Source organism: Amphiprion ocellaris, chromosome 9 (assembly GCF_022539595.1).
Source record: "Amphiprion ocellaris isolate individual 3 ecotype Okinawa chromosome 9, ASM2253959v1, whole genome shotgun sequence".
Taxonomy (NCBI): domain Eukaryota; kingdom Metazoa; phylum Chordata; class Actinopteri; family Pomacentridae; genus Amphiprion; species Amphiprion ocellaris.
In genome coordinates, this window is record NC_072774.1 from 17,952,818 (window position 1) to 18,074,627 (window position 121,810).

Consider the following 121,810-nt stretch of genomic DNA (forward strand, 5'->3'; position numbering starts at 1 on the left):
TGTTGAGCATTGCAATATTTTGAATCATCCAAAGTATGTTTTAAAGGTATAACGATCCAAAGCATAGTTATATTCTTCATCTCTAAATTACAACAGTTTGTTACATGTGGTTTTGGGGCAGCTTGCTTTTGGTTTATTGTCATGCTGTAATGATGTTTAGTCTGTAGGGAAAGCACCCTTACTGGACACGTACAGCAGGCTTCAGTTGCTCTACTGTTCAGCTGGAACTTTCATTATGTCTCTTTTCTTCTGTAGAAGCTACACACCAAAAACACCTCTAATGGAAATAGAGGTGCTTCTGGGACAATTTCTAAATGAAACCAAGGACACAGCTAGTTTTTTTTGGATGTCCATCAGTATGTCTCCTGAAGACAGGAAAAAACCTGTGTACGTTCCAAGCCAGAGTGAGGAATAATGTTGTGATGGGATTTATTTCTTTTGCATCTCTTCAGCATTTTTTATGGGCCTTTGATGCAGTGAGCAAGGCTGAGCTGTATTAAGTAGCAGCCCAGCCACTGACTCTTAGGAGGCTCTCTATCTTTTCATTTATTTTGTCTGCTTTTTTTTCTACACACATGATCTACAAGTGTGGGCAGCTGCAGGTATGAGACCATCGTAACAAACTGCAGAGTAGCAGTTTAACAAAGATCTACAGATTTTACTTTTTATATATTTACAATAAATGCACATAATCATGTATTAGCGAACAAGAATCAAAAATCTTTTTAGTCTTATTATAGTATCAAAACTTTGTGAAGTCACTATCATTTCTTTCCATCTTTCTCCGATTCGTTCAGTTCATTACACAAAGTCAGTGGATTAAGTGTTTGTATATTATCAGCACTTTGGCTTTAAGTGTTGCAGCAGGCTGTAGTGCCCTCCTGTCACATGATGTGTTGTGTTATTGTGTCCCAACAGAAACCGACTCAACAGATCCTCTGAGTTTCTTACAGTTTGTGAGCGACACCGTTTTCCTCGCTGGCTGCTGTAACGGAAGTGTTTACGTCACCGACACTCGAACGTCAGCTGCTCCTCAGCTTTCACCCCCACCAGCATCTTCAGGTGATTCTGTCCTCTGGTGGGCAGACGCCTCTGTAGGTCCACATCCCTCCAGCTGCAGGGTCGTCCGACTCTCCTCCTCTGGGCAGGCGGTGGTTTCAGATCTGAGGAGTCTGGGAGGAGGAGCTGTGTGTCAGGCTCAGCTGGATGTCCAAGAACGTTGCTGCAACCTGGATCACATCAGAGTGTCGTGGGCGCCGACGCTGGATGACTGCATCTCAGTGTCAGGTCAGTTTATAGACACACAGTGATCCAGATGTTGAGTTAATTCTGCACATTAACAACAGATGGAATTGATTAATTGACAGTGACACTCCCCCTGAATTAATACATTTCAGTGCTGGACCAAAGTTAATTACAGTAAACACATCGCTTGTATCATGTAGATAATAATTTTAGTGTTTTTCAGTGTTGCTGGGCTTTAAGTGCACAGGGCAGCACAAGGAGCAGCAGTATTATTCTGATGAATGTCTTTCTCCACACTGCGTCTTTTTGTGGTTTTGACAAAAGCCCAATTTGGATCACCACATGTTGTAATTCCTTCTCCCAAACACTGTCCTGTGTTTGTGCACCTACTCTTTTCCTCTGTCCTTGTGGCCATGTTCCGAGCCAGATGTTGACAAGCGCCAGCTTGTCCTGACTATCAAATAGGAAATATTGATCTTTGTGTATGTTCAGGCTTCTGTCATCTTCAATGTGTATTGAGCAGTCCATGAAGGCCAAACTATTTCCTTTGACTTTCTCCTGAATGAAGATGATGTTGCTGTCCACTGCATTGATGTGTCCTCCAAAGACTTCTGCTTGTTTTGATTCTGACCTAGGTGTCATCTGTGTACCTGATTCAGGGAGAATTGGGAGCAGTTCCTTTACAAGAGCTCAATACTCTGCTCCCAGCCACTTTTTATTCAGAGATTTACCACTATTAGAGACACCAGTAAACCACGAAGGTCAAGCAGGGAAGATGTGGGTTTGGCTGTAAGTAGACAACTGACAGAAGACGGCACCCTGTCCAGCAGAACCAACCTCACTTCAACCTACCTATCTCATAGTTTCTACAGATGGAAGCTGATTATGAACATGGATGACACTTGGGTCAAAATAAGTGGAAGCCTTCACAGAACACATCAAGGCAGTAAACGGCAATGTTCACTAAAGAGGAAAGTACTAGGAAATGGTTTAACCTTCTTGGACATACTGAAGATGACTGAGGCCTGAATATTGAAGGAATGCACATACCTGTACATTAGGGAACCAAAACAAGCACATGGCATAACACAGGTGAGCCAACTCCTCAGGATAGTTCACCTAGATCTGAAGGGGCACTTGTGTTAATGTAGACATTGGCCAGAGAAGACGCCATGTATGTCAAACTGGAACAACCACCACAGAACAGAGAATGTGGTGTAAGACACCATTTATCAGCCACAAACAATGCAGTCCTGAGACCCTCCCCAGAAACATTAACATTCATTCACACTTCTTGACTTGTAGACCTTAATGGCTCAGATGATGTCTGGGTGAGTCAGTGAACCACACCGGCCTCAAATCTATCAGCTGCTAACCTTTCACAGGCATTTCAAAACAGTGTTTGGTTTCTTTGAAGTGGGTTTGTTTGAGGTAGTTCTCTATTGTGTATTTATCTACAGGAGATCATGCTTGTTACCCCCCATAGTCTGAGGGGAGACTGCTGTGAACTGGGTCAGCAGAAAAACATTTTAGCAACTCAAAATTGAGTCCACTTAAAAACAAAGAACAGAAACAATTAATATTCTTTTGTATGCTATATTTAGAATACTCTCAACTGCTTTCCTTGGGTACCACTTTTTCTCAACCATAAAGATTCCGGAAAGAGCTATCTTATGGCAAGGGAAAGCAGTAAGAATATTCTAAATGTAGCGTACACTTAAAAAGGATCATTTTTTTTCTTTTCTCAAGTGGACTTATATTTATCTGGCTAATACATGTTGGGGTGCTGACCCTGTTCAATGCAGTTCACTGCTTCGCCGCCCTCCCGGCAGCCATCTCTCTTTCTCCAAACAGAGAGTGCCTACCTACTGCTATCTACTATAGGCAATACCAGCCACAGATAAATACCTCATACAGCACCACTTCAAACAAACCCAGCTATCTCCAGAAATGCCTGGAAATCCCACTGGTCAGTAGAAGATTGTCAGTACACTCAGTTTGAAATTGTAGACAGGAGTAGCGGTACAGGGGCTATAGATGGGCTCCACAATAAAATGGATTTTGGTCCCTTTGACTACAATGTCAAATGCAAAGCTGAAGAGGGGGAAAAAAAACGATCAATATAAATGTACACTGTTCTTATAGTATTTTTACTGCTCTACCTTGTCAGACAGCCCTTTCTGATGGGTTGTTGCAGCAGTTATATCACTCTTTTCTGATACATTAGACACCATTAGATCCCAGACTAGCAAGTTACAACACCATAGTGACACGATAACACTGACTGATGCAGAGGTAGCGCAGTGATCCACGAGGTACAATTATCCTTCATCAATGGTGTGATGATGTGAGAGAGCATTAATCAATACAAAAATTTCAGTTCTTTGTTGGAAAGTGCTGTCTGAGGACAAGATAATGCAGTGAAAATATTGTAAATATAGCAAACACTTACAGTGGTAGAGTTTTAAGGTGGCTAAACTGTATTTTGTTGCTGATCCCATCCACAGCAGTTCATTGCTTAGCTTCTGGATAACTCCTCTGCTCTGTACTGACAGTTATAGTGAAGGTAAATACTCTGTTGATTTGTATTGTAACTCAAGAAACCAAACTGTCCCTTTCAGAACCTACTTCACTGATGAAGAAATATTACATTTGTTCCTACCTTCCTCTCTGCCAGGTTTCAGTGGGGTTGTTCAGATCTACAACACATGTGGCTGGAGTATGGAGCTGCAGGAACGTCAGCCACTGTTTCAGCATCGTGGTCATGTGGTTTCGTCACAACAGACTGATGACAGCACCCCTGTCTTTACCACCGCCCACATCTGGCATCCTGAGCGGCCACGGACCCTGCTTTCTGCGGCTTCGGATGGCTCTGTCCATGTCTGGGACTGGGTGGACCCAGAACAATCAGCTGCTGGCAGTCCAATACCAAGAACATAATAAAGATCCAGTTTACCTGGGAAAAAGACAATGAAACAAGCTCATGTAATTACTGAGGCACTGCTCCACAAACTGATGTGGATCATTAAAAAAAAAATGTAAAAAAAATATAAAAGAAAAAGAAACAATGAAACCAGTGTTGGCCAAAGGCAAACAACAGAAACACTCATCATTTTCTGATGTAGCGACTTGAAATCTGTCCTGAGTAGTTATCAGTACTATCAGCATTTTTATGATGAAACTGGAATATAAGTAAAGAAGCAATTTAGGGAAAAACAAATAGATTGGAAAAATGGAAATTTGTTTAATAAAAATCAAAACAGACCATTTATGAATTACAGATAAACTGCTGTTGGATTGAAGTCACAGTTATTCCTGGTAACTAATCGCATTTAAATACAAATGACTGCAGATGGCTGCTGGTTTTTGTATTAGAACACATTGTGTTGCCGTCTTTATTCACAAATAAAAAGTCTGCAACTTAGGGAGCATGGTGACATGCACCTGATGCACCTACTTTAGTCTTGGAGACAGCAGGCTCCTGAACTGAAGATTGTTATTTCTTCTTTCGGTTGTGGTCGAAAACCCAACTCTCATCACTAGTCATGATCCATGACATTAAGGTTGAGCCAGTTTGACAAAATTTGAGGTTTTCCCCCTGTACAAATTTGGTGTACATGGTGAAATTGCAAATGCACAGACCGGGACTTTCAGGAAGGAATACTAGGAGTGGAGTATTGCTTCACAAGAAGACTACTTCAAAGAGAGCACCTCCAAAATGTAATCTACGTATGGCTTGAGCTTTTTTTTTTACTAGGTGCAGTCATGGAATGTTTTGAAATTTTCAGGAAAGGTCAGAAATGACAAAAGGACCAATTGATTAGATTTTGGCAGTGTTGCAGCTTACAGTCTGGATCCATGATTTTCTTTTTAAACATTTCTGTATCATTGATGACAGCATGGTGTCACTAACTATAACAACAAGTGAACATATGTGAGCCGCCTGCTGACGAGCACACGATTGAGAGCCAACTACAAATCCACCGCTGCAGACTTACCTGTTGGAAATGATACGACTGAGCAGCCTGGGTGGAGTACTGCTCTCTCTGAGTGCTTTTCTAGTTTGATTTGTTAATTTCAAAAAATCTCTACAAACCTAAATCAAAGCTTACTTTTAGTAAACTTAAGAAAAAACTCCTGTAGGCTTACAGCATATAGATCTCATCAAAAACCAAACAAAGATCTTTTGCCTGTGGAGAACTGCGTCACCCTACTTCACTCTATCCTGTCATTTTTGGTTCGATGATTCTACAGTCTGATCATTTCCCATTTTTACGTACTGACCCAAATAACCCAACTTGAAGACCATTTTCTTTGTAGAAACTGCCTCTATTAAAGTCCTAGTAGAATTCTGCCATTTTTCAACTCTCTAAGGGGTGCAAAAGAAATGCTATGTAAACACTGTGTAAACACAGCCTGCAGTCGCCCTGAATTTTGCTGTAACTGTTGAGTTCAAATGGACCAGTCAAGGGTTTTCAGTTGTGCTGAGAAGAGTTCTGCATTCTCTTACAGGATCTGGTGCAGACTGCTTATTTTTGGAGAATTTTTAAAGAAGCAATGTAGAATAAAATTAAAATTCTGATGAAATTTTATAAACTTTAATTATTTTAATCTTAGATGTGGTTAATTTTCCTAAATGAATTTAATTCACACATAATTAGATCAAGAATCGTTGAAAATCCCAAATCATTTGTACAGTTTTTGGTGTAGTTTGATAAATGGGATCAGATGGGACTAAACTGACAATAAAAGTGATAGAAGTAATTTAGTGACACAAATGGAAGCTTCGATAGAACGAATCGGCCAATTTGAGGTGACAGTAACTAAACTGAGTGACGGAGACAAACATTTGGAGCAGTACAAATTAGTTACTAAATTTAGACAGTGATTCATTGAAACATGTACCTTCTTTTGACTGCTCCCGCCAGCCACACTTCCTGCAGGTCTTGAATTGACAAGTCACTCCAGCTGCTAAGAGGAAAGGCATATAGACGGCTGTTAGAGCTGAAATCATACTTCATTTGTTCCCAGTCCACTTTCTGACATAATATTCTCTTGTCTACTTTTTTAAATATGCCATACTCTCAAAACAAATCCCACAATTAAACTACATTTTGTACTAGATCTGGCATGTTTCCACTCAGTAATGCTTTATCCGTAAAGTGTTTTGTCCCTGATGATTTAAGTATGTGCTATTACCTTCTGAATAAGAGAACCACTTTCAGGGATAGTTCAGCAGTCTTGATACAGCTGATTGTGGCTGCCCCAATCCAGAACCTACAGTTTAACTGACCGTGTTGCATTAATTTAGATCAGATTATAAAACCAGACAGATATTTCCTTAAATGTGAGCATAAGGTACAGGTGACAGATCTGTTTATAAAGCACTTGCTGCTGCTACTTGTGAGCTTGATTTTCTTATCTGGACAGTAAGAAGACAGAGTTTACACAGATTTTAAGGAATATACAGAGTTTTATCCTGGCTCAGTGAGCATTTATGGTTAATATCCACGATGGTATGCATGATTGGTCAATGTACAGTAATTGCAAGGAGTCTGTTATCTTATTTTAAAAAATGTATGCCTTTTCCTCGACAATTTGAATAAAAAATGGTTTTGGTGCTGGCTAAAACCTCTAAAAAATTCCTCTTAGCAGGAAAAATCCTGATACATCAAACTAAAACTATGCAGTGTTTTTAAAAATTGACAGAAACAAGTTTATTTCCAGTGTAAATTAGGCCTCTCCATAGGAATATCTTGTTGTGACGGACATCCAGACAGCTGTGATTAAATTATAACTGATGAAATGGTGAATGAAAACCAACCCACCCAGAGACCGAGCAGAGCATCAACACAGCAAACTAACAAAGCCAAAGATTTCTGAAAGAACTGCAGCTCTGCTTTTTTCACCGACCTTGGTTTCTTTTCAACATTCACATGATGCTGGCCGGAAGAGCATACAGTTTAATTATTAAAGCATATGAAGGTGTTCACACATACTACTCTGCTACAGTTTCCGAGCTTTCATTGTAAAAAATTCAATTAATCCTAAACAGTTTATCTCACAGTGTCCAGCTCACATTTTAAGGATATTTCATGTCATGTAGCAGCACAGTGGCTTTGACCTGAAACCTGAAACTGACAGTTAGCTGCATTCAACTCTATCTGTAACTGTTTTGTTGCTTCTGAGGTCAAACTGAGGTCAGTGGAATCAGCAGTGTTACTTCAGAATGAGATTCTTTACAAAGAATATTTGCTGGAAATATACAGTGACTGTAAAACAACAAATTGCAACAAGATGAAAAGATATTTTCTCCAAATCGTTCCTTCTTATGAAAAATAGAGCTAAATGTACAAACCTTTTTTCCTGCACCTTTACTCCTGTTGACAGTCTTTTAAATAATGTGTTCAGAAATACCAAGGTATATGGGAACTGACAAAAAAAGCTAACTCTTAAAATGTACTATTTATAGTAAAGAAAAAATGTGTTGCACTATATTATGTGCTGGGGCGCCTGAATGGAAAAGTCCAAATGAACCAGAGTAACCATTGTAAAAAAAGTGAAGCTGGAGCCCTGTCTTGCCTTTACTGGTGTTCTGTTTACTTCCTAGCGGCGCTGCGATTCATTACACTCAGCTTTTAATCAGACTCAGACTACAGCCTGATAACTTCCTCCTCAACAAGGCATGGGAACTTAAAAGAAATGGAATACAAAAGCTGGAAAAATCTCATTTCTTACGTCACTGCCTCCTTTCTTGCCCCTACCCTGGAACACCACCTCACCTGATGATGACAAACTGCATTTCTGCCTCCAAGTGAACTCTAATTTAAAACTGTGCCTTTCCTTTCAGCGTGTTGTTTAACTCCGTCTCAGCTGAGCAAATATTCTTGTTTTTAACAGACTGCTGTGAAAATGCAGACTGCTGCAACCTAGAAACTCTCTAGTTCACTTTTCAGCATTAAATATTCACCTCTGCAGTTGCTTCCACTTTACCTGAACTCTTCTTCTTGTCAGACTCGTTTCTTGCACCTCAAGCTTTTTTTACACCAACTAAGACAGTCTTTCTGAGTGGATGGAACCAACCAGCCAGATCTGGGGTTTTTTTCGTGTGAGGAATCAGCTACTCTTCAGTGCTTGCTTCTGCCTACCTTCTCAATGTTTGGTGCTCCAACTAAAGATTTCATTTAACAACTGCAAAATGTGAGGAAATTTAAGTGTTTCTATCTGTTATTATGTTACTTTTCCCAGAACATCACAGCTGCACATGCCAGACATATTGTTTTTTCCTTTTTACCTATCTGTGACTGTACACCAACACCCGTTTCAGGCTGAAAAGTGTGAAGAATAACAATTACCACTGGGACTGCAACAGGCTTCAGAGACTGAGAGGATCCTGTTCAATTTTACAGTTTTTTTTCATCTCTTTGAAGCTTCTACTAAATATTTGAGAGCAAACGGTAAAATCCCCCTGCTCCAGCTTCTCAAATGTGCTGATTTGTGGCTTTTCTGTTAAAAATGTTAGGATCAGACATTTGGAGATGTCATCTTAGGCTCTAGGAACTTGTGACAAATGTCTTTGTGACATTTACACAGCAACCAATCTGCTGATTTTGATGACAAAAATAGGCCGTGACTTCATGAAAATTGAAAATCATCATTATCTGCAGCCCTGAAAGGCTTCTGAAATGATATCTGAGATAAGGATAAATTGTGATCTATGATAGTTAGATGATAATAAATCCCACAGCAACAATGGGCGAGTCTGGAGGAAGGAAATAATATCCACCAAGCAACATCTCTAATGCTAAATGAATAATGGGGTATACCTTGGTTGTAGGGGGTCATTTAAAAGGTAGGAAGGGATTATTTTTATGGGAGGAATAAAAACCTTTAATACACTGAGCTGAATTTTTAAGGGTAAAATCAACAAGCTGAGAGGGACTTACTATGATTATTCGGTTTTTGGAATTATTGATCATACAAATAGAATAATTAAAAAGAAGAAGAAAAAAACAATTACCCAATAACAAGGAAACTGAAATAATAAATAGATATTTGCAGATAACAAATGATAAGCCAATAATGGACAAAGAGATGATAAAAAGTCTGAGGAGACATTGCAGCTCCTTTGTGGATCATTAACGTCTATAATATATTTTATGTAGAACTGCAACAATTGATCAATTATTTGTCAAGTATTAAATCAATCTCAAACTATTTTGATAAATAATTGTTGGTTTGAGTAATAATAAATGAGAAAAAAAGGAAAGGGGGACAAAAAAAAGCTAAATTTATTTGATTTCAGCATCAGAGTTTTGAATGACTTCTGGTTTCTTTACTCCTTCATGATAGGAAATTAATAATCTTTGGGTTATGGACAAAACAAGACCTTTGAGGATTTATTCTGGTGCCAAGATTGTGACATTTTACAGACCAAACAACTAATGGAGAAAATAATCAACAGATTAATAAACAATTGGTATTAGTTTATCGCAATCTATCCAATAGTTTTTAAGACATTTTACTTTTAAAAAAATAATAAATTGAGATGTCAATCTAGTGGAACAGTGAGCGTATCACCTAAATGATGACAGTTGATCCTACAGGGAGTACGAATGTCTAAATTTAATCTACTAGATGTTCAGACATTTCATTTTATCTGAACTGAAGTGGAGGGCTGACTGGCTTATATCATCTCTGGAGTCCCGCTACTAGCGCGGCTAAAAATAAACCATCATTAACCGCAGTCTTTTCCGACTTAGTTTTGAACAGTACACCTTTCAATAATTGCTCTCCCTGCAACGCAACATAATTACAGTCACTGTACTGAACGAAGATTATGGAGCTGATGGAGGAAGCAGGAGGTGAACAGTTTCCAGATATTCACAATATCAAGCCTACAGCTCAGTCACAAGCTGTCACAAAACATGATTTAATGTCTACGTTTTTTACTAAAAAACTAATATTTCTAATGTGAGTCAAATAATTCTTGCCTCTTGTGTTTCATTCAAATCCAAATTTAGCCAGCTGTCAAATAATAAATGCACCCAGCGGGAATGTGACATAATTCTTTCCATTACAAATAAGCAAAAAGTCCATTTATTTCTGTGAACCAGACACAGAAGCTGGTGGCTGGAAGAACAACTGAGCTGTAGGCAGAGAAGAACAGAGGACAGACATAAAAGATGTGCAAGTGTCGGGAAAGATCAGCTCTGGTTGTGAGCAGAAGAGACGTTCTGTCCAATCATTTAATTAAAACTCGACGCCTATTTATGAGGCAGCAGCACATTTAGAGCTTCTTTTCATTACTTTATCAGTCAAAAGAATTATTCACAAAGTACTGAGAAATTATTTTCTTTTTGAAATGCATTTCATACTTCCAGCGAATATTCCCAATATGAGGGAGCAGAGCCAGGAGGAGTGTATTCTTGCACAAACAGATTACTTTGATGGGGATGGTGGCTTTATTTAATTCAAGTTGAGTGTTTGATTTGTATAGGCCCAGTGTGTGAACTTTTTGAACGCATCTAATTTCCGTCACCATGTTACCAAAAATCAGGGAAAAAGGAAAAGGCGTGCTATTTATCTCAACAGCAAATCCTTACTATTAATCACCTGCAGTCTTTTTAACATCATTGAGAATTTGGTACATGTAAGGAACATTTGAGCGGCAGGTGCTCAAATCTACACAATGTTTTCAATACACTGTGGTGCATGTTTTTCAAAAGAACTCCAAATTCAGCAACAGAAGTTTGTTCAGAAGGCTGAATGAAAACATATTTAGGTCACAATATTTATAGAAACAATATATGTATGAGGCAGCATGAAACTAACAGGTAGCTGTTTCTGAATCTTGTCAAACCTAGTGTCACCATTTGGATCTCTTCGTCACTTATGCATCAATGTTACTGACTCTCAGCAGTGAATTTTTTTGGTGTCCACCCACACAAACTGTCACTGCAAAATAAGGGCTGCAGTTGCCATTTTCAATTAGGCAATTACAGTATTGAAAAAGGAAGACAATGACCTTGTACTTGTCACTTCTTTTCAATAAATGTCCATTTACTTAAATTTATTGTGAGAGTACACCTGTTCTTCATGGTGCATTAGACAACATTTGCTTTGAATGTAACTGTTCACACACAAAGAAACACCTTGGAGATACTACATTACTTTGTTAGCAAAATACATTTCAGTTTCTGTAGGAACAAACTGCCTTGTTGCCCAGTTTGTATTAAAAAGTAGACTAAGGACAAGAACCAAAGAAAAGAAAACTCTGAAAAGAACTTCTGACTCTCGACTCCATGTCTGTGCGTTACAGAAAATGAGGACGAGGCAGTAATTATATTGACTGACAGAATCAGTGAGCTGTGAGCCTGAACTCTTCCATGGCCTAAAGATGATACAGTCATGGTAACAGATTGTCCCTGAGTAATTTGAATGAGTCAAGCCTATTTTCTGGTCTGTGATGCCTTTAAAAAAAGCCTCCAAAACAACACAGCATCTATTTGTGAAATTTAAAAAGAAATCTGCCTCCCTGAACGAGGCAAATCATGGCTGACTGAGGAGGAAGGGAATGACTGACAATTTAAGTTTAATGAACTACAAATCTATTCTTAACCATATTTTATTCCATCAGCTACAAATCACACAAACCTCACTTCGCTTCTGACCATTTTCCAACATCATACCATCAGATGAGTGGTTTATTTTCACTTTGCTTCTTTTAAAAAAACATGCAGGAAGTACGTTAGAATGCAGAGAGATAAAGCTTTTCCTGCATTACCAAAAAGAAGTCATCTGTTACACAAATGTTTGCTCTGTCATTGCTTCCTGAAATTTATTTTCTGACAAACAAGTAGCTCATTAGTTTAATTTAGTCACCAGGGATGCGTATACTGCATGAAGTCTGTCGATACTTTAAGGTACACAAATGTCATTTAATAATCTTGGATTTTAATTTATCAAATGCTAAATTTTGTCTGAAGTTGCTGCACCAGAACTCCGTGTCAAAACAAAATTACAACATTTCACTTTACTATTTTCAAATCAACTTTTGGTCACACAGAGCTTTGCGCTGGAGTAACTAAATGGGGACTAGAGGCTTCTCTGTCCACCACCTCATAGCATATATCATCAGTAATTTCTAGTGTCTACCAAGTATGCATGTAAGGCATTTCAGAGACATCTGTAAATTTTGGCTTTTGAAAAAATCCTGGGTTATACTCTCCCCGATAAACTCCATGAGTCTCAGCATGTACATCAGTCACGCCGTGCCACTAAAAACCGCAAGTACATTGATTTAGCTGTCAGAGCATTGCTGTTCCAAAATAAAATGTTTAAAAAAAAGCAATAAGTGGAGAGTCAGAAATGAAACACTACTTAACCTAGCCAAAGAGGAGCAACTTTTTACTCAGTCCCAGACTATCTTTCTGAAAACGAATGGGCTAAATGGGATAATTAAAATCTTATCTGTACTTTTATTTCTGTTTACAGTCATTTAAATAAAGTGTTAAGAAATTATCAGTGTGTATGGAAAATAACAATAAAAACATTTTTATAATGTATTATTTTGCATCAAAAGGTGTGGTGAAATTTTTTCAGCAGCACTTAAAGTATGTGCTGGTGCTCCTAAATGAAAAAGCTACGCACACTAGTGCAGCTAATGTAAAAAGTTAGTCCAGCGCCCTGGACCAGTCCACAAATGCAAGTTTTTGTGGCTGACACACAGGCTTTCTATGTGTAACTCTAAATTCTAAGATGTCAGAGAGGGTCCTTGAGCTTAAGTTTGTACAGTCTAGTTTTAAATTTGCTGTATGTGTTGACATTCTGGTACACTAATAGCAATGCATTTTGTCAACCAGCAACCATAGTCAAGGTGACCAAGTAGACACAGCACCTAAGTGTGTGGTAGAAAAACCCAATAAGCATCCAGTAAAAGTTTCTGATAATCCAGATAAAATTAACTCTGTTCAGAGAAAGAACCAGTTTGTGTAATTACTCTCAAACTGCCAGCACAGCGAGACAAGAATTTCACACTGCAGCTTTAAAGTTATTCTCTGATAAACATCACATAGTCTACAGCAACCACAACATCAGATTATGCCTGCAGATTGTAGAAAAACTGAACTATATTTCTCTAATATTTTAACTCATGTTAGAGTCAAGTTAACAGCTAAATTACTCTAAATTTAATTTTATCTGTACAGTTCTAGTTTTTAGTAATTTAAGGGCAAAACTTCTTAATTTGAGAAAACAGATTAGGTCATTAGAGCAGGAATTCTGAAATTCTTATGTTTGTACTGTTTTTATACTATAAGATGATGGAAATTAGGTTGTTGGGGGGACCACAGACACATTTTTCTGGTGTCTTTTAATGGTTTATTGTAATTTGATTGAGTTGGATGCAATGGCAATATAACTGAATTTTAGGTTGAAATGTAGAAATAGAAGCACACATAACATTTTCCCTCTATAAATCTCATACAGATTCCATCTCAAAGTAGCAACAGTCAAAGAGTGACATAAAGTCAAACAGTCATAAAGTCAAAAGTGCAGGAAAAAACAACTGGAGAAGAGGCCACTATTTAATTGAATTGAGGTCAAACTGAGAAAAGTGGACTTGGTGAGGAGTGCTGTCTGCATTTTAAAGTAAGTGTGCCTCAACCACTCAGCCTTTCAAGGACTTGGAAAGTGACTAGCGCTGCAAAAACACAACAAAAGAAGAGACTGTGTGCATCAAGCTCATGTCTGAATGAGCTCCTGATTAGACTCCTTTCTGCAGTGTGTGGAGTGGAGAGCTATGCTGCGGGGCTAGTAAGTGGTTATCAAACAGCTTTGATGCAGAGTGTAATTTCAGCCTCGTATCATCAGTATTACTCTATATTACATGAAAATGTTCCCTGCAGAAATCACAGCCAACTACCACAATAACACTCACTATCTATCCTCCGACTTTGACGATCTCAATTTAAATTCATATTTGAAATTGCTTTTTTTTTTTTTTTTTTTTAAAGTTACTTTTGCAGGAGTGGACACCAGCTTTCATCTGAATGCATTGCGTTATATTATTGTAAAGTTAAAAATCACTTGAAACTATATTTTTGTCTGCATTCTGATTTTACTAGGAGAAATACAATAGTTTTTATTACATACAGTCTCACCTTTGGACCACAGCTGCAAACACAGAAAACTAGCAACTCTGGAGGTGCGTGAATAGACCTAGAGAGTGATCAGGAGTTAGAAAAAATTTTACAAGAATGTGATTTTAAAATTCCAATAAGTGTGATTTATTTACCCTATGACATAAAGGCATTCAAGTTATCTATTGTTTTAATAGAAACATTAATATTAAACTTTTTCTAACTGTGGTCATAATCATGTGACAAGGTTAATTGGTAAAATGTGACTTTTACTTGACAATGGGAAAAATGTGTTTCATCTTTCAAAGGCGACACACTGTCAAGGGTTGTACAAGTATTTGCCCTGAACAGTTCAGTGTACAGCACTTGGTCCGAGACAGACTTCCTCAATTCCACAATTAATCTGTGAAAAAAAAATCTAATAATAGTCAGTAATATTCAAAACAATAGTTATTTGCTGCCCTGAAGAAGAACATCTACAAGAAAATTAGCTGGGCTTTTATTGGACGTCTACAAGAAGTCCTTCCAAGCTGCTGAGCCTCAAAAAACAGTAATGTTATTATAGTTCTTTGTGCAATGCGATGATATTTCTAATCACAAAGTGTCTGCATTCCTTGCATCCTACGTGCCAATGATGACTCGGTGCAGCAGCAGCACTTTACAAATCCATTTGAAGAAAGTGGAAGGAACATGGCCATTTATTCTCCCTGTTAGAGATAAATTGGACTTCAAGGTTGAGCCTGCTGTACTTACAAAATAAATGTCTTCTTCACTGTTTGCACTAAAGGAAATGTTTCCTCTTTTCTCTTTGACTGCATTTTTTTTATTAAATCAGCAGTTTTGCTTTACATTTTCACACGCTATGTCCACATTCATTAAAAAGAATTCCCTGATGAAGCTAATGAAAGTCAAGGCCTTAAACTACAGACATGAAGGAACAACATGTCTGCCTGAGCTGGATCAATTTAGACACAATGTCTCCCTAGAAATATTGAACCTAGAGACAACCAAGGTGTTGGTGCTGGTCTCCCTGAGGCATCATATTCTCCTTTTCACAGCTACTGTGTTTATTTAGCAATTATTAGCACATAACATATCACAAATTTGTCACAGTAATGGGAATGCTAAAGCAAACAAAAAATGATGACAGAACAAATTGTAAAAGCCATTTCGAGAATTATCTTCTATAGTTCTCTGATCCTTCCAGTACCATTGTCAAATGAAGGCAATAATGACAATAATAATCTCAATTATACATTATTACATTTTACGTGTACTATCAAGAATAATAGTGCCATAAAGACATCATCATTTATTTTAATCAATAAATGTAACTGTTAATAAAATCTGACATTTATGATCCTGAGAAACAAGATGTTTAAAAAATAAATCCAAAAATCTCAATTATATAATTGTTTAAATAGTTTTAGGGGTTATTTAAAGCTGCTATAACTAACTGTTTACTCTGACCTTGAAAAACAAATTGAACAAAGTGACATATCATGGACTTTTCATATTGATATGGTGAAGCTGTAAGCAAATAATTTCTTATTTTATTAATCAAATCCACAGAAGGCTATTAGGATAAGACAAGTAATTGATTGTTGTCTTACTGTCATATCACTGTATATTACATATTTAAAAATCTGGTGTTCACACACATTTACGTTCTTGCAAAGGCCAGGTGGAAGGAGGAATTGAGGGAAATAAAGGGAAAGAGGGCAGTGGGAGCGAAAGAGACAGTAAATCTGTCACACACCATTACATAAATGTCAACAATCATCCTCCAGAATCATAGATTCCACATTTAGTGGGAAGCTTGCCCTGAAAAGGAAACTTTCAGGAATAAGCCCAATCTCTTATCATCACCAGAACCATAAATATTCACAAGAAACTCTCTGTGAATTTAACTTGGTTTGGTAAGATATGTTGTGAAAAGTATGGTGTTAGATAACATAAAGTACATCCAATCTTAAATGAATTAAAACTTTATAATTTCAGACTGTGACCAGAGCCTGTCTGACCTGCAGTTTTAGCAGCCACCACTGGTGTAATGTAAGATTAGTATAATTATAAAATAACCACCATAATTATTGTTATTATCCTCCATTGTCTGCTTACTAATGGCTAGCATTTGCTTTGACTATCTGCCACTCAAAATGATCTGGCAGACAGTTTGAACTTTACAGGGGCACTGACAAATTATCAAATCTGTCAAGCTTTTCATCTGCACAAGCACAGAAATAAATATCACATCAAGCTTGATCAAGAGTCTTCAATATGGTGCAAAAGAGCTCACTTTGATGTAGGGATGAATTGAAGAAATTGATCTCAGAAAACAAGTTTTTGTTCATAACTCAAACATTTAGAAGCTTAGTACTACAGAATTCCACACAAATGTCTAATGAAATAAAATGATGAAGCACAAGTTTGAACATTTCAAACTCTAGATTAGTTTATAATAAAAGTAATCATTAGTTGCAGCCTTATATAAAATAGGTAAAGACTACGACTAAACAATCAATCGATTTCAGACAAAAAGTTTAAATATTGTAATAAGCAAGAAGCTCCAAATTACAATACAAAAGCTGCAGCTTTTAAATAATGAGACTAAAAATTGTGATTCAAGTTTATGTATTTTGTACAGAACTAAACTTTCAGGGGTTGTTGTTGCTTATGCTTACTTTTTGATCAATGTATATCACAGGCATCAGCTGTACAAGCAGTGGTTCATACTACCATGTCTCAAAATTCAATAGCTACCCAGAGTTTAAACTGTCAAGTCATATTATGGTTTTACAAATTATTACATCCTCCGGACGTGACAGTTATGCTTTTGATGGTGTGTGTCGTGTGGTAACACTTCTTCATATCTTTTAAACCTACTATACAGTGAATACTGACATGAAGCTTGACTTTAAAAATTCTAACAGTAGTTTCAACTCAACCAACCGCATTAGGAAAATGCAGCTTTTACATGAATGCATGAGCTTTTAGAATCTAATGGCATCATTCAGGATAGTCAGTCACAAGGAGTATGTCCTTGTATCAACAGATATGCCCTTTAATACTTTCAATTATATTTTACTGATTATAAGTATGCAAGTGTTTGGACACAGCTTTAACACTGATGTATAATGTGAGTACTCTGGTGACACTGGGCCAGAAGTACACCTAGGAGGTACATTCATATTTAGTGTCATTAAAAATATTTAATCTTTGAGCTGTTATATACAAGTTAGACACCTAATGCATTTATTTATTATTGTTGAATTAAATGCACATTGACATCCATGTTTAAAACTGCAACTGTAAATAAATAAATAATTAAACAATCACATATTTAATAAATACACACGGGCCCCCACAGGAGTCAGCAAAATGTCAGCAAAGTGTTGCAATCAGTCTAACTTGACTAAGCTAGCCATTAATAGTGCTGCGCTTTAAGCTTCGACACTTTTCCTGGCACAACATAGACATAAAGTCCCAACAGGTGGCAACACAAGACAGCAGTCTTACCTGTAGCCAGGTGGATGTTACTTCATTGAAGCAGCAGCATCTGTCGTGAAGTTAAACTCCGGGATGGTGAGCAGCTCAGAATGAACGGCGCCATCTTTGTTCAGTTTACCTGCTTGAACAGGTGAGTTGATTGAAGCCGCTGCTAGCATAACGATAGCTGTTGATTTAACGACAGCTTCTGAATCACAGTGTTACAACTTGACCGCAAAATCTGAATATTTACCAGCTTCTTCAGTCTAATTGTCTATATCTGTGTTTAAATGCGGTAAATCGCCGTCTACTGTTTCGGCCATAGATTGTAGGCCACCAGCCTTTCTTCTACGCCGGACCGCGGCCTCTTATCTCGGCTGTGTACAGCAGCGCCCCTTGTGGCGGAGAGGCGAAACTGCATTCAAACACAACCTGTGAATTTGAATTGCAGAGCTTTTTCTCAGAGAAATATTAAATATTTTATAACAATTTTTTTGTAAATATTAAACTTTAATTAACTTCTATTTTGTGTCATATCATCAACATCATACATCACATTATCATGAAAACAAGCTCTTGTTTTTCCCGAGTTTAATCATATTCTACTTGATATAAGATAAGCAATATAACCTTGTATGATTCTAACATTATCCCGCTTTGACTCCTTCAGATATTGCAGGTCGTTTTTGTGCTGAGGAGTCAGTATTATCACTATCTAAATTTTCCTCAATAATATCATTTATGATCTAATATTTGATTAAACTGTATTTTTAATTATTTTTCCCCCATTATTGTTTGACTCGAAGTGCAGACTTTAAGCCTGCATTAAAATTAATAGGTGATAACAGCTCCAGAATACAAATTACAGGTTTTCCATATTTTGTGCAGTACTAAAATATTTTTTATATACCCGTGCAGAGAGGATGTCAGTGTGGATTTTCCTCTCAAATGCCACATAGAATATAAAGGAGAATATGCATGAAATTATATTGCCATTGTAGTCCAGTACTAAAGAAAATGTAGCCTTATTTTTCAGCTTTAACCAAGCAATTAATTGATTAAAAAAAAAAAAAAAACTGCAAAGCATCACTTCATAGTTTGTTTTATAAGAATTTAAACCTCTGAAATAAATCATCTGAAGCATATACTTCAAACACAAGAAAAAAAACAGCCATATGTTGCTTTTTCTTCCTTGTTGATATAAATTTTTCATAAGATGAAACATTTTCTTCCAGTAAGCTCAGCTTAGTATTCCGCTTCAGTGCCGAGCCACCTTCATTAGCATGGATGGAGGCATCCGAGAGCGTCTGCAGTGATGAAAGCATTAGTACCTTTGTAACAAATCAATATTCAATTAATATTTAATACCCGAACATCCTGTTGTAGTACACTGGGGATTTGTTTTAAGAAGCAGTCTAGTTTATTTGGCATATCTTTTATTATGTTGTAATTTATTCATTTTCCTGTGACACATTTACTTCTGTAGCGTCACTGGTAGCAAGCAAAGAACTGATTGCTTGTTTTTCTGTATTTGTCATTGATGCTGATGTAAGAGAATAAGTGTGTGAAGCCTGGAGGCTGCATTCCCTTAAAGTTTCTTACATGTAGCGGCTGATTGGCTACTGCTGAGATTTTAGTCCATATGCACATTATCAAACAAACTAACTGAACCCAATCCTGGGAAAAAGATTGAATCATTTTACTGAAAACTTAAGTGTTGTATAACTTAATCTCGATAGTGCCTCGCTTGCAAAAAGCCAGCTCCATAAAAAACAAAAAACAAAAAATGATTTGGGGAGTTTGGTGTGAAAGACCTGGACTGAGTCTTAACCTCAATTCCAGCCAACATCTTTGGGATGAGCGCAGTCTTTGTTGTGACTGAAAATCTGAAACCAGAGAAGTGTAGGCTCCCGTAGCAGCACATTACACTAAGTGGTGGTTTCAGAATCAGATGTTTCACAAATGGATGAAAAAGATAGATGTCTATATAGTTTTGGGAGCCTAATGAAAGAATATGAACTCTTCTCTACAGATAGCAACAACTATACACAAAATTAAATGAGAAATCAGAAAAAAAAACTGGACTACTGAAAGTGTCGCAAGACCACAGTGCCGGTCTGATATTTGAGATAATGTTGCTGCAAAACTACTCGAATAAGTATTGTGATTTATACGAAACAGGTTTCCTCAAGTAAGTAATCACAGTCTGCCAGGTGGCGTTGACAGCAAGTGTTTTGTTTTGCAAGTTCTCAGGAGCAGCAGCATCACAGGAAATTCAATACGCAGCAGATGAATGACGCTCTGCATGTCGTTGGTAGATGTGATGTCTGAATGAGAAATGTTCGTGCAGCTTCCCCTGTGAAAACGGCTGCCTGCTGTGTCTGATAATGACGCTGTAAGAGCGGTGAGAGTAAACAAAACAGCAGGATGGTTAGACAAGAAGCTCAAAGTCACTATGAAGATGTGTAAATCTGAAAATCTTCTCTTGGGTCAGGATTTTGAGCAGGTACTTTCAGACGTTCATTTCATGCTGTTGTTATAAAAATTCTGAGTTAAGAAGTAACAGACTAGCATTATGAATTTAACAAAGGCTGAGATGTATTTATGATATATTTACAAGCAGCTATTCTAATGTGTCCAGTTTATCACAATGTGTATTTTTCATTTTGTTCCAGGTCTGCTTCAACACATTCGTCTTCATATTACTGACAAGAATTTGCTCTTCAAATAGCATTATATTGTATTTATAATCAGATTTAAGTGTATCTTATATGTGTATGAAGGTAAAGTACACTCAGCAACTCTACAGCATTCTATACAGACACATTTCAAACACTTACAGCAACATTATATGATAGTCTTCTTTATATAATTACATTCTAGCATCCACTTAGATGCTTCACAGGTTTACTGTAAACCTGTGCATATATGTTCAGCTAATTCAAACACTTTTTCATTCAGGTGTTCTGATGAATAGAAAATGATTCCAGGCAGAGCATTCGGCCTCCTTGAGCAGCCTTGATGTCAATCACAGTAAAATTAACAACCGTATTTCCTATTTTTCCCATTTTTCTCAGAGGTGCTGAGGCTATTTTGTTGGTTTTCACGTCATATCAAATGCTTAACTTAAAAATCAAAATAAAGACTGCTCAGTAAACCCCAGTTTGAATCTGGTTTGAAATGAATTAATTAACCGATCGTTGCTTTTCCCCCTTTTGTCCAACAAAATCCAGAACAGCAAAATAATGACGACTCAGGACAACAGTCTGACTTTAAGCAATACATTATTTATATATAATATATACTTAAAGATTTCTGAAGGAATTAGTATCGAAGATGATATACTGGGTTACATTCTGATTGAAGCCCTTTTAAGAAGCCTTTTAAAAATAATTAAATGACCCCCCCCCCAAAAAAAAGCAAAAAACAAAAACTACAGGAACAAAAAAAGAAAAAAAACAACACCAAAAATAAAAACCATCAAAGAGCAACCAAGAGAGAACTTTAAAAATCCATGAGACACGAGTGAGCAGCTCACACAAGAAAACCAAACTCACATTACACAATGGTCTCTCTTTCAGCTGTCCTAAGTTGCCTCCTCGGGGAAAATGTTTTTTTTCTTTACACCCCAGAATCTGTAGCTTTTCTTTGATTGAAGTCACACCTGAAGATGTCAACACTCTCACCGATTGGTCACTTTGTGTTCACAATGTGAGCTCAAAAAGGAGAGATCAGTTCATGAATCACTTAATTCAAATAAATTATTTCAATTTGAGATTCATTTCTCCATTTTATATCTTTGTAAGCTGAATATTTTTTGGTTTTGGAAAGTTGGTCGGACAAAATAGGACATTTAAAGGGATCATCTTTGCCTCTGAGTGACTGTGATGAGCTGACTATTAATGGTTTGTTTTAATTTAATTTGGTGCTCAATTCCTGTTGTCATTTCACTAAATTAGCATTTTTTTTTTTGCTGTTAATTCTATTGTTAATCACTTTACAATTTTGTTTTTGAGGCTGAATTGATATCAAGAAAATGATCCGCTGTTTAAATGATTATAGAAATCCTTTGCAGCTGAAGTTTAAGGCGATCTTTCTACAATTGACAGTTTCCAAGTTTACAAACAGAGAGCTGGCCGATAATCGGACTGAACTCCAGTTTGGTTGTCATGTTACAGTTTGACACCGTGTTTATGTTATGTGTTGTCTGTTCCAACTAACACAGACGGTGTGATGGCAAGCTTTTAGCACCTTATAGCTGTCATCTCTTCCATGCTTGTCTTTCTCAAGCAAGCATAAGTTATGGCAACTGGACTAACCTCGTGTGAGTCGAAAACGTTTCACCTCTCATCCAAGAGGCTTCTTCAGTTCTGAAAGCCTGGTGGGGAGCCTGGTGGGGAGTACCAGATATTTATCCACCAGGATCCTCCTGGTGGATAAATATCTGGTACTCCCCACCAGGCTTTCAGAACTGAAGAAGCCTCTTGGATGAGAGGTGAAACGTTTTCGACTCACACGAGGTTAGTCCAGTTGCCATAACTTATGCTTGCTTGAGACTTATCATGACCTGGATGACTGAGAACATCCACAGATTTATGCTTGTCTTTCTATTTTCTGCAGGAAACCTGCATACATGGACATAATTCTAAGTACAAATAGCGTGTACAGTCCATGTGGTGCTACATTTCTGACCCTCATGGGCTTGCCTCATGCTAACACTCCCAGCTTTAATCCTCCCAACTTGTGAAATCGGAGATATGTGTGGTGACTCAGAGGGCTGGAACTAACGAAGAACCAAGATGAATGATTGATTCTCAGTATGACCATAAAGCCTCCAGCTCTACATCTAGGCTACTGACAAGAACAATCGCTATTCTGATAAAAGACAAAAGCAGTTAACATGAATATTACATTGACTCTCTGAGCTGAAGAACATTTCGTTTGGTGTTTTTTTTTTTTAACCTGACCTTATCTACACTTGTTTTGTCACCCAACTCCTTAAAAAAAAAAATAAATTGGCCGGTTGTATGTATGAATCATTTACAGAATTTTCTTAATCAAAGCTCATAGGTGTAACAAAATCTTCAGTCGACAATCAGCAAGAATAGAGCCACTCGTCAACCTTGTGGCTCACAGTGTGAACACACTAACAGCTGGATGGTGTAAAACACAAGTGTTTTAACCTGGCAACACAGGCCATGCGTCAAATCCTGCTTCTCAACCAGAATCAGACTGCAGCAGGTTCATTCAACCGTTGGAAGACAAATCATGTCTCTATATGCACTCAAGTTACCAGGTGACTCAGAGAAACCAGGTTTGGCAGGTAATCAGAGAACGCGCTCACATTCAGTGCAAATCTGCATATGCATGTGGCAAGACGGTAATCAGATTTCTCTTCTACGCCGAGGCTATTTTGGGAGCATTAGTTATTTATCCGATCGGTTTTCCTGTTTGTTTTTGTTTCGGTGTATCTGATCTGTGTCAGACCAGCTTGAGTTTCTTTCTCACAGAGCATGTTTGAAATTTAAAAACTTGAAGGTTCGACTGATTTAGACCTCTGGAGCTACCTGGAGCTCCTTTCAGTATTAATTGGACTTTGGATGGAGTTATTTTGAAGACAAGAACAAATAATTAATTGCAGCAGAGTTACTTGTCATTTCCTCCAGCTTCTGCAACACTTTTCTGCCAAGAAATCAGTGTTCTCTGGGGCAAGCATGTGGAGAAAACTGAGTGTGACCAGGTTACTTATGTGCACATTAAAGCACATGATTGTGATGGTTGCACTGAATACCTGTCAACTGCTGACCCTTCTGAAGAACAGAGGATTTTTGTTTTTAAAACAGATACAGTTAATGCTTGGTAAATGTTATCAGAGCATATGCTGAATTCAGGAATCAACCTGCTGCTGTGACGAGGTCATTAAGACAATTTCCTGCTTGTTTTGTAATTGTGAGGAGAGTGTTAAAAAGCTGCAGATGCTGCTGAGATGTACTGACAGGAGGAAGAGGAGGAAGGCTGAGCACAGGGAGACCTGAGACAGCATCATTTCAGAACTGATTAGAACTGTACAACAAAAACATAATAACCCAAAACAAATCTGTACAAATGTACAAAAATCAACAGGATTAAAATAACATGAAGATTCATTTTAAAACACCCAACAGAGTCACTGTGGATCTGACAGTATGTGGTATAAACCTGGATCAGAGTCCATATGCCAACTCTGTTAAGTGCAATCCACAGCAAACCTGAGGCCGGACTTTGTGCTTCCGGGTTTGACGGTAAAGTCGTCGTCTCCATCAGCACCTCAGCCACATTGAGTATAAAGGACAGCTGGTTAGTGATCACAACATGTTAACTTCCCTAATCACTTAGGTTGCCTTTACTGCAGCAACAGAAGCACTAACAACAACCTGAGTCTGTAAAATCTACAGACAAAAAGAAAATGATCCCTTTCTTCTGCCTGTTCTGCCATGTTGCACTTCAGACGAGGTGTTGCTTTATATAACCATACCCTTGTCAAAAATGCACATAACTGACTGTAGAAAAATAATGCTCTGCCTGTTTGTAGTCAAAATGTAGATACTCATCTAGAGACACTCATTGAAGTGTCACTTGCAAAGGTTAAGCTCTTTCAGAAGCAGCTAAAACTTGTCCCTCCCGTTTTCCATCTCAGATAAAGTTAAAGACAACATTTCAGAGGTTTCAGTTTCCAGTCCTAACTCATCACTTTTACTGTTTTATAAACCAGTTGCCATAACTTATGCTTGCTTGAGACTTATCATGACCTGGATGACTGAGAACATCCACAGATTTATGCTTGTCTTTCTATTTTCTGCAGGAAACCTGCATACATGGACATAATTCTAAGTACAAATAGCGTGTACAGTCCATGTGGTGCTACATTTCTGACCCTCATGGGCTTGCCTCATGCTGACACTCCCAGCTTTAATCCTCCCAACTTGTGAAATCGGAGATATGTGTGGTGACTCAGAGGGCTGGAACTAACGAAGAACCAAGATGAATGATTGATTCTCAGTATGACCATAAAGCCTCCAGCTCTACATCTAGGCTACTGACAAGAACAATCGCTATTCTGATAAAAGACAAAAGCAGTTAACATGAATATTACATTGACTCTCTGAGCTGAAGAACATTTCGTTTGGTGTTTTTTTTTTTTTTAACCTGACCTTATCTACACTTGTTTTGTCACCCAACTCCTTAAAAAAAAAAATAAATCGGCCGGTTGTATGTATGAATCATTTACAGAATTTTCTTAATCAAAGCTCATAGGTGTAACAAAATCTTCAGTCGACAATCAGCAAGAATAGAGCCACTCGTCAACCTTGTGGCTCACAGTGTGAACACACTAACAGCTGGATGGTGTAAAACACAAGTGTTTTAACCTGGCAACACAGGCCATGCGTCAAATCCTGCTTCTCAACCAGAATCAGACTGCAGCAGGTTCATTCAACCGTTGGAAGACAAATCATGTCTCTATATGCACTCAAGTTACCAGGTGACTCAGAGAAACCAGGTTTGGCAGGTAATCAGAGAACGCGCTCACATTCAGTGCAAATCTGCATATGCATGTGGCAAGACGGTAATCAGATTTCTCTTCTACGCCGAGGCTATTTTGGGAGCATTAGTTATTTATCCGATCGGTTTTCCTGTTTGTTTTTGTTTCGGTGTATCTGATCTGTGTCAGACCAGCTTGTGTTTCTTTCTCACAAAGCATGTTTGAAATTTAAAAACTTGAAGGTTCGACTGATTTAGACCTCTGGAGCTACCTGGAGCTCCTTTCAGTATTAATTGGACTTTGGATGGAGTTATTTTGAAGACAAGAACAAATAATTAATTGCAGCAGAGTTACTTGTCATTTCCTCCAGCTTCTGCAACACTTTTCTGCCAAGAAATCAGTGTTCTCTGGGGCAAGCATGTGGAGACAACTGAGTGTGACCAGGTTACTTATGTGCACATTAAAGCACATGATTGTGATGGTTGCACTGAATACCTGTCAACTGCTGACCCTTCTGAAGAACAGAGGATTTTTGTTTTTTGTTTTTAAAACAGATACAGTTAATGCTTGGTAAATGTTATCAGAGCATATGCTGAATTCAGGAATCAACCTGCTGCTGTGACGAGGTCATTAAGACAATTTCCTGCTTGTTTTGTAATTGTGAGGAGAGTGTTAAAAAGCTGCAGATGCTGCTGAGATGTACTGACAGGAGGAAGAGGAGGAAGGCTGAGCACAGGGAGACCTGAGACAGCGTCATTTCAGAACTGATTAGAACTGTACAACAAAAACATAATAACCCAAAACAAATCTGTACAAATGTACAAAAATCAACAGGATTAAAATAACATGAAGATTCATTTTAAAACACCCAACAGAGTCACTGTGGATCTGACAGTATGTGGTATAAACCTGGATCAGAGTCCATGTGCCAACTCTGTTAAGTGCAATCCACAGCAAACCTGAGGCCGGACTTTGTGCTTCCGGGTTTGACGGTAAAGTCGTCGTCTCCATCAGCACCTCAGCCACATTGAGTATAAAGGACAGCTGGTTAGTGATCACAACATGTTAACTTCCCTAATCACTTAGGTTGCCTTTACTGCAGCAACAGAAGCACTAACAACAACCTGAGTCTGTAAAATCTACAGACAAAAAGAAAATGATCCCTTTCTTCTGCCTGTTCTGCCATGTTGCACTTCAGACGAGGTGTTGCTTTATATAACCATACCCTTGTCAAAAATGCACATAACTGACTGTAGAAAAATAATGCTCTGCCTGTTTGTAGTCAAAATGTAGATACTCATCTAGAGACACTCATTGAAGTGTCACTTGCAAAGGTTAAGCTCTTTCAGAAGCAGCTAAAACTTGTCCCTCCCGTTTTCCATCTCAGATAAAGTTAAAGACAACATTTCAGAGGTTTCAGTTTCCAGTCCTAACTCATCACTTTTACTGTTTTATAAAACAATACACCTCTGAGGATTTTCATTCCAAAGACCCAAAGCACATAGCATCTTCCATTTAAACTGAGGAATAAAATGAGGACAAACCCAGAGAACAGTGGTCTTTACCAGGCCACAATGACCAAAACAAATCTGTGTTAAACCAACCACAGGTGTTGCAGTCATCGTTTGACGTCTGTCTGACTGAACAGATGCACTTAATGAACTCAGCATGCTATGTGTACTGATCTTACAACTGCTCACATTTAACATCGGTAGCTGCATGTGTTCTTTCCCTTCTGAGCTCCAGGAATAGTCACATCGACTGTTTACGCAAAGACGGACGAGGAGTTAGGGCTGCTGCTGATGTGCTGTTTTCACTTTACGCTTATTATTATTAGTCAGGGGACTTTAGTTTAAAAAAAAAAAAAAAAGTTGAACCTGGCTCTTTTGTTTCAACACAAGGCAACATCGTCCAGCAAGGAATCAAGTTGAATTAAATACACAAACACACACATATCTGTAAAATTACTTTGTAATGGAGTTCTACTTTTTACCTAGCAACCAACATGATGACAATATAATCCTTTCAAGGGCTGTAAAATCCTGTGTCAGAGTATTATAAACCTTTCTGCAGTGTTTTGGGGTTTGCCAAACCTCAAACACATCACCCCCGTCACACTTAAACACAAAGTTTTTCTGATCTAAACACCTTTAAGGCAGGGTAACCTGCCTGATGTGACAAACTGATCAAATTGCTGCTTTTCTCAGTTGAGATTGGCTGGCGCAAAAAAACAAAAAAACAAAACAGGACATCTGTGTATCCTGATCGTTGGATTTGTGTCAAGATGTTATGTGTGTATTTATGTTTTTGTACTTAATAACTGACCTGAGGCCTGAAGCAATACAGTAGCTTCATTAAGTATGCTGATAGTCTGAGAGGTTCTAGCTTGAGTCTGACATGAATAAATGAATGGAACAGTGAAGACTTCTAATGGCAGGAAAAAACTGTGACAGGGTGATCACACAAACTGGCATAACTCTTAATATTAAACTGATTCATTTACAGTTTTGTTAAAAGGTTTTGGCTTCCAAAATGATCCATTCTGACTTCTGACTCTAATTATTTTTTTAAACATACAGAAATAAATGCTTGGTGTTTCTGAGTGCAAATTAGTTCTCTCTTCAGAGGACTCACTGGGAATAGAAACTCTGGCTGAAACTGTTGACATCTCTGAGAGTAAATGAACCTTAAATCTCTGCAGGTTGCAGGTAGCTTGGTACAATTCCTCCAAGCAGCCCCTTTCAGTTCCTGGTTTAGTGACTGATCACATGACTTAGGTCAAACACAGTATCATGTGACAAGCAGACTTGCGTTCCATTGGAAAGTTCTGGTGCTGAAAAAGTAACAAACGACACAGGGAGGGAAGACAGGAAGGAAGGACATGTTAGCTTGTGTTGGCAGAGGAGCAGATTTCAGTGGAGGTGCGTTTGCTTTATGACACATAGTGGTCATCTGACCTCAAAGCAGCGCATGCTAAAGTCACTGACAGGAAGACAACGTGCTGATTTCCTCACTTTCATTCCAGAAAACCACCTCAGCAGCAGAACTGGGAGGACTCGCACAGACTATGGTGCAACACATAATCCTGCAGCAACAAATGAAAACACAAAACAGGCCCTAAAACTTCCTGATTATTGCATTTGATTTAATTTCATTCATTCACTGACCGAATTAGCTCTGTGTTACACGCTTGTCTGATGTTCCCAATTAGCATTTTTCACACCAAAAAGAAATTGCCCTTAAAAACAGCTCAATCAATGTTTTGCACACCTCTGTTGGTCACACAGCCTCTAAACAAACCTACAACTAAAAGGAAAAATCCATCCAGGTGTGAGGAACCACTTTGTCCATCTTCCACTCTGAGGATTTTTTCCACTCTGGAAACTAAAGACTTACAACTTAATGTGCAGCCTTTGCCACTTTATGTCTTTTGTTTCCAAGGTACTCCACCCATGAGGTGATATTACATCTAAGTTCCAGGGATTCTCAGGAGAGTGCAATGCAACAGCTTGTTTGCAACACACAAAAAAAATGCCGTGTCAATGAAAGACGTGTTCAGACAAGCACTGCAAGAAAACGTGGACCGTGATCAGGCGATATTCAGATGTTTTGCTGCCTAATTATCCATTTGTTGGATTGTTTGCATAATATTGTGGTATGAGATGGTAGTTAAACTACATTTTCTACTAATGGACATGTATGTGTCATGTAGTGAGCCACTTTTTTCCACCAAAGATAGATGTTTTTCAAGGCTGCATGCAGGCAAATGCAAGATGTTCACATGTTTATGTATTGGTACGTAAACTCCGCCATTATCAATACTCCCTTCTGTTCATGTATTTTTGTAAAACATAGTGGAAACACAAAGCAGAACCCAGAACCAAATTCTCACAGGATTCTCCTTGAGAAAAAAAAGAATATTAGCAGCTAAATCTAAAAGCCAGTGCCTGCCTTTTTAAGATTGAATGGCTGGCTAAAGTGTCTTTCAAGTGTCTCCAGGAAAAGTCCAAACTGAACTCTTCCTGTGTGTCAGCTGGTTGGTAATAACTCTGCTCTTCTGTTTGGAAAAACCAAAAAACAATCCCATCCTATATAATGTGCATCAAAGTCAACCTATCATGAAGTCTCTTTTTTTGCAGACTGGCTTTATTAACTTCTAAACTTTCCCCTACTGAAGACTGAGCTCAATTTTCTACAAGGCACTACGTGATGGCAAAGGCAGAAAGCAGAATTAGTTTTTGGGATGTCAGCTGAGGAAACTCACAAAACTGTGCTAAGAGACCAATGTTCACTGTGAGACAAGATTTAGTTGATTTGTCAGAAGCAACTATATTAGGTCATTTAGAAAAGCTATTGGTTCAGCGTAATATCTACATTTTGTTGTTTATAAAAGGGGATTTTAGCATTTTGTCAGAGATAAATTTACAAAGTAGGGCAACAAAAATGCCTGAATTTTATTACAATAAAGTCCTGTTTGGAATAATAGCTGCAGGACAGAGGAGATGGAGGCTGGAGCCCAAACATTTGCTTTTCCCTGCAGAAATTACAAGAAATTACCTTGTTTTAGTTCATGGACAGAACATAAAAAAGAAAAAGGGAAAAAAATTTTAGAAGAAATTAAATTAAGAGTAGGACAGAGCGGAGTGGAAGTTTCTCATTAGCACCGCTGTTTTCTGTAGTGACTAATCGCAGCCTAATTAAGAGGCAAGAGCGAAGGGCGGACTCAAAGACTAAGATGAACAGTCAGACTTTATCCCAGAGTTCTGCTGGTCATGCAGTTAATTCCACATTCCACTGATTAATCACTGTGTTCAGGAAAATATCTATCCCTGCTGGAATTAAAGAGAAAAAAAAAATCATTTGGTTTGCAGGCAAGACTGAAGCTCCACAGCGAATTAATGAATTAATCCTCAGAGGTGGAACTCTTGTCATGGGGATCAGAATTCAATCATCTGGGAAGAAAAAGAGACAAAATGAGAAAATGATCAGCAGAGTATTTCCTCCTCGACGGAGAGATGGGACACGCTATTGGGAGGATCGGGCATTCCTCAGTCACTGCTGTCGTCTTCGTCTTCATCGTCTGACAGGTTGTTGCTGTTGAACTTTGAGCCCGGCCGGCTGATGGAGTCTGAGCGGGGCCCGAGGCTTCCTGACGTCAGCTGCAAGTAGCAATACTCGCAGACGCGAACGGGTTTGGACGACTGACTGGGAAGGAGGTACTTCTTCTCTGAGCACGGCCCGCAAACCACAAAGCCGCACTTTCTGCAGTGGTGACGGCGGCTGACTGGCGTAAACTTCACTTTCTGGCAGCGCATGCACACGGATGCTTCCGAATCAGGCACCCATACAGCTGCATGCTCGCCCGTCGGAGACTTTCCGCTCTTCTGCAGCAAGTCTCCAACACATTTCCCTATGTGGTTCATCCACTCGGACTTTTCGGTGGCAGTGGCAGCATAGACGGCGAAAGATTTGGTGGGTGTCTTGATTAGCCAGCCATTGCGCAGGTCGCCCTCATCTGGCACTGTGTCGATGGTGACGCTCTCCAGCGGAATGATGTGCTGCTTGTTGTACTTCTTCTTCTGAATGACAATGTTGCCGTAGACCAGGATGTCATTGAAGAGGAAGAACTGTCGCGCCTTGGGCTTCTTGCGGCAGAGTTTGGTGAGGACACCCTCGCCGATCAGCACGCGGCCCGGGATGGCCAGTGGCTGGCCTGCAGCACCAAAGCAGCTCTCCACCACTGCAATCCGCTTGGAGTTGGCCTCGCTGTTCGCAAGCCGGTCCACCATCTTCACCTCACCTAGAGGAAAATAGACAGAGAGGACATTTTTACAAACAGCTCTATCAAAGTAGTCATTCTAAAATGTTTTCTTTCAAGCCACCCAAGCTCAGAAATGTTTTATCAATCATTATGTTCCAATAATGCTGAGCGACAAAATGACTCTAATTATAAAGCATTACATAGTATGTGAACTGGATTCTTCTTTTCATGCATATTTTTTATGATTTACTCCTGAACAAATGGAAAACTCAAGTAGACATGGAATATTACTGCTCCATTTGGTTTTGTCAGATTGTAAATTGGAATGTTTGCTTCATTCCCTTGATAATAGACCACTTTTTACTCTGTGTCAAGGTCAACTTTCTGCCTCCTATTTTACATGTTGTTTTGTTCACCAAACAAATCATGCAAGGTTCAGTCTTAACAGTATCAAAGCATGAACACTTGCATACCCACCTAGTTTAAGAACCACAGTAATTCATTCAGTTCATGTTTAACAGTTCTGCTTTCCCCCCACTTTTTCAACATTGGTTTAAACATTTGAAAGAGGGGAAATAAGTACGTGTCTATATAATGAACTCCAAGCTTTGAATAAAAAATCATTTCTGCATCTGTAATACATTTCACATGGCTCCAATCTTTAATAAATTATCAAGGCTGTCAGATATTTTTTTCAGGATTTTGAGCAACATAGTCAAGAAGAAACAATTAGCTAAGGGGTCAGCAGTGTTGATGATTTAGAAATCCAAACATTTTTTTCCTTATTCTCAACACTAGTTTCTTTGTCATAATGCACTCCTGTTTACACAACAAACCCAGGGTAAAGCCTTTATACTTTAATAATATCCTTATGCCATAAATTAATTAGAGTCCTATTCACTGTTGAAAACATTATGCTGTGAAAGGGGGGAAAAAAACCTCAATCATTAAAACATGGTAGGAGAGATCATTCAAACGGCTAATGGTCTGAATAGTTCTGGTTTTCATTTGATGTTTAAATGATCGCTTCCACCATGCTTTTCCTCATCAATTAAACGGGTAAACTATAATTGCAGTAGCTCATTTCCCACCAGTATTGTAGATATTTTTCCATACTGAAATTACACATTAAGTCACGATTCCTCTTTCCCTTTTTGTAACTCAGTATTCTCTGGAGCTGCTGCACAGCAACATGCATGAGGACCTGAAGAGAAACACACAGGCAGTGTTCAGCATGGAGGCACTTTACATCCGTTTGCTTATCTCTGTGCTCACACATAGTGTATATAGCAAAATTCCCAATAACAATGTTCTCATTCATAGCTTTTTCTGTTTCTGTTGTCAAATGACAGAACAAGCATGAAACAGTGTCTGAAACACAGCCCATGAAACTATGTAAACCAGCAGTCTGTTTCAAGCTGGTGCTCTGCACTGCTGAAATACTGACTTTATAACCACGATGGCTTATTATACACTCACTATACACATATGTGTAAAATAATTCAGCAATATTTTCATAAAATTTGAAGCTACTACCAAGGTCAGAGAGTATATGCACCACAAAGAGAAGTGTTCTTTGTCACTTTGTGAAGGGTTTTGATTGAAATGTGAAATGTATTTTGGAGTTCAACTATGGACTGAAATAATAAGCCCTCTAAATGTATTTTTGTCACGCTGGAGTTTCCAGTTTAAGGCTTCAGTTTTGCTGTTTAATATGTAAACCTTTGACTACATTTCATACTATGCTGCATTATACAATGACATACAAAAGGCAAACAAAACAAAATGAAAACCTTTAATGAAATGGTCTTTTTGTGGTCTTTTGTTTTTTGGAGGAAAATAAATTGATTAATTTGTAAAATGATCATAAGATTAATCAATCAATAGAAAAACAGTTGTTAGTGGCAGCTCTATTGTTTTCTGTGACCTTTGGTATTTATCATGTATGAGGTTTTAAAATGCCACTGGAACATTCAGTTTCCAACCAATAAAATTCAATACTTCATACCACTTTTCTAGCATGGCTTCACCTCTCCCAAGAGATAGAACCTCATTATTAAACAAAAAGATAGAACAAATCAGGCACACTTCAACTGTCAGCCATCAATTTCCAGCAATTTATTTCTGGTTAATTTAGGTAATAACATCACCACTCAGCAAGATGACCCTCCCCTGCAAATTGACAGCTACTGTTGTAAAACAAATAAATCAGCTTACACATCCTGACAAAAACACACTCACCAGCTCAGCAAACAGAATAATCAGGAAACTTGTGTAGAATAATGACTAACTCCTTACCTAATGGAAGTTATGTTTGAATAGGTGGGCAGGTAAAACTTTCCTCAATTAATGTTGCCATGTCACAATCATGAGGCGTCTGACTAACACACACCTTCGCTGTTGTGCAGAAAGTTGAACTAGATCACTTAAAGCACTAATAAATATCCAGCCTCTGTCTTTGTATGGCTGTAAAATGACAAGCTGTCACGTCCAGTTTAACACCTAAAGAACATCACAGGTAACATCAGCTCCTCTGACACGTTCACGCTTTGTACCACTGAAAAAAATAGGCTGGGAGTGACTTACATAAAGACTCAACTATTCTATTTAGTGTTTATAGGGATTGCAAGGTCAGCAAAAAATAATGAAGGTTCCACACTGAAATCCTACTCTTTTGAAGCTTTCCAGGCAGAACAAAATTCAGACAAAACCAAACGCCAGCAGGATTTCCTCTCTGCTGCAACCCTGATGGCAGAACTCATTGGTTCCCCTCTGGCTTTATTTAGAGCACAGTAAAGGAGGTCAAAGATCACTGATGATCTAGATGATAGGGTGCTGGTGCTCTCTGGCGAGCCCAGAGGGTTGAGTGCAGAGCTGTGACCTCAAAAAGCTGCTCACATGCATAATGACGTACACAGTGCATAATACACACAGGAGCAAACACAAGTGAAGTGGATACATACTGTACAACTCCACAGGTATCTTCAGGTTCTGACATCGTATTTATTCATTTAGCCTGCCTACTGCTGTGAATACTAGTACGTTTTCTATGCTTTTCATCAGATGCTTTCCAGTCAGCCTTAGTGAACTGTTGCTGTGAAGCAGCAGCTGCAAGTATTTTTAAACAGAAAACGCAAAGGATAGAAATAGTCTTTTATAATAAACCTGAATACGTCACTACAAACAAGGGCAATAAAAAGATTACCAAAGCCAAACTCTGAGAATAAAATGTGAACAGCTAAATATTGTGAGTTTCACAGAGATACCATTTATTGTATGTTCAACTGGAAGGCAGAACATTTTAAAACAGCTATAATCAACATTTTTACCATATACTTATGCTAAAAGGTCTGAATATCCACTGTACAAATTGGCTATCACAGATGATGAGCTGAAAAAGAGTCTGAAAATGCTAATGCACCTCCACACACACTGTCTAAGTCCTTCAGAAACCTAGGAAAAACCCTGTACAACAAACATTACTGTATACCTGTTCAGCAGCTATTATTGGCATGTTAGCATTGACACTTACATGTTGGCATGTGGCTCAAAGAAAACTGCGTCATGGAAGTGTGGCTATTCTTAGTCTTGTTTTTAAACTAACTCAATAATCATTTGTCCATTAATTGTCTGATTTATTTTTTAAATGGACACAGTGATCTGGGCAACAGTCCAAGTTTCTAAAACATTCAATTACCAATTATATAAAACAAAGCAAACCATTCTTGCACTGAACAGCTAGAACTAATTGATATTTTTGCTTAAAAATAAAGTATGCATTAGGAAAATCATTGCTGATTGATTTTCTGTTGACAATAAATAAATGACTAATCTTTCAGCTATACAATAACCTATAACAAAGTTCCCATACAGGTCCATCAAACACAGGCAAAGTTGCATTAACTATGGTTAGATTTGCTGTTCTTTCTAAACTTTCCAACCTTCATAAGATGAAAGCTAACATAAGCTTGTACAACAAACAAACTTTTGGTTAGAGGCATTTGTTTGTTTGGAAGTGGGTGGATTGCACTTCAGCAAACTCCTTAACTGGACTAACTGTAACATAGAGAAAACAAAGTGTTGGTGTCACTGTGCTCGTGGTTTCCTGCCCTTTACAAAAAAACACAAAACCACAAAGCTAGAAACGATGCTAATTAGCCAGCAGATGCCAATGCAGCTTGGGCCGGGCTCCCCAGTGATCTGCACACTAATAACCCAGAGTGAGCTGCTGCTCAAAGCCCTGGAGAGGACAGAGGGGCTGCTGACATCTCAGCCCTGTTAGCGAAGGCTCATTGCCCACTGCTGAGCCGACTGGGCAACCAGCTCCCATCAGGAAAGAGCTGAGGGCACAAAGAGCAAAAGGCCAAGAGAGAGAGAGGATGGCATAAATATAGGCTGGAGGTTCTCAACCCAGTAATCAAAGCGAGACAGAGTGGAATGAAACAGACAGAAAAATGCACAGAAAATACTACAGTAGAAAGAGTGAGCTTTCTTTGTACTGTAGTGATAAATGACTGGGATGACAACCCTCATGAGCAAAGACAGGAATGAAGTCGGGAGGACACAAAAAGAACTCTAAAGGCATAATCAGCCTTCATAGCTTAATGGTAAGGTATAAAAATGTAATAAAAAGAGACATGTTCTTCAATACATTAACATTTTACCGTCTGACAAGCTGGTTAACATCCACCATCTCCCTTCCAAACGCACGGTACATCAGAATAACACAACACCAGGCATCTTAGTTGTATTGAAATTGGGAAAAGAACACTGACACATGAAAATAAGGGTTAACAGAAATAGATTCAAATTTGTTACGTAATTAGGGTTACAACTAACTCTTCAGCCAATCATTTTATCAATTAATCATATACTGTAAGAGTCTAGAAAATAATGAAAATCAGTTATCAAAATTGTTAATTTTTGGACAACTGACTGATCAATTAACTTCAATAAATCCTTTTATCAATACATTCAATATGTCGCTATTGACAGGTTAAACTTTCTTTATGTAATATCAATGGTAATAATCAGCCGAATTATATCATATCCACTAGGACGAATGTCAACAACACTGCACAGTTCTTATCATCAATTATACAATTTGCACTGGTTTATGGTCTCTTTCTGGCAGATGAATTATAAGTAATTGCTTTCCTTTTCTTCAGGTTGTCAAGCTTTAATAAAACATAGAAATGAACCAGAGGGCAAAAGTAGACAGTCTGCTGATATGAGGCTGTGTGAAAGGAATATCTTACCAGTCTCATAGACATTTAACTGATGCTTTTTACAGAAGCCCCTAGGATTACATTTAAAAACAAACTGCAAAAACATCTGCATTAAAATATCAGTTTCAGATTTTCTTCAAATATCTTTGCCATTGCTGTATACAGTAAATATGGTATTTCACTTTCTAATTTGGGATTCTCAACCATTTTAAATAAGTTCAGTACAAAATGTACTGCACAAGGGCCCTAGTTTCTCATCTGATTCTCATTCTTCTAGTGAATAAGCACTCCTCCAAAAAGGATACATTATTCTAAAAATGCAAATTATCCATATAATCTACATAAAGCAACACAGATTAAGTATTCTATAATAGAACCTACATTTCTATAACCCTAACCCTATAGAAATGTAGGAAACAAAGCAAATAGTCACATTCAAGAAGCCTGAACCTGTGAATTTTGAATAAGAAATGGATGACACTGCATGATGCACAGAAAGATTCCACAAAGGATTAGTGCTGTAGAGGCCTGCATGGTTGGACGGCTGTTAAAAAGGATCAAAGCAGGGTGTTTAAAATATGAATGTCTGACCTGTAGGTGTCTTTTTATGTGTCTGGAAGAGTTTGCTGGAGTCAGCTGGTGTGCAGAGGACAGGCTGCTCTCCTTTCCTTTCAGTAGATGTTTTGACATCTTAAACCTGCTCAACAACGATCCCGTTGTCTCAGTATATGTCAATAATGCTGACAGGTTTGCTTGAATAAGCAACAAGAAACTAATTTTCCGTCTAAAGTTGGGGAAAAAGTGAGATCGCTTCATCAATATTAATCACCATTAAAGAACAAGAACAATGTTTACAAGCATACTATCTCCAATGGTGAGAAAAAATATTTTAATTATGTTAACAGGGATCAAAGTAATCTAAATTCTCAAATAACCAAGATTACTTGCTAATCTACTTAAGGAAAGGAAAACAGTTTCTGTTTCCCTTTGGATTTCAGCACATCACAGCAGCTTCGGTTTTCAATGTATTTTCTATTTTCTCTTTATACATTATCAAGTTTAATTGCCAGATGCATATGCTAATTTAAAAACAACAGAAAATAAATTTGCAGCAAATAGCATTTTTAAGTTGAAAAAGTGGCTGAAAGTCTGCAATTTCCAAGTAAAGTTCACCTTAAATTAAGGCAAATATTTAAAGACAATTATGCTTGATCTTTATAAGATTTAAATTTTAAAAAATCAAAAAGCAGATACATATTCAAATATAGGTGTTTATCTGTCAGAGTAAATCAAAATATAGCTAGAATCTTTGATGGATTAACGGCTTTAGTCTAGGTGTAGCTAAAAGTAATTGAGGTGATCAGGAAATAGCTTTTAAGGCCATTAATTGATGATGTACTTTCCACACTCTCGCATTAGCGAATGTCGACTGGGTTAGAGCTCAGACAGCTACTTATTCCAACTCTAATCATGCATTCAGTTAGTGGTTACCTGTCAAAGTTGCTGGTGGGGGAGATAAACTTCACGGCCAGAAGCAATTATTTATTTGCATTACGATGCCACTTGGTGTCATCTTCCAACCTTGCAGACAGGTTGGACTCGTCAAGCAGCTGGAGAGTGGCGAACTGAACACTTTGTGCCAGCATGGCCGTCTGTGGAGGTTAACTTTACCAGCTGTTGTGTCATCTGAGAAAATGAACACATCAATCCTCCATCTGTAGACCATGTGGACAGAAAGATAAAACCTAAACAGAGTCAATTAAGTTTAAAATATTTAATTCAATGTCAGATTACTGCAACCTGAACACGATTTGGATACTGCCAGGGTGTGAATATTCCTCAAGTCCCTTGTGGCCTTGCAACTCACAGAAACTGTTTATGTTACTGGTCTGCTATTTACTAACAACTTCTGAAATGTTTTCTGGAGAGAACTATGTCATTTAGAACCAATTACAAGGAAAACAGGAAAATTTCTAAAGCTGTAATTTTACTTAAATTAGCTGTGTTTTGCATGTGTGGAGTTTGCATGTTTTCCCTGTAACTGTGTGGATTTTATCTGGTTGCTTCAGCTTCCTCCCCCAGACATGCATGGTAGGTTAACTTGTGATTCTTGTGAATATGAGTACACCTGGTTTTCTGTCTGTGTTAGCCCTGTAATATTGTGGCAACCTGTCCAGGGTGTACTCGTCTCTGGCTATAACAGATTATTCAGAGTTGTCAACAAACAGTAAATCACCTCCATCTAAGGTTTCTAACTTTTCAACAACCTAAAAGCCCAATGACGACTAGTTTACAACTATATATCATTAAAAAAACTGTAAATTTGCACAATTAACCAAAAAATGTTGCCTGGCAAAGGCAATGATGATTTATCATTTGTCAAGATTGCTGGTGTTTTGTTTTGTGTTGCCCATTCAAATATTCAACACATTATTTCAGCTGTACTCACTCATGTTAAAAATGGAAGCATGTGTCATATTGGACTTCTCAAAGTACATCTGAGGTGTCAGGCTTAGGCTTAAACTTCTCTCTAGGAAATGTGTACACTGATTATTTAACCTCCAGCACAAAAAAAGTCTCATAGATTAGCATTTTTGTACTCAGGTCTTCAGCTGCTTTAATCCAGGAATAAGTGCAACAAAATGCCATTCTGATTCGATCAAGCACAAATGATAAGAAAGCAATGTAGAAATAAAAAAGAAAGGCATGAACACTGAATATTAAAGGTTCTTTTGTACATGCTTAGTTCTGGTAATGCTTAGTTGGAGTTTGTTGTTTTGAATGTTAATGGCGAGTGGCTGTGCTACCTTGGGTTGCAGGCACAGCGGTGGCTTTAGATAGGCCCAATGATTAATTCATTAGGAGCGCTAGCCTCTCTCTCAGTTTACAAGATCCGGTCATTTCCTACCAGGACAGAATCAGATTAAATCTCCCCCAAAAAGATAGAAAAGTCCTCTGAAAACCAGTCACTTTGATCCACCTAAACAATTAGTTAAGGTGTCTTCAAGTTCTAAAGGAGCATCACAATGTCAAAAAAAACTAAATAAAGGATCTTTGCGTTGAGCTTCTTGAACAGCTCCTCAGCTTCATGCAGAGTGTAGACTGTTCCATATTGTAAAGGGGGATTTATTGTTGTGCATGAAGGGGCTACTGTCTGGTTTCAGAGCTTCTGCAATTATGCCATAGCTAATTTCCCCCTCAGAAAGCTAACTATGAATTAGTATACCATTGCTACAAAGATGCTGTGTGGGGACCACAAGACCAGCGATTGGTCTGCTTGTGTTGTCTCTTATCAGTTTACGATGTCAGTTGAACACTGCTGCCGATGAGAAAAACATTAAAGAAGTTTAAGACAGCAAAAAAGATAAAGATACCATTTTTCAAAATTCCAGTCATTTAATTCTGTCCTCTTGACAAATCAGTGAAAATTCTGTCTTGGGTGAGTCTGAGCTAAAAGAAGGTGTTAAAGTTGCTCTTTAGGCGTGACTGTGTCTGATCACATATGATAAAATCACCCTAGTGTCGTAAGGGAAATGCCACACATCTAACCCCAAGAGAATAATACCGAGAGCGACAGTTCATCAGCTGCTTTCACTGGCAAAGTTGGTTTGGGTTTAAAAATAAGATAGTTGAGATAACCGTGAAAAAAACTGTTGTGAACTTGCTATGTTTTGTAAATACAAAAAGATGACGTGGGGCTGTCAACTCTTCATCATGTCCTGCAGTTAAACCTCCAGTGGTATCACTTTGGGAAGCCTGGGAAGGAAGGGAAGCACTGAGTCAGACACCAAAGGGGGAGAGCGACGATGACAAAGACACGGAGTGAAGAGGAAAAGAGCGATTCTGTAGGCTGTAAACAGCAACCACAGAAACAAGGACAGCCATTTATCCGGAGGAGGGTAGTGAGAGGCCAGATGCTGTCGAGGATGAGGCAGCGTCATTGTTCGTGCCTTTTCTATTGTATGTCTCTGTGTTTACGCTGCTGCTCTTGGGTTACAAGCTATAATGCAACATGATAAAAAAAACAGACTTTGTTAAGATGTAATAAAACACATTTGTTGGCACTAACCAGTACAAGGACTCCTTCACTTTAAAAGAAAAAAACAAGTCTCTACAAACTGATGTAGAGCAGTTATAAAACGCAATACCACTGGTCAATGTTTATTGCATCCCCCTTAAAGAAACTACTGTCCTGCAGCTTTGAGTGTCGATAAATCTGTAACAAATTTATATATTATAAAAAATGCAATTTTTCCAACTTTCTTTTTTGCAATACTCCTCAAGTTTGGTCAAGATGCATGGAGACAGAGAACTAGAAATCTACGAAACCAACTGAACCAAATTTGCTTGCCAACAGATTTCAGCCTTGCCAACCCTGAGAGTTTCTCCAGAGTTGCTGCTTTGGTGGAAAAGGCATTTAAAATGAGCATAGTTCCACCATGAAGGGATTAACTTCTTTTTGTGGCTCATAGCACCTGTAATACATTTGGATATACATACCCAATCAATTTGAAATGTAAGAGGGCAGGTCCTTGCCAACAGAGATCCTCCTTCAATAAGCCCTTATCAGCTTGTGGCTGACCTGAACATGGAGCTCTGCTGCTATGTGTCAACAACATCCTGTCACGTCTATACAGAGGATTACACAGCTGTGGTGTGGCAAGGAGCACAGATAAAGGGATTGGAGGCTAATCTGCTGCGTGAGATGATGGTATGGAAACGGAACCAATTTTCCTGCCTGTTAACTAGTCAAGAATAAGAATTTTTAGAGATTATCAGATTACTGTGCCTTTACACAACAAATGACACCTCATTATTATTTCCAATTTCTTACTGAAAACAGGATCTTTACTGTACTTCAATGTTCCTCACTATGAATGCACAGCAATAAGAAAATATGTGATGAAGAATGCACAAATTATTATTATTGCTAGTGTTAGACTAACCATAAAATACATCATAAAATGCATCAAAAACTATACTAAATTAGTGTTTATTACTCTATGTGCAGCCTGGCAGTAAATGTGTCAGTGTACTTTGCCATTTAAGTGAAGATAATAATAGTTCTTATCATCTAGCCAGCTTCAGCTTGACCTACATGGTCTTGTGAGTAGTTTGTCTTGGTGTAGGCCAGCCTACAGAATCTACTCATATTGGGTTTGAGGATGGTATCAATATCCAACCCCTGATGGAAAGATGACTTAGTTTCTCTGCACACAGGCTTGAATCTTTAATTAACACTATGTAATATGGGTACTTTGCAGTCATAACTATTACCTGGAGGTAAGGCTAAATTAGAGGATCTCAAGTTGCAAGCATGTCTTCGGAGAAACACCTGCAAAATCATGCAGAGGAACTCTTGTAGGAGAGACCTAGTAAAAACACTGTGTTCTTTACTTAACATGTTAGCAGATTAATTGATAATGAATATTTGATTATTTTCTTGCCTAATGGATTTTTTTCATTTAGTCTATTAAATGTCAAAAAGCAGTGGAAAAACAGCTACCACAACTCAGTAAACTGATGTCTTCAAATTGGTTAATTTGTCCAACAAATGGTCCAAAAGCAAGAGTATTTAATTTTGAATCATATATGACAAAGGAAAGCTGTGAATCCCCACATTTGAGAAGCATGGCCCATTAAATGTTAGGCATTTTTCCTAGAAAATTACTGAAACTGGTGTCTGTAAAAATGCTGGTGAATTTTATTTTCATCCAGTTATTGATTTATCGACTAATCTTTAAAGGTCTACACGTCTTGACATCTCTGACTCAAATGGTCTGGTCCTGAAAAAACAACCAAGCCAAACATAGCTCTTTATGTAATATGGGGCTGTCATCTCTTTGTGTCAGAACAATTGTCACAGAAAAATCATACAGCTGAACAGGTTGTTGTAGAAGTAACAATTTTAACTGTGACATTTTTCAGTCAATATAACCGTTACTGCCCATAGCAACCGCTACCACACCTTCAGTGTCAACTAAAAACGAGACTGACAGGACAGATAGTACCTCACTTCTGTTTGGTCAATAACCACCTCTCCAGAAATATAAAACAGGTAACAAGAACACAAGGTGGGAATCTAAACATGTAAAGTGCTAAAACTTTTCCACAGTGCTGCAAATGTTCCCAAAAAAGGACTGGTGCTTAATCACGAAATCATGTACAGTCTTCTTTGATTAATAATTTTGCAGTTTTACTCTGGTCAATGGGGGAAACCTCGCCAGAGGAATGATTTCATAATCAAGAAAACTTGTGGAAAAAATTGGGTATTCTTTGGTTTCATCAGAACACACTTCAGTAATCTCAAGATTACAATTACAATTTCATTTAGCAGACGCTTTTATCCAAAGCAACGCTGATCTGAGAGTAGATCCAACACGAGGTAGGTAGGCAGCACTAAGGACCTTGCCTAAGGGTTCTCACTGGACAACTGCGCCTTGACTGGGATTTGAAGCACTGACCTCCTGTGCCAAAGTTGGGGGTGCTAATTACAAGATAATATCCCAAGCCTTCATTGAGTGCCTTTTTCATACTAGCAGAAAGGGGTATTATGGTGCAAAAAATAAAAATATTCTGATATGTTTAAACATGGATCTTGATTTGAATTCAGTGAAGCACTTTTGTCCCCATTTTAGTCTACAATTAAATGGGGACAAAAGTGACAACTACTAAGACAACCCTTGTAAAAAAAAAAAATGGGGATTTTTAAGTTTTGCTTACATTTCTCTCCTTACAAGTTCAAGATCTATCTTGATGAGCTATTTTGTACATGCAGCAGGGACAGTTATCTGGCAAAAGTATCTTTCCAGATACATGGACTAAAAATGACAGGTTTTCCCCTAACACCACTCAAACCTGTTTCCATGCTTTTTCAGTCCAGTGGTATGCAGGAACAGTGAAAGCAGTTTACTCAGGTCATCACACCTGCCTCCAATCCTATAAACACTCTGTGCCTGAGAGATCTCACAGGGAAAAAGAAAAAAACAGCAGCAAGTCGCACAAATCGCAAATCACGGTGATCTAAGAGGTGCATGTCTAGGGGTGAGATCAGAGTAATAACAAACCAAACATCATGATAAATGACAGTTCAGTTAGAATAAAACATCAATTTCGTCCAAGGACTTTGGGCTCTCCTTAATTCTGAAATGTCAGGCTTGTATGTACATAATATGGGTATATAATACCACAGAAAAATGGCCACCATTGAGAGGAGGAGTGATTGGTTGGGCTCCATAACATTATAAACTTTATAAGTTTATACACTTTTTAAGTTTATAATGTTGTCTGTGCTGTTTTTATTGGTGTTGTTGGTCCTTTTTGTCTACTTTTACTGAAAAGCCCAACCAGGGAGAGGAGTTGAAAATTAGCTTAATGCTATACATTCTATATGCAATACATCTGATGTTTTCTATGTTAATTGCATGGTCCATGATCAAATAAATAAATACAAATAAATAAAACAGAAAGGGAGTAATTATCAATAGCTATATTAGCATAATGACCAAATAATGTTCACACGATTTCTTCCAAAAGAAAGCCTCTCAAATCAAACAGACACAAATGCACACAGCTAAACATACATTATATGACCACACCATTTTTGAAGTCATTTTTAGCTTCTAGAAGCCTAAAAAGCATTTGATCTCAACAGTCATTTCTGGTATTTGCTCTGTCCTGACCTCAGCTGTCATTAAATGCTGACCAGCACAGTGATTAAACGCCTTCCCAACTGAAACTTTCCTTTCTCATATGCTGACAACAGCAGAAATATGACTTCTAGTAGACACCAGGAGGCTTTCAGAGTAAGAGTTGGCATGGCAAAAGCCAAAAGGATGGCTTCAAAAATTAGTATAATTATTTCCATACAGTCTTTTTATTGATCTATAATCTGTTTAAGCTGACTCAACAAATGTCCTAGATTACATCTATAGTTTCTATAAACATGCCTTTTGTAGATAAAAGTCAGGCAGGCAAAAGTCAAGGTAAGACTTCAACTCAAATAACTGAAATTATGTCCTGTCCAAGTAAGGTAAATGTTCTGTTTCAATGTGTCTCTTTACACAAGCCACTGCACCGGAAACACAAGAGGCATTCAGATCTTTGTTGTTTATTAGTTCATTCAAATTTAATGCAAACTAGCGGCAGTGCCACCAAAAGATGATTGCATGGGAACAAGTGCAAAAAAACAAGAACTAAAACCATCTTATCAAAAGGAAAGTCTGGTAAGCACAAGAAGCACAAATGACATAAAAACTCATCTTTAAAAAGCCTGGGATTTTCCTGTATAGAGGTATTTCTGACAGCCATCAAAGATGTTTTCACAAGCACCAGAGCAAAATCATACTTACTGATGTAGACAGTTAACCAACAAAACGGCCTATTCTAAGCCAGAAAAAAATATGAAAAGACTGTGAAATTCCACTTTGAGCATTCAAAAGCCCCTTAAAATTGGTAAGAAAATATTTTCTGTTGTTCACTAAGATTTGCAAATGTCACAATTGGTACACTTCAACTGTAGCTGTTTCAGTTCAGGCAGTGGTGCCAAAGCAAATAGGTTTTGGCCACTTTAAAACTTCAGTTCTAAGCAATTTGAAGCTAAGCGTTTGGAGAAAAAACTGCAAAATGATACATATATCTAGCAGGAGTATCAGTGTTTAGTTTTGCTGCGATTTTTGTTTTGCCTGGGAAAACTGCAGCCGGAGAAAGAAATCATTCAGTCCTAACTCACATCTGTCTTCACAGTTAGCAAAAGCGCCAGTTAAAGTTTAATCAGTCACTCATGCAGGTTCAAACAGATTTAGTGCACAAGCAGGGCAATCTAGAAAAATGATTAGTCAAGTACACGTTCAAACGTGCAAAGGATTCCCAAGAAGAACGATGGGTGAAATCTATAGAGAACAGCCACCCAGCGTCACAGAGATCTTTTACCATCTCAGGCTCTTGTTCTTATAAAAATCCAAGGTCCAATTTGTAACTACATACATTTGCCAACAAAGTCTCATTAAAAACCTTTGTCTCTTAAAATATCACACTCTGATAATGGATTATATAAATAAAACAGTATATGAAACATGGATATATTCTTGTCTTTGATCCCTGTGTTACTCCATTTGGTAATTGTTCAGTGTTCTTATACCTGCTAAAGGCAGCAATGTCCACCTAAACTCGGGATGCAAAAACATACATTAATTAACCAAAATAGATGACATAGAATGATAACTGTCAATAAATCTAATTGCAGATTAGTTCGTAACATCATCATTTTTGCATGTTCACTCAAAATACTCTGACACACAGCCATTATCACATACTGGAGTGAATGAAATGTGTCACTGCCCAATGTGATTAAAAACACAACAACAATATTTATTTATTTATTGTTAGTTAGCACATGCCTTCACTTAAATTTAAATGCTGGAGCCTAAATAACTGCCCTGAGGTACAAATTTTAGTTAAAATACAAATTATTTCACATAATTCTATAAAATCTACCTGCATTAGTCATGACTGCATGTCACACCTTAGACACAGAGCCAGACTTGTTGTAGCACACATTGTCGAGTGTTAAATGAGGCTAGTTGGATAGTAAAGCATATCGGTGAGCAGTAAATATTACTCACCAGTCCCTGAAACCTTTTAGAAAAGAAAGCAATGAAATGCCACATTAATGCCAGCATGACAAGGTTTCCACACATGCATCACAACACTAAGTAGGTATTTTCAGATTTACACACTTTACACTTTATTTTAGAAAAGCTCAGTGTCTGGGGGAGGTAAACTCCATTACAGTCTGGACTGAAGGCTGATAGCAGCCTTAGTGTGGACACTGACTGCAGACTGGTCTTTTGGGTTAAAAAACACACTAGAAGTGGCAGTTTTTAGCTCAGGTTCTAGTGTTGGTGTGTTAAAAATGAGACTGGCAGAATGTAGCTTCTGAGGAATGTGCTCTGAACAGGCCTCCATCTGTTCCTCTCATTCTCCTGAACTCGTGTGCAGCAGATCAACCTTTGAGCCTTTCCAATGCAAATAAACCCAACAGGTAGCATAAAGCAATGACCCGACTTTTGGCTTTAGTTGTACATTTTCCATTCCTTTATGGTTAATTCGGGGTGTTTCTGCATGCACCATGAAACCAGATATTTTTAAATCACTTCCACTAAATCTTCTACTCAATCTAAACAGCTGGAAAACAGCTAGAGGCCACAAATTCAATCATCCAAAGGGTAATCTATAATTGTGAAAAAGCAACAGCCACAATGCCTATAATGTGTTTTAATTAGCTTCAGAGTCTATTCAAAAATAATCACAACGGCTCTTCTCAAGGAGCTTAAGGACCTGTTTTTTTGAAATTGCTTATTAAACCTGCGTACAGTATAAGAAGCAATGTCCAGGCCCAAAGCATGGGCCTGCCAATGTCCATGGCCCATTTGGAGTTCAAAACAGAGAAGTAAAGATTATGGCTCAAAATTAGCAAGATCTCCACAACAACAGCTAATACAGATGAATCAAAAGACCTAAAAATCCCATAATCTGGACTTTAATTTGAAACTTTAATGGGACTAAATATAGCAGTGGTGGTAAAATAAAATGATTAGTATTATTTTATCAGGAACAACCTCAGTGGCTGGACAAAACAAGAATTAATCGCACAGGAAATCTTGAGCCTTAAATACATCCAAGCTGACAGCTACTTACTGAAGGATGTTATTATTAACGCAGTTCAATCAGTCTGTCCTCAAAACCAGTACCTGTTGGTTGGTCTGGTGTGCATAGTGTTAGTTTGTTGTCTCCTTGCATACGTTGATATGACACACAGGATTCAGTTGCCATAAAGAAGACAATACATCTAACCCAGAGTTGATGAGAGAAACTGTGGTAGCCAGCATATTGTCCAGTGCCATTGTCTAAGTCCACACCTGAGGCTGTGCACATTACAGGTAGCCTCACTTTCATCAATGGATATAGTGTACAGTTTGACTAGTTCTGAACTATTTAAAATGTAGAAGTTATTACTACATTAGGAACAATGTTTGTCTAACTTACAAAAGTGCAAATACTACAAACACACAGACTGCAACTGACTGCAGCATTACACTTCACAAATGATCATCATTACTCACAAGTCCCATGAGGCAGGATGCTGAACTTGATCTATGAAATGTTTAGAAATGAGTAGTAGGAAATGATGGGAGGAAATGTGGCTTCAAAACAGGCAACAACTGCAAGTATATCATAAAATCCATAAAAGGGTTCATTTGTAATAAATAGAGTGAGTAGTAAATCACATAAATCTTGATGTTAGCAATTCCGTTAATCAAAGGAATCTTAAAGTCTCTCTACTGTCACTTGAATCTTTGTCTTTACTTCTGTTTTCAAGTATTAACAAAAATCTCTGATTGAAGAAGTTCATTTTGAGCAGTTGTGCTCTTTAAAGGAGCAGCAGGCTCATTGGCGTGCCTGTGCTAAAAAAAATCCATCCATTATCTATACACCGCTTAATCCTCACTAGGGTCACGGGGGGGGGGGCTGGAGTCTATCCCAGCTGACTCAGGCGAAGGCAGGGGACACCCTAGACAGGTCGCCAGTCTGTCGCAGGGCTACATACAGAGACAAAGAAGCACTCTCACATTCACACCTACGGGCAATTTAGAATAATCAATTAACCTCAGCATATTTTTGGACCGTGGGAGGAAGCCAGAGTACCCGGAGAAAACCCACACATGCACAGGGAGAACATGCAAACTCCATGCAGAAAGATCCCGGGAAAGCCGGGACGCGAACCAGGGATCTTCTCGCTGCAAGGCGAAAGTGCTAACCACTACACCACTGTGCAGGCCCTAAAAAAAAAAAAAAAATCAAACTATTAAAATTTCGCAAAATGAAAAGCCTCTTGTACTCATACCCTCCAACAAAACTTTTTACTATTTGCATTTCCACTTCCAGGAAAGGAAATGTTGTTAGGGGGCTGCGGCCTGACACATCCACCTACTGATTACTGCTGTTGCACTAACCTCTTTTAGTAAGCCTCACTTGTGTGCACTTACAATTATGCATTTACTTTATCAGATGTAAGAGCATATCTCAGTACAATGAATCTATAAGCAGAGATGACAAAAAATAATAATTCAGATACCAGGAATTTTTCAAAATTCTGACATCAAACTTGAGTTGCTTAAGTGAATTAACTAATCAAAAATATTAGATACAAATTGCAATTTCATAAAATTCCAAAATACATTTCTATGATATCTTCAATACTTCAGATTTTGGGTGATAAGTTAAGACTAAATATTTTCAATTCATAGTTGAATTGATGAAGTCAACAACTGCCAGAGCGGAAAGCAAGCTGAAATCATTGTGGGAGTTTAGCTAGTAAAGGACCGCCATGAGAACATCTTCTGTGATCTCAGTACCAAACAGCCAGAGCTCTCCTCTCAAAGGCAAATAGAAGTTTGCTTCTCTTTAGGAACTTTCAATATTAATATCTGACAACTGACTGGTTAACCAAACAGTTCTAAGCACAGATAATCATTATATGTGATGTAAATGCTGACACACTTAATCAAACATTACAGTCACAGTTTCTTCACAGTAATATCAGACATTTGTACTCACATGTGGAACGGACTTGATTGTCACTACAGGCTTCCAGTTAAGGTGACAATAGTTTAGCTGAAATGTCATACAGCAGTCAGCCACAACTTTAAAGCCACCATCCAATCCCCCTTCACGCCACCAAAACAAACTGACTTCTTGTGGCGTGGACAGTAGACCTCTTGGGGTGTCCTCTCGTTTCCGTCACCAGGATACTGGCAGGGAATCCTTTGGGGTGGGGCCTTTGTGGATTAGGCTTTTTCCGGCACATTTCATGTACGGTCAATCAGATAGGGATCTGGGGTAATTTGGAGGTCAGGTTGACGCCTTCAGGGCTTTGTCCTGCTTTTCCAAGCAGTGGAGAAGCCACTGTCATCAGTGAGTGTTGTTGCGATGATATGGGGGTATCTGCTCGGTCTGTAACGATGTCAAGGTTTCCCAGCAGAACACTGAATAGTAACACGATATCAACGGTGATTTTAATGCTGTGGTTGTTGAGTGTATACTTGTTTGTATATTTGTTATCGAACTTCTCTTCCCTGCATGTCTGCTTATTTAGGAAAGCTGGAATCCACCACTAGATAATGAAAGTCCTCTTGCTTTTGTAAATTATTATGTATTTTACAAGTCTGTTTCCATTGTACTTGTTACATTTAATGTTTATTAAGACATCTGTTTTTCCAGTAATTCCTACAAGAAAATAGTATTTCTCTTACTAAATTTCTGTCAAGTGCAGCTTTAATAGCTCTCTCTCAAAATAAATTCAGATTCGGTCACAGCAATTAATACAGAACAAAAATGACATGTTTTGACCAAGTCATTTTTTGTCGCAGTGTGAACTGACAGTGTGCAGTAAACTGTCTGCCAATCAGATGCTAAAAAGCATGTCAGACTGTAATGTTGGCCAACTAATTACAACATATAACGCAAAAATCTGAAAAGAATTCTGGCATCATGTTTCTGAGCAGAAACAGCACACAGCAGACAAACTACAGTGACAGAAGTATAAAATGCATTTCTGAGGCCATATTAAAATGGAGAAGAGAAACTGTGACTTAGTATGAAACATTTACACACCTGTAAGTGTTGAGTAATGGTAAGTGTGGGTAGATATGAAAATGAGAACTGTAGATACTGAAAGGAGATTCTGACTCTACATACTATTCTCCTTACTGAGTCTCACACTGTAATTTTACTGGCATATTTGCTTAGTAGAGGTGATTTGGCAATGCGGCTTATGCAAAAATGTGATGGTTTTAAAATCAAAGTAACAGTCCAAGCATTCAGCTGCATGGTTCAGTAGCTTGCAAAAAGGACATTACTGGCAAGATTTGTAAGATGACAATAATATGCAGCCCACAAACATGTTTAACAACAGTAGGACAAAGGTTGTGGATTATAACACAAACATTATTAAAAACATACAGAGCTTGATGTGGAAACAGTCCCTGCTGTTTTAAATTTTTGGCTGCAATGGACGGAATAGTCAATGTGAACTCTCACAGGCATGGGTGGATGACACAATTTCTGTCACGTTTGCTGACCAGAATGAATGAATAAATAATTTTGGTGGGTTTTAATGCCAGTTAGCTTGAAATCCTTTATTCCGACAACAAAGGTGTAATATGATCAAGCACCATGCAGGGCTGAAAATTGGCACCAGAACCAATTTGTTTTTGTTACACCAGACGAATGCCATGTTTTACAAAGCCCTTCTGAAAAAAAATAATCCCCAAACCTTAAATGTGAAACAATGCTGTCTGCTCAGAAACAAAACTGTGTAAACCGCACATTATAGGCTACACATATTTCTACAGTTAAATACTGTTGCCCACATATTTCTTTTTTGGGGCAAATGCTAAAAATCTGTGTATTTCTTAGAGCTACAAACAATATAAAGACATGCACCACCTTCAAAGGCTTCATCATTATGAATATTTGAAAAAATAAGTTCTATTTGACTACACTACATATGGATTGTCAGAACCAGATGCTGCGCTGACATCAATCTTAACAATCAATTTAAGCACAAACAAGGTAGAAACAGAAAGTTTACCTGTTAATTCATCTGCTCTATTTGGGTTGACAAAACATCAGCCTAATACATGCAGACAGCTTCTAGTTAGCATTACCTACACAGCATGGAGAGACTGAATAAAGTAGAATCTGTCTTTCATCTGTGTTTCATCTCACAGCCAGAAATAATGGCTGACCTCAGATCAGTGCATAGTGTTTTTTCAGTCTGCCTCTCATCTAAAGGTGAATATCATATACTTCTTAATTTACAGTAACATCTGTCTGCATGTTTCAACAACTGGATTTTCCCCACTAGAGCTAGTATTCCCTGCACACACTTAACATTTACAACAGGTGCAACGAGCATTTACTAAAAGACACAAATGCAAAGAATGATCACCAGATGAATATAAAAATGAATACTGCATCATTTGTTCACAATTTTTTTTCTATATAACCATAGCAACATGCCATATAACATTCCCAAAGACTACATAGATACTGACAAGTCAAAGGCGAGCCACAAGAACAATGCAAACAAAAAAGCTCTATTCCAAAACTAAGCTCAGCACATGGCAATTTTTAATAATGTCAAATATTATCTAACCTTAAAAATCACTTCAGGCAATACACTAGTTTAAAAACAAGACCTTTCATAAATAAAAATAAGATTTTTTAAAAATTTTATAGCTTTAAAATGACCTTTTATTACTTCTTAAGGACCGTTCATTTCTGCTAAAAGAAACCACTCCAAAAGTCCTTTAATGGGCGAAAATATGGAAGAAACCTCAGGAAGAGCAACAGACGAGGGACAGACTTCACTCTAATTTAGCTATCTGTTTTGAAGGAGCAAACTTCCTGTATACACTAAGCCTGCATCTGGACACAAAGACAGGCTGCTTTTCAGTTGTGATCTCAAAACCAAGGTCCATGCCAATTTTTGTGTACCATCACACCCCAAATATTGATCCAGATTTATGGATCACTACACACCTACTCCCTCTTTCCCTAAACCAAAGTCAAGAGCAATAATGGCATGATCTCTCTGAGAAAAACTGTGAAATAAATGAACAAAAGGCAAGTTATTCATTTCACCCTCATTAAAATTAAGGACAAGTACCAGTGTTAGTAGAATCTTAATGGTACTCATCCCCATAAGGATCAAACCAAGTACAGTCTATTCACAGATAATCAGGTTGTCTACCTGTGAACTGCTTGACGTGTCAGAGAGGAAATAACCTGCTCTCCTTATGCATGTAATCTGTATCCATTTATAAACTGCTGGATTATGCACTAGGTGTGGGATTACACAGGAAGCCACACCAGATTTCCCGTGCTTGCAGAATGAATGGGAGGAGAGGTGGTGTTTAGGTGTTCTTGGCCTGTCAGGTAGTGAATTTTACTCTGCCTCGCCCTCATCAGCTCTGGCAGAACTAGTTGAACCATGCTAAGACACAAAGAGGAAGAAGACACACTCACTGAATGACTTGAAAGCAGGAAACTCACAGTCCTTTCCAAATGCTGAGGCTGCTGATCAATTACGAAGAATGGCTAATTACCTGCTTAAAGAAGTGTGTTAGAAATTACTAGCTGCTTCAGCTGATCAGAGGCTGGAAATGGAAATGACAGTTTGTTCCCCTGAGAGACAGTAATCCCTGTTACTCCTTCATTTACATCTGACTAAGCTGAGGGTAACTTCCCGCCCAGCCGCCCACTTTCAGGCTTCTAAGGAAGTACATCGTGAAAATACCCCAGAGACACATGACATTCTAGAAACTTGGCAACTTTCTCTGTTAGAGCCGTGAGTTTAGGTGTAAAAGCACTATTGGCTGACAAGCTGGGTTTGGCAACATTCAAAATTTTTCAGTTACCCATTCCTGTGTTTTGCAACTATGGCATCAGTTTTCTACACTTTACAGATTCTGATCACATTTGTAGCATCTCTACTTTCAAAAGACAAACTTCTTTTGAGTCCAGCACAACAGTAAAACAATAAGAAATTTAGATAACTTGTCATATTGGTCATTAATCAATCACAAATTAATCAATCATCTGTGGGTGTGATCACTTCCACTGTGAGGATTTGCTGTTTTTTTTTCTTTGCTTTATATCACTGTAAACTAAATATGTTAAAGTTTCTGGATTGTTGGATGGATAAATAAAGAGTATTTTTTATAATTATATGACATCCTAATAAATAAATAAAAATTAATAACACATGCCTAGTGGGATTAAGACAACTTGTCTGGATTTAAAAATATTTGGGTTAGACAGATGTATTAAGCTTGTGGTATTTCAGTCTCATTCAACACAAAGGTTACAAGTTTGATGCGAATTAGGGGCGAAGTATCCTGTTGAAGAGTCTCTGCACTAGACTCTGAAAGCTTCAACACTAACACCTGAAAAACTGATTTTAACATAAACTAGGATCACAACCAGGTGCAGTAGTTGTGCTACAAGACCTGCCATGTTGGACATAATCTAATTACTGCTGCTACACACAGTTCTAAAACTTCATGAGACATCTGATAAAAACACTGTTCATACCAAGATGTTATCTCACCATTTCCTTCAGCTTTGTCTTCCTGTAGAGCTCTTCAGATGAACAGTGCAACAGACTTTTTTTTAAGGTTATAAAACATGAACAACCGAATTAATTATTATGCTTTTACATGAACCGACACCCACCACGAAAGATTGTCATTCACATCTGTCAAAAGGCTATAGATAGGTTTATCAAACTGGGTCACCATGAGATATATCACTAAGCCCCATTCTAAGTATGTGAATCTCAGTATGTAACCTGCTCTTCACACTTTCTCCTCCGATCAGAAATCTGATAATCATTGCTGTATGATAACTGTATTTGTTTCAGAACACAATATTAGATGTAATTAAACGCCAACTACTACTTTGTAATATCACTGATTACTTTGGATTGGCTGAAATTACACATCTGAAGATGTGAAAATGGTCTCTAGTAAATTGTAATGAACATTCTTCACCATTTTTTAAGACCAAACCTGCAATCTGTTAATTGGTAAAATCATCAGGTTAATTGACAATGAAAATAATTTTAAAAAATTTGCAGCCCTACAAAAGCAGAAATGGCAAATGGCTGTTTTGGAATATCCAACATAGGCTCAGTCTCAAACAACAGTGCGAAAGGTTAGGAATTCCTTTCCTGCACTAAGAGGCATGTTACTGGATGTAAACGGTTAATAAGCTTAATACAACTGGGGCGGACTACATGTGAATAACCCTTGACTGTACACGCACAAATGCCACCCTATTAAGGGAAGCCTACTGAAAATAACACAGGATTTAGAGCAACCTGACTCAGACAAAGGCAAGAAATCACAAACTTCCCCTTCTGTGGTAGAAAAAGTTTCACCATCAGTCAGGATCACACATTCACTTCCACAAGAGTTGTAATAACAGAGTCTGGACTTCTCACTGATTATATGTTACCTGTGCAGCGAGGTACAGGTGGTTTGAGGAAACCCAGACAATTTTTAAACTTTACACTACTTGGAAAGTACCTGTTATTAATCATACATCAAGTTAATGTTACATAAGCTGAGGTACATTTGATTAATGGTGCGTTTCCAGTATGTCCTGACCTGCCATAAATAAATAAACCACAATGACTTTATCCCATTGGCTTAGTGCAGCCAATGCAAGCGAGGCACGTAGTCACCTTGACTTTCTTCTCCTTTTATAATACCACTTCTTACCCATGATACGACTCAAAGTTTCTATGACTTTTCAAGTTATCGCACAAGTTTGGCAAACTGGTGTCAGTTGGCAGCATTAGCCAGCTAGCTCAGAAGTTAGCTTTCCAAACACCACTCATTTGTTGCTACTTGTGCCGACGCTAAATCAACTCTAGTTGTTCCCCTTGACCCACACAACCAGTCGTCTGTTTTTTCTCTCGATTTTGGGAAAGTCAAAGTGGAGCTTTCGTTGCGCTAAGTCAACCAGCTATCGCCTGTTAGCATGAATGGGAAAAAGTAGCACCAACCCACGGAGCAAGCTTTAGCTAGTCTTAGCAAAGAGTGACAGAACATCAACAGAGACAACTTTTAAATCCAGGCAACTACCTACCCGACGGTAGCTCTGGTTGTCCGGTAACTTTTGCAGTGATTTGGAGCTCAGTTGTATTCCAAATAATGTGATTTAAGCAGTGCCACCCTTTCCGAAACTGGCCGCTGTGTCGGCAGACAGCGACAAGCAGCTGGAAACTCTGCCGCTGCCCCGAAAATAAAACAACAACATGGCAGCGCCGCGCTGCGTTCAGGGCACCGCTGGACAGTCGGCAAATATACAACCAACTGTGGAGTATGGTCAGCAAGTAGCTGCGCAACTACTTCAAACAGTAGCGAGATGTAAGAAATTACATCTACTAAAGTATTGTACAATTCTTATGCACTTGTTCTTTAATGAGAATTTATATTAAAAAGTACTTTATATTTTCCACATCACTACATTTTAGATTAAGCCAGTGGTTCCCATACTTTTTGCTTTTGACACCACAAAAATGCATTGTCTAGTTGAGGCCCTATTGTTGTATTTCATAGAATATTAGCTGTTTTCAGTTCAACAAAAGAGCAGTCTCTTCTCCAAACTTTTGATCATGAGTGATTAAGGTCCAGGGAGGTGAAACTCACAAAATTGAGAACAGATTAGTGTTTCTATTTTTTTTCCAGTCCCATTATATTTGTCAAAATGCCTCAGCTTTATCTTGTGAGTCTTTACTCTAGCTACAAGTATGTAATTAAAACAACCTCCCTATCAAGCAGCTACAACTCTAAAAATTGAGATATGTGGTTTATTTTTAGTTTAAACGGTATTACACTAATTCTGCATGATATACCTTTGACCTTAGTGAAAGAGTGAATAATGCTTTTTAGCTATCATATCAACTTTCAGTAAACTGTACTCCTTTTATTCCTAGACAAATGTCTGATGGCGCCAAGATTTACCAAACTTCTGATTTTACTTCAAATGGTGAGCTAGGACTGAAATCATACAAAGTTTCTCTCATCTCTTTGCCACCGTGGTGCTCAAATGTTGTCAAACAGGAACATATATTACTTACTCAAGTACATGAGTACATCTTCAATGCTAGAGATCACCAACAAACAAGCTTCAGCAAGTGAGGATTCTCCTTCACTTCAGTGCCATTCAGTTTCACAAAGAAGCAGTTGAATTGATTATCCCCGTGTGCATGAAGGCAGCATGAGCAGGGCCAGAAGTTGTGTTGTTGGGAGGAGACCTGCTTCTGGTTCAGAGTAGTTAACAGGACAGGACATACTGCGGCTTACCAGGCAAAAATGTAATGTCATCCAAGCTCTAAAAAAAAATCTAATGCAGTGTGCCCTTTCATTTTATATATTTTTACACAAGTTTTTGAGAAGTTCACAATGGCATATGCAAACTTGATCTTAGTTTTTCTCCTTGAAGTAAAGAAACATGGATTTTGTGTAGGATAAAGTTCAAGGAGATGAGGCAAGGGTAACAAGAAAGAAAAATGAATGAAATAGGTATTACAGAGGGGAAATACTCAGTTGCAGATCTGAGTTTCACAGTTGAAAATGATGGAGAAGATTGTGAAGCTTTCTACGAGGAAACCAGAAAACTATTTTTAAAAAAATGTTAATAGGTAAAAATCAAGAAACCTGAAATGCTGAAAGTTCTTTTTTTTATGTTCTATGTTTTTTAGAGCAAGTCTTCAGGTCTTGTAGGGCCATCAGCCATGGTTTAAAATGTTTCAGGCAAAATGTAGAAAGGCCAGATCATTTTGTAGAATGGTTTCCAACTCACTGAGACAATGAATAAAAGGAGCACAAACTTAAAAGACAGTAAAAGGAATTTGAAAGAATACAATAAAATACAAACAAGCTATGATGGAATTAAGCAGAAAAAATAGAAGGATGTAAATTACAGTAAAGACATGAAAGTGTGAGAAGACCTCAAGGCTTGTGAGAGTTTGTGGATATGTGTACGTACATAAAAACTAAACTCTACTGAGATTCAAGATGGTTGCAATATGTGTTTGGACAAAAATACAAACTGTCCCAGATTACTTGCGAAGAGTTTAAGAGGATCAGGATGCTCGTTGATCACACTTACCTCCTGAGTCCAATTATAGATCTACAGTGAGTCAAAGTAATTACTCACTGAAACCATGACAGATCCTAATGCTGCACTTAGACACTGGATGACACAAGAATAGGTCACAGCGATTATAGTAACACTAATCACCTCCCTTAGAAAAAGTGACCTAAATGGCCTGTTTTTAGCTTAAATTATTCATTTTGAGATAATGAAAGGAAAAACATCCACTAAAAAGAATCCTTCAAACATTTAAACCCCATCTAAGGTCATTCAGTAATTAAAACTGGTGCAAATCATGTATTCTAATAATCCTGCTAAAACAATCTAGTCACTCAATAATAATAAAATAGATTCCTACTGTAACTAGATGTATTGTTTGCTTTCTATTAAAGATTTACAACATCACAATCGAGCACTGTTCCATTGTCATCCAAGACTGGATTTCTAAGCAGGCAGGGTGGTTAACTACTCAAGGATCCACAGACTCTAAAGCTGCTTTTCCTCTACTTAACGATCCTTAACCTGGAGCTTCCAGATACACGAACCTTATGGGAACTTGCAGGGGAAAGGTGATCAGTTTGGTTTTGTTTTTCTGCTCTGTTTCACCAGCAAGAGATCAAACGTCTCTCTTGACATCCTCCTTTTATTCATTACACATCAACCTTTTCCTCCCTTTCAGTTGAATCTTTTTCATGTCTCACACTTCTCTATCGCTCAGTTTCCATCTGAATGTGATGCAAACCAAACAGAATTTTGAGAACACTGGGAAAATGCAAATGCATGTTTCTGCATGCTACTGTTCATACTGCATGCTACAAGATAAAGTGAGAAGTGCAAAGCTATGAATGTCCCCCTGGAAATAGTCTCTCTTAAAATATGTATCTGTGACATTTAATTCATCACAAGTTGTTTAGAGAGCTTTAAATCCATACATCCTTACAGCATACATTAATATCCCTCTTACACCAGCCTGTTTCTAATGAATAATGCATATTTCCTTATGCAGCAACTTTATTGTGAGTAATAACTGCTGATGGTGAACCAGAGTCTGATTCTGCATGGAAAAGGGCAATAATCTGCTGTTGCAAATGCAGCCAGGGTTCATGTGCTTAGCCTTACACATTGTCTTATGAATTACAACCATTCCTGAGGTATATGTTGATCCCATGGACGACTTTCTGGCTGTTGAACACTTCCCACGTCCTCCTTTGACGGACATTTTGAGGAGCTGCAATGCAGCCTCAGACTGCAGAAGTTACATATGCACTCAGCATAGCAATGGGAAAGGATGAGCTTTTGCTAAAGCTTTCAACCATAACTGATTAGATTTTTTAGTGTTATGTAGCATGTGATGGGTGCAGACTCAAAACCAGTCACTCTTGAAGTGTGAAATTTAGAATTTTCTAATAACTTACAAAGCCAGAGAACATTTTACAACCCCTCAGTTTTCTTGTTTTCCACAATTTAAACAATTTAACGTCTCACTCCTCTTTAAATTCTTTGATTTTTGACAAGGTCAGACAACACGCTACAGCTAAACTGAACCTGACCCTGGATCCTTTGAACCACATCTGAAGGCTCCTACTTTGGAGTCAATGCAGGTAATTTATGGGTGCAATGCATGCTACCATAGATCCCATCCAAGGAGCCAATAGCAGGGCTTTGATGTTGGAGCTGATGGGGCAGTGAAGGGGCAAAATGGCATCGATTGCAATGACAACAAAGAGAAAAAAACATGTAGCTTAATTATTCTGATTGAAAGAAAAAACTAATAAATTTAATTGAAATGAAAAGAATAACTAAGCGGGGGGGACATCAAATAGAGGAAAAAATAGGATGTAAAAGATTATATTCTAATTAGAATGCTCTCTAAAACTCCCTTCATTCTTGTGTAAAACTTTGTCACAAATAACGGTCTGAATATAGGCTGTATGAAGGATTTGTTGACCCATTTGGACAACAAACTGATTAATTCTCACTTAACTTGGAAAAACTGGACATAGTTTCAGAGCCCAAAGCACTGTGATTCTCTTTCTCCAACATCTGGAACATTGTTGTCTTACCATTTTCAAAAGACCAGAAACGAGAATGTCATGTAGTGTTTGCATGATCATCTCATGTTGGTCTTAGCCTTTTTGAAATAACCTCCTTTTACTTTTTAAAAATTTTTCTTGTGAATCCTCCTTCTTTCATTCAACGATGCACTCATCTCTAGCTTTATCGAGTATCATCTGAAACGCTCTGCAGTTATTGTAAATAATTGCATGGTAAAATAAGTTTGCTTTTGACAGATTCACTCCTGAATGTGATTTATTCTGTCACCCTGTTGTGTCAGATAAGAGTCAAAAGGTTGGTTCTTTGATATGCACAGAAACAAAATTTCCATTCCATAATTATTTGACATTTCTTTCAAGTGAAAGGAGGAAGGATCTCATTTTCTTTAAAAAAAAAAAAATAAAAAATTAGCTGCTCGGTAAAGATCAAGAAGGCATGCTAGCCATACGTGGGATGCAGATTTAATTGGGGGCAGGATGGCCTGGTGAATGTGAAAAGCGTTTGCTGTAGCGGAGAGGTTACAGGTTCAACCTCGTCTGCAGCTGGTGTCCATCAGCAGCTCTGTGACTCTGACCAAGGCACCGACTCAAACCTGCGCACCCTGATGTGAGCTCCATGTCATCTAAATGTAAATTAAATTCCAATGAACTGCTTAAATTAATGGAAAATCAGTCACTTAATTTTCTAAAACTAGTTTATGGCCATGTCTCATCTGCGACATGTGAGCTCTCTGGTGATGAAAATGGAGTTTCTTTTACAGCAGCCCCAGTGCAACCCTAATGACCTGCTGATAATATGGATCATGACTCTGAAAATGGAAAGTTTTCGAGTTTATTACAATTTTTCAGAAACATTAGCACTGTTGAAAAAATAATTGCATACTTATATGTAATTAAATTAGATTTTTATTGCTTGATTCAGTAGAATAAGGATAACTGAGCCATAGAGCCTCTAGCTGGTGTGCCTATTTAAACACATGAATCCATGAGCCTTTAAACCAATAACTGATAGAGGGAGTGGTTAGATAAAGGAATGATTCCATGGATGATTTTTCTGTAGAACAAACATTCAACAGTCAATATACCACCATGTATATCATAACTAAGAAGAATAAAGAAAAAATATAAAGTCATCTAAAATAAAATATGCATCCACTAAGACGAAGACGACGTCTTGTAACATAAATAAATACAGGATGAAAAAATATAAAGAAAATTTGGATAAAAGACACACAATTTAAATAATCTCACATAGTAAGTTCAATACCTTACAATATTATATTACATTATACTATAAAGAAAAACCCAACAATTTCCTTTGAGGAAGCACTTTGGTGACAGTTGAAAGAAGAGCGTCCTTTTTTAACAGGAGGAAGTCTTCGGCAGAACCGGGGTCAGAGAGGACAGCTGTCTGCCTCAACCAACTAGGGTGAGGGTAAAGGGGAGGGAGGTAAATATAGCAGACGCACACCTGTTAATGGAAGTGGGTTATTTTAAAATTGTCTTACAAAGATGTTTCATTAACTGAAACGTGGTCATCACCAGGTCTGATGTTTATTTTAACATATTGTTTTTTGTTTTTTTTTTTAAGTTTCTTGAATTGGAATTACATTATAGTATAAGAACAGTTGAAGCAGTCATCTTTAGTTGGACACCTTTATCAGAGTGGTCTGTCTTTTCAATTGTGTCTGCAGTAATGAAAATACATACATAAAAAATATATTCTTTCCATTGAAAGATTTGATATATATTATCAATCCAGCCCCCTATAGATGTTATGTCTGGCTTTTCAGCTGTGACACAGTATTTCAAATACTGTAAGTATTTTGTTATAGTATTTGTAGATACTGAATATAAAGGCACATGAAGAATTCTTTAAAAGCAATATTTAGGTATGTGATCTGACAAGTCAAATTTACCATCAATAGAGATAAGGTTTTTGAGAGATGGAAAGCAAAACAAATTCCTCTTTGGAAAAGATTTATTTCATATACAGTATTCAGATACTGTCAATACAGAAAAATAATTACAGTCATGAACCAAAGTTTATATATATACCTGCAAATACCATGTATACCATGGCTGTCTTGAGCTTCCAATGACTTAAATAAACATGGGACAACACTGAAAATCTTAAGTCAGTTTGAATGTGGACCCTTGACTCGCAAGACAAAAGTCAACACTTGAAAAGAAAAAAAGGCTAGTACATATGCAGTCTGCTTGTATATGAAAAATCTGAATAATAAACAAGAACAATTGCTAAATAGCTGCAGCTCCCATGAGTCTGAAAGTGTAGCTGCACATGAATGTCATTTGAGCATGTGAATATCAGTGTGACATAAACACCAAAACATGCTGCAATACCTCCGACTTCTGAGACATCAACATCTTTTTGTGAATTCCTTTTGCTGTCTGATTGTTGTAGTTTGATCTCAGGTGTCTGCATTTTATTTCAGGAGTCAGATTTATTTGCTGAAAAGTAAATTAATGTACCGGTATAGTCTGCTGAAGATGCAAATTTTTCTAGCTGAATGAAGACAAGGTGTGTAAAAGATAATCCTTCATTCATCATATACTTTACCCTTCATAGAGATAACACAGGCAAAGATACGCAGTGGGATTTTTAACAGCCTTAAAGGGGAAATCAAAGCGTGTTAAGATGTGCGATGGTTCACTGCACTGTGACAGCTGACTGATTTTTCGCTTTTCCCCTCTGTGCCATCCACCTGCCCCTATTTGCCTTCAATCCAGTTGTGTTCGGTTTCACAGCTCCTCACAGAAAAGAAGTGTGAGACTGTGGCTTTGCCTGGTTCAGAACACTTAGTGTGGCAGGCCGTACACGTATGCAAGCTAAAAATATAGAATGGGAGCTGCAGCTGTTGGATTTATTGCCAAATCTTTGTTAAGATGACAACATGCTCATTGTTTGAAAATTTGAATCAGTCAGTATCATTCAGCTCCAGTTGTGGATTTGTCTGTGCAATTGTCTGATTCATAACATTTCTTTATGGAGCTTTAAAGCTTCTTTATTTTTAATTATATTGTCTTTTCTTGTCTTTAAATATTTAGCACTATTGTTCTTATTTTAATAAGTTTGTCATGGCTTTCTAAATAATTTACTTTTACTACTGTGAGGTGAACCTGGACAGGCAGGGTGACGGCAGTAAATAGTAATTTTAAAAAAAAAAAAAATGCTTGTTTTTTTTTTATCATCACACTAATATGTCACTCAGTGCATTTGTGTATAATGACTGTAACCTGCGAGAGTGTGTTTGAGGTAAGTAGGTGGTTTCAACCTCACTGTCAAGCATTTAGTTTCTGAGAGACTCCTGCAGAGGATCCTTATAGACGATGCATCGGCTCCTGGCAGGAGGTGTCTCTCCACTTCCTCTGTCATTGCTGGAAACAAACACTGTGTGATTACGGTGACACACAGTCTGTTTCCATCAATTCCCTGAACACCACAGACTGATCTGGACATGATCCCGTCAATCACATCCAGAGTGTTTTCAGATGACAGAAATGTCCTCTGAGGGATAAGACTGGTGTAATTCTATGCTTTGTTTTTCCCAGTGAATGTCATAAAAAGACACAAGCCAACAATGTGTCCATGTCTCAATACTATGACTTTGCTGCAGAATCTGTGGCTCTCAGCCCCAAGCATCTTTAAAGATGTCTTTAACGATGAAGACCTCTTTAAGAGACAGTTGACCTTTAACAAACATCAAAAGAACAGGAGTGTTTGTCTGGGACTATTTTTAACGACTGGTTAATCCATATTTACTGCTTGATTGTTCTTGGTCGGTCACTGAGTACAACAAACGTAACAGGCCTCTGGGTAATACAAGGTATAACTAAAAAGTTCACAATCTGAATCCATGAAATGCAAAAACTGTACCTGCTCTGTGTTAGTACTCCATCCCCTTCAAAGAAGTCTTTGTGTTCAGTGAGGCTCTGCTCCCAGCACTCCTTCCACTCTTGGAACGCTCTCTGGAAGTCCTGTTTGAGCATCATCTGCAATACACGCTCTATCTCCACCACTATGTCAAAACAGCGACATTTCAACTTCACTCTCAATTCGAAGATGAGGAAAAAGTCCGATTTGGGGGCCAAGTCTGGCAAGAGGGGAGTGGCAATGGAACTGGTGAGGGAAAAACACTTGCTGTGGGCTAGTGCATGCTGGTATATTGGAACATGGCACGGTTCTGATCATTTGCAGCGAGGTGTTTTCCCTCAGATGCCTCAAGACATTACAATAGAACTTTGCACTGACAGTCCGATCCTTGAAGGATGAATTCATGGTGCCCCGCCGCATGAATATCAAAGACAATGTTGAGTATCCTCTTTGTGCACATCTGACCTGACGTGCCTTCTTCTTTTTCTTCTGCAAAGACTGCTGTTTGATCTCTAGGCTGTAGCCATAGACCCAACTCACATCACTCTTGATGATCCTTGATATGAAGGTTGGGTCATCTGCTGACAGAGATCCTTTCTGACTTGGACACAGTGCTGCTTCTGCAAGTCCATGATGAAATCCCATGCAATACAGAACAAAATGTTGACCACATAATGTCCTGAGCCACCTGTTGCATGCACATGACCATTTCTTTCATGTGCATTTGGAACATAACTGGAGCTTATTGATCACATCGAGCAGGTCTGAGAAGTTAGTTTGTTTTGTGTGCTTTTCTGTGCAGCACATAATAACCAAGACACCACTCACAGCCACATATTGTCTCTGAATCTTTAGGGCTCTCATTGCACATTTCTGCTGTTGAAGAAAACATCAGGTGTTTTTCTCAGAAGTTGGTGAGGACTAATTAGACTTAGAGTAATCAGGTGGATACAAACTTAACTCCATTTGCATGATCATGTGTCTGCTGGACGTGCTAATAAGCACTTCTTTGCTATCAGGCTGGAAGCAATGATGGTGATAATTTGTGGTTTGTCTTTTATATAGCTTATTGTGGAGTTAGGAGAACAAACTAAAAATGTATGTAAATTATAGCCAGGCATTTTCAGATGATTGGTGGCTATCTCATTTTAGAGCAATATTCCTCACAGAAACCTGAATTTGAGTTCAATGTTGTGCTGGCAGACACACTGTGACCTTCGATCTTCCCTCTTCCTCCTTCACAGCTGACTGTTGCTGCTCCTCTTCTCTGTGCTCTACTTTTGTTTCTGTCATCCAGGTTGTCAAACAGGGGAACCAGAGCTGACTCGGTCTGTGCAGACAAATGATGTATCAGTGTAGCTGTCAGTCAGCCTTGTTTGACTGATGGGTGCAAAGCCATGTGTGCTGCTGACGGAGGAAAACAGGCGTCCATTGTTTATTTCTGTGGCAGCTGAATTGTGCAGACTGTGCTTCCTCAGAAAAAAACAAAAACATGTCACCACATGTCATTATTGTATTTGGCATATTAGAATCACTGCCACTTGGATGCAGGACTTTCTCCTATATTACTTCTGTTATACTGAAAATGAATGAAAGGGGGAAATCCCAAAAGAGAACAATGAAACAAACAAGCTTTTTTTATGTGTCAAATGATGCAAACCCTAGTTTTTGTAATTTTCTGAAGGAAATGCAAAAATATTGGTGACTTCGGACAAACCTGTCTGCTGAGATGAATGTGATGTTGGAATTTTTCCCCATCTTTCCTTTATCTCATTATCCCAGAAAATCTGGTCAAGAAAGGAAAAGAGACAGAACCAGCTGCAGACACCTTACAAGAAATCAATTTTCTACTACATGTCAAAACAGAGGTGTCCTCTTGCTTTTACATACTGTTGGTCTAGGACATTTAGTTCAAGATATAGAAAATGTTTAATTTACTGGGGGAAAAAAAAGCTTATTTGTGTCTTGGCCTGGAAGTGCTAACAGAGCCACAGACATTGTAAGGAGGAGCGTAACCATCTCAAGAATCCCAAATAGAAATCTATAGGAGAATTCCATAAAGGCAAAGGCTGCAGTTGTATGACACATGTTCTTCCCCTCCTCCCTAAAAGCCAACTGTCTGCTTTATAACAGCTGAACTGGGAAACATTCAGTCAATCATGTTGTAGCACTGACTGAAGTGAAGTTTGGGTAAAGTCACTAAACTCTTGAAGCAAATTTTCATTGGATTTAACGGGTGATTCCATATAATTTGTACATCCCAGTGACTGCTGAACTGATGCCTCTCTCCAGATCCACTGAGCAATGGTCCTGGTCTTATTAGGCAGAAATAATTGCCTGAGGGTGTTGGGGAGATGGCTACTGAGTGGTGAGACTTGCCTCTCAGGACTTTGACTGAGCTCAGCATTAATCCACATAATAATCCAAGGACAGCAGTAAAGGTCAGTGATTTAATGGGGAGATATTTCTTGACATTAGAGTTTCAATTTTGGCCTCTTAGTTTAACTGGATGGCTAGTCAACAGCTTGTGTTGGTCCGTCTCCTTTTTGAGCATAACAGAACTCCAGATTTCAAATCCAGTGCCGTAAAGACATGTCTAAGTAGAAGTGTAGAAGAACTTGACTAGTCCACACATAACTTTGACCTAGCCTGTCAAACACTGCTAAGGTGAACTGGAAAACAGATTGTGAACCAGATGTCACCCAACATTAGTGTTTAATCTTACTAATGAAAGCAACTAAAGGATATTCACATTATTGACTAAGGTGTTGAATATTTTCTACTAATTCATAATTTAGTGAAATATCAAATAAGCAAAAAACTACTATCACAGCATCTGAAAGCTTAAGAAGATATCATCACAAGTCCAATCAGCAGTTCGAAATTCAAAAATATAGGCTTATATAATGGGAATCTGGGCATTAATTGATTATCAAAAATGCTCTCTCATCTAATATATCAAGCAGCTGCTTCATTTCTGATGTTCCTACGTCTGCAGAGGAAGTCTCCACAGCCAGGTTTCAATATCTAGTGGAAAGCCAGAAACCAGAAACGTGGAAGCTGTTTAACAGCACATTTATGGCCATCGTGTTGCAATCTGGGAGGTTTAAATTTTGAGTTTGCACACATTTGCAGACACTAAGAGGAACATGGTGAAAAAGGGAATTTATTATTTTAAAAAAAAGTCACAGACTGGTGAAGGAGGCTGAGGGATGGCTGACAATAGAGTGTCAGTAAGTTCGAATCACTTTAAGCAGAAATACTCAGCTGAATCTCTGGAGAAGACACTAAAGCTGCTGTAGCACTACAAAGGGAGGGGAACAATCTGGCACCGGAGTGGAGAACAGCCTAGGATTCTATGGTGGGGTTGATGAGAGACACACACACACACACACACACACACACACACACACACACACACACACACACACACACACACACACACACACACACACACACACACACACACACAAACACACTGTATACCGCACTTTAGAATCTCTACCTCATTTTTTATGACATATTGATTATTTTTTCAATTTTTCGATTGTTTTTGAGAGAATTGTAATTCATATAATGTCTTTTTGTTACTGTAAAGCCTTGAGAACAGTCACTTTGCATTTTACTGCATATATTGTATAAGCACTTGACAAATAAAAAGTCTTGGCTCTTGAAATCTTGAAGGAGCTGAAAGAAACGCAGGTAGGCCTCTTCTGCTGCCAAGCTACACCTTTTGCTACACAGCAGACCAAAAATGGGAGAACAAAAAAAGGAAAGAGGAGCAACGGAAAGCAAACCAAACACAAAACCAAATCTAGCCAAAAACACACAACATAAAAGCAATCAAATCTTCTCATATACTTTATGTATAAAAAAGTTGCAGTATCACTATGTAAAATTACTCTTGAAAAGTCATGCATTCAAAATTCAGCTTCACTAAAACTATATAAATTTGGCCGTCAAAATATACTTAAAGTGATCAAAGTAAAACTGCTAATTTTGCAGAATGGCCATTTTCCAACTTTGTTTCAGATTTTAAAAATTCCTTTTAAACATATTTGCATCATATGTCCATCCATCCATTATCTATATGCCGCTCAATCCTCACTAGGGTCACAGGGGCACTAGAGCCTGTCCCAGCCAACTTAGGGTGAAGACAGGGGACACCCTGGACAGGTTGCCAGTTTTTCACAGGGCTACACAGTGAGACAAACAATCACACTCACATTCATAATCACCTACAGACCTAACTTAGAATCACCAATTAACTGTGGAAGGAAGCCGGAGTACCCAGAGAAAACCCATACATGTGAATCATATGTGCACAAGTAGAAAAGAAAAAGTCAAAGGTCAGTTTGTTGTTTTGGCAGAACAAGTTACAATTTGTTCCTTCTGATTAGTGACATTATGTAATTTCCAGTATGTGCAGCTTTACTGTCATTTCAGTGGGTCTACTAAGTCATGTCGTGGCACAAACCTGTTTGTGTCCTTTAATCTACAATCTACAAGCATTTTTAAATCAGCTGTTTATAGATTTTATGCGTAAAATCAAAGTACCTATTGTCTATAGTTAGTGAGTTCCTTTGAACTGTACTGGAATAAAAGAGAAAAAGTGTCATAAATTGAAAATACTCAAGTACAATTTTAAAATACCTAAAACTTGCACTCAAATATATCACTTGAGTAAATGTACTGAGCTATGCTCCACTAGTGACTATAACAACCCAGTGTCCATATACTTCTGGCTCTGCTGTGTGATCTCATGTTTTAGCTCAGCTCGCTGTCATCATCTGCGTGAAGGTTTTTCTTGGTCTTAAAACAGTGTTACATAAATTTAAATCAGAGCATACAGACAGTTGTTGAGGCCCAGCTGTGTCTCTTGTAATGATCTTACAGTGGCAGCTGATTCGACCTCTCCCACAACCCACTTCTCTCCTCCTCCTCCTCCTCCACCCCCACCTCCCCCCGTCCTGCTCACTCGGACACGCAAGTCCAAACATAGATGACATCATGCGTCGCACGCTCAAACGTGACTCAGAGCGGCCGGCCGAGCCAGCGGGCCGTGAAGCTCAGCTGACTGCAAGCACTCCCATCTGTCGCCTGAAATCCACAACATCAGCCCCCAGCCGAGCTTCATCAGCGCTCCAGAGATTTGACCAGCAGGGGGGTGGGGGAGATACGGCTGACCTGGGAGTAAGCTACGGGAGGAGGGAGGGAGTCAGGGGTATATGAAGGGGGGAGGAAGTGGAGAGGGCTTGTCTTTCCCCACAGACAAGCGAGCACATCATAGTCACACTGAATTAATCCAACTGTTGGTGGTGGCGTGCTGGCTGCAGCCGTGGGATTGGGTGCCCTTGCCTTGTGAGCTGCTGTGTCATCCCCCTCCACCACTTCACTCCACAGTAATGATCTCCATCTCTCTCGCTGTATACTGTATTATTTCCCCCCCTGGCTTCCTCTCCTCAGTCGTTGTTCTACTTCTGTGCAGCTGTGTGAAAAGAAATGCAGCTCTTGAACCTGCAAACTGACCGACCTCGTGCCTCTTCTTGGTGTTGGTCTCTTCTGAGCATAAACAAAAAGTATAGAAATGAAGCAAATCTTCCCACTTGATTCATTTAAGTAAACCTCTTCCACAGCACAGCATACGTGTAGTATATAAAGCTGCATTTTTTCTGCTCAGGAGCTCTGCCCTGTATTTCAGAAATCTGTTTCATTGTGGAGGATGCCAACGCCTCCTTCATGAAGTCCATGAGTCCTTCATGTAACACGGCCGCAAAAATGAATATGTCGAAGGCCTAATGGATGGGCATTTAATTTGTCCAAATAGCATGCAGGGAACTTGACTTTGTATCCCCTTACAGACCTACAATTATCTTTTTTTGTTTGTTTTTTACACCATAACTATGGCATTTCCCTCAGCTTAACCATATCATAGCTGTCATGTGCAGATATTCAGATATTTTTTTTTAACTGTGGCAACTAACAAGGCATTGAAATAATGTATTCTGAATATTCCAAAAAACATTAATCCACTGAACACAAAGTGTGGCAAAAAGAAAGAAAATAAGGTGTGATCACCCTTCTTGTCACTAAAGGCAGTTCTGGAGGATCCTGGTTGTATACTTGGAGTTGTTCAGATGCCTCCCTAATGGCACTGTGTCATTAATAACTATCTACATATCTTAAGTGCATAAAACATTCACAACTCTCCAATGACTGGTTTCTTTAACTTGCACAAATGTTTTGTCATGAAAATTCAGAAAGTAGCATAAACCTTACAACTGAGTACATACACTAGAAAACACAATTTACTACTGCTAAATAAAACTTCTGGAGGTAGGAAACCAGGTGAATCTCATGCCAGTGACAGCCGCTGTCTGTAAGAAATATACATGGGCGACACACAGCAGTTTGCAATGTCAAGATGTGGCAAAACTTATGCAGAAATTGCTATAAAAAAAAGAGGGAGTTTGGCAGAGAATTCAAATGCAAAAATGTGTCAGTCGCTAGAGTCTACAGAGGAAACTGGACATGAGTAAGCTTTGGAAAATAAACATATAGTAAGTAAACAAACCATTTTATCATTCCCATGAATATCATTAGCAAATCTTAATGAGGATGACTAGCAGCATCTTAATACTAAGATTAAGAGAGCCTTTGCATATTACAAACTATATCATTTTATCTGCCAACTCAGTCCAACTTAGTCACACCAGCTGTCACAGCCACATCATGTTCATACTCAGCTCAGCAGCTTTTAAGCAAGTCCTTGCCATTAGGCTTCTTGCTTTTCCTCTACCGTGTTTCTGAGAAAAGTAAAGTTCAGTAACAGTGAAGACAACGCTGAGCAAGTAGAAGAAAGATCCAATCTTGTTCTCTTCAGTAACATCTGACATCACATTTGTGATCAATGATTCCTACAAGTTTCAATTTACTTGATTTTATGTGCATTTGAAACACGTGCTTTAGAAACTATGAATTTGGTAGCACTTTGGAGAAAAAAAAAGAATTTCAGAAAACTGTTTGAATGTTTGAGTAGAAAAGTTAGGAGTTCTCAAAAATGAGGACGTTTGCACAATTACTAAAGTCCCTTTCTGGAAAGTGATTTAGCCCCTAAAAACTCATCTCTATGCATCAAAATGACATATTTGCGAGTTTGTACCCTGAATATAATGCCTTATAATAGTGTATATGTAACTCTACACCATTGCTTCCTCTGGAATGTGCAGATCTAGTCCCCGCCTTTTTCTCTACTCAACCTCTGCAAGTTGCAATATTGGAGTACTTCAGCCACACATGTTCACATGTTAGAATCAGATTCTGAAGAAGAACAATGAGACGGAAAGCCCCTTCTTAAGACTGGTTCCTTAGGTTTGTTACGTATGAAACCCCAAAAACCAGAAGCTGTACTTTTGAGATGGTCATTGGTACACTGAGGCTCTGTTTTAAGATGGAAATACGCCCTTCTGGTCATGATTGCTTAATTTGTCTTCTATCACATAAAGAAACATAATTTGGACATGTTCACAATGAAAAAAAAAACTTGGCTAATCATTAACTGCTAACAGTCCACAATGCAAGCATAATTTCCAATAACAAGAAAAGGATTTTGGCCTGGTGATCAGAATTGGCTTCCTGTTGTCAATCCATTCATCTCCCATAGTTTTGCTTATATGTAACAAAATGAACGCCGAAGGACAGAAAGGGAAGTTCTATTCTATAGATTTTATTTGCCAAAATTTTCAGGTCAGGATTAAATGGTCAAAGTCAGTTTTAGAAATGTGCTTGAAAACTTGTTCAGAAACTCAAACAGACTCAGTGATTGTCTCTTTCCATGACCGTGGAAGAAAGGGCTCTGGATGAATAATGAACACACTGCATGGTTGGATATGACACATTCATCTTGGATAGCAGTGGTGCTGAAATCCCAAATCTGTGCTGCACTGTAAATTAATTCCCACAACGTGACGCCTGAAGAATAAATCCATCTTAATGGTCTTTTAACCGTATGGATTAATTCTCCTGAGCATTACATTTAATTTCACATTTATGTTTTATCTCTCTATATACAGAAGCTCATGTTTCTACATGTGAGGCTCAGCATGCATGTTTAAACAATGTATAAACACCTCAGAACGTCAAACGCACTCTAACATTCTGGTGGTGCTTGAGAAAAATTTAATGGATCTCCAAAAGTCATGAGTGCACATTTCCTGGAAACTATGGCTGTGTAATGTTATGAGGCAACCCATCATGCAGTTATTGGAATATTCCCATCTGCACCCAGGCGGTCGACACATCAAAGCTGCCAACCATATCATGTTGGCATAGGCTAGAGCCTAACTCAGCCTATCACAGCTTACATAGGGCAAAAGGTGGTGTACCAACAGGACAGCTCATCATTCCATCCCAGAGTTAACAGAGCGACAAACAAGCATGCGGGTTCACATTAGCACCAATCAATTTATTATCTATGCAACCTTCCCCCCATAGTCTTTGGTGCATGTAAGGGGAACTGCTTGGCTGTATGTTTAGCAGCTTTCTGGAATTGTGTCAGTTTTGTCGCTGTTTTCGAACTGATACCTGCAGCGCTGCCATTTACAGAGTTTCACATCCCTTTTTGGTCCCGAAACACTGAGACACACAAACTGAGAGTTGAATGTTCTGCTGCAGGGACAAACTGCCAGCATGACACCCACAGAGAGAGAACTTCATTTCAGCCTTAGCGAGTTCTTCACTGTAATACAACCATGGTATTCTTTGCTTGTTCTATTTCCCTGAGTCACACTTTAAGCTCAAAGGAGCAGAAACAAAGTGAACTATGCTGGCACTGCTCACATAGTCATTTTACTAACACCTGACTGCTTCCACAACTGAAATAATAATAATAATAATAATAATAATAATAATAATAATAATAATAATAATAATAATAATAATAATAATAATAATAATAATAATAATAATAATAATAATAAATCAAGAAACACCCGTGGCTTATGAAACATCGTGACAATAGTTTTTAACATTTTTAAATGCAAATTAGATTTACCCTTAGATCCAACACACAAATTTACTGCTAATTTCACTGGTTCACATATTGGAGCAAATATCTTTTTTTCTTGTTTAGAGTTAAATTCTATTTGAAAATGTTACTTGATGGGATGATCTTCTAAGTGTATTACACGTTGTAAATTTGATGAAAATGCAAGAGATTTCAAAGAAATGTGCCATTTCTTATTGACCAAAGTCATTTCATGTCACCTTTGTTGCATTTGTTAGCAGTTTGCATTGACAGCTTTATTTTTTTTTTCTTGGTGATTTGTCTTTCAAATTTCACAGATACGAGGAGCAACTCTGTGCAAAGTGCAGCTGAGACATCATGACTGGGGTATAGAACCAGTCATATTGTGCCCCAGCAGTCAAGCCAGTAAGATGAGAAAACTATACAGCTCTGAACAAATCCACTAAAGAGTTAATCAAAGGTTATGCATTATGTAATTGTAATTCCCATGTGACACCTATGTTTAAATTTGCTGTCATGATCCAGTGAGTTCTGTGGATAAAGTGTGGAAAAGAGTTCTGCAGGTTAAACCCAAGAAAAGAAAAATGCAGATAAAACATTTCAATACAATACAATTAAAGAAAATCAGGCCAACAAAAGCACAGTCAACAAATAAAACCCAAACAATAAACAATTATGAAATTAAGATAAAAAAAGAGGTGTGACTGTTAGAAATATGAAAAGTACCATAGACCAAAGTAAAAACAAAAAAATATTTGAATAGAAAGCGATTTGCTGATTTTACAAGTCACAGATCCTCAAGCTTATGAGTTGATGGGCCCTGACTGGAACAATAAAAATGTTGTTTCCAATACTTTGTTGACCCATCCATCCACCTGGACCTCCTTTCTTTGCTGACATTGTAGCTCCGGAACTACAACAATTGACTTCTTCCTTTCCTGCCATTGTAATTATTATGGCTGCAGTCAGCTGAAGGTGAACATGTGTGGCTTTGCTACATTTGTGAAGATGATTCATGCTGTCTCGGCTCAAGGATGGTTATATAAGGTTGAGGAACTCACCATGATTTCAGTCATAGGTTTTCGGAAGAGCAATTTTGAAGCTCAATGCGGTGGTTTCGGTAATCTTGGAAGCACCTGACTCCATCTAACTCCCAGCTAATCTAAATATGAGCAAAGACATAGAGTGGGAGTTGAGCTCAGGTGAGCCATGCCAACATTTTTTGTGCCATAGACTGTCCTGTGATTGTAACAACCTGTCATTCAAAGCTAGAATGGCCTTAATTAACTTCACAACTTTAAGCCCTGATACAATCTAGATGAGTGGGTTATCTAAAAACTTACCCACTATATAGTTGTCATGAAAAGGGAAATTATAGACACCAAAACTGTTTTTTGTACCAGTCTGTAAACATGTTTATTTCATTTTAACATTGGTGTCTATAGGGATTAAATCACTTTTGGACCAAGCCTCAAGTGGCTATTTGAGGAACTGCAGTTTTTAATACTTTTGTATTGGCTTCATTTTTCAGTGCTGGAGGTTCCTGCTTGGTCATAATAACCTACTTGCACTTGCACGCTTTTTTACGGTAGGACAGTATTATAATTTTTTTCAATGAAAAGGAAAGGACTTCATCCAATCCAGTGTTATGCAGGTGTGTCAGAGCAAAGTTCAGAATCACATAATTAGGGAAGCTTCTTGCACACTGAGCTTGCATTCAAGATATTAACTAAAACAGGAAGTTCAAAATATGTGATTTTCACGTGTGAAATGGTTGCCGTAATACTTTTTTTTTTTGGTAAGAGGGGTATTTAAAACCACAGTGAATTGCTTTTCAAGTGTAATTTAAGGTCACGAGCAAAGTAGAGTGACACAATAAGGTTTCGTATTGAGTCTTCGGCCTCACAAAGCAAAAGCTGCTGTCGATTCCGGAAGAAAAAGTCAAATTGTTCAGCAATTTTGCCTCACAGTTGGAGCTCAAAGTGTAAGCGAACTATGTGAAAGAGATTGAAGGAGATTTTTATTTCCTTGAAGAAGACAATACCTAGCATCACCCTGATGTGAGGAGTGTGCGTGCAGACATGAGAATAACTCTGTTCCTTCAGGGTATTACCGTAAATACAGAGTTCTTAGTCATCAAACCTGGTTAGATAAGGATTATGTAACACATCTATCTTTGGATCTTTTGCACAGGTTGTTGTCTTCCTGTTCTCCCGTTGCTCAATAGGGTCTGTAAGTTGACTGACACAAGTATTGGCTGGTAAATTATCAGTACTACCAGTAATGTCTGGTAACCATTATCATCATTTTTCTGGTCAATTTAAGATGCAGCATAACATTAAGTGAGAAATACTGACAGCTGTAACTGCTTGTTTTCTTGTTGAAGCAGAAAAGTGTTTTCTCCAGCTCATTATCTCAGAAGAGAAGTTAGATTACAAAGTGCTTATTTTAGAATTCTTTCGTTGTCTAATATTGGATTTTATAATTGATTTTAAGATCACTCTCCTTTCTTAGAATATTTTCTAATTTATAAATGCTTTTCTTACAATCTTTGGTTGCTTTTTTACTGTGTGCTTCTTTTTGTGTCTTTTTTTGCATTCTCAAGCTTTATACACTGTTTTGATAAAGTCAGACAGGAATTAAATAATTAATATTCGCTGCTTTTACTGTCTTGAAATGGTTTACTGATTATACAGTTGTCTTTGTTTTAATGAATAAATATACATAAAGTAATCCACATTACTGTTTCTGAATGTAGCTTTGGCACTCAAATCTCTTCAGAAAACATCATTAAAACAGCAGGATGTGCAGCTTTTTATGCTTAAATTAGAAATGAGACACACTTGAAGATGAGTCAATACTTGCCTCTGCTTTCTCATGAAAGAACACACCACAGAATCTGTTCTTTTGCTTTGATCATGTTGACTGAGGATAAATGTTGCCTTTGAAAACACAATGAGTGCAGAATTTGCTTCTGATGTGGGGCTAAATTTGAATAAGATGATGTAACATGCTTCCAAATCAGAATCTTGTTGGGCTGTTGCTTCTGTATCAGGGTCTCTCTGACCAAATGAGATGAAACCACACAAGTTCTGCAGTTGTTGAGTGTTAAAGTAGCTATAATCAGCACTTTTTACAATAGATAAAATGATGATTCGAAAGCGGTCTCTGGTAGTGATGAACCTACTGAGAATTTGTCAGAGTCATAGCTTTACTGATTGGTTCACTCACTGCTCTCACAATATCCTTTCCGGCCACAGCAGCCACTAAAAATCACACTGCACATTACCAGGTGAGAAGCGAACTGCAGACAGACACAGTTAAAGTTGGCTTATGGCCCCAGAAATACTTATTTTATCTGACAATGCTGGAAATAAAATATGTTTATAGCTGCTCCAAAGAGCCAACCTTGAATACAAATTCAAAATCCAGTTTTTGAGGAGACATACACTCACCAGCCACTTTATTAGGTACACCTGTTCAATTGCTTGTTAACACAAATAGTTAATCAGCCAATGCTCATCACATGGCCGCAACTCAGTGCATTTAGGCATGTAGACGTGGTCACGACAACTTTCTGAAGTTCAAACTGAGCATCAGAATGGGGAAGAAAGAGGAATTAAGTGACTTTGAATATGGCATGGTTGTTGGTGCCAGACAGGCGGGTCTGAGTATTTCAGAAACTGCTAATCTACTGGGATTTATATGTACAACCATCTCTCGGCTTTACAGAGAATGGTCCAAAAAAGAGAAGATATTCAGTGAGCAGCAGTTGTGTGGACGAGAATGCCTTGTTGATGTGAGAGGTCAGAGGAGAATGGGCAGACTGGCTGGTGATGATGAAAGACAACAGTAACTCAAATAACGACTCGTAACATGAAAGAAGAAGAACATGAAACTGAGGCTATAATTCGCACAGGCTCAGCAAAATTGGACAACAGAAGACTGGAAAGCATGGATCCATCCTGTCTTGTATCAACAGTTCAGGCTGGTTGTGGTGTAATGGCGTGGGGGATATTTTCACACTTTGGGCCCTTCTGTACCAATTGAGCATCATTTAAATGCCACAGCCTTCATGAGTATCATTGCAAGCCACTGGTTTCTTGAACATGACAATGAGTTCCCTGTACTCCAATGGCCTCCACAGTCACCAGATCTCAATACAACAGATCACCTTTGGGATGTGGTGGAACGGGAGATTCGCATCATTGATTTTCAGCCGACAAATCAGCAGCAACCGTATGATGCTATCATGTCAATATGGACCAAAATCTCTGAGGAATGTTTCCAACACCTTGTTGAATCTATGCAATGAAGGCAGTTCTGAAATCAAAAGGGGGTCCAACCTTTTCCGAGCAAGGTGTACTGAATAAAGTTGCCAGTGAGTGCATATGACTTTAAAATACACTTTTTCGCAGTTATACTGAGGGGACATTCATGGTAAAGCACTTGGATGCAGACAATACAAGTGAACAAAAAACTGGCACACAGAAAAGCACAACGCCTGATTCATTCCTCACCTCCACGCAGTTTGTTGTTATTATTCGTCTTGTGTTTTGTCGTGTGGAGTCTAGTTTTGTATAGTATAACTACCTCAGTTGTTGTCACTGGCTGATGCTTTTTGTTGTCATTGTTGATGCTGTTGGTTATATGCTACAACACGGAAACTGTTGCTCTAAACTAAACCAGTGTCATTATGCTACAGTGACAACAAGCCAAACAGATACACCTCTGTGTCATTGTGTCTGTGTTCACGATCGTAACAAAACACAAGAGACTGTATAAGAAAGATGTACAATCTATGGACACAACACTGCCAGAAGGAGGTCAAACTGAAAACTGCAATATTTCTGTCAATAAATTTTCTCCAGCATACTGTTGAACCTTTGTTTTTAGCTAATCGCACTTCAGAAAACAATATTTGTTTTTTTAAATTAGCACTTTTGGCACATGACATCAAAATAATTAATCAAAAACAATACTGAGTATTGCAAGCGTTGCAAGTTTGTGAAAATAAGGGAAGAGTTTATGTGTACTACCATTACATTGTTTATTTAATATGATAATAATAAAGTTTTTTTTTACTTTACGCTATTATTTTTAAGCATATATTTTTCTCTTACCAGCCCATTCCTCCTTTTTGTTTAGCATTAAATATTTATTTAACTTCAAATAAAAAGTAACAAGTGGAGCTTTATTTGAATAGAAATTACATGAAATCTCTAATTTTATGTTTAAAAAATTACTGCACATGCCCAAAACGTTCTAAGATAAAAAAAAAAACATTTATTTGTAATTAATTCAAATGAAAGGTTAATAGACATGATAGCCATGAACTAGTATGAGTTAAAAAGAAAATAAATTATGTAATGCATAAAATTAATTAATAAAAAAGATAAATTAAGAATATAATGCAAAATTACTGATTAGCTTTGCTTCTTCTTTTTTTTTTTTTTTTTGGCCAAACTAGCTGCTTAGTGGTTTCATCGAGTGTCATTATTAGGACTAAAACTAAATAATTTTTCTTGCAAATAAGGAAATGTTAGCCAATTGATTTTCATGCCCAGGATGTCAAATACTGCAGTTTTGTCACAGGCCTTCTGAACTCTTCTTCATATTAAAAGATCATGCTAAAGGGAATCCAGTGCTTTTAAAATATGCCACCAAGGGGTCGTGGTCTTTATTTCATCAGATAATCCCATCAACTATGATGGTGATCATAGCAAACAATGCTGTTTCATTTTAAAATATTTTCAGGGTTAAATAAAACATAAAAATAAAAACTGAGAGACATTTCATTTTTATAAATTTTTTTAACTTCTCAATGGAGGCACAAACATTTGTGTACTTGCTAAACATCGGCATGCATTGATTGTCACTGAGAGCATTTTAGCATCACAACATTATCATTTACCGCTGTGTGTAAAGCCGCTTTGCCTCAGTGTTACATTTCCAGTAAAGAGGTGATTATTAAACTGTCGACAAGTCTTATTCCTCTGCAAACACGGATGCTGCTCTGCATGTGTATTCAACAGGCATTTCTGAATCCAGTTTGTGTGTAAACTAAATGCAACTGAATATTTATGTGTACGCAGCATGAGTCAATATTTGAATTGAATCTGCTGATAGGAGACTGTCAAATGTTTACATGCAGAGTTTTACTCTCACAGCGTCATTCCTTATGAAGCCCTGCAATGATGCTCTCCATTAAACTTAATAAGCTCTTCATTTGGAAGCTGCAGTCATGAAATTCAAATTGACATTTCAGGTCAGCACCTGTATTAATAAGGCTGTTATTTCAGTGTATCTACTTGACTTTTAAATTAAATATCTAATAACCTGACAGATCTGGGTCTTACCATCTGCTTTTGATTAGACACTGTGGAGGGAGGCTCCACGAGTCTAAGGAGGAGATTTTATTTTCACATTTGACAGAAATCCTTTCAAAGCTCTCTGTGAGGAAACAGCGATCACAGCATGCGTCAGAGAAGCTGAAGCAGTAAATGGGAAAAGACCTTGCTACACTGCTAGGAGTGTGTTCTCATCTTTCAAGGGGAATGGAATTTTTAAAGGCTTTCGTGTTTTTTCTGATCATTGAAGTGCAGCTGGTTTGATTGAATGTATTTTCTGTGAACATGTCCTTGAATTTGGGATTCCACCTGGATGTAAAATTGGCAGCTGCTCAACACATGACAAATGGGAGTTTGTGGTGCCATGAGATGCTAGACATGACATCACGTGTTAAAAATTCAGAAATTAATTTTAAACCAGCATTCTAGAGATCAACATTTCGAAGGACAACAAATGGGAGGTGAACAAAATAAAGAGATCTGGCATATTTTAAGGCTGGAGGCATCATATTTTAATTGTGATGTTTAAATTAGATTTCTTTTTATTTTATTGCCCTCCAAATTAGCTCAGCCTGACACTAAAAAACAACTCAAAGTCCTTTATCTCTCAACAATAAGCTGAGACAAGCAATTGTTTTTTGCACGGAGCTACATACACAAATATAATTATCAACGGCAACAAAGAAATGCGATAATGTTTGAAAAGCGCTGATCCTTTTGCTGATAGAGATCACACAGCAAACAAAAACTCCAGAGCGACCATTACATTAAGATTAGTGCCATTTGTTTTCTTTCTAATGTCAAGAATTAATGTTCTGCAGCAGTTTGAAAAGCTAAAAACAATAAGCAATCAGTGCCAACGAGGACTTGCCCTTCTAGTTTTAGCTGAGAATTCTTTTCTGTTCATGTCTTCCAGCAAACTGCAGCTGAATCAGATGCTTTTATTCTTGAGGACAACAAATTTACAAAGAGTACAAAAGGGGGTTGGAGCACACCCACAAATGAACAGCCTTTAACTGTGCAAACAGACTAATGTTTCAACTTAAGCATTTCAATATATTCAACCTAAACCAGGAGTGAGATGAACTAATTGGTTTAACAGGGCTTTTTAATCTATTGGATGCTATATTGAAGAGTGAGAGTTGCCATAGTCAGTGCAGCCATGTTCGAAACAAAGGAACATGAACGGCTCTTAAAATTACACAGATAATAGTACAGAATATCAAATGTGACTATCTAGAAAACATGACAATCAAGCAATTAATTTATGGCCTTGCAATTAGTAGTGTTGAAGCGTTTGCACAGTTAAAGGCTCTGAATTAATCAGTGTGCTCCATCCTTCCCAGCGCTCTGAAACCCCTTAAGGACGTTGGCACTCAGGCTCCTCCAAGTTATTAAACACAGAAAGCAGTTAGTTAAGGATAGAACAAGACATTATTCATTATCTATGAGAGGAAGTGAATACCTTGGAAAGAACACAATGGATGTTTAAAAATTAGCGTTTGGAATTTGTTATTTTACACCACTTTCTGTAGTAAAGAGACACTAAAGTGCATTTCGATGACATGCTAATAGCTACACTCACTGGTGGCTGAGTGTGGGAAGTATCTGTGGCTCCCTGCAGCTACTGCCATATTATGTAGTATGCCAGAATAAGATTTAGTATTCCCCAATACATACTAGTCAAGTGCAGTGTACCAAAAGCACCAGGATGTCCAACGTCCATGTTTGAGCCACCAAGAGTGCACAGACCAATGACAGCTCTTTTTTCACTACAAACTGCGATGTAAATATGACTCAAAGCTTAGGGTGCCGTATTATGAAGCAGTCTGTGCCAGGTGTATACATACCGCACACAACCATATGTGCGTTGTATGATCAACTCTTGTATTTTCTAAAAATCAAAGAAAACGTAAGTCATTAGGAATACAGCATGAGTGTTTCTGCCCAAAACAAATTGGATGAGGTCTACACAGCAACCAGGCAAGCTGTCAAGGTATGAGCACTGGCAGAGGAAGTAACTGTATAACTATGAGGTAAAAGGCTGATAGGGCAGAGCTATGCTGGCTGATGAATGGTCAGGGTCCGTATTCACAAAGAATCTCATCTTACCACTATCACTCAGCTTCCTCTTTCAATCTGTTCACTAAACTGCTGAGACCCTGTTGCTATGGGTGACATCAGTAAGTGGTCTTTGTCAGGGACTTAATTGTTGTTAACACGCATTACTTGAGACAGGTAAATTGAGCTTGAGGTGACATCTTTGTAACAGCTCATTATCGCTGTACGTGTCTCACACAACATCACAGGAGGTCTTAGTGACCCAGGAATTTGAAGATTTTTTTCTCACTCAATTGGTCAGGAGCAAGTTTTAGCTTTGGAATGTTTTGTGAATATGTCACCAGGTCACTGCTTTCCATCTCACTGATGGCTCCTCGCCTCAAACCAGAACACGGTCATTCACTCCAGTGGGGCAGCAACTATTCATGATGTACAGAATCTCAGGTGTGAAATAAAAACTCAGTAACATTTAAGATTTAGTGTGCCTTGACTGATAGAAATAATGCAAATATATGATCAAATATATATTTATTACTGGAAGAGCAAAAGAGACATGAGGGAGCTTTAAATGCTATAAATAAAATTTCAACTTATGATTTGTTAAACAGTAGGACTAATAATAATGTAGCTGTTCAAATGTAGATTTTGTCTTTTTTTTGTTTGTTTTAAATTTCACTTTGCTGACCTCAGGTCACTGCATTTTAAGCTTCTGAAAAAGTCTGTACTCTATGTATATGTGGAGATGTATATCTTATCTGACCTATGAGAAAAAGAGCAAAGAAGCACTTTAATTAGATGATTCATGACTCATTCTTGTTTCAGATTCTACACATTTTTATGTTTTTCTATGAATAAGCATGACTAACATTACAGCCATATGTGCTATTACTCCTATTTCCCACAAATCATGCATCATTCAGCAATAAAAATTATTACTTGTGTCAAACCACAATAAGGCTATGACAGAATCTGCACAGATGGTGGTTATGTGATAATACTGTGCTTGTTGCTGGGACTAATATCACATTAAATATGACATCAAATATGATCTCCTCCTTTTAACTGCAGTATTTGTTCTCTCAGCTCTTGAATGTTTGGTTTATCATCTGATTGTATCACTGAAACTGTTTGTTTCATTTTCTTTATTGGTTCCTAAAAACCATATGAGCATTTTATTGTGGGATACACAACATTTGCTTTTGCGTAAGTGGACAAGGTCCTTCTTTAATAAATGTAGGTTGTGCATTCCATAAGTGGGCACTTGCCTAATCACAAACACTATGTTGTAACATACTTGAAGCTCCTCCGAGACACACTGAATAGACTAGAACATCCTCGATGATCATGGACCGTGATCAAGGACCTTGGAGAACAAAGAACATGATTGGAGGAGTAAAACATGTTAAAGTAAATACATTACAATTATAAAGCAGTGTATCACTCATTTCAAATGAAATCCCTGTGTTGGAAACTAAATTAAAGCCAAAGTATGTACGTGCGATCAGGAGAGCAGGAGGAAATGAAGTTTGTTTTAACCAAATGTTTTAACCACATTAACCAAATGTGGTTGGTTGAGCAGGAACTATAGTTTTTGGCTTTCCAACTATTTACTTCAGATTATTTTCTTAAATAATAGGTGATGCAGTTAGTAAGTAAAATGAGGCAGCTGACAGACATTTGTGTTGCCACCCAGCTGAGTGTAGCTCCAGAAGCAACCTCCCTGAAGCATTGGAGCAGAGTTGCCCGCTATGACCCCTGGATTAAGGATTACCCACCACACACAGAGAAGCACGGGATTATGCTTTTGTTTTGTTGTGTTCACTGCAGGACTGAAGTCAAACCTTCAGATAAATGATGCTATTACGACACACAGCAGTGTTCACTACTTTTCAGCCTGCTGCAGTCAGAGGGCTTTCTAAAGTTTCCTGAAAAGCACAGAATTAAAAAGGTGTTCTGAAGAATTAGAGAACCAGAAGCGGAGATGGAAGCGTTTGGGAACACTGACTGGAGAGCTGAGTCTAGCAATTTGTGACTGCTAATTAGCTTCAGATAGATGCTTTATGTACAACTCCCGCATTTCTTTTTCCCATGCAACGTTTACTTACACTGCTCATTGACAACATTAAAACCACCTGCCTAATACTGTGTAGGTCCACCTCATGCCACCAAAACAGCCCTGAGCTGTTGAGGCATGGACTCCACAAGACCTCTGAAGCTGTGCTGTGGTTTCAGTCATCATGATGTTTGCAAGTTGTGAGGTGGAGCCTTCATGGGCTCATTTTTTTCCAGCACATCTCACAGATGCTGGGATTCAAATCTGGAGGACACCAAGTCAGCTTCATGAAGTGTAAAAATACATTCCTGAACAATGTTTGCAGTGTGGCACCATGAAGAACCACAAGGGCATGGCTATGATATGTGGTCTGCAGGTAGTGCTATATGACAATGTAACATCCGCACGAATGCTAAGTCCTGGGTTTACCAGCAGAACTTGTAGGGAAAAAGAGACTGGTGCACACTGATTAATTTACACCCTTTAATTGTGTAAATAGACTAATGTTTCAACATGACTCAGATAAAGACACTGCAGTCTCCTAACTTAGTTCTGTTTAGCTGTCAGATGCATAGAGAACCTTGTTTTTCTCCAGCAGGACGCTGCCCAGAGCATCACGCTTTGGTCAGCATAGGAAGCTCTATTCACTGCAAGCTGTGAAGAACTGTAGGTTCTGGCACCTCTCTGTCATTGTCAGCGTGAAGCTGTTCAGCAGTTTTTTTTCTGCAGTAACTCCTCTGTGGGACCAGACCACATAGGGCAGCCTTCACTGTGCCCTTTTGCAACAGTTGTCCTTCCTTGGACCACTTTAATCACTGCATAGCAGGATCATCCTAGAATAAATGCTATTTTGGTGGTGTATTGGCAAAGTCTTCTAGACACCTCAGACGTCTTCATATTTTTTTCCTGCTTACAACACACCAGCTTCAAAAACTGACTGTTCACTTGCACTGTAACAAAATAATTAATGTTATCCACTTCGCCTGTAATTGGTTTTCATGCTGTGACTGAATTGTGTATTTTGATCTATATATGATCAATAACTGAATGAGTAATATTATGTATTGATTTGTCCAGTTTTATGCTTTCTTTCCGCATCCCTTAATTCTAAATTATTTGCCAAATGGCAAAACAGTCAAACTCAAAGTCTATTTAATCACTTGTTTCTAAGGCATCAGCTGGAGCACTTTTTTTCTCATCTTCATCTATACGTTGTTCAGGTGATTTTTTTTTCTGTTATTCTGGAACTTCTTGCACATGTGAAGAGAAATGTTGAGCTCAGTCCATTCTTTACACTTTGGAAACAGCAGTTGACTAAACAGTCTTACTGACAAAGATTATGTGGGACTTATAAACATTTCAGAACCAGAAGTTGACCTTGAGTCAAGATTGCTTTGTCAACTGCTGTTTCCAGAGTCAAGAATGAGCAAAATGCTGTCATGTTTTTCTCCTCTTCTCATATCTATCAGGAACTGATAATGCAAAATTCCTGAATACAGAAAATTGTCACTTTTTTTTCTTTTTTACTCTCTCTGTGTTCCTTGTTCATCTCCAGTGTGCAGTGTGCAATCTAAGGTTGGAGATTTACTTGCTAGGAGGCTGTATGGGGCAAAAATGAACTCCTATGCCATCATTTAGCTCCACAATATGTTTTTCTATGATGGAACACCAGAATGATTGTGTTACACTAATTTGTCACCTAACCCTATAAATGTCACATCATCTGATGCTGTGCTTGCAGCGCTCCCAGATTTTCAGGTTTCTGGGACCTTAGGTTAGGAGGAAAATAGCTCGCATTGCCTAACTGGTGAAACAGCATTTCAACTGTGCACTGTCCAAAAAAAATGTCATAAAAGTAATTGAACAGGAGAAAAAATTAGTCTCTCATGCTGCAGCAATGGCTCAGGCTGAGAAAACCTGCTGCAGTGTTGAGGTCAGGTGCCTTTTAGGTTTTAGAAAAGAAGGAGTTCTGGGCTAATGATGAAAAATGTTCACATAGCCAAGAATCGACAGTTAGATAAATGAACCACTTTGACATGGTGACGAGATACCTTCCTCATCCTCACACACCTACGTCCAAGAGTTTAGCAGGCGTCATATTATAGGCGGTGGACTCTTCTGTCATCAGCATCCTCAGCCAATGGAGAAACCAGCGGAGGAGCTTTAACATTCTCTCCGGAACGGTGCAGACCAGAGCGCAGCGTCCGGCGCCACAGATCCAGCCTCCTGTGCGTAAAATCTGCACATCTTAAAGTGAGTTTTCTGCTTCACATAATGGACTCTTCTGTTTTGTTGTTGTCGTCCTGAGGACTGCGGGATGTTTTAAGCTGCTGTGTGGATATCCAGCAGAGAAATGCTGCTTTACGGACCCGATGACATCTGCGTCTTAAGAGGAGTTTAAAGCAGAAAGTGAGTAGTTGACTCCAATTTTAATATAATCAGACCGTGATTAATTTAACTTACTAAAACTGACACCCTTGATGCGCTTATCTAACTGAAAACTCGTTTTAAAGAAGGCATGTCTAAGAAATGTGGAATTGCGCTAAACCCGTAAGACTTGTATGTTTTCCAAAACCAAACCGACCCAACAGCGACCAAAATGATTATTAATTCTTTTCTAAAAAATGCAAAATAAAGTTATTGTGTCAAAGCCTAAAGATAATTACATATTCTAAAGCAAACGTCCTGTAAGACGCACAGAGTCTTGCTGGACAGCGCTGATCCGTGCGCACTGGAGCACATTTATATGGATTTCTGTTCGCGTCCAGACTAATATTGGCTGGATATGCGGGGAGTTTCTGCATGACTGCGCGCTGTGGATGGATACACAGTGGGGGGAAAGCTGCGGGAGATGACATCGGAAACTGAAAGGAAAAATAAGTAGTGACAGGGTGGCCTATAGCTGCATATTTGTTATATTTCTAAACACGGAATTCGTAAAAACAGCATTTCATTGAACTTGAATTTCACTTTAGATGCATACTGTTGCCTTTTAACCAGCATTTCTAAACCACCCTTTGCTCCCTGTGCGCTCTTGGGAAACTGGCTCTAATGCACTTTTACGCAGGCATGGAGATTTCATCTTGACCTCTTCATGTGTCTAAACAAAAAAGGCTGCACATATCTGCATTTTTTTTCTTTTAGATTTAAGTATTGATGGACATTTTTAAACCTGTTTAACCGAATTTAATTAGACTTGTGTTTGTAGTTTGAAATCGAAGTGTATCAGAGGAGGATGTCCAGGTCTGCCTTTAACGAAGCCACGAGCGTCAGCTGGGTTTTGTTTACTACTACAGCTGTTGTTGTGGTCCGGCCAGATTATGACGTCGCCTTTCCTTGCGTTGAAGTTAGTAGTATCCATCCATCCATCCATCTGCCCATCCGTCCGTCCAGCACCCAGGGGCTGCCCGGCTTGTCGTCACGTGATGAGCAGAGCTCGCCAACTGATGTCAAACTGCTTCTGTTTAATGCATCATGCGCGTCCCTGATACGCAGGAACTTCAGAGAGGAAAAAACAGACGACTTTGATTTAAAAAAAAAATAAAATAAAACCTCCATCTAAACACATAGTGGAAACACTGACTGATTTCTGACCGTTTGTAAAATCACTTCCCCGTTTACGCATTGTTCTATTATGTTGCTCCACCCTCTGTGCAAGGCAGGTACAACACATTTTATATAACTGCAACTGAGGGTTGTTCAAACTCAAACTGCAGGTATATCCTGAACAATTTAACCATTCTACAGCTTACCTTTTCTTTTGCACTTATGTTGGCTCGTGTTTTCTACATTTGCAGCTCTTTTCTAAATTTAGTCATGTTTTCCTACTTTGCAACATTTCCCCCACAAAAAAAACTTTAGTCTATTTGACTATCTTATGATCTGAACTGAGCTCCCATACCACATGCAAAGGCCAACAGTTCCAAACAAAATTAGCTGGGAATCACTAGGAATGTGACAACTGAAAGCAACAGGTAGACCGGAATAGGTGGATGTTGGAAAGCAAAAGCACAAAGTCCTTTTTTTTTTTTTTTTTGACAAGCAAAATAACAGTTTACAGTCTGGATGGAGACAGAAATGAACGCACTGGAGGACGCATTGAACCAGAAACCAAGTGTGATTGTACACCTTTACTATTAGGCCATCGGGTTCCCCTTGCAGCACTGCCAGCCTGATAAATGGAGGGTTGATTGGAGAATCTAAAACAGGTGGAAACAGGTGGACATGGGAGTCAGGTAACTGGGAAAGCTGCTAAAGTCTGACATAGTCTTCTACACAGTATAATGTGTAGTGAAATGTACAATAAAATGCAGGGAAAGGGGAAATGTTGCTGAAAGGAGGGAAAAAGGCATGAACACTATTAAATTCTAATGTAAAGGTTCAACACAGGAAGTTTCAAGGCCTTGCATCATTTCACTTCTGTTGTGCAAATGAGATTTAAGAGAGTAGCCAGAGGGCAGTAGCACATTCTAGGAATGAATCTGACAAAAAAAAAAAAAAAAAAAACTGCTTTTGTGAGGAATTGATGCACACTGATGTTTGGAAATTGGCAATTATTGATCCTTGAGTTGATGCGCCTACACAGAAACACGCTGCAGGTGAGGTGCCAGTAAATCCAATGTTAATGCCAAAGAAAACATTTGCTGAAAAAGAACAAAATTTAGCATTTTAATAGATAATTGTGTTTTTTCATCTACTGTAATCATTCCAAATTTCACATTTGCAGATATTTTATAAAGGACAAGTGAATAAAGAGTTGTTAATGAATGTAATCTGCAGTTTTGTAGCCTCAACACTGTGTCTAACAAAGAAGTTGTCTTGTCAGTTTCCCATTTTATAACTGTAGGATTAGATATTTCTTAAAGCAATGCACTGCGGAAGTTGGAGTTGACTCCTCTTTTCATGAATCAGATTGTCATGCACAATTTTTTCACCAACAGCTGAAACTCTGTTGCCCCCATTGACTTCGCAAAAAGAAAAACCCTTTGTGACATCACCCACAGGTTTCCTCAACAGCGGTGTTGAAGCTCAATGTGGTGGTTCTGACTGTTGCAATCTTGTCAGTGCCTGACTCTGCTTAACTCTCAGTTAATCCAAATATAAGCAAAGAGGTGGAGCCTGAATAGAGCTGAAGGAGACCATGCAAACGTCTCTGGGCCAAGGACTGTCCAGTGATGGCACTCACCCATCACTCAAATGGGCCACAGCCTTAATTATGCATAATTTTAAGACTTAATATAATTTAAATGGGTAAGTTACATAAAAATTCACCCTTCTGCAGTTGTCATAAATGAAGGTGCCTGCTTGGTTGTCCTGCACTGTCTATGAGAAAACCAACAAGATATTTACCTCCAGAGCCCTGAATGCATTTGGAACTACACAGATGATTTGTTGTGCTATTTGGTCTCAGTTTGTGTATGGTTTGTGTAACATAAGATTTCTATCTTTTTATGTCCCTGTTTTCTACACAAATACCTCAGACCTGACATCGCTTTCTGGTTGTGTTTATTTTAGGTCATGATGTGAATGTGAGGCAGCAGCCTACCCAATGATTGAGACCAGTACACCGACCATGCTGGACAGAACTGAACCGGCACACTGCACTGTGTGCTGTTGTACTCTGGCCAACAAAATCCTCATGGTAGTCTTCATGGTGCTCCTGATCTTCGCCATCTTGTTTGGGAACTTGGTGACTCTGGCTGTGGTGCTGGGGACCAAACATTTCCACACACCACAGGGCTACCTGAAGGCTTCCCTTGCTGTGGCTGATCTGGTGGTGGGAATGTTTGTGGTGCCGCTGTCTGTCTACGCCGAGGTCTATCTCATGGTGACAGACTCAGCACCGGAGTGGACTTTCTACAACTCACAATCGGTGAGTTTCCACCCGTGTAACATCATTGGCCCCATCTTTGGTGGGTGTACCTTTGTCTCAATCACAACGATTTTCCTGCTGACGATTGAGCGGAGCATCGCAGTGCTGAAGCCGCTACACAAGGATTCTGTGATTACTCGTAAAAGGACCACCATCCTCATTGTCCTCTCCTGGGTGGGGAGTTTCTTTTTGGCTGTGTCTCCAATGATTTTCAGCAGTGAGATCGCACTGGAGTATAACTCCTGCAGCCGGATGTGTAACTACGCTCTGGGGACCATCGGCGAGTTCCCCAGCCAGGCCTGGAACATCCTTCTCCTCTTTCCTGCATTTGATTTCACCCTCCTTGGTGGCACTGTGGTCATTAACATCATCTCTCTTTCCAGTATCAGACAGCACTCAAGACGTAGGAAACACCTGGCTGAGACCGAATGCCAAAGCACCTCCAAACCTACATTCTCAGACATTAAAGCTGCCAAGACCATTGGTACTCTCACGGTGGCCTTCACTGCATCATTCACTCCCATTGCTGTCTTTGTTGTTGGTAACGTTTTGGGGAATAAGTGGTGCAACTTTTCCTTCTTCGCCTTCTGGATTTTGGCCTCCAACAGTTGCTGGAATGTCATTATTTACAGTGTGAGGGATCAGAAGTTCAGACTTTGTGCGCACAAACTCCTTCTACCTCCTATGAAAAGACATCGCCAAGACATAAAAACAACAGTGACCAAAATCTAACAACTAACCTGAGCAGGACTGCATCATTTAGATGTTTGTTTGTTGCGCAAACTCTTTGTTCAACGCATTGTGAGTCTCATTAAGAGACGTGTCTGCATGTCTTGTGGATTGCTGTTGTGAAATTGCTTTGATTTTTACATCGATAAAAAGCATGGAGGGTTCTTAGGTCACAAATGTTAAATTGAAATGTCCCTCTTTGCGGGAATTTGTCTTGTTCTGTGTAATGTTAAATAATTGAGGCCTGTTTCAGTCTGTGGAATGATGGCTTATCTGAGTGTAATTAATTAAAAACTAATAAAAACAAAATCTATTTCCTGCTTCCACTGTGTGCAGACTTATTTGGATGCTACAGTTAAAGTGATTGCTTCTGGCAACAGAATTGTTAGTAGGGAGATATATTTCTGACACAAGATAGTTAATCATTACCTAAGGTGCCATGCAAACACTCTCAGGTATACACATATGTTGCATGGTCTAAACTGGATAATTCTTAATGATATACTTTAACAGTAAATGATAAGGTTTCAGAATATGCAGTGCATTTTACAGCTCTATAATATTTATTAATTTCATATACAACAGTATACAGCGGACATGAGTACACTTGTGTGTGCAAAAATCAATTAAATGTGAAATTAAATTAAACTGCATCCCTTCTTGATGATTGTGTTATTTCTTGGGCCAAAAGAAAAATATTTTACCTTATGAACAATCAAAAGCAAATACTATTGAAATTCCAGGTCCCAAAGTAGATACTCAGAACAACACATAAATACAACTGTGATCACTAACACAGAAGTAAGTAAGCCAAAACTGAGTTCACTGTGTAGTACTGAATTGAGTCCTGTGATTTTAAATTAGACTAATTGCATGAGCATGGCTTAAAAATGACCTGCAAATACTAGAGCAACCTCAATTTTGGACCTATGGGGCTGTGTCTGTCTGCATGGCCAAATCATGGCTCCACATTGGAAAGAAGTGCAGAAGAGATTAAAAAATATGATTGTGTGACTTCACAAAGATATAAAAGGATACCGGGAAATTGGCAACCAACTAAAAATCAGTCGAAACACGGTCACAGCGGTAACCAGTGATCATAGAATGAGCCATTGTACCACTAATTATTGATGCAGCAGCCGTCCTAAACTGACACCAAAGACAGTACAAAAAATGATAGAAATTGGAGTTTCTGTGACAGCTCAGACAGTATGAAGGACTACGCATAATGTCAAACTCTATAGAGGACATGCAAGGGGAAAAAAAGTTCTGTACTCCTTGTCACTAAACTGCGAGGTTAAACTTTGTTGAATTGCACAAAAAGAAGTCTGACGTATATTAGGAGCACATTCTTTAAATGATACATTTTTCCAGTTTAGATGGCTTCCAAAATGTTTGGCTTGAACGTGATCAGAACAACCACAGTGACTGCATAGTCCCAGCAGTGAAGCACAAAGGTGTTAGCGTTATGATGTGGGGCTGCAGAACAGAAGCTGTAAAGATATCCAATTAAGGCTGGCATAAGCATTCAAAGCAGCTAACAAATAAATAAATAAATAAATAACTTGCATATTCAATTGATGTGTGAGTAAGAGCAAAGTGAGGAGGTTAAACACAGAAGGTTTTGTTTTCTCCTGTGATGAAACTAGTAAAGGTTTCCTCAGGCCTCGTTTCAGTTTTTCTGACAAAAACGGCTGACGTGCAAGGGAAATGAAAAATGAAAAACAGGTCGCTGCATATTTAAACACAGCTGTATTTTTAAAAAACAACTATTTGGCTCACAATCAAAGGAGCTGAAATTACTTTCTTCATGCTTCACATTTACCTGCTTCAATTTATCAGAACCACCTCAACAGCTTGTAAAAGGCAATTAAATCATATTTTGTTGAAATGATCAGACTGAAAATACAGGTCCAGGTGAAAACTTTCTTATCTGGGTCAAATCATATGTCACATTTTGCACTAATTGAATTACTTTTTGAATTTCCTTTTAATCTTGAATGTGTAATGACTTCAAACTGTGACATCTTTGGAGGATTGTTGGAAAGCTTTTGTTCCTGAAGTGTCTCGGCCATAAAGAAGCTTCAGTGGGAAAAAGAAAGAAAATATGAGCATTTTCTGCAACATACATCTATAGCAATGAGTCACAGTGTAAAGGGATCAAAGGAACAAGGTCAGAATCAACTAGAAAAAGATGAAAGGTAAGAGATTTGCCACATCGCTGTCCTCGATTTCAATATTAATAAAACTCATCGACTGAAACTGAAGTGGTTTTTGAAAGAAAAAGAGGGGAAAGGAAAAAGGACTAAGGCAGATACACAGATGAGAAGAAACAGACTGAATGACAATCAGCCCAGAAAGTCATTTTTTGGCCAAAATCAAATATGCCCTTTTGTCTTGATGGACTACCGAAGAACTAATATTTTTTGATTGCTTTCTTCACTGTCTTCCAATACACTAACAATTGATCAGCAATATTGTATTTTTTCATTGCAGACTGAAATTTTCTCTGGATATTTGAATTGTGTTTTTTCCCAATTCAAATATCCAGAGTGGCAGGTAAGTGATGCTTTACCGACACTGTGATTTACAGTTTGATTTCATTGTATAAACCAAGCAAAAAGAAAATGGTCGCTGCTGCTACTTAAATGTAAGTACAGTCAAAAGAGAGCAAGAGTGTGGAAGAAGTGAGTTACACTAGAGCAGTTTACAGGAAAGGTTTTTGCAAATGCAGGATGCATACATGTCACTGTGAAACAAAACTAGAGCTTAGTGTCCGATCATGTTATCCACATTCATATCTATTTGCAACTAATGAAACATGACCGTCACAAGACCAGATGATTATTTGAGTTGTAGGAGCAAATCAGTACAGATGTCAGTTGTTTTTAATGTAAATTTTGACTGTTGGGTCTAAAAAAAAAACCCCAAAAAACAAGAGAAATGTCAGCCACATCAGCAATAAACTAAAAGCAACACACTGAGTTGAAGAACTCAACCACTCTTGGTGATCATCAGTCATGTCTGCTGGCCTCAATGAAACAAGAAAGACACAGAAATCAACAAGCTAATTACTACTGCCATCCATTCAAAACAATTCAACTCAAAATTACACAAAAAAACATGCTAAAACTGAGGCATTTTGTATCATAAAACTAAATGCCTGCTAATTTGACAGCTTTTGTTGTAGAAGTGAAGCAAAGATTGAGCATCCAAAGCCATAGCTGCAAAGCCAAACAGGTCATTATGGACAGACACAGAAGAACATGAGATGAGCTCAAAGCAGAATGCTGTAAGTGCGACATTTTGATTTGGTGGTGTCTTTCTGTGTCAGATCACACCTGTAATTCATGGTGAGGAGCAGACGGCAACACAGCGACTAATCACTGCAAATCCCTGCTGGACTTTTGAAAGATTTGAGCCTGTAGGTGGGTGAATGATAAATGAGCTGAGAGTGAAGACAGGAACCTCAAATTTCCTTTTCTTTAACATTCCCACTCGTTATGCTCTTGTTTCCCACATTCCTCTTTTCTTCCACTGAACCTATATGTTGGTATGATCCAGCAAATATGTGGCTGGTAACTCATTCATGCAACAAAATTGTGTTGTAAATGCAAGGGTGTGTTAAAAAAGTGCTACACATTTCTTTTAATAAATAAATGTTAGTTTAGTCAACTATAAACACCTGAAAATGATTAAAAGATTAATTTTATAGTTTGTGTAGATGATGAGCACATTCATTAATGTGATAGAATGTTTAAAAAAAATAGAAAAAAGTAGAGGATAGTATGTGTTGCTTGAGAACAAAACAAACAGAATGGCACGATCCTGTCTCTGATTCTGTTTGTGATATTCATAGAAAGCTGTAGGTAGGGCGAGAAGGGTGTCTGGTTTGGGAAACTCAGAGTTGTGGCTCTATTTTTTGCAGATGATGTTTTTATGGCATCAGACTTCAGCACGCGTTGGCGCAGTTTGCAGCCATTGTGAGTGTAGCGGTTGTGTACTCTTGCGTTGTGTGGGGAATCAAGCTCAGAACATTCACAGACACCTCTCATGGTAAAAAGCTCCAGAAATTACTAAAACACAAAAGAAGTTACTAAGCAAACTATTAGTGAGCACTGATACCACAGAGATTACTGGTAAAGTTAAAATCAAGCTCGCAAAGTCGCCGACAACGTGGTGGACTTGTAAGTTATTATATATTGTGACTAAGCAGAACACCTGCAAACTCAATTAGCATTTTCAGCAGAGCTTACCATTGATCAACCTAAAACAGAAACAGGATGTAGCAGGCTTACAATGTAATGTGGGGCGCACACCTCCAGTCTGCAGGGACCCAGCAGAGGGCTCCTGTGGGAAATTAATGATGCATTGTAAATGAGGCAAATAATTGCATGGAATGACAAGTGATGGCAAGTGGAATCATTAACTCCACTATACAAGGCCATGATTGCTTTCTCTGGTTTGAGGTTGAATTTCTGCAAGTCAAGGAGTTTATGTATAGCAGAATCTTGCCCATGAATGATGGTTAAATTGAGTTTAAGATGATGCAGCACCAGCAGTAATGCAAGCATTGTACCAGGCCGTCGTAGCAAAGAGCGAGCAGAACTGGAAGGCGAAGCTCTCAGTGTATCATTCAGTCTACGCCCCAACCCCCACCTGTGCTAACGAGCTCTGAGTAGTGACTGAAAGAATGAGATCACAGAAACAAGCAGCTGACACGAGATTTCTCTGTAGGGTGACTGGACTCGGACAGCTGGAGGCAGCTTGGAGTACAGTCATTGCTCCTTTACATTCAAAGGAACCAGCTGATAAGAATGCCACCGGGGTATCTTCCTTTAGAGGATTTAAGGACACGTCCAACTGGGAGGAGACCCTAGAGTAGAACCAGAATTCACTGGAGGGATTACATATCTCATCTGACCTGGAAATGCCGTGGAATCCCCCAGGAAAGTGATAAACATTGGTGGGGAGAAGTACAGCTAAAAGGCCCTGCTTAGCCTGCTGGCACCGTGACCAGACTCTGGATAAGAAAATGGATGAATGTTTGCAAACATCAGCGTGAAGCAGCAGTGTGAACATGATGACAAATGAGTGGAAAAGGTGTTGCGTGATACCATGAATTCAGCTCCCTGTTATAACATGACGATGGCAGAAGTGATGCTAAAATATTTCAAGTTTAATATCAGTGTAATTTGTTTCCTAACATCATTTATTCACACCTATAATCATTATTAATTTTCCATTACAGTGTGTGTTCATCTGGTGGGCAAAAACAGGAAGAAATATCAAACGCATCTACAAATTCGCCCACGACTTTTAGAGTCTTCACTTTACTGAAATTGCACCAGTTTTTGTGCAACCTGCTGGAAAGTTTGTTTTTTTTAAAATCTAAAATCCATCAAAAAAAAAAAAAAACAACTTAAATCTGAGCTGTCAGTCATCAAAAGTGCCTTCATATTGAAGTAGTCACAGAAGTCCTCACTGTAGTGTCAATCATTTAGAAAGAAAATGTAATGCTATTTTAGAGGTGTACATAATTTATTTTAGCTTCAAACTCCAGTCCTGCAGCTAAAGATCTCCCAGCAGCCTTGCAGAAGACTACAGTAAAACCGTCTTTGTAGAATATATATAGATTTTTTTTTTTTTTTTTTTGAATCAAAATTCAAGGCAATGGTGTGACATATTGATCTGTTTGTGGTAGTATTTGGGGTGGAACAGACTACTAATGTCAGGATAGATTCTCCATTGACTTCACTCTGTAATTACAGTAGATGGATATTACAAACAAGGCTACTTTAGTTTGCACACACAGAAAATGTGATTTGTAAAGATGAGCTTTCAGTTGGTTACAATAGGATATGGGGACTCTGTGCACCTTCTGTTCCTCAGAAAGTTTCTAGTCTCTAAGGAAAATTCATGTGGTCCTATAGTGACCGTTAAAGTACTGCACAGCCTCATAGTGTGAGAGACATTCAGGCAGCGCTGCAATCAAAATGATGAAATGCTGCACCGAGTTGTCAATCAGTTCCTACATTCAGGCACTACTAGTGTACACTGTGACATATATGAGTCTACTTTGACAGACATGAAGTGAAAAACCCAGAATCAAAGCTCCAGGTTTTGTGTCCCCCAGTTGAAGAATAAAAATTTCTTGCTTCACATCCTTTCAGTGCATGTGTCCTCTCAGGTGTTCAGCAGATCACTTCAGTATGTTGCTCAAGGACGCTTTCACTAAAGAATGACTGGCTCTGCAAAGATTGAGCATATAGAACCTAGTGCCTCATCTTGTCCACCTGTACAACAAGTACTTTATTCACTTCAGTGATTGACTGTTTAATTTGTTGGATTTAGTTCAGCTCTGTGTGATGCTCAATGATTCAGGCTTCCATTGACATTTCCATTACAGGACAGTTACTCTCACACAGAACTCCCCACTTTGCTCAAAGCAGATTTATCGCCATGTTTCAGCCGTGTGGCTCTGTTTTTCACTCCCCTCGGAGCAGGAGGAGGGGCAGGCAGGTGGGTAGGCGGGTGGGGTGACGGGTGTCAGTCACGTTTCTGCACGTTTTTCATCCTGAAGGAGCACGAAGAGGTAAAGAGCCTGTTTTTATGCAGCGACAGCAGGAATATTCCTTCATATATTGTTATCATTTAGCTGCTTAGGTGCATGCTGATGGAAGAATTTTGAGAATTAATTCAAATGTGTTTTTATCAGAAGTTATACAAAGGTAAGGGTAAAAGGTACAGCAAAATAGTTATGTGTTAGTAATATAATAAATTACTTCTTTAGGAACAAAAACAAGCTTTGGTACAGCCTTTGAGTGAATTTCTTTTGTACTGCCATCAATGATGCATGTGTTATAATATTGTTTTTTTTTTTTTTTTTTAAATAAATATTTTATTTATTTGTTTGAAAGTTAAATCATCCTCCATCTTTTCAACAGATTTCGACTATCGAAATATTTGAGATTTAAAGGATTTCTTTTATAGAGATAAATATTTCATCCTGTTATTGGCATTAGTCAGTTAGATTTCACAGACTAAGGGGCAACATCTGCAGCTTGAAATTCAAACCAATGCAGATGTACCTTAAAGTGCAATATCACTGAGAGTCACTGGCTGCTGACTCTAAGAGACCCCTGACTCCGATAGACTCCCATTCAAAAAGTGTCAACTTCTCTCATAAAAAAACTAAGTCAGGAATAGGTTTCCACAAGTCATTATGGTGACATTAGCTAAATTAAAAACAATTTTATAGTTAGGTGGATACTAAGCTTTAATAGAGAGTATATTATAGGCAGGACTGGCTTGATTCATGTGCCTCTTCTGGAGTGACTGATAAACTAGTTTGGGTGCAGCAGCCCACGAGGCTCATTCACTAGTTAACTCAAGATGCACATACATTGTCAGCATCATTAGTAGGTAACACATTTTTCATAGACAATTTTGCTGTTTGTCGGTTTGTTTTATTCAGATTGTAAAATAAAAGATGTACGTGGCCACCATGACCTCACCATTTGGGTTGTGAACACCTGTTTTAAAGCTCTGAGTTTAGCAGCTGGCTGTTGCTATCTTTTAAAAATGAATGTAATGGGTAGATTTGACTGAGAACCTGAGGACACTGTTCAGGCCATTAAATTAGAAACCTGTCAATCACAAGGTAGCCCAACCCTAAGACATATGCTGATTCATCATCTATTTTACTCTAAATGGGGAAATAATTTACAAAACAAACATTATGGTGTACTGAGGGGGACAAGAAACTAGCAAGACCATAAACTTAAAAGGAAAATGCTACTGAGGTAACAAATGAAGGGACTTCTTTTTACAACCAGAGGCAAATAGCACTGGTAAATGGTGTGCACCTACATAGTGCTTCTTAACCAAAGCTACTAGGTTCTACATAGCACTTTACAATCTGTTCCTCATCTACCAAATACATCAGTGCCTGCCGATGGGAGCAAACTGTTCATTTTGTGTCTTGCTCAAGTGTGTGTAGGGGGAGGTGACCAAACTTCTAACCTTCTGATTGGTGGAAAACCCACTCTACTGCCTCTGCAGCCACATATGTCCTCAGCTGGCTATTAGTAAGAATGAAGGTGTACACTTCCGTCTTGGTTTCAGCTTTCTATGTCCATCTTTTATACACAGTCTATGATTCTAATCACTTTTCAGTTCACCCTAAATTTGTTCTTTGGTTAATCGTACCAACATATGCTCAGAGAGATGGAGTCCAATACATTTTTCCTTTAAGTAAATGTTTTTTTTTTATGGTCCTCTGATTTGAATTCATTTCATGTGCAATTTTAGTGATAAGTAGGTTTGCCTGCTAGCATATTTATGATGTTTTTTTCCCACTGAATTTATGCTCCAGTCACAAATCCTGCTCCACTCTGCTTCCCATATTGAAAGGTTCTGGCCCTAACTGGAAAAAACAGCATCATTCACATAGTCATTCTCAGCTACAATACAAGCCAATGGGTGACATTGCTTACTTATATATAGTCTGTGAGATACACAAACTAATGCTATGATGTATATCAAACCTTGCTTATCAAGACTTGGACAAGTAGCAAACAAGTTTGAAAAGTCATGTGTGACGTTGATGCGAGTTGGCCTACTCACTGCAGATGATGAGCTGCATGAAGGATGAGATAAACATGATCACCAATAAACTCCCCGCGGTCAACATTCCCATCTGCTCACTGCCTCTGTGGATGGATTTAGCCGTCTAGAGGGAGTGAACATGGCTGCTCAGTAATCTCATCAGACAACCAATCAGCTTGATCTAACTGAAACCTAAGTGCCTCTCAAATCAACAGCAGCCGTGTCTTCCTTTTTTTTGTGTTCATTAAGACATGTGCGTAACATGATAATTAGCCATCGACATGTTCATCTGTCATCAGATTACAGGTGCATGTTCTAAACGGCAACTGAGGTTCTTACACTGGCATATACTTGCAGCAATAATTTTGATATAATCCTATAGGATCCCACTGCTGCCATTTTTCAAAACAAACTAAGCACTACATGTTGGTTTTTGAACACTTATTATAATTACTGAAATCAGAGGGATTTTTAATAAGCTTTAAGTTTGGCAAAACCAGTTTTGACTTTAAGATGTATTGGATGTCAATTTTGTGCGTGTTCTCACCATATCTCATGGCAGAATAATCAGTGCTGCAGGGAGCTTTAGAGCAGCTTGTGTCGATACAGATTTAGTGTCACAGTGTTGCAGCTGCACAGATGCCTCTGTACACAGTCATGGCTAACAGCCGAAGCCTGATTTAGTTGTCCTATCACTGCGTTGAACACACTTTCAGCTCCCCAGGTTTAGCAAACAGTTATCCCTCTTTGGCTTAAGGGCATGCACCCAAACATTCATTTTTGTATTTCAGAAATGTCACTGAAATGCTCCTTTTTTATATAGTTCAGCCATGTGGTAAATGTAAAGCTGGGCTGGTGGTAAAGATATTTGCTCTAAACCTCTGTAAGGTATTCCTTGTAAAAGCCCAATTATAGTCAACCTGACAAAGCTGATTTGTACTAGTGGCTTTTGTGTGAGACCTGATGTATATAAATGCTTTCAACACCAAATGTTTTTGACTGCATTTTGGAATAATGAGCTCTATAAACATATCTCAGAAGCAGAGAGACAATGGATGCAAGAGTAGTTGATAGTAGTAATCTCTGCCGGAAGGAAGAAACACTATTTAACTACTGATAGCTTAACTATTTCATTATAGTTTCACTTATACAACTGCCCAGTGCTAAAGTGGATTTACACTGAATGTGACAGCTTTATTTAAATTAATTGTATTAGGTGCAAATAAGTGAAACTCAGCAGTGGAAAGTGGAAAGTAAAACTCCAAATTACAGGTTTCCATTTGTCAATTATTGAATTAACAAACTAATTAGTTTTAACAGGATTCAATATGAGGCTGTGGAGTCTGGACCTTTCTCTCTCTACAGACTGTCAGAGGCACTGTATTACACTTCCGGAGGTTTAGAAATGATGAAAAAAAAAATCATTGCAACTTTCTCTCAGAGCATTGTGAGCTTTATCAGCGACGCAGTATCGATTCACAGGCAACTGAGTGTCTGATGCAGCCCTTGAAAGCTACTCTGTTGGGAAGAGCAATCAGCAACCGTTAAAAACCACTGACACCAAGAAAGAGTCTGGTCTCAGAAGAAGAATGACTCAAACTTTGTGCCCCCTAATGTCCTGCTGGTTTAATTCTAGCCACTTATCTGAGTCACTCTGCTGCATCTCACTGATGAATTTTTAGCTCCTTTTCATACAGTGTAATTATTCATTCACTCTTCTCATTTTATACTAATCGTGAACCACTCTGGAGAAAATGTAAATACATGAACACAGACTTGATGCCAGAAGGCACCTGTGCACTTTCAGAATAGGCCACTCTATGAATTTTGCCATGTCATTATCTGGAGTTTACCACACTAACAGGACAGCTGGATTTATTCAGATATATTTTGCTGCAAAGGAGAGAAAGTGGAATGGAATCGTGGCTTCCCTGTAGGTGGTCAGCTCATATAAAAAGACTCTCAAACCTAATCTGTGACTGACCGATTCACATCCAACACAGACATCATGTTTGGTGGGAATTAATGTTGTTGCTGCAGTACTTCCATTACTTACACATGGCTTCACAAACTGCTTAAGAGGGACAAAACAAGTGACTGTGATGCAATTACTGTGTGATCTGTTTCCTTCGCTCAATCTACAAAGAGGTCAGAAGATGAGTCATAAAACTGCTCTAAACCTTTGAGTTTCATCAAAAGAATCAGACACCAGGCTCATCTGAAAGCTCCTTAGGACACACATTCCTTATTTCTAGTCATTTATTCATTATTTCTTACTGTTTTGTTTCAAAAACTCACTTCTGTTTCAGAAGCTTAACCTCCTTCCCTTGTGTCTTTCCCACTAATGCATTCCAATACCAAAATATTTACTGTTGCACAAATAGATTTACTATGTCCCAATGCATAGTATGTCCAATGCAATATGCCAGAAATACCAGGATATCAAATTACATCTGGATGCATTTTGTGTATATTTTTCTGTTTTTTCTGACCCACAATCCTTTGCACAGTAGCAGATGCTGTCTAATGCAAGTATAAACACATTTGAGATACCCAGAGCTCACAAACAAATGACTTCTTATTTTGCACTACAGACTGCAATGGATTTATGAGCAAGATACTGTACAGATGAAGACATAATATTATGACAAAGAGTATGTCCCAGTTGTGCACATACTACACAACAGTATGTATTTTGTAAGGCTGTAGAAAACACTGAAAGCCGATACAAGTATGTGATTTGAAAAGCAGTCCACCTGTGTGATTGCCTTAATACCCTTCCATCCCCAGTAGCTTATATTTAGGCCTTGTGGTCCCAGGTATAAATGCATTTTGGCCTTTTGTCCTTTTGTCCACTTGCAAATACAACTTCAGGTTATTGACAACTTATGTTTTGGAAAACTCTCTCCTGGTGCAGATAGTTAGAAACTTCTTTTGCAGCGTTGACATGCAGAGAAGGAAAATCTTTTTAGACTTCTGACATCATCTCCCTTGTTTACATGAGGAAACTTAGTTCAAAATAGTGTTTTTATTGAAAGAGGAAAATCTCCAATTAAAAAAATACCCGTGTGTTTTGATGAGGCTTCTGTCTATGGGTTCCCTTTTTTTCAGTTCCAGTTTGCCTTTGTGTAAGACATTTCATTATTTTGTTTTTTTTCCTAGCATTTAATTTTCTGGTGTTTATTGTCTTGTGCTTGTTTAACTTTTAGATCCTACCTTTGTCTGCTTCCTGTCAGATACTGCTGCCTTTTCACTAACTACATTTGTACCAAACCTATCTGAATATTTTACATTTTTTAAAACCTGTCTCTGCGTCATGCCACTGAGTCCTCCTGTTTTGTGCTGTGAAGTCATATCTCTTCAGTTTATCACATAAACTAAAGAATTAATGAGTCATTCTTAAATAACATTGATCAAATTTTGAAAACTTTCATGACCAGATTTACAAAAGATAAAGACACCAAATCAAAATTCAATACAAGGACATGCAAAAACAAAGTCAAAGAACAAAAACAAACCAGGGAAGGAAGGCATCAATAATATTACATGAATATTCCTTTGAGGTCTGACAGAAAAATTCAGCCACTAGGATGCTTAACGTTAAACAAAGCACAACCCTTACACCTTGCACTTACAACCTAAAAATCATTGTGGAGCCAGAACATTATGACAGCCTCTCCCTGTGAATGTTGTTGGTCTATGTGTTTCCAACACACTTCTGATCCCCTAATATGTGGACTTTACAAGACATCTGTGGTGTCTGGGATCAAGATGTCAGCAGCAGTCCAAGCAGAAATTCCAGCAATCCCCCAACACCACATCTTAAGGTCGTAGTTTATCCATATTGAGGTACTTAGAGATGCTTTGGCCCAAGTGGCTCAGAGTGTTCACATTTCTCATGCATTCAGCATCTTGACTAACAGAACCAACTGTCTAATACATCCCATACTTAGGGCAGAATTCATAAAACCTCCCAATGCTAAAAGCACCACCTGGAAAAAACTTCTAAAAACATTCATGTTAACTCTAAATGTGGGTCCTAATTTGACAAGAAATTCAGTCAGTCAGACAGTCCAGTGAAAGGGACTCCTATTACACTAAACATGCTCAAAATCAGCTGGTACAAGTTGTTGCAGCAATGTTTTGGAAAAATTTCACAAGAACTGCAGAAATCTATGACCTTAAACTTGCATAACAACAGCAATCCGTATTTTAATGTTAAAAATAGATGTCAGTGGATAAAGTTAAATTCCTTGCTGCCTTTGGAAGTGTCTCGTTTGGTTAAACGGGCGCAACTTTACCTTATGGCTCACTGGTCAGAATGCTTTCCAGCAGCAGCAGGTATAAACTCACTGTACACTACCTGCCCAGCAAGAAAGAGTGGACAGACACAGTCAGAGGTGATAAAAAAAAAAAAATGGAAAATTTAACTGCTAAAGAGTCAGATAGGTGATATTTCCGTCATGGGTTGGTAGAAACCAAAAATAGATCTCTCAGGACAGTGAATATTGGGCTTGCAGTTATTAGAACATGAACACCGTCACCGTGTAAAAACTGTTCAATTGCTAACATAGTTCACCACAACAACTGCACACAGGGATTTGCTTGGACGTTATCGCAATAAATAAATAAATAAATAAATAACTTAATGCAGGTTTATGATCACAATACAGAAAGGCCATTTAAAACCACACTAGAAGGGATTTTTTTTCTTTAAGGACTACTGTAGATCTGTCACTGTGTCACACTCACTCACCACATATTCCTCTCCTCCCTTTCATTCTCACTGAATTGCTGATAAACCTTGACATTAATGGTTTGCACTTTCATTCATACAAATATGATGTTCACTTACTATATCTGTGGAGTGCGTTGTACATTTTTCTTGGTTAAATGGTATGTTCCTGTATGCTAGAATGGTCATGTATCCTGCATAATGATGCACTTTGCTTGGAATATTAATTCTCGCAACCATACTTGTTATGCTTGAAGGACAATATATGAAAAGATTAATTATTAATATTGTGTAAAATATGCATGGCTTTCAAAAATTGTAAACATTTCATCTTGCAAGAAAATGTGCTTATTAATAATAATTATGTAAGTATATATATTGCTTAAAAAAATGAAGGAAAACACTTAATCTTCACAGTATAACATATATCACGTATATCACATCAAACTGTCCAGTTAGGAAGCATAGGCGATTGTGAATTCTTCCTACATATCTTTTTGAAAGATAGTGGAGTAATTGAATATATCTCTTTTGTAATATTAGAATTTTTTCACATAAGATATTTTTTCTGTTTATTTTTTAAGCTTGAGAATCCAGCAAAATAAATCATGCCATTTTCCATCTACATCTATCTTCTTCCAACTTTATGAATGAGATCCCCATAATGTCTGGCGTCAGAAGTGGGATGAAAAAGTAAACCCACCTCACTATGTAGCGCACACAGTTGTGTGACAGTTTTTTTAACATTGCCTCTCAGAATCAGCAGTTTTAATCCAATTCAAATTTTGACACTGCCTTTTCAGCAACAATTATAGCCAAAATGACAGACCATAATGAATTTAACCCTGTCCTCTTGCATTTTATCAATTCAGTGTGAAAGTCTCCTTCTGTATGAAAATGGAGAAAAATATTGCCACCAGCATGTTGGTCTATTTGGAAGCCAAAATGACAGTGGAAATAAAATTACACTGGCTGTGAACTGATCACTGGGCTGCTATAATATCAGCTACAGGCAGGTAATGCTTTTTAAAGATTATTTTAATGTCTATTTACTTTTTTGTGCATTGATGTCCTTAAATATAAGTAGAATTAAGCTACTAAAAGTTCCTTTTTATATATCAGCTGTAACTGGTTTACTTTACTGAAGAAAAAATAAAAAAGTGATGATTGTAAGTACTAAAGTGTCTTTTTCCTCTATAATTTCCAAGTGGATTTACGGAAGTTGATTTGTGTTTATTTGCTTCTGGAATGATGAGCTAAAGTATAAGTTGGCTTATCTTACTTTATACACTTATCCCACTTTGTCCCATTTTATCCCTGTCAGAATGGGGCTTTAGTTTTTGTATGGATTAAAACAAACAAGACAAAACCTGTTAATTATGAGCTTCTGAGGTGCTTTTGTGGATTTTGTTAACTTTTGGCAGAACCATGGAAGGTAGCCAACATTCAACATACTGATATGAGAGTGGCATCTCATCTAACACTAATTAAGGTAAATATATGTATATCTCAAAATGCTAAACTATTCAGTTTTACCACATTTTGAATCCCCGTGACTATTCATTATCAGGCAATGAATTGTTATTCTAAATGTTGGTGATTTCAGTTGCTCCTCACTGCTGATTGTTTCATCAATTTAGGCAGGTCTGGTATTGGAATAATTTCTCACAGTTTCCTCAGTTAGAGAGGCAGGTGAGTCAGTCAGGATTTTAAAAACAGGATGAAGAACAAGGACACCATCTTCCTGTAAAAGACACCGAAAATATTGACAGAAAATTTGGCAGGAAAACAGAAACAAACTCAGATGAAATTGACACAGCTATATTGCATGTTGTAAGATAACTTGAAGAAATAAATCGCCTTAAACTGACACATTTCTGCAGTCATTGTTTAAAATGTAAACTCATTCTAACAAATTGGCAGCTATAGTAGGCTATTGAAAGAAAACTGGTTGATTGTTTGGTTAGAGCAAAACAAAATGAGAGAGTTAAGATCAAATCAAATATCTCGCAACTAAAGCCAATTTCACTCCTCAGGCTCAGCTGTGCTTTGTGTTTACTGCACTAAACATTATACCTGCCAAAAATTGAGCATAATAGCTCAAAGCACTGCTAATTACAGCATATTTACGGTGACACCTAAGAAGCAACTTAGAGCAAATTTAGATGCAGGTCATACAATGAAACAGGAAGATACAGTTCCTCTGGAGTCTTGAAATTAGTTACATAAGCAGTCAGTGCATCCGCTGTTAGTATACAGCTTATGTCCTGTTGGTAGATTGCTGTTTAGGGGTAAACGAGGGCAGCTGACACAGAAATCTGCTGCCCTTGCTGTCTGAATACCCCCTCAGTACAGTAGAACCTTGTCTGAGCCTCCAGACTCACTCACATCTCTAAAAACAAAATTTGAACTGAATTTTAAATTACCTCGTCTTTCTTGCTCGTCCAACTTAAACAAGAGTTATTTCAGTTCAGCGTGGATACACTGAGCTTTAGATTCATGCAGTTAGTTTGAACACACAATAGCCAGAAGAATTCAGTCTGTCCCTCTGTGCCTGAAACAAGCTCATCTCCTGTTTGTGTCACATCCAGCAGAACCATGAAGGCAGCATAATGTAAAACAGTAGTTTTATTTAATCAGCCTTAGTTAAAAATGTGAACTAAAGTGAGATGTTTGGGGAGTGACAGGACGTGATATTTCAAAGGTTTCATTGTTGTTGATTTAATTTGGTTTTGCTGTGGGTTTTGTTTCATCAAAAACTGGCTGCAGGTGTTTGCTGGAGTCCTGATTTATGACCCTCTCAGGAGGTTCTGCATTCACCAGGTAAATAAATGGAGATAAATGAGTCGGGATGTCAAAGTGACAAGATGAAAGGAGAGATGGGTCTCTGTGACAACAGATCAGACCCAATTTATTAGTGGAGTTTCCTTCGTTTTCCTCTGTCTGTTTTTGTTCCTTTGCACGTGGTTTCATTACATTTCCTGAAATGGGTTTGTAGAAAATGAAATTGCTGTGTTTTATTTAGTTTTCTTGCCACAGGTACCAAACTGTATCAGGCTTATTGTCTTTCCAAAACTGCTCTTTCACTTCATATTTATTGCTTAAACATAACATTAGTATTAATGGCTTTTGCTCACTTGAAGACGCCTTTCAGAGGCATGTCGTCTTGGGCGGGGCTAAGCCCAGGATGCAGCAACAGTGTCCTTGCAATATAGTGTGGGGGACGGAGGGTGTTGTTTTGGTGGAATGTACAAGCACAGCTGCCTTATGAGGTATGACATGCTCAAGGTTTATTATTTACTGTAGTGAAAAATATTGTGAAAACTGTAACATGCAGATGGCTGAAGGGGAATATAATGCAGCGTTAAATGCAATGGAAATGAATTTTGCAAGCTTATACTTGCAGCATACATCTGAAGAGTCAGACCAATGCTAATTTGGCTGATTATTATAGATAATAGGAAATGAAAGTGCCTTTGAGGCAACTCTATAATTAATTCTTAAAGTATTTTTGAGCAATTGTTACCAGTAGAGAAGTGGCAGCCAGAGAGGAGAAAAAGAACGATAGGGAACCACATGAAACAAGCCTGACCTGATTAAAACCCAACTTATTCATGATTGGTTCTTTAAACACCAAAGCAATCAGAGTGTCCCTGCTGCTGCTGTCATACCTTAAGGTGCCCTGTATCAGTCCTTCTTATATTAGTGTACATATAGGGCAATAATTATAAGACTTTTTAAAAATAGGAAAAACTTTGATACAGAGGTGCTTTGCATTCATAAATGAAAAATAAAGAAAGATTTATGTTCAGTTTGTGCTGACTTTTTAAAACCATGTGTGAAACTGATTCACCACATGTTGAACACCATTTCAAATATAAAAATTTCTGTTTCATGCTTATTTTTCATTTAAACACATATGGTTTTGAAATACTTGTAGAATGTGTCAATTTTCCCACTGAAAAAAACATCAGTTTCACTGTGTATATAGCAGGCTTCGTACCTACTTTCAGCTTTATAAATACTGTACACATGCTGAAGCTTCGTGGTTATTATCTGAAAATATTTTGAATAATGCCAAGAATGAAAGTAATTGTGAGTGTCAGAGGAGCTGTGGAATCAAAGGCATGCAGAAAGCAGCACCTTATCTAACCAATTATGTTGACGTGTGAGTCAAAGCCTCTTTGCTAAACCATAAATTCCTCTCTGGGATATCAGGTGGATATTTGAGAGGGTCCAATTAAAATCTCTGCCCTTAGTAAGCTACTTAGCATCCAGAACATGACACACCTTCCACAATGAAGCCAGAAAGGTTCAAATTGTCACAGTTATGGATAATAAGTCCAAGGTAGCGCAGCTGAAAGAAACAGGACAGAGGAAACTAAACGTCTTGAAACATGTTGGTGTATTTTTGTCAGTCGTCCTGGGATGGCTTTAGCCTTTTCAATATTAAATAAATTCAGATTATGTTCCATGGCAGAAGCACAGTGAAAAGAAAAGTTGAAGGAGCTTAAGACTACCAAATGTCACTGTTATATAATGATCTTACTAATAATTCCTCATCACTTTCTGTTTTATCAGCATTCCACATGTATTTGTACCTTACTTTCTTCACATGCAAAAACCATCAAACACTCTGATGAAACTGGCTCACATTGAGGACTGCCCCAGGAAAGGAAAACCAAGACACCAAGGAGCTCATTTAAGTTACCGACCTCAGAAATCAGCAGTACGTCAGATCATAGAAGACATCAGTGCTTCAGAGAATTCAAACAGCAGATACATCTGAACATCACCTGTTAGGATGAGACTGTGTGAATCAGGCCTTCAAGGTGGAAACTGCTGAGAGTTGCTTGGACCACGAAACACTTTAGACCAGTGGAAAACCCGAGACAACATTCTTCATCACATGTCAAACGTATATCAAACTCGCTTTGCTATGATTAATTATTTCATCTGATTATCTGGCTGAAGACTATGAAAGATTTATGGAAGTGAAAAAAAACAGCAGGGTGGAGTTCAAATTACTTATTCATTTGATAGGATACAGCAGCATACTATGCTAAATATCCAATTCAATTCAATTTCAATTCAATTTTATTTATATAGCGCCAATTACAGTCAAATTGTCTCGAGACGCTTTACAGAACCCATATGCCTGACCCCCAGAGCAAGCCAAAAGGCGACAGTGGCAAGGAAAACACCCTTTTAACAGGGAAAAAAACCTCGAGCAGAACCCGGCTCTAAACAACCAACCAAACAACCAAAATGACTCATCTGACTTTTTATAGTAGGAACAACAAAGATATACCAGGATTTATGATTGAATATATTCAGTATGTCTCGGATCTCTGCATTGTATAGACTTCAAAATTATAAAATAACACTTAAAAAAAGTAATATATTCCTCATATTTGGGTGATATTGCAAACTATTGGAGGATTGTAATGAGCTTAATGAGGTGGCCAGCTGGCATAATTTTTTTGAGTTGAGATTCGAATTCCATCAAAAGTTTATTTGTGGAATTCTGTTCTTTTATAATATGTTTGGACCAGCAGTTGTGTTGTGCCGAGGTGGTCCCCCTTGCTTCAGCCACTGTAGTAAATCCAAATAAGGCTCGAACCACTCAGCTAAGTTAAGAGAGCAGCTGTCCGTAATTCTTTTAAGTCACTAAGTTTAGTTGGTCAAAAAAAAAATTAATTCAATAACCCAAAAATTTTCTTGAGCGAAGTTGAAAAAAGTCACCAAACATGATGATGAGGAACACCAAGAGTTCCCCCTGCTGCATGGAAAAAGTTTCTGAGTCACCAGCTTTAAATCGTGACATAAGAGCGCATGACATTAGAGCAACACTAAATCAGCATGTCTACTACAGTGTTCTGCAACAACACACAATCCCATCTGATTTACTTGACTAACTTTTTGTGTTTCTCTGTTTAAATTTTGAGAGGCCTTTAAATTGAATTAAATGAATTGATTTGAATTTAAATGAACTGAACCGAATTGAATTAAACTGAAATGCCATCATTTGTTTAACAAGCAGGAAAATTACCCAAAATACACTTCCAGGCTCTGTAAAGGCAGTTTGACCAAGAAGCAGAGTGATGGAGCTGAAGAACTGCCCTCTCCTCACTCATATGGTTTAAACCTGAGTGGGATGGTTCAGGATGAGTTTGAGTACAGTATTATCCACCTACACCAATCTTCACATACGTGCTTTTTTATTTATTTTTTTTCTTGGAAAGGCAGGATTTCTCTATCTAGAGACCTTAGGCTTTGTAAATACTGAGTTTAACTCATTTCAGGGTTAACAAACTCAGAGTTTTCACTAAACCTGCTTTGTGAGACGGACTCCTGGTGATGTGAAACCAGAAGTGAAGTCAGTGGTAAAGCTGGACCTGAGAGTTTGTGTGGTCGTACCTGAGGGTCGATGCGGTGCCGTCTCCGGCCTCTGAACCAGGTGTGCTGGCGTCTCCTCACGCTCATCTCCACGTTGTCAGGCTCAAGCCCGCCCTCTGTCATCTCTCCGTGACCCACCACTTTCAGGAACTTCAGGCGGGGTGTTGGGATGGACGAGATCAGCTGAGGTTCACAGAAAAACAAGGTTTACAGAAACTGAACAAAAGAATCAATATATACATTTCCCACAGTTTTACCAAAGCTGAAAAAATGAGGCTTCGCGTATTATAGATATTTAATTATTCACTCGTGATGGCAACGCTGCAGCAGTGTGACAGGCAACAGTTTGCTGCCACAAACCCCATGTATCCACCTCTTTATCCTCTCCTCAGTACACGCTATTTGTTCTCAGAAGTCACGCTGCTATTTCATGTTTGGCTGTTTGTTCAGAGCAGAACCAACTGTGGTTTTGGTCTCACCTGTGCCCACAGCAGCTCCCCTGAACTGATGAACACACAACACGCCCACTGCTGGATGGTCAGAGGCGTGCAGGACAACATGTACCCTCCAAACTCAACAAGGATAATCTGTGGACAAAAAGAAACTCTGAGTGTACGGTCTTAAAAGATTAGACAGGTGATATTTGGTACTGTTTTCTTGCAAGCAAAACTAACAATGACCCTGCTGTGTTTCCATAGCCGGACACAACTTGTTCCTGTGTGAGAAAGAGCTTTACTGTTGTCTGAAAATAACTGAATACATAAATTCGGGCCAGCCCTACCTGTTGCGCGTCCATCGTTCAGCACTCATGAGTTAAGTAACATAAAGCATGTCGCAAACCCGCGTGACAATCAAAGAACGTAAAGCAGCGTCATGTCGCAAAAACCACAAGACGGAGTTTCTTTGCGAAAAATCTTTTTTATTCTTCGTTATTTTCACTTATATAAACTTAGAGTATGCATAATGACAAGAAAACACTAATACAATCGTCGCAGGCTATTTAATGATATATTTGCTGTAATAATTGATAAAATTAGGTTAGAAACGACAGAAATGATAGAAGAGAAATGGCATGATAGACACTTTTCTATCGTTCTCACGATATGTATCGTCATATCGCCCAGCACTACACAAAAAAAATGAATGTAGCCCAATTTCATTTTGATACTGTTTATATCATTCCCCTGTGCAATGCTGCTCAATTACAGTCCAAAATGATACAAAACATATCAGTGAGTCACATCCAGCTGCTACAAATACAAGCAATGACAACAGTCTCCAGCAAATTGCCTCCTCCTGTTTGGCATTTAATAAAAGCTACTGTGGATAAAGGAAAAAATATTGAGCTTGTTTGTTAAATTTTCATATCTAAATATTCTTCCAGACAGCACATTTTTAAAGATGAAAATAAAAGCTTTGTGGTTAAAGCTTGCAGAGAAGTATGAGTTTAAAATATTGAAATATTCTGTGTAAAATATGTCACAAAAATAAGTAATCTATAGGTGGACTTAATGGGCTAAATGTGCAACATGATGTTATACTCTTTAGTTCACTGATGGTAATTTTCATTTAAAAAAAACAAAAAAACAAAAAACTAAACATTGAGCAACATCCTTTACAAAATACACAACCTTCAGATTTTTTTCTCTTACCTTTCAGGGTTTATGTGCTTCTCACCAACACAGAAGCTCTGCTAAAAGCTTTAGTCCATCTCCTGCACTGTGTTCTTTGTGCAGCAGTGTCAGTTGTTAGTACCAGTGTGGCTTTAATGTTTACTAATGCATGCTCTCATTGTCCACAACAACAACAACAGCGTCAGTGGGAGGCTGAAGGTCGTGACTCATCAGTGGGATGGAGGTTTAAGAGGGACCTTACTGGGTGCTCAGGTAGGTGTTGAGCGGGCGACCCATTAACAGGGGCTATAGTCACCAACGCAGCACCCTGTGTTCGATTCCAGCTCACGGCCCTTTACTGCAGGTCTTCCCCCCATTCTTCTGCCTCTCTGCTAACCTATCTAATAAAGCCAACAAAAGGCCAAAAAAAAAGAAAAGAGGGACCTTACACTCACCAGCCACTGTATTTGGTACATCTGGTACACAAATAGTTAATCGGCCAATCACATTGCTGCAACTCAATGTAGACGTGGTCAAGACAAATTGCTGAAGTTCACACCGAGCATCAGAATGGTGAAGAAAGGGGATTTAAGTGACTTTGAACAGGGCATGGTTGTTGGTGTCAGACAGGCTGGTCTGAGTGTTTCAGAAACTGCTGATCTACTGGGATTTTCACACACAACCATCTCTACGGTTTACAGAGAATGGTCCAAAAAAGGGAAAATATTCAGTGAGCAGCAGTTGTGTGGACGAGAATGCCTTGTTGATGTGAGAGGTCAGAGGAGAATGGGCAGACTGGCTGGAGATGATAGAAAGGCAACAGTAACTCAAATAACCACTCGTTACAACAAAGGAATGCAGAATACCATCTCTGAAAGCACAACATGTCCAACCTTGAAGAAGATGGACTACAGCAGCACCACACCGGATGCCACTCCAGTCAGCGAAGAGCAGGCAACTGAGGCTACAATTTGTACAGGCTCACCAAAATTGGACAACAGAAGATTGGAAAAACGTTGCCTGGTCTGATGAGTCTAAATTTCAGCTGCGACATTCAGATGGTCAGAATTTGGCGTAAACAAGATGAAAGCGTGGATCCATCCTGCCGTGTATTAACGGTTAAGGCTGGTGGTGTAATGGTGTGGGAGATATATTCTTGGCACACTTTGGGCCCCTTAGCACCAGTTGAGCATCATTTAAATGCCACAGCCTACGTGAGTATTGTTGCTAGCCATATCCATCCCTTTATGACCACCGAGTTCCATCTTCTGTTGACTACTTCCAGCAGGATAACGCTCCATGTCACAAATTTCAAATCTTCTCAAACTGGTTTCTTGAAAATGATCTCAATCCATTAGATCACCTTGTTGAAAGTATGCCACGAAGAATTAAGGCAGTTCTGAAGGCAAAAGGGGTTCCGGCCTTTTACGAGCAAGCTGTACCTAATAAAGTAGCCAGTGAGTGTATTTGTCAAGTGTCCACAATTCAACCATGTTTGGTGCCTGCATGGATGTTTACTAACCACATAAATGCTCTACACAGTGAGCACAAAAAACCTGTGAAATGTCAAAGCAAGCATGGAAAGACTTCAGTGAGGACGCGACACCAACGTTTGTGTCTTTATTCCTCTGCCAAGATGAGAGCTGAGGCGGAGGGATGTTTTCAATGCCGCTTGTCTGTTTGTCCGTATGTCAGTGAGATTTCACTAAAACTATAAAGTCACATATCATGAGAATTGTTGGAGAGGTGGTACATGGACAAAGGTAGAACCTGGATAATCCTGGCATTAATCTGGATCACATTTTAAATAAAAATAATGACTGCAAATTAGAAAATTGGTCTAGTTTCTTAGGTTTTATCTGGTTTGAAAAGGGAACTTATTACATTAACCAATAGCTAAACAACACAACTTGACATCAGTAAGAAAACAAAGATAAAATGTGTATTTCACCTGTTTGTGAGCATATTCACAAACTTTTGCATAGCATAAAAAAAATGGCACTTTTGACTCCTCAAGCCGAGCAACTACTGGCTGTGGTTTTCAGGTCAATAACATATGTTCATATATTTAATTCTGTTAAAACCCCTTTAGCAATTATGTAAATGTAGTATTCATTTACGATAACAAAAAAACACAGTACACCTGATTGATGTCACAGGAGGGTTCGTTGTCTTCCCTTATACATGCGTCAAACATTGAGATTCATAGATTTCAATCTGGACTATAGATTTATGCAGTTTGTAAATACTTGTGTGTATATAAATATTCATTGTGCATATATCAATATTTTTCCCAATGCTTGCCCAAGGCAGACTAGCTCCTCTCTGGAGAGAGTTTTTGTGCTGGCAGGATTTAAAATGTATCTGTACACTTCTGCCCACTTGTTGCTGGAACTGGCCTTCAGGCTCCTACTATGTCCTGCTAGGTTTGACTGCCTGGAAATCAGCGCATAACCTCTACTAAAAGCACTCAATTTTAAATGTATAATTTGATTTGCTATCAGATTGCAGCTTAAATTCAGATTCATGACTGCAACCCTTGATCCAAATCTAATGGTGATCATTGATGCAGGCCAGATACGTCTACAACTGTAAACTTTATCACAGTACTGAAAACTGCCCAGTTCCATAACCTGCACTTAACTGTTCAATATTCTCACACAACCTTTAAATAACCCCAAAATTATTTAACTGATCATTAAAGACATGTCACAGTATGCAAAAAACAGAAAACTTGAACACATCACGTCAAGATCCACTGTCTGGTTTAAAAACGTCTAAAATGAATGATATTATTTAAGCCGACCTTAATTTTTTTCCCTCAGATCTTATGTCTTTGCTTGCACTCATCATATATACTTCAGTCTGGATTTTTTTTTTCCATTTATTGCCTGTCACTTTCGGTCTCAACCTCACTAATATTATCACCTGTGATGTCTGCGAGGTGACGCTTCTACAACATCAGTCGAAGTGAAGGCCACAGCTAAATGTTCGAAAATGTAGTCTTTATTGTCTCTTTTTGCTTTTGTTTTGTCAGTTTGTTCTGTTCCAGGACAAATGGATCCATTCTTTTGATGTGACAAGTCTGTTATCTTTGTCCAGTATTTAAATGTACAGCCTCTTTCTTATGTTTCCTCATTTGAATGTAATTTGCATACATTTGCGTACTAATCAGTCTGAGTTATTTCATCCTCAGTGTCCATCTCACAATTACAGCTGACAGTAGGTTTCATTCTCTTTTGCTGTGACCGGGTCTCAATTTTAGCTTTTTGCTTTCAGCTTTCAGCAGATGTGTCGGAACCGAACATGAAGGAACCTGTCATCTTTGTTAAAGGGCGAAATTGTTGTCTTTTATATCTTCTAAATTGGATCAAACACTACCCTACAGTGATGTGTCGTAATTTATCTTAGAACTGATCTTGTTTCAACAAATTCAATGGAAGTGACAAGAAAATAAGTTTTCTTGATGCTGCAGTGGCTCTACAGCGATGCCACATGGATATATGTGAATAATAGTGTCCCTCCAGTATCTGAGGATTGGAAAATTGAGTATGACAAACGTTTCCTCAAGGCAGAAAAAAATTGTCACGGGTTGAGTTAAGCCTCAGGTGATGCACTGTCCTGGTGGCAGCTCAAGAGTTAGTGTTTTTGTTTTTATGGAATTTTGACGTTTAGTCTAACTTTAGTTTGATTTTTTGTTCCAAATGGGTGTTAGTCAATGTCATGAGGTGTTGCATGTTTTATCAAATAACTGACATTTTTCATATTATCTGTCCTCTATGGTTGGGGTTAAGCTTCATGTTTAAGCCTCAGAAATAAAGTTGGGCTGTGGGGTGCTTTCAATGTAGTGGATACAGTCAGCATTGTCCCTGATTATAGATGACGCTTCTTTTTTCAACAGATGAGATTTTTTGAGGATAAACAAACTCTTTGACAATCATCTTTTTGGTGAAGTTTGCCTGAAATACCATTAATCCAATAAGTTTTCAACATTGAATCCTTTTTCCTTCCTGTGAACCATGAAATACATTAAATCTAGTGTATCTTATCTATCAGTCACAGGCTTGGAGTCATTTTCTCTGACAGTTAAAACTGCCTTTTTGAGTTCATCAACTGTGACAGCAGTTTGGCTGTTTGACAGATTTTTCTTCTGCTTCATTTCTGCAGTAAAGACATTAGGAGACGATATGAACTTCTTTCACTTTTGTTATAGATTTCTTTCACCTGGGGCAGCAAAGCATGGTACACAAACCTTCAGAAACCCCCAAAGATTAAACTGTGCTAACCAAACACTTTTATGGCTGACTGAAGGTCAGTTTATGGATTCAGTGAGGCTTCTGTCCGTGTAGACTCCTTCTCACATGTCTGCACAGAAAGCATGTAAGCAAGCATGTGTCCATGTATGTTCAAATCTGCACACATGAACCAGCCTTGACACTGAAACACTCACTAGCCTAGCAACATCATGAAGCAGTCTGTGTAGAACACCGTGTTAACTCTGTCTATTCAAAATCAACATCTAATGCTCTAAATAGACAATTATATATCAAATGACCGACACTATTTTAAAACCTAATTTCAAGTGAAGAATACTGTCTTATACTCAGGCCTGTGTTAGTTAGGGATGCGTGGAGGTCTGCTGCCTCCTAAATTGCAATTTTAAAGTTAGAGCAGCAGTTCAGTGACTTTGAAGTAGTGAAGGTGAAGAAATGCCTCCTCCCCTGGCACTAATAACTTGTAATGGGGTAGATATAACCTAATTAATGCTTTCTCTCCGCAGTATAAAGCAGCTGATGTGAACAGCAAGGCTTCCCAGGTCGGAGTTGATAATCATTGGTCTCTGTGCTGACAGTGCCAGCTAAAGGCAGAGCAGATGGGGCTTAATTAAGGCCTAACAAGGCACCTGCCAGGTCACACTAAAGAGCCAACTGAATGACCCCATGCAAACCAGTGACTCACATCTGACATCAAACCGTCTAGATCTGCAACCCCCTGTATAGTTTACCTAACTGGCACACTTACCGGTTGCATTCATTTCACTTTTTGTGGGTATGGGGCTGCATAGAAGTGTTGCTTTTTCTGCAAAAAGCACACTTACTTGGTCATAAAAAGTTGCGTCCAGCACACATGGGCCAAAAATACCACTGCAGTGGTTAAACATTTGTCAGACATGGACATAACTTTTTCTTGTATAATATTAAACATTATGGACAGTCCACATTAAGAAACATCTCTGTTATTGTGAGCAGGCTAATTTTCATTGCAGTCCTTTGTAAAGTGTCTATTCAGTGACAGATTAAGAAACACAAACGCAGGTGCCGACAAGAAAACAAAGGCAACAAATTTAGCATGCACAATGTATGCACAAATCATCCAAAGCAGCAGGATCGAGCAAAACGGCAGCACTTTGAATCCCACCTAAATTACACAAGAAACAGTCTTCAGGGAGTTCATTAACACTGCTGGTTTCTATACTTTCTAATCACTGTCTAAGAATTATCCACACTGGAACAATGTGTTTGTAATGTAGATTTGAACTTTCCCTTACATAAGAGAAAATAGCATGCAGAGTATCATAAATATTACACTGAATAATAAAGGTGAAGTGACAATTTCACCTCACAGTTTTCCACCAACATGCCTTTTTCTAACATACATTTTAATCAGCATATAAAAATCAGAATGAGGAAGAAAATTACTGAGACAAAAACAAACACAATGCAAGTGCTGGACCAAAAACATGACAAGATGGCAGACATTATATCTGACAAAGATCTTAATGGTAAGAAGAAAGAAGGGTCTTCCTACTGCTGTAGTTTTATGATCACTGTGCAGCATTACAACTAATTACATCTTATTCAGCCACGAACACTATTTGCAGATTTCCAAAGTATTTGCTTGAAAGTCTGTGAATCCTTTAAAGTTTATGATATTGCTGCGCAATTATGGTCTAAAACATTCTGAGATTTTCACACATTCAAAAAAGTAGATAAGGAGAACCCAGTGAAACAAATAAGAAAAAATATATGTGGTCCTTTATATTTTAAGAAAAATTAACCAATATTGCCTAAAGAACAGGATTTCTACCTCTAAGATTAGCAATTAATTTGGAGGTCAAATTATAATTATGTGTTTTCAATCAGTGGGATGGCAGTCAGGTGTGACTGTGATTCATTTAAAGAGCAGCAATCAATCAAAATCTGTTCTTTACATGTGTGGACGTGTATCATGACATGAATAAAATAGATTTTGAAGAACCTCAGATAAAGAGTTGTTAAAGCTCATCACGCAGGAAAAGGTTACAAAATCACCTTCAAAGAGTTTGGCATTGACCAATCCACAGTTCACAAAATGATGAAAATGCATTGTTACCTTCCCCAAGAGTGCTCGGTGAACAAAGATCAAGTCAGGCAATACTGCAAACAACTAAAAGCCCTTTTCACAATGGTAATGTTTTTGTTGGTGCACCATCAAGAGAACACTGAACAGTAATGGTGTTTTCAGCAGGGCTGCAATGGCAAAAGGGGAACATTGCTGCCCATGCACAGGGAAATGTTTTGTGGACAGATGAGACCAAAATAGATCTTTGATTTAGGTTTGAATGAGAAATGTTATGTCTGAAGAAAGGAAAACGCTCCTTTCCTGCAGTGACACATTGTGTGTCTCCAACTGAGCAAGGACTGTCCATCATTGATTGAATCCATGAATTATAACATACGAAGGAAAAGGTCAAGGCATGAGAAAGGAGGTCATGTAGCGAGACGCACAAGTTATTCTACCAAAGAATTGTTAAAGAAGAATGAAGTGGATGTTCTATCACGACCAAGTCAAAGTCCAGACTTGAATTCAATGGAAATGTTGCAGAATGAAACGATGCAAGCAGTTTATGTGAGGAAGCCAACCAACTTCACAGAGTTAAAGTTGTTCTGTACAAAGAAATGGACTAACATTGGTCCATCTGGAGATGCAGGACTGATCAACAGGAAAAATTACTCTTTTTCCCTTCTACTAAGGGATTTTCTTGTTGCTGTTTGCTGAAGACATCATATAGGTTGCAACTGTCAAGTGCAGTCAACTTAAATCATTCCATAGATCCCATGAGTCACCTCAAATTATCCTATAGGTTATCATCTTTGAACCCTGCTCCTATTTACTTCTCCCGAACTAAGGCTAGGAGCACATTCAGGCCTTCTCTCTTGCTACTATGTACATGAGAAAGACAACTGCTGTAAGAAGAAGATATGTCAGGACTCCCTGACCTGGTCAAGATTAGATATTGCTTACAGTCTGATGAGCCTGAGCATATGATTTCTCCCCATGTTAGATTGTAATCTAAATCTGGCATTCCTCAGAGCCCAATATATACTCAGAGGTCAAAGAGAATCAGGAGAATCGATGCTTACAATGCTCACATGAATGTGCTGCTTTGTTGTATCACTTCTCCTGACATCAGTAAACCTTATTCTCAACCGAAGCCATCCGACTCTCCAGTGTGTCTCTCTGTCTGCCTCCTCATCCTCTCTCGACATCGACATAATTCCACAACAGTTACCGGAAACATTAGGTGGAATTTATTTTGTTGCACAGGGGGATCACACCAGACCAGTTGCCACTCACAGATACTGGATCTTCTTCTTCAGTAATAATTACCAAGTGTAAAAGTTGTGCCTTATTTGTTTAATTGGGTTCTCATCTATGTTTAGCCTTGTGATGGTGTTTTCGGTCATATTCATGCAGAAATATCGAAAATTCTAAAGGGTCCTCAAACTATAAAGCGGTTTTCAACACTGGATAATGGTCAATATAAATAGTTTGATGTGTTTACATTTTATATTTTTTAATAAATTAACAGTGCTTTGTCAAAATTAGTTTTTACTTTGACATGAAAGAGCCTTTTCCGTAAGCTATCATCAAAAAAACCAAAGTAAACTGAATGTTATTAAATGTTAAAAAGCAATAAAAGAGGAAAACCTCAAAGGTGCTGTATCTACTCTAATATCTGTAAGTCTGTTTCTTTTTTTTCGTCAAAAACTAAAACACTACCCACTCTACTTTTTTCCTGCTTTTAGCTCTTTTAAATGCATGAATAATGCATATTTCAAAACGGCCTACATTTCAGTCCATATGCCGTAAGGACGAGTCATAGCATAGAAACCGTACCTTTCATTTACATTCAGAATGCTCAGTGACGCCTATAAGTATTGCATCATTTCCAGTCTTATGCAACAATGCCTTACTTTAATATTTGGTTTAACTGCTCTTCTTTCCAGTTCAGAGAAATAAATAGTTTGGGTTTTTTTGCAATATACACAATTTCCACCTCAATAATCCATTAAAGTCCATGCAGAAATGTCTCAGTTCAAGCTCTTTCTAGAGGGCATCTGTTCAGGCATGTATACAAGTCACAGGTTATGCAATGTAGTGTGGAACGCACTGTAGTCATTATGTAAATTACCCACTTACATGCTATGGAACAACATAATTAGTAAATGGTTATTCATATCAGTAGTATCATTAGCATACTAGCATGTCTGGCACAAAATGTATTCAGATGACCTCAGGATATCTTCTAAACTTGTACATAAGTACCGCCTACATCTCTTCTCAGGAAAAATGGGCATTCATCAAATATTCATACAAACACTTGTACAAAGCAGACAATGTTAAACCCCACATTTTCTGCATCCATCCATCTCAGGCATGGATAAGCTCCTTTTCATGAGGAATCATCTCCATAATGCAAACAGCACAGTCTGAGGGGTTCAGGTTGTGTTAATGAGGTTTGTTAATGAAAGGAAAAGTGTTGACCCACCCTCTTGACTTGACAGCCTTAGAAGGCGCAAATTTAGCTTTATTGCCCTGCATCTTGCCTCTCAGGTTACATCCAGATTTCCCTACCTTGTTGTAGCAGGGGACAGCTACGACCTGCTAGAGCTGCATCACTGACAATGGAGGAAGTTAACATCTTTTTGCTCTTTGAATGGTCCGTTTTAACAACAACAACAACATCACCATTCCTATATCTGTTAACCACGCAGAACAAGAAATTTAACTAATGTTTTCAAAGCTATCAGTTACCCATATGAAAATCTTATATTTTGGCATTCAAATCTACATAAATGTCTCTCTCCAGGCATTGAAAAAAAAACCTAAAAACTAATTTGTGTCAAAATGTTTCCTTTTTACCCATAAAACAATCTATTTGTACCTTAAAATAGTGTAAATGTATCTCTACACTGTTGTCTAATTTATAATGTGTATATCTACAAAGTCCCTGCCTCTTTTTTTTTACTCTGTCCTCCCCACTTGCTGTAGCTCGAGCACACCAGCTCAACTATGACTCAAACACTGTAAATCTCTACACCACACAATGGAAAGTTTTAGAACTGAATCAAACTGGAAACATTCTGAACAGATACCAGAAGCCCCAATGCAAACGCAGACAGGATAGGCTCCTGAGTCTCTGTTTTTGAGACTGTCATCGACAGACTGCAGTTTGTTCTCAGCCATAGCATTGAATGCTTATTTCACTCATGATATGTCTTCCTTATATGAGAATAGCATATAGTCATGTTAACAAGGTTCAAAAGGAAACAAATTTTAACCGGAGGGAGTCTTTAATATTGCTATGGGTCCTATGGAGTCATATTTTACAGCTAGTAAACTATGCATTTTGATCGTGATGTCTAATGTGGAACTTGATGGAATTTGGTTATTAAGCCCCATTGGTTAGACTAACCTTCATGTTCACAGTTTGCTTCAGCTGCCATATAGTTGCTCAGGTAATGCGCTCCTTGCAGGTTGGTTGAGATTCTCCCTTTACAGGAAATTGCTGGGGCTGGATTGCAGGAAAGGCCTTGATAATGAAATTTTTCCTGAAAAGCAAGAGATGAACGGTTATTATTCTCCTATAGCAAACTAGAACTGAACGTCAGTCAAAAGTAAGATAGTAAAGCGCAGTTCTCCCTGTAGAAAAGACGCAAATACAACAATCTATCAGAAAGCACACAATCTGTACAATGAATGTTAAATCTATCTAATTAAGGTTATAATTGTTTTAGTGCATTGCTGTTCTAACAACTGGAGGATTGTACATATTACTGGCCAGAAATGCATCCAAAAAAAGTCATGTGTAATACTGACTATGTGCACAGCTCAATAATGAGGCCACAGTTGAGCGCTCATAGAAAAAAAACAAAGCAAACATGTTGTTTACAGAAACATAGTTTTGACAATTTTTAGCAATCCAGTCAAAATATTACTTTGTCCAGGTGTAAATGGGTTCTTTTTGTATTCTAAATAGTTTTTTCTGTCTTGTTCTCAGTGTCCTTTTCTTTCCGTTATGAACTGAAATGGGACAAAATGCAATATTGTTGATGGGTGCTGTGCAATTCTCAAATTGCAGCTTAATCATTTGTGAGTTAAAGGCTCCGTATAAATTTAGCAGTTCCCTTTTTGACACTGTTCAGAGACCTATTATTTTCTCTTGCGTGCAAGTGTATACGATGTGTGATTGCTCGCATGTACAATGGTACTGGGACGTATGTTTTCCCTTCATCGCATGTGCTACATCCTCAAATACATTTCAAGTCTTTCTTTTCTAGCCATTGGGCCATTGTCACATGTATTCTGGATATGTACCTGTGTATGTGGTAAGCTAGACTGGGAATTTACAGTCACATATATCATCTTATGTAATTTTCATGATGACGTAATTCGAAGTTAATGACTCATTAAATGCAAAACTAATGACATTCACTTCAGAATCAGGTGTGCAGTACATATACATCTTCAAAAAGCAGCTTGCATGTCTGTATACTCTTGAGTATCGTCTGGCATGAAAAGTCAAGTGTATGAAAGCACTCTGAGTCATAGGTGGATTTAATTAACATACTAATAATATTCTAATCAAGATGACAGAAATTTTCCTTTCACATTTGTTTTGTGGTGCACAAATTATTCCATAGCACCGAGGGGTCACTTGATACCAGATGAAAATTGCATTTTCTATACTTATAAGCTCATTTTTAAACCAACTTAATTCAAACACAGAGCACAGAAACACAGAGGTCTGAGAGCTGCTGAATTCCAGTCAAAAATTAATGCCTTGAGAAAAAGTGAGCTGTAATTTTAACTTAAGTCAAATGATAAAGGAAGTATTAAAAAAAAAAAAAACTTTGGTTAAGTGAAAGTGCAAAACAGCAATTTAAAAACATCCAATGACAGGTAAAAGTCATGGATTTAGAAGTGAATTTTCAGTATCAAAAGTAAAACTACAAGTACGTGACAATATCATA

The 121,810-nt window shown here is 38.3% G+C and overlaps 3 protein-coding genes across 4 annotated transcripts in view; 2 read left to right on the forward strand and 1 right to left on the reverse strand.

Annotated features, from left to right (window-relative positions):
- Positions 1-6,369, forward strand: part of wdr73 (WD repeat domain 73) — a 12,074-nt gene extending 5,705 nt beyond the window's left edge. Inside the window, exons 7-8 of the mRNA XM_023291094.3 lie at positions 919-1,287; positions 3,923-6,369. Coding sequence (XP_023146862.1) covers positions 919-1,287; positions 3,923-4,185 — 632 coding nt within the window. The 3' untranslated portion in view covers positions 4,186-6,369. The remainder of the gene's footprint in view (positions 1-918; positions 1,288-3,922) is intronic.
- Positions 6,370-27,203: 20,834 nt separating this feature from the next.
- plekhf2 (pleckstrin homology domain containing, family F (with FYVE domain) member 2) lies at positions 27,204-109,047 on the reverse strand. Of its 2 annotated transcripts, none has more exons than XM_035957620.2 (2): positions 108,922-109,047; positions 27,204-31,195 (listed from the first exon to the last, which is right to left on the reverse strand). In XM_035957620.2, the coding sequence occupies exon 2, from the start codon at positions 31,182-31,184 to the stop codon at positions 30,444-30,446; it is 741 nt and encodes a 246-aa protein (XP_035813513.1). In that variant the 5' UTR covers positions 31,185-31,195; positions 108,922-109,047; the 3' UTR covers positions 27,204-30,443. The 2 variants fall into 2 exon arrangements, with proteins under 2 accessions (XP_035813513.1, XP_023146857.1); XM_023291089.3 differs by lacking the exon at positions 108,922-109,047 and adding an exon at positions 55,105-55,263.
- On the forward strand, positions 84,685-89,820 carry LOC111582434 (beta-2 adrenergic receptor). The gene is made up of 2 exons (XM_023291096.3): positions 84,685-84,964; positions 88,070-89,820. Exon 2 carries the CDS (start codon positions 88,104-88,106, stop codon positions 89,157-89,159), a length of 1,056 nt encoding a protein of 351 aa, XP_023146864.1. The 5' UTR covers positions 84,685-84,964; positions 88,070-88,103; the 3' UTR covers positions 89,160-89,820.
- Positions 109,048-121,810: the final 12,763 nt, after the last annotated feature.

Coding starts and splice junctions, on each gene's coding strand:
- LOC111582434 (XM_023291096.3), top strand. CDS start 88,104: ATGATTGAGACCAGTACACCGACCATGCTGGACAGAACTGAACCGGCA.
- plekhf2 (XM_035957620.2), bottom strand. CDS start 31,184: ATGGTGGACCGGCTTGCGAACAGCGAGGCCAACTCCAAGCGGATTGCA.